This window comes from Epargyreus clarus, unplaced genomic scaffold (genome assembly GCF_041222505.1).
Source record: "Epargyreus clarus isolate Ecla_fem2 unplaced genomic scaffold, WU_Ecla_fem_2.2 ptg000007l, whole genome shotgun sequence".
NCBI lineage: Eukaryota > Metazoa > Arthropoda > Insecta > Lepidoptera > Hesperiidae > Epargyreus > Epargyreus clarus.
In genome coordinates, this window is record NW_027332215.1 from 13,686,321 (window position 1) to 13,825,472 (window position 139,152).

The 139,152-nt window shown below is 34.7% G+C and overlaps 3 protein-coding genes across 3 annotated transcripts; 1 reads left to right on the forward strand and 2 right to left on the reverse strand.

The window, feature by feature from the left end:
- Nucleotides 1-15,507: 15,507 nt before the first annotated feature.
- On the reverse strand, nucleotides 15,508-90,801 carry acj6 (abnormal chemosensory protein 6). Its single transcript, XM_073074743.1, has 4 exons — nucleotides 90,547-90,801; nucleotides 45,025-45,081; nucleotides 38,653-38,835; nucleotides 15,508-19,215 (listed from the first exon to the last, which is right to left on the reverse strand). The coding sequence occupies exons 1-4, from the start codon at nucleotides 90,667-90,669 to the stop codon at nucleotides 18,493-18,495; spliced, it is 1,086 nt and encodes a 361-aa protein (XP_072930844.1). The 5' UTR covers nucleotides 90,670-90,801; the 3' UTR covers nucleotides 15,508-18,492.
- A 36,308-nt stretch (nucleotides 90,802-127,109) lies between these two features.
- On the forward strand, nucleotides 127,110-134,252 carry LOC140743458 (uncharacterized protein CG1161). Its single transcript, XM_073074744.1, has 5 exons — nucleotides 127,110-127,323; nucleotides 127,882-127,997; nucleotides 128,253-128,367; nucleotides 129,195-129,320; nucleotides 131,750-134,252. The coding sequence occupies exons 1-5, from the start codon at nucleotides 127,267-127,269 to the stop codon at nucleotides 131,894-131,896; spliced, it is 561 nt and encodes a 186-aa protein (XP_072930845.1). The 5' UTR covers nucleotides 127,110-127,266; the 3' UTR covers nucleotides 131,897-134,252.
- Nucleotides 134,000-137,099, reverse strand: LOC140743459 (uncharacterized protein CG1161). Its single transcript, XM_073074745.1, has 5 exons — nucleotides 136,679-137,099; nucleotides 136,487-136,605; nucleotides 136,076-136,190; nucleotides 135,564-135,689; nucleotides 134,000-134,798 (listed from the first exon to the last, which is right to left on the reverse strand). Exons 1-5 carry the CDS (start codon nucleotides 136,727-136,729, stop codon nucleotides 134,754-134,756), a joined length of 456 nt encoding a protein of 151 aa, XP_072930846.1. The 5' UTR covers nucleotides 136,730-137,099; the 3' UTR covers nucleotides 134,000-134,753.
- Nucleotides 137,100-139,152: the final 2,053 nt, after the last annotated feature.

The window sequence follows — 139,152 nt, forward strand, 5'->3', positions numbered from 1 at the left end:
ATTTTAATTGGACAGACCTACATGAGATGGCGAACTAACTTGGTCTACGAAGGTTACAATGTACCTATGGGTTTCCTACATTTTAAATGAAAACGGCTTTTAAATGAAAAATATTTCCATTAAAAATTAATTAATAATTAATAGCGTGTCAAAGCACATTTATAAATGTTGTAACTAATCCTCCCTTCCCAGGCAGGCAGCATGAAAAGCGAAATCTCTTTCACGTAGGAATCTTCATGTGTATAAGCACTAACTGACGCATAGATGACTATAGATGATAAACCGTTAAGTGGTGGATTCATCTACCGTTAGACCACGCGGGAAATCATGTCTGGGGCGTAACAGCGGGGGCAATAACAATGTACTTGGAGTCGAAAGTCGAGTGTGTAGCGCGGCCCTAAACGACATACACGTGTGTGCGTGTCTTGTTAGGGTGTGAATTCGTAAGACAAGGGTGGCCATGTCTTATTAAATGTTTAATAGAAAAAAGCTACTTAGAGAAGGATATGATAGTATATATAGATAAGTACCAGTAACATTTTGTATCGGTAGGTTAGTTGTTTTATGAAGGTGTGTAGCACAGATATTTATTTGAGCTGACATTTTCATATAAAATGTCCTACCAGTGTGAAAGGTAGGTTGGACCTAAGGTTTGTCCCTGTAGTTCCGGGACTAGAATAGGGCTACGGTATCCCCTGCCTGTCGTAAGAGGCGACTAAAAGGGGGCTTCCGGGATTGCGGGCGGCAAGAGTGGGAGCTCGAACCGTCCAGTATGCTACCCCGGGAAGGACGGCTGTATGTGTGGCGCATACCGTCGTAATCACCAGATGTTGTGGGAGGGGAAGCGAACGCTTCCCCAGGGCAGAGCCCGATCCGGGCATCGCGCTTGGAGGACTCCGGTTGTGTTCCGTCGGAGATCCCGGAGTTCTCCAACAACCGCTGAGGACGGCCACCGAGGGGGTTTTAATGCGGTAAAAATCGCACATTACCCGGCGTCGCTCCAACGTCGTCGGGTACCTTTTGAAGGTATCCCCCTTAAAAGGGAAAAAAAAGGTTGAACCTAAGGCAATATTAATTATTTCTATGAATGTTATTTAGAATTAACGTCATGAGTTACGTGTATAAAAAATAGCAACAACCGTTATTTTGCTAATAAATCCTTATTATTTATTTTGCTAATAAACCCGTATTCTTAAATTTAAAAATTTTGAAAACAAGTTCAGGAAATTTTCATTAGTTTCACCCTCGCAAATTGTAATTACAGTTACAAATTTGTTGAGCTAATCCCAGTTGAAATTACGTTACGGGACTATCCTGTATATAGTTGAAGCGTGGGCACCCCACTCAGGCAGTATGCAAACGCTACAACTCCCGCGAGTAGCACAATTTATGGCGAGCATTCCACTGAATTTTCTTTTGTTTTTTCAAAAGTAACACGCTCTCTTTGCATATCTTTCTCCCTGGGCCATATTATAGGTATTTACATATGGAGTGTCTAGTATATTTTATGTACTACGCCTCGAGGGTGCTGGGGCCTTTTGGTTATTTTTTCAATATACATAATATCTTGAGCAGTAAAAACATTTTTGCTCAAAAAATATTCAAATGCTTCGTTAAAACAAAGTTAACTGAAATTGAAATACGAAGTCATTTGATAAAATAGCTATAATACTCTGAACAGTAGGTTTTAAGTACGCACCTACTTATAAATCAATATTATAAATTGGGAACAAAAAACTGTCTAGAGATTAGTTAAAAAAACAACCTTTTTAATTTTAAAGCATTGGCATGCCATAAATGAAATAATAAATCATTTTAACAGTACATAGGTACGAGTATTGTCACCAAGATCCAATTTAAAAGCAGTTGTATTCGTTGTTTAAGTGCCGTTGACTGTTCATGTTAGCTACCATAATAAATCTATAGGAAAAGTGGCTCATCAATATGTAATTCGACCTTCACCGAAAACTAACTAGAGTTGCAAAACAAATTTACAGCAACTAAATTGGCGAATATCTCACTGTCTAGGGGCGCAGAGTTTCCGAAATACGACGATAAACTAAAACTAAATAAGTGGCCGAAAAATGGTTTAACGCGCCCATTATATTCAGAGCTGCAATTCACCCGTGGTGACGTTCGCTCGATGAACGCGGAAAGGGGAAAGCGGGTTCTAGATATAGTGGTTGGTTCAAGTGGAAAAACCAGGATAATCCGAAAAGTTTCCTTAATTACGTTCGTACGAAACTAACTCCCTGAACGAATTAGCGCGAGGCAAAACAATTCTGACTGTTGTCCTCAGCTAGCAGCGCGCACCAACCCGATTCCAGATTACAAATCTATACCTACATACCTAATACTTCAAATGTATTTAAGGTATTTTAAAATAAATGAAACTATGCCAAATATTTAACTGTATAGTCTAATCTGTATAGTATAGACACTTTTAAATATACCTTGTATTTACTTCGTGAACCATTAATGTCCCACTGCTGGGCGCGGGTTTCCGCTCAGAGTGACTCAGGTTAGGTTTTTTTTTTGTTTGCCGAGGGGGAAACCTTCAAAAGGTACCCGACGCCATGGGAGTGACTCCGGGTTATGTGGGATTTTTACCGCAATAGAACCCCCCCGATGGCCTTCCGCAGCGTTTGGTGGAGAACTCCGGGATCTCCAACGGAACACAACCGGAGTCCTCCTAACGCAATGCCCTTCTATCGGGCTCTGCCCTAGGGGAGCAATTTACGCTCCTCTCACATCCCCTGGTGACTACAACGATATACGACCACACAAACCGCTGTTCTTCCCGGGGTCGCTTGCTGGACGGTTTGAGCTCCCACTCTTGCCACCCGCAAGCCCCTTTTAGTCGCCTCGTACGACAGGCAGGGGTTACCGTAGCCCTATTCTGGTCCCGGTACTACAGGGACAAAGGTTAGGCAGTACCTAGTCCATCGCGTGGTCAAGTGGCCAAGTGTTAATCGACTTCACGCACCTTTGTGAACTTTTTTATGAATTCGCAGGTGTGTAGGTTTCCTCGCGATGTTTTCCTTCAACGTTCGTTATAACAAATGATAATTCTAATAGATACTAAAGTAATTTTCAAAGAATCCGAGGTGTGTGCTTGCGCTTTGCACTCGCACCAGCCAGTTAAGAGGCTGAGTGTCCACCACAAGGCTTTCACTGCTATTTTAACTCGTAGAACATTTAAATGATGTTTCCTATTGTTCAGTGGCATACCTACCAGTGACGCACTTTAAGTTATCGATACCTTCTTACAAAGATATTACTTTACCTACCTACTTTAAAGCGACGGAAAACATCGTAAAATCTCAATAATGTTTTCATTTGTAAAATCCATCAATATGAATTCGGCCAGCTTGATGGAGGAAGCTTTAAACTTTTTTTCTACTCTAGGAAGGGAGACAAACTACACTGTTACAACTAGGTAAATCTCGTTGAGACAAGAATTAATAAGTTATTTCAGAAAAAGGTGTGTTTAAAAAGCCATTTTCATCATAAACTGATCAATATAGCAGAATGTTGATACTGAACCTAATTCAGACCCAAGCTTCGTGTTTAACATTAATAAAGCTTTTAGTAAATTTTTAAAGCAAGATTACAAAAAGTCATTTAAAAATCCTGGAGTTAATAAAATGGCGCATAAATTTCTTAATTTTCGCACGAATGAGCACTGTTCGGCGTTGGTTTAATTTCGACTTAAAAAATTAATTAGTCAGTCACGCCCTAATGAAATGTACAAGGAGGGGGAAATTCACAACTAAGTTACTTTTAAGTGTCGTAAAAGATGGAAAATTTTAATTTTTTTACTGCTCCCGTAATAAAATCCATTCCCGCGTGGGAATTTCTTTGCTGCTTAATTGAAGTTTTTAGAGTCACATAGCCGAAGGGGAATTTTTAATCACTTGCCATATACTCTCTTTTACAATCCCGGAATTGTGAGCTCTTTGTGACCAATTAACATGGCAGAGAGACTAAAATTAGTACCTACTCCGGCCGGGTAAAGGGCCTCTAGTCTAGAAACAAAATTGTGTTTAAAACTATGCCTTCAATTTTTACTTTGGTAAATCGGAACATTATATATAAAATAATATTTTTCAAAGTTTATGATTTTAAGTCGAAATTAGGGTGGTTCAAACTCGGCCTCTGAACCGGGAGATTCGATGTCCGAATACCCTGAGACCTGAGACCTACAAATAATATGCGCGTTAGAAAATAATTATCAATTGCTTTAGCGATGGAGGCTAGGTGTGCAAAGTCTAAGAATCTGAATTTGATCAGCATGTGGAACTATGGCCTAAAATCCCTCTCACTTAGAGAGGAGACCGGTGCCCAGCAGCGGGACAATAGAAATTTGACGACAATTTTGAAAGTATTGCATACTTCACAATAACAATTATATTAGGTATCACTTTCTTTCTAACGCAAGTCACATTACATCTTTGGTTGTCGCTAATTCTTGGTGTTTTCTTTTCAGAAGTAGTATGTTATAATAAAATCGCGAATAAAATGGAATTCCTGTCTGAAAATTCAGTTGCTCTTCAAGTTCAAAGTATAAATTAGTATCTAAACCTCACATGATGCTTACAAACTGGATCTCTGAAACTTTGCTTTGAGCTGCACAACAAAATAGTGATAAATAATTCACTTCGGAAACTGTATCTTGCGGCATTGTAGGAAACTTTTAGACTTACCTTTTCCCTAAATAATAAGAATCGCTTCGAGGCTCATTCCGTAAATAATAACAATTAAAATTTAATTGTTTTTAAACGTGGTTTATTCGTAGTTTGAGCTTTTAAGGTGGTTGCACCGTTTGTGGTTTGACACAACTGATTGGAATCTGGTTTGAATGATGTGGTAAGGATGTGGTGAGGGAGACATTTTTCGAAGCATTCCGGCTTAGTCCTCAGGGACGAGAGGTAGCGGCGCATCTAGCCTAGCCAGGTAGGAATATGTAATCCTATCTCGGGTTGATTACAGATGTCCATGGGCGGCAATCGCCACTTACCATCAGGTGGACTGCACTACGGTGGACTATATTTTAAAAGAAATTATACCTTTATGGTGTATAGGTTTGTGGTATCCAGTGTTTTAGTAGTATATAGAGAAGTTGTACTCTAGACACGCTTAAAAAACTTAATTACCTCTAACTTCAGTAATATCGGAATACAAAAATGTAATGACTTCCAATTTCCTTTTACACAAAATAGTCACACAGACAATCAAGGAGCGAAGAGGAAAATGCGTGGAAAATCACCGACAACCTAATGAAGAATTCATATGAAAAAACACGTAATGAGGGACTCTATCAAACTTTTATAACACGATTGGGGATGCGCCTATAAAGAATAAACATCATATTTAATCTCGTATTCCAGAATTTAATATATACACAAATAGGTTCATGGGGATATCCATTGAAATAAACATTTTTTTTTTCAATGGATATTAACTTTTAAGTAACAAACAGTAGGAAGCTATGAGTATGTATTGGCATTATGTTATAGTATTAATTATATATCAATTAAAATGTTGACTTATGATTACCTACATACAAAAAGGACACTTTATACATATTTAGAAAACAATAGGCACATGTAGGTAAATAGATATATCTATAAAGTTTATGTACAACTTAAAAGATAAAATACAACATAACGCACGAGATATTTGTTGAAGCCGAAGGTATAAATTTTTTTAAATTTTAATTTTTTTTACATTGTGATCGATGTCTACGAGATGGTGAGTCGCTGCTACTCCTGAACTCCTCCAACTGCTTATAAAACAGGGGTTCTACCTGAAGTCGATCTCAGATTCATTGCCAAGTTGCTACCATTACACCTATTTATTTCTTTAACATGATTGTTTTCTATACATATAAAAATAAAATAATAAAAATAATTTTTCAATACCATTTTCTAACACCTACTTTTAAAATATATACAGAAACTAAGCTTATGAATATAAACAATTATATATTTTCAACACATGTATTCTTATTCGAAAAATATTAAAGGGCATTCTCCACACTAACTTATCATTTACGAAGTTGAAAGAAACGACCAAGCGATCGACGCGTCGAGCGAGTTTTTTAGCAATACCATGGCAATACCTAAGATTCGAACTAATTATGGAAAAAGAAATATCACCTTTGAAGGAGCACAGTTATACAATAAACTTCCAAAAACTATAAAGAAAACTGACTCATTTAATGCATTCAAAGTAAAACTAAAGGAATATATTACAAATAATTACCTAAGCATAACAAGTTAGTAATAAAATGCATTAAATGAGGGTAGCAACAGCCGATTCATTAAACGAACGACTAATATATTTAGCTAATAATTGTTCTCATGTAAGTGACTGTAAGTCTTTATGAGAAATAAATTCTTTAAACCCACATAATGAGTGATTTGGAGACGCCTAGTAAACAAAATGTCTGTGTTAGGCGGATCCGCTCTTCCGTAACTAAACATATAATATAAACGATTTCCTTAGTTATTTTAGGTTTTTCAGAATGTTTAAGTACCTAATTGTACGTCGGTCATACTGCGGTGAAGTCATTGTTCATCTGAACCGCTCGTTGCGATCCCATTGTGTTCCGTTAACTTTGGATTGTTCCTGCTTCGATCCATTATATCGTAGTCTATACCAATCCATTAATATTAAAATCTATGTTATCAATCAGGATATTACTCCATTGTATTATCTTATGAAATTAAGGAGGTGATTGTCTTAATAAAGTTCTATAGTTTGGTGTTGAAAAAACCCATTTTGGTCTCATATGAGTTACTCGTACATTACGTAATTCGCAATGTGAAATTTATGAAATAATGATGTATGTAATTTTAAAATAAAAATTAAAAATTCAGTTTTATTCTGGGTAGAATCTACTTTCGTTACCGCGTATCGCGAATCGTATTTGCTTCTAAAATAAAGGACTGAAATATAATTTATGATATTTAAAAGAAAATATGTATATTTATATTACTAGTATGTTCTCAAACCATTACCCACTACCTCACTGCTGGGCCCGGGTCTGCTCTCAGGGTTAAGGCTAGAGTTGTCCAAGGCCGCAACAGCGGAAAAGACTTCACATACCTTTTTCATAGAACCATGTTTTCTTCTGTTTAAACAAGTTGCATAAAATACATAATATATAGAAATCTATTTTAAGTCAGAATCAAGAAGACACGCGTTCTACACTCACAGCCCTATACTAAGATTCCATGTGTCGAGGGTGCCACAGATATACACGAAGACGAATGCACAAACACCCAGAACCAGAACAGATAACCAAATTCATCATTCAGATTCAAACCGATGTTCAAACCCGGAACACTTTACGCGTCAGACCGGTATCCGGTAGACGCGGAGTCGTCATTGCAACCCTTATCTATGTAAGTATAGAATGAAATGCATTATTTAAGTTTATGTACCTTGCTTACCCTTCATAACGGAATGTAGAGAATATTTTTAAAGGTGTTAGACCCCATTGTGGTTCGACTCCGGCGGCACCACCGCCACACACATAACTACCTAATAACAGCAGTGTTAAGCGCTGCCGTGTTATGGTTTGAATTGGTTCCAGCTTAGTCCTAACGGGTAGCGGCGCATTTAGGAATCTAATCCCATCTGGGGTTGTTTATTATGTTGATGTTGGCATGTCAGCCGAGGGAACCAAGGATCAAGTTTGAGGCAAGCATCTCTAATTTTTTCAAAGTTTTGTGCGTTTTATAGATCAATTATCACTTGCTTAGCGGTATACCTAATGCCAAGAAAACGTCGTGACGAAATGTAAACTCCTGAGTATTTTTCAAAAAAGTTCACAAACTTGTATGTAGTCTACCATTTGGCACTTAGCCAGAGCGGTCTTTGGCCTAACTCTTCTCGCTCTGAGAGCACAGCCTTGTCCAGCAGGGGCAATAAAGGGTTGACGACGACACAACATAAAATTAACATCTATTCCTATATTATTAATAAATAATACGTTAATTTTCGAAATAATAAGATAAGCCGGTAACCAACTATTCGGACATTACACTTAACAATAACTGTGATTTAGTGACACCCTAACTAAATTTAGGGTTCCCCAAGCTACGTGGACACCCCACGCGGTTGAATTGATTTATTTATAGCTCAGTGTAAGTGTTTGGGCTCCGTACCAGGTATGCCACTTAGTCGGTAAAGTGATTTGGTTTCACTTTTTGGGGTCTAACAGGTCGGTGTGAAGTCTTACTTTTCTAGTCCATTGTGATATTATTGAATTGAAAGTGCTTTCCCTTAGTATGAATTTTTACAATATTGACTGTTTTATTTTTTTTAGTATCCTGAGTATGAGTTTTTACAAAATTGACTCTTTTATTTTTTTTAGTATCCTGAGTATGAGTTTTTACAAAATTGACTGTTTTATTTTTTTTAGTATCCTGAGTATGAGTTTTTACAAAATTGACTGTTTTATTTTTTTTAGTATCCTGAGTATGAGTTTTTACAAAATTGACTGTTTTATTTTTTTTAGTATCCTGAGTATGAGTTTTTACAAAATTGACTGTTTTTCTTTTTAACTTATTTCCCATACATTTCTAATCAGTTCTGATACAGTCCACTAGGGGGGCTGATCGCAAATGTATTGGCAAATACGTAAACAAATACAAAAACAATCATTATTGTAAAAACGTAAAAACTCATACTAAGGGTAGAGTTAGAGATGTTCAAACCTAGAATTGAGTGTAGCACTTTACCACTGTTGGTCGTCTTAATAGCGAATAGAAAGAAGCATAAAAATTCTTCATTAAAAATGTACGTCGGAAGTGGTAGAGATATTGTCGTCATTATACATCGCTCTTTGAACAAATGCATGAAAGAAGGCTGCTGAAAGTTTTTATTACGTTACTCCTTACCTTTTTCATGGTAACTGTATTTTGCGAAAATACAAGAATAATCTTCTCTCGTTATTTCTGGACGGAATTACGTCTTAGGATTGGTAGACTTAAAGAAAAATCAATCTTTACTTTGCGATTATATGTAATTATATTATCTTTAATTACAGTTAAGTCCTTCTTCATATCTTAAAATTTTCATAGAAAAAAATTATGTATCCTAGTGCCACTTATTTTCGACGACAATTCATAGATTTTTCACCGTTTCCAAAATCGGAATTGAAAGGAGTTAACCTACTCAAAAATTCCCGCTAGTCATACTTACTTATTTCAAGTATATAATAAGTGCATGTATATGGTGTCATACTAACTAGGTACAGTAGTCACACCCTCTAGCTATACGTATAGGTATAATTCAAATTTTGCTAACCTCTGGCCACCCCTCTAATATTCATGGAGCAATAACGTGGTTGTTACAGACACAATAGAAACGGAGTTACTATTATTTATGCGATCTACACAGCTACCTAATTGTAAGTTATGATATGGATTAGATTCATCTTACGTTAATATTAGCGATTGTAAAACGTAATCACAACCAAGATTAGGTACTTATGAAAATACATAGTGAACCAAAGATTACAAATGTTTTGAATAAATATAACAAAATCTTTATGAAACACTAGCTGACCCGGCAAATTTTGTACCGCCTCAAAATCTATTTATCAAATATGTTTCATATAGAATATAGCCTATGTTACTCGTGGATAATGTAGCTTTCGAATGGTGAAAGAATTTTTAAAATCGGTTCAGTAGTTTTTGAGCCTATTCATTACAATCAAACAATCAAACAAACAAACAAAGTTTTCCTCTTTATAATATTAGTATAGAAAAACAAAACTAAAATCATATTTGAGACCTCTATATGGACCACAATTTGGTCGGAGCCATATATGTATATAAGTATTATGTACCTAAAATGGTAAAATTGAGTACAATCGACTTAGGAGTAAAGTAGTAAAATTTGGCATTATTCTTGAAAGTAGCTGCCTTATAAGAGGTAAATATTTTGTACATATTTTAATATACAAAAGTTTTTTAAAATTCTCAATATCAATTCTTATTACGTTAGGAAAAACAGTGATTATCACATTTATCTCAACAATTTATTCATCGTCTTTATTTATCTGATGGCTATATCCTAGTGCGATTTTCAAACGGTTAGTTCCATTCTATACCACGTTCGAGACGGTTATTTCAATCTTAAGTATATAAATAGTAGAAAAGTAGCACAAATAGCGGTTTTCAGTCGAAAGGTGACCTACTTGTTTTAAGGTCAATTAGTTTGTTTGAGATACATTGTTATATCAAGAGTTAGCTATATTTGTCGATATGCGTGAACAATTAACTACAGGTGATTAAGACTAATGTGTTTTTGAATAGACCACAAACACTTACCATTTACCAACTTTATTAATAATTCCAGATAAAGACGGTACGGCGAACAGTCGTACACGGCTGTACACGAGATCGAATGTCTAATCAGTTATCTATTGGATTATGTACTCAGAGATCTCTAGTCAATGGTCTCGCCATTGACACAAGTATTGGGATTGGCTGACAAGCTATCTACCTACACTCTAGGTAAGCAGACCGAATCAGTTCAAACATCGGCAAACATTCATCCAATTAGAACGTTAAACCAAACAACTAGATTAGCCAAATATTGTTTGTGTTACACAATACAAGACCAATCTCCATACATCCAATATTAGCGAGCAACAATCATCGAACTGAGGGGATAGATGGCCTCGGGCGACGGCTTGATCAAACATGCCTCCACAATGCCGCTACTATGTCTGTATTAGACAAAGCTATACGTTAAGCACGATAAACGTAATCCTTACTTGTAATTGTTACTTATAAATCTAACGTAAAAACTACGTCTACTGTCTTATTATCTGCTTTCCATATCCTAAGGTACATAGGATACCTAACTGGTAACATTGACCCATAGGATTTAAAGTTTATTAAATTTAATCCCATATATAGCATATAGGTGACCGTGGCTTTCTAGAATTATCATTCCTATAGCAAAACGTCTGTATGTGCGACAAATACGTCCTATTCAACAAAATATAATGTTTATGTACTGAGTACAATCCTACAGAACATACGGGCCCATTTTAAAACATAAGGATTTCACGTACACTTCAATTCAGTATGAATTTTAATAAAAAAAATGTAATGTCTCTGTGAAATTTAATACCAGTACTTATTAAGATAAAAAACTTAAAATTTCCATAGTAGTAGAGATGACGTAAAATAATTACAATTACTGATTTTTCGTTCATACTTAAAATGAAGGTTTAGGCAAGAGTAAACGGAATATGCAACAAATCTTTTCATCAGCATAATTCATCAACACACCTTTCCACATAACATTTTCATAAAACTCCGAGTTCACCAATCACTTCTAAAAGGTTTACTATCAAGTCAGTGGGCAACGGGAAAACAAAATGGAGAAAAAATACATTAAACATTATTATGATACCTGCCTGCGGCGGTTAATTTAATTTATCGATTCAGTTTGCAAACGGTTCTATTTGAACACTGGGCGAATTAAAAGCGGGTAAACATCAACTACTCGCTGCGCTGGCAACACTTAAATGCCCGAGGCGGCCGCTCTAACAGAGTTTTAGTTTAAGCGTCGTAATTAAACGCAAGTTTACATTCGCCCTAATGACGCCTTTTTCAACGATTTCAAATGTTCCATGAACGTGTTAAAGAAATAAGTACAAATTTTATAAATGTTTTATACGTACGTTTTTAGGGTTCCGTACCCAAAGGGTAAAAACGGAACCCTATTACTAAGACTTCGCTGTCTGTCCGTCTGTCTGTCTGTCACAAGGCTATGTCTGTCTCCGGAACCGTAATAGATAGACACATAGAATTTTTTACAGAGGAGGCATAACGGTGGCAGCTATAACAATAAATACTAAAAATAAAATAAAGTTGAATATTAAAGGGGGTCTCCATACAACAAACCGGATTTTTTCGGCATTTTTCGATCTAACTGTTAAACCGTACTAGGAAGACGGTTGAAATTTTTACAATCCGTTTACCTATAACTGGTATTATAATAAATATAAATAAGAATCATAAATCATATTTTAATCTACTTATTTTTATTTATTATACGTTGTTTACGTATCATTCATCATCACCCCAACGACATCTATATTTTTGTACCATAAATAGTTATGTCACACAAAAATAGATGGCGTCGGGGCAAATAATTCTTAGATATTATTGAAAAAATACGTATCATTCATCATCACACCAACGCCATCGATTGGTGTGTCATATAACTAAGTATTGTTGAAAATAATGAAATGAATAAAAACAAGTAAAAAATAATGAACATTTGGTGGTACGGAAGCCTCCATGTGCGAGTTCGACTCGTACTTGTCGAATTATTTATGAGGTTGAGGTAATTGGTCACTGCTTTCCATGCTTTCCATGAATTATATTATATAATAACGATGAGTTCTAAGGTCAATTGTGTGTGTTTTATATTACGTCGAATGTGAAAAAAATGTAGTACCTACTGTGATAAAATAATAAGAACGCATCAAAGTGTCCAATTCTATTTTCCTAACTAATAATAAGTTGTTCAAATAATTCAAATAGTAGTAGTAGTAGTAATAGTTCAAATAATTTTAAGCTTATCTTAAATAATACCCAATAACAATTACAATGTTTTCTTATATATATTTAAAGTATAGACACATTAGACAGACTTAATACGTGCATCGCTACTTGCAAGTTATGCCTGACTTATAGGTTTTCACTACTTATTATTTGTTTTAAAATACTTAAATAAATGTATATTATTTTAATATTAACAAAGCCTAAAAAAATACTTTTTTTAGTTCTTCGTTAAATAGTTTTATTCGTATAATTTATGCTTCAAATATATTCCAGATAGTCAGAGTTGTAGTCATAATATTCGTTCCAGTACTTCCCAGAGTAAAGGCGTGTACACGTTGCGGGTACATGTAAAGGCGGGCGCACACCGTGTGAGTTACTGCCGCGCGCGCCCATACGTCACTCGCCTCTTGGGATGCTGACCCGGCGAGGCCCTACTACGTGCTTCCTCGACTGCCATTACATGACTGTACGAGGATATTGAGCGAGTTTTACACTGTTTTTACTGAGTGATGTGAAACATTGTTTAATTTTGTAAAATTATCCATGTACCTAGTGTGATAGCCTAGTGGTTAAGAAACTCGGCCTCTTGATCGCGAGGTCAGAGGCTCAAAATTCTATTACGCACCTCTGATTTTAAAAGTTACGTGCATATTAGAAATTAATTATCACTTGCGTAAGTGACGAAGGAAAACATTGTGAGGAAACCTGCAAGGAAATAATCAAAATAAAATTTAATTTTTAATGTGGAGTCCAACAATTCGCACTTGGTCAGAGCGTTGCTCTATGTCCTAATCCTTCTCACTCTGAGAGAAGACCCGTGCCCAGCAGTGGTACAGAAATGGATTGATGATGATGGTGATGATGCATGTACCAATTCTTTTGTACAGGTTGAAATATAGCATGAATGAATCAACAAGGAATTGCACAATTCTGTTTAGTTTGGCGACCAGGTATCAGATATATCATTTTATATTATTTTCATGGGTATAGTCGCGATGTTCTTCGCCTACTACGAACGTCTAGAACATATGAAGGTTAACAATTATAGTTATTTTTGTGTTACACAACATGAACTCTATAAAAATACATTCAATTTGAAACGAATTAAATAGGAAATTAAATGCAATTAGTAATAGTTGAGTTTAGTAAATATTTCTTAAATTGAAGTAACGGATTATTAGGAACGAATGAAATGAATCGAATACAGTATGAGATTTGTGTTTAAGGTAGAAAAGCTCGTGGTAATATGTTGGATCCGTCCGGGAGACCGACGCCGACTATACATTTTATTGTCGGACGAAGCGAATTAAATTATATAACTACTATCTATCTAGTTAGTGTCCTTATAAGCAATACGAGAATGCAGGAAATACACCTTTTTATTTGTTAATTAGAATCTTAAATTACTTAAGTAATTACGATTTTTGATGCATTGAACGAGCATGCTAGATACCGATCTGACAGAATGAAACAAATCAAGGATGTTCTGGTCTACTTTGGTCTTACTGTCTGGTAGACTTCATATATTTATACGGACTTATTTCATAGGAAATTCTCAGACAACTTTTCTTACGATGCTATTTTGAATTTTTAATTAATCATCATTATTGATATAATATAAGACTAGCAGACAGCATGCAGTTCACCTGATGGTTAGTGGCTACTGTCGCCCATGGACATCTATAATCAACTCCCAATCCCTACCTGAGATCACCCACAGATGCGCCGCTACTCCTGAGGACTAAGCTGGAATTCCTCGGATAGTATGCCTTGCTTACACAAGTGGTTTCTAAAACTTTGATTTCAAATATGTTACAAGGATTCAAACCTGGACCTTTGGGAGTAAAAATCCAAAACGCCAGTTATGTACGTAATTATCGTGTCCATGGGTTTCTACATTTTTACAAAAATGACTGTTTTTGCATTTGTTTACGTATTTTGCATACATTCCAATGAGTTCTGATACCGTCCGCTAGGGGCGCTGATGATTACAAAAACAGTCATTTTTGTAGTATTGTGTAGTCATATAATTTGCTATGCCGACGCCATCCATTTCTATATTCAAAGCGGACTAGCAGTTTTACTCGGACTATAGCTAAGCTACCTATAGTTACCTTTTGTTCCGTTCAGGATTCTTAAAAGTGACATTGAAGTCAATTAATGTGTATTTGTGAACTACGGTCCTCACTCCAGCTGAACATACATCCGCTTAAATTGGGAAACTCTATGCTCTGATGCACAATTGTTTTCAATGATTTCGGAAATTATTTAATCAATTTGAATGGTTGAAACTATGTTATATTCAAATAATCGTATTAGGACAGTACATGCCTATATATAGCACCAGCAAATACGTGTAGGGCTTTGTCTCTTTACAACTAAATATTTTTAACATATTTTCTTTAAATTAAAGTCGCTATACCTAACAAAATAGTTGTATTATTACTCGTATTTACTAGCAACCCGCCCGCGCTTCGCACAGGTAGAATATAATAAATGTCTTTTTTTCGTAGTAAACTACCAACTTTTTGCAGGTGGCCTTTGGAACAGGAACACTTTGTGGTTAGAATCTGGCGGCAACACCGCCACACCTATTTCTGCCTACAGCAGCAGTGTTAAGCGCTGCTGTGTTCTGGTTCGAAAGGTGAGGTAAGGGAGACATACTTTTCTGAGGCGTTCCAGCTTAGTCCTCAGGGGTAGCGACGCATCTGTGGCCGACCTCAGGTAGGAATATCTAATCCTATCTGGGGTTGATTACAGTTGCCTATGGGCGGCAGTAGGATAGACATATATTATTTACCACAAAAGCAGAAAATTAGTCATGATCGGATATACTACTATGTTAGACTATTTTAACATTACTGATTTTTCAACACAGGGGAAGAATAAAACAACATGTTACTAATATTTCTATTTTCAATTTATTGTTTATTGGTTTTTGAAATAAGGTTTTCTTCTTTTATTAATAATAATGTAATTAAGAATTACTAAATTGCAAGAGAATCTACTAATGTCTACTTAAACTTAGCGCTGACTTAGTTTGATAACTAATAGTAGTCGCAATAATTACATTCGGCCAAAAGTTAACAATTAAAATAAAGTTTGGTGATAGCACAGTAATTTTCGTCGCGTGTCATATCTCGTTGTATCAAAAAGCCAATACAGTGAACTTATTATAATAACAGACTACGGGTTGCTTAAATCAAAGCGAATGACTTTACAGAAATGTATAGCTTGCTCGTTCTCTATCAGTGATCAAGTATGTAAAGATATCAAAGACACTCAAGTAGCGTTCGTACGAGCGTACGATTGTGCCTAGGGGTGGCGATCTGATCGATTAATCGAAAAATCGATCTTTTGGGCCAAGAAATCGATTATTTTAATCGATCTCCAGTAATGGATCGATTCAATGAATCGATTTCTTATCCTAGGAAATCGAAAGTCTATCTTTTGGAAGTTGGTTGCATGTATTATAGATTTATTTTCTGACGAATATGCGTATTTCAGTTCTTGTTTGATCCTGATGACTTGTTTTCGCTTTTTAGCTGAAAAGTTCAAAGATCGATTTCGATTCTTTGGGCCTCGATTTTTTTGTGAATCTATGAACAGTTCGATTCGAATCGATTCAAGAATCGATCTTTTCGGAATCAATCGCCATCCCTAATTGTGCCGACGTTGCCAGCGTTCTACGAGTAAATAGGTTTACACTTGTAAGGATTCGTTGTACGATTTACTATCGTGTCATGTGAATGCATAGGCTTGTTATTTTTATTCTTAAAGGCCCACTTAATACTACTATTGGTCATAATCCGTGGTAATCCTATTAATTCCTATTGCAATCGTACTTTACAAGACTGTGAATATTTTAGATAATAAACGTCGTATAAATCTATTACAATATATTTTATCGTCAATATCAGTCAAAGTCTGGACATTAGCCTTCCTCAGGCAATTTTTATATACGAAGGACAATCTACTATTTTTTATAATACGCTAATAAAGACTTTTTTATATTTACTCTCACAGAGAGTATAATAACAGCATATTTTGGTTTTAATTTCGGAAGGTATCTTATATAATGAATAGTACCTACACTATGGAATAGTGCAACTATTTCATAAAAGAAATTAAACGCAATCATTATATTATGTTAAGGTAAACAAACTCATTATTGATTATTTGTACATTTTTATAAAACACATGTGATACCTAAATATTTATTGAATTTGTCATTTTAAACATAATTGGAGCCAATTATTTTAAAATACTTACAAAGCCTTGTAAAATACGACCGCTTATCTAATATAAAAGACTTCATAAATTCATTCAAATCATATAATTTATTAGCTTTATTATATTTATAGCAAATAACTATATTTGCTACTAGTACGAAAATTACAACAAAAAGGTTAAAGCCGTGACTAGAATTTTCATTAATAAAGCATTAAAAGTATTTGGTATTGTTTCCATTGTAAGGTCATTTAATTCCTAGCAGTTATCGTAAGTATAATTATCGAGGTCTAGATTGCACGTTTATTATTAATCTTATTATTTTAACACTATATTTACAAAATATTTTTTAAAAATATTATTTATAATCGCAAACATTTTATTTTGCTTCAAGCTGTTCTTGATTTTGGTTTGTTCCGACTTACTTGCAAGAAATACTAAAGTGCTTAATAAAATGACACCCCAAAATAAACGTCTTGATAGGACTTTAAGTTTAGTTCAAGTTGCCACTATTGCTGTGTATTGTGTACAATAATGACAAATGGTCTCCCGATCGTCTTGGTGGAAAAACACTCGTTTATTCATTTATTGTAATACTAATTCCATCCACTTTAGTAACTATAGTTAGACTAATGCTTAGTTTGCAAATTGAATCGTGACTTATTTACAATGTTTAATACTATTTTGGCTAAATGTCTCTAATGACTTCTTAATCTAAAATTGTGCCGTTTGTGAAATATTTCATATAATTCTAAAAGGAACAAACGAAATGTGTTATTTACGTAATACTTGTTTAACTAGAACATAAGAGTTTATCTACAAAATTATGCACAAAGAATACCCTTATAATTATTTTGTACAAGTTCCAATAACGTAAAACAAACCTAACAAATTTACAATAATAATATATAATTTAAAAAACAGACCAAGAGATGATTAGGACTAGCAACATGTACAATCTTGAAGTGTAAACTTTCTCGTAATGTACAAGAATTAAAAATAAATTAAACAATAATTCATTGATATAAAAATCTCTTAAATGGTACATATTACTGACCTAACCAAATCTGGGTCCAAGGTACAATAATTTAATTTATCATGTGTAATTTCGATGTATGTTTCAATCGGACAGCGATGTCACTTAACGCATCCGACACGACGTCTGCAACTCGCAGCGATCTTGTTACTAACATTAAACACAGAATATTGAATATTTGCAAGGCACATTCTTTTAAAAATCCTGATTTTCATTTTTTCATGTACATCATTACTCCAGAACATTAAATTATGCTCCAGAACATCAAAACGCGTGAGAACAAAACGTTATATTAAAAGCGACTTCTATGTACCGTAATGATATATGTATATAATCAATTATATACCCTGTTTCTTGAAAATGAGAAGTCGTTATTCAAAGAAACGGAAACATATCCACGATGCACAATATCTACACTAGTGACTAATATGCGCTCGATTGAGAAGTGTAAAAGTAAAGGATCAAAATGAGATCATTTTATTGCTTAAGTTCATATCTAGGTTGGAGCGCCGAAGTCGCCTAAGGTGACCGGTGCGGCAGCGGCTGCAACCGGGATGCGGCAGGGGCTCAGTACCCGTATCCAGCTCCTGGATACAGCAGAGCCGCGCCGCCTCCCGCCGGTCAGTGTTGCGCCGCAAATTTCATACGTTTCTGTTTCTGTCTTTGATTACAAAACCAAACCCGAACGACGTTTTTCTTTAAATCTAGCTTTTCTGCAATAGCTGCGATCTTTTCCCCAGACGGCCGGGGCTGCACCGCAAAATACGCCTCGAGGCTCCTCTTCTCTGGTGCAGCGATTGACGTCCTCTTTCGCTTTTTTTCGCCGGCCGGTAGAACGCTCGGTGCGTCTGGATCTCGTCTTTTATTCTTTGCCTGCGCTTCGGCTTCTTCTAACCAGGCTTGTAGAATAGGTTTTAATGCAATCATATTGTTGTGGCTTAGTGTTAGACTTTCAAATCGACAAATGGTACTTTGTGACAGGGCGCCGACTCCTGGTAGTTTTAGGTTGGCGAGTGCCTTGCCGACATCCGCTTGTGTAACGCCTAATTTAATTCTTCGTTGTTTAAATCTTTCAGCAAAAGCTTCGAGTTCGCGAGGATCTGTGTCGGTGTCGGGATGTAGGCCAGCTGCAGGATGTCCAAGATGCGCAGGCGGCGCATGTGCCAGCCCTCCAGCATGATGATGGTGGTTCATAACATGGTTCATGGCACCATAGCCATGAAGCTGATGGTGGGGTGGTGCCGCTTCTCCCATGGGTGCTAAAGTGGTCATTGAAGACGACGTGAGAGGATCTAGCATGTCTAGGCCCTCCATACCGTGATGGCCCATCTGCGAAAAAAAAGGCTTTTTGAAACTCTTTTTTATCATACTGTCAAAATCAATACGATTAAGAGGATTACTATAGATATGGGGTGACGGGCTCTTTATTGTCGTTCGCCGAATTAACTTCTGTATTCATGTTAAATCAGACATTTTATTGTAAATAAAGCGGGGGCCTGCAACAATAGCCGCACTCGGGGACGATATGGAAACATAAACAATAATCTTTGTGCAGATTTGCACTCATTCTTTATGAGAGCAAACACTTGTTATTGCATAGGAGGGTGAGTCTGTTGTGACGTTGATTGGTTGCAAGTGTTTTACCAATATGCTTACGTTGTTGTCCGGCTTTGTAGTGAAAATGAATGTTTGAAGTACTCACAATGCATACGCGATCCATATGGACATACAAATGACAGTAATGATGAGATGGATTTTAAATTAAAACCTTTAGAAAAACATACAATATTTTTTATTAATAGATTAAAATAGCAAAGTAGCACGCAGTCCAAATGATGGTAAGTGGTCACTACCACACGTGGATAACGGTAGCCTACTTCATGTAAAACAGGGATTCTACTTAAAGCCCATATTAGATGCGTTGTTAGCATGTAACTATGCATTCCTGAGGAATAATACGGTTGCCTAACATGTAAGTGAACTTCCACACCCTTCCACCCAAATCCAATAATCCCTTCATTCTTGAAAGGAATGGTGATAATCCTTCCTCGGTCGAACCGTACTGGATTTTTTTATAATATAGTAGTAGCAGACGACCATCTGTAATCAACCCCAGATAGGATTAGATATTCCTGCCTGAGGTCGGCCACAGATGTGCCGCTATCCATGAACACTAAGCTGGAACGCCTCGGAAAAGTATGTCTCCCTTACCACATAGCAGGGACTATCACTGGTGTTATGAGGCAAAAATAGGTGTGGCGGTGGTGCCGCCGGAGTCGAATCACAAATGGTTCTACCTATTAAACTACATGGCTAAGTTATGTAATGTACTGATGTGAGACTGTACAATAGTTAATTCCCCATACTTCGATCATGAGCAACAGCAGAAATCGGTATCCATTTGCATGTCATTAACTGATCAATAGGACAGTTATTTTGTCGACCCTCATAAAGGTCGTTGACGCTTATTCATCGGATTAATCAATAAAGCCTTAAGTTAACAATGGTCACCTGACAGACATAATTTGTAAAAAGAAAGTTGTTTTAACTATTAGTAAGTTGGTGAAATTCCCGTGAACTGATCCATTTGGAATACTTTAGACGTAGTGATAAATACTGATTGAGCTATTTATCAAATAGGTACATTGTGAAAATTTGTGTTTGATACACAAATGTCATAATTTAGAAACTATAGTAGATTAATAAATTATGTGAATATGTTTTCTCTCCTTTCGTGACATTTACGGAATTTAAAATGTACTTATTATGTATTTTGTCTTTTTTTTCAATATTTTTTTAAAATATAAACGAAACAATTTAGGAAAAATCTAACGTGGGATGATCTAGGTAAGAGGTAGATTATCTATATTAAACTATATTTATATCTATAATGATTCCTGAAAACCAAATCCATTGTTCATTTACGGCTTTTTTGATATATTTATTGATTAACATTCGACAATTGTCCCATTAGATCTTTGGTAAGAAAACGTTGGATAGTTTATTAATAACGGCCGTTACTACCACACTTTATATAGCGAAGTCCAAAATAAGTTTCAATAACGCCAATAAATACAAGCGAGCAAATTAACCGCGTAAATATATTTACTAACCTTACCAACTGACCAAGTAATTTGGATATTTACGGTCTTGCCTGGCTAAAACAATTGTCAATATACGCATGGCTATTTGTCTTATTATCTAAACAGGCCGTAAGTCTTTCGCTAACAATTTTCTGTGTGGGGTGTAGGTGCAGTGAGGGCCCCGGGGACCGGTAGATCACAATTACTGGATGCCCGCGTGTAGCACGGAACGCTACATGTGGCTACATGCTCGTAACGGTTTGCACTTTTTTCACCGAATTTGAAAAACGAAGATTTATACGTAATATTGTAGCGGATTTAAACGGACTTGTACAGTTCAATTGCCGTTAAAGTGTACTTTTTCTTCTAATATATAATTGAACAATAAAAAAATGTCTGAGGTGTAACATGTGAGACGCCCGATTAGAACGAAGTTCCTTTCGTTTTGAAATAAGTATTATAGGAGGTATTTAATTAAATAAATTAACAATATTTACGATTTAAATGATAAATGAAATAAGTGAAGGAATGCTAATAAAATTGTAATCAATATTTTTTTAAAGTTATGAATATAAACATTTTGTTTTATTTTCTCGGCCTGCCCCTCTGCGAGCGCTACGCACTATAGCAAAAGTGTCGTGAGGATTTTTCGTGACGTTCGCCTAGCCCCCTTACCCAGCGTACCGCGCGACAAGGAACTTCGTTCCAAAAAAGACAAACCCAGTAGTTTCTTACCGGATCTTCTCAGTTGAGGTCGCTTTCCGATGCGGTAGTAGTTTAAGAAAAAATAATATAACTGACAATTTGTAAGTGCCGCCGTTAAACTATATAAAAAAATACATTTCATTTTATTTTATTGCAGGATCGTACATGCTCGTAACGGTTTGCAGTTTTTTCACCGAATGTGAAATACGTAAATAAGTGTAATAAGTGTGTTTAAATAGGATATGCTGAAAATGTTCATAATAAGTACATTAATTTCCTTCTAGGAAGATTACTCACAAGTTGTGTGGTTCTATAAACCGATTTGAAAAACGCTATAGTGCAAAAACAGAATAAAATAAACGAATGAATGCACAATCACAATAAAATAATAAGAGTTATATCGTTATTCTAAATGGTACCTAACTTGAGCATCATTAAAGCAATGTTTAAAAAAAATGTAATAAAGTATATTAGTTATGATCTTTTTCATATCAAAATCGAAATATGCGAAAAGAGAATATAGATATATCTTTTAGATAATGTCCCGTACCGGGAATCGAACCCGGGTCTCCTGGTTTAGAGCCGGGTATCTTAGCCACTAGACCATACGGGATTAAATGTGGTATTGTGAATTAAACTTCAAGTATTACATTTTTATTTTACAGAATTTCGTCCATTCAAGATTAATGTTTATTAAATACAATATATGTGGTTCTAGTTGGTTACGGTACGGTAATCGAAAAAATACTATAAGACACTTTAACGGATTTAGAAGATAATATGTTATTAAAAATATAACAATATTAAGTATGAATATTTTTTTTTATTTTAGCTGATTATACTCGAAATTTCTAATTTGCATTTTTGTCCGAAATATTTACCTATGAATTCATCCATCTATCAGCCTTTTAAGTTCCACTGCTGGACATAGGCCACCCCTAATTTGCGCTATTGAGAATTGCCGTCAACAACCACCGTTGAGGTACCTCAGCGAATTTGCCAAGATGACTATATCATCGACAAATCGAAGGTGTGTGTCGTTTTCACCATTGATGTTAACGCCAAGACCTTTCCACTCCATCAATTTGAACACATCTTCCAACGCAGCGGTGAACTGCTTCGGCGATATGACGTCGCCCTGTTTGACTCCCCGCTGCGATTGGATTGGGTTCATACTCTGGTCGTGTACTCGGACTGACATGGTGGCGGCTTCGTATACACATTTCAACACCTCTATGTACCTATAGTCGATCTGGCGTTGCTGAATGACTCCAGCACCGCCCAGGTTTCGATAGAATCAAAGGCTTTCTCATAGTCCCCATAGGAAACACATAGCGGCAGATTATACTCCTCGGTGTTCTGCATAATCTGCCGAATGTACAGAACACCGAGGAGTATAATCTGCCGGAGCGTATGTATGTAGTCTACGGTGCTGCTGCCTTTTCGAAACCGGATTGTTCCGGAGGCTGAAAGTTGTCAAGCCTGCCTGCGTGCAATACGGTTAGTGAGGACCCTCGAAAAGAGCTTATAAACATGGCTCAGAAGCGCAATGGGCTTTCTTTTTTCAGTAGGGTTTTATCGCCCTTTTTGAACAACAGTACCACTACGCTTCCGCTCCACGCTCCCGGGGTAGTTCCGCTATTGATCAGGGAATCGAACAACTTTTGAATCGCCACTAGTAGTGGTTTCCCGCTTTTAACAGCTCTGTTGTAATTCCGTCATCTCTTAGTGCCTTGTTGTTTTTAAGCTGTTTGAGAGCCCGTTTAATTTCGTACAGGCTGAATTTAGCGTTTTTTACGCAATTAGGGTAATAAGAACGCCAGTCGCGTACTTTGGGAGATCTATTCATCGATGACCCTATATTTTGACATTGAGATTGGAGACTGCACATATAGTTCTCGCATTTAATATTTACCCACAAATATGTACTCAAAACTCGACTTGACACTAACAGAACTTATTTAATACACAATATAGTAATTTGAATTAAAAACTTACATAAAATCGTAATATCATTACGAACAACTTGACGCTATAAATCGAAAACCATGTGAAAACCGCAAAGCAAAACAGGTGCGTCGACTACGTAAGCACCTACAATTTGTCGTGTCGCACACAGAAACAATAATACACGGGGTAATATCCATTGATGGGGCCCCGCGTATGTCATTGTGCAATAATAACCGAGCGACCCTTCCTTCTGTCATTTTTGAGTAGCTAGTGCTGATGCATAATAGAGAGCGCTGTCGATAGAATTAGAAATGGCTTGGGTAAGACTGTCCGTGCTAGACCAGAGTAATAATATGGTAATTTTAATACGTAATGTATCAACGTTTGACAGTACTGGTTACTATCGCTTGAAAAGATTGAAAAGTTTACTATAAATATTAATTTATCATATTTTAAACTAGGAAACAATAAAAACTAGGTTTAAACCGTAGATATTACTCTCGCCAATTTAAGTTATTTCCAGAAAAAAAGTTTTCTTCCAAATAAGTTATTAACAAGATTGTGCCATAAAATAATTTATACGAATACATTATTATATTCTGCACGTGCAAATAACTCCATAAAACATCATCATTATTTATTTCCTTTTTTATTACATTAATTCCACAAATTATAACGGTAAAATATATCGACATCGATAATATAGACACATCCTTACTTAGAGCATACGATGCGATTGCAAGTGGATATTAAATAAATTATATTCCGTTAATAGTGATTTGTATCACAACGTTATGATTTGAACAAGTGGCCGAATTTATACGGGGTGTGGGGCCACGAAGTTAGAGGGGTTGGGGATGTAACAATTTTTTGTAATTAATGGTAGGCACCACTCAAAAAGCATTAATGTATTTAAGTTTAGCATAGGGTATACAAAGGTGTAAAGTTATAGGATTAATGTATGAAGATAGGTAGAATACTCTTTTGTCCCTGTAGTACCGGGCCCAGAATAGGGCTACGGTATCCCTTGCCTGTCGTAAGAGGCTACTAAAAGGAGCTTCCGGGGTTGCGGGCGGCAAGAGTGGGAGCTCAAACCGTCCAGCAAGCGACCCCGGGAAGGGCAGCGGCTTGTGTTTTCGCATATAGCTGTAATCACCATGGGATGTGAGAGGAGCGTAAATTGCTCCCCCCAGGGCAGAGCCCGATAAAAGGGCATCGCGTTAGGAGGACTCCGGTTGTGTTCCGTTGGAGATCCTGGAGTTCTCCACCAAACGCTGAGGACGGCCACCGGGAGGGTTTTAGTGCGGTAAAAATCCCACATAACCCGGCGTCACTCCCATGGCGCCGGGTACCTTTTGAAGGTTTCCCCCTCGTCAACGAAAAAAAATAAGGTACTCTTTATACTTAAAGAATACTCTTTATTGCAATCTTACAGTTGAATTTAAGCAATAAGCAATATACACAGATTAAGTAGTATGCAATAGGCGTTCTTATTGCTAAGCAGCGATTTCTTCCAGACAGAAAAATAACAGGGAGACAATCAAAAGAAGAATAATAGTGTGAGCGAAGTTAGAAAAAGAATAGGTTATGAAGCATAGGATACATGTAATATTTAGTGATAGTACTTTAGTAATTATACAGTATCGCATTTAAGGGTAGAAACGTTGTAAGGTGTAGCGAACAGAGAAAAAGTTATCCTTAAAATTATAGGTAAAGTAAAGTTGAACGAAATTGTGAAGGTGTCATTGTCTAAGCCTTGATCCACGTCCATCGATTGGTGTGCTAGCTCTGACTGTTTGCTCGATTTGAAGAAACGATCTATCAATGATTGAACTGTCGTCCAAGTCTTTTAAAATATATTCAGATGACATTGATGATATTGTTCGTCTATGGCATCGATTGATTAACAACCAACAATCGACACTGAATCGATTCTACCATCAGTTGAATGGTTGAATAGTTTTGAAGGTGGTAGTACCCTTTGTGGTTCGACTCCGGCGGCATCACCGCCACACCTATTTCAACCTAATAACAGCAGTGTTAGGTACTGCTGTGTTCCGTGTTGAAGGGTGTGGTAAGGGAGACAGACTTTTCCGAGGCGTTCCAGCTTAGTCCTCAGGGGTAGCGGCGCATCTGTGGTCGACCTCAGGTAGGAATATCTAATCCTATCTGGGGTTGATATCAGATGTCCATGGGCGGCAGTAGCCACTTACCATCAGGTGGACTGCATGCTCGTCTGCTACTCCTATTTTATAAAAAAAAAAAAGTTGATGACATCGATCGTTGACCGATTAGTGTATGGCATCATTATGCAGTGGGGTATATAGCTAAACGTGTGCTGTACCCTTAGTATGAGTTTTTACGTTTTTACAAAAATGACTGTTTTTGTGTTTGTTTACGTATTTCCCATACATTTCCAATCAGTTCTGATATAGTCCACTAGGGGCGCTAATTGGAAATGTGTGGGCAAATATGTAAACAAATACAAAAACTGTAATTTTTGTAAATACGTAAAAACTCATACTAAGGGTACTGATCAGCTCGAGGGTGGTTATTTACATAACCTAAAAATATGTTATACTTATAATAGGTCTACTATTACAACCACCCTAGACCACAAGACACAGTGCTCTCTGTTGTGATAGCAAATATCTTACATATGTAGAATAGGAAAATACAGCGTATAACACAACAATAGCCAAATTTGCGCTAGTATAGTGCATTAGCCCAGCTAATCGCATTCGCCGAATTTCATATTTTTGTAAAATAACAGCTAAAAACGAATATTTTTCACTTTTACTCCCAATTTTTTAGCAATTTTCCCGATTGAATGGCAATACCGCGTATTCTACGGATTGGTTGATTCTCAATTCGTGGAATATATATCGTATATATATTCCACGAATTTGGAGCTTCAATTAATGTATTAAAACGATTTAAATCGTGTGATAATGATAACTAGAAACACTAAACAAAACGAAACTAAACTAACGTAATTTTGAATCGAAATGCAATGGTTCATCAAAACATTGAAGGACTCGAACAATCTTATTATTACAAAACATAGGTTCGCGTGTAATAAAATCACTTGATTTAAAATAACTTATATAGTCCGTATCAAAAAGATTATCGACAAACTTATGGAATCCATAAATCTTAATATATCCAGGAAGGTTCATTAACGATTCAAAAATATGCCCTTTGAAGATGTCGCTAGAGAATTCCAACTTATGCCGGAACCCTACGCTTTGAACCCCGCCTGCTACATGCAATATCCTGACTATAACATATGCTCTCAGAGTAATAATTAGCATAGATTGCGTTCATACCACTAATCTTGGTACGAACCGTAAGCAAGTGCTATAGCTGTTTAAAACTAACTTAGGGTGGGTTGCATCGTGTCACTTTTACATTTACAGAAGCCTAACCAACCGTCAAATCCATGGTTAAAAAAAAATGTTGCACCGTTTTAGTTGAGGTTGAAATTACGTCGTAACTAATACTTAACTTTTACCGCTCGATTTCGATCAGTTAAAGTTACTGTATTTGTCAACTTCCCTATCTGTCAATTACGACTAAAAATTGCGGTCACTCTAAGTTGTGTAAAGTAATGTTTCTACAGAATTACAATCTATATAAAACATAATGTTTGTCTGTATGTTCTTTATAGAATCGTAAACTATGCATTTGATCATGTGATGAACTTTTGCAAAGTTGTTGTGCAAGCTCACGAAGGTTTTTGAGTTGGTACGACCAATTTTCGACAGTGTGCGCCACTGTCATGCCAATGAAGGTACAAATTTTCACTTGTATGTTTCACATGTTATTTTTTAAAATGCGGGCGAAGCCGCGTGTCTTACTAGTGTTTTTATATTAAAACTATTGTAAAAACTTAAAATTACAACTTTGGTGTCGTAAGGGAAACCTATCTATCCGAAGCATTCCATTTTAATTCTCAGGGTTCCAAGTTGCAACTCATCTTTGGTCGTTTTAACTAGGAATCTAATCTTACATGGAGTTGATTATAATTGTCCAAGGGCTGCAGTTGTCACATACCATTAAGGACATACAATCTAATTTTATTAAGTGAGTCCTTACGAGAACTGTTTAAATCTATAAATGTTTTGACAGTGCCTAGCCAATATATTTATGAAAATATCTTATATGCTCGCAAAAATTATTCTTTGGAAAAAAAACATAATAGGCATAGTTATAATACTAGAAATAAAAATAAACTGGCCATACCTCAATTTAGATTAAGCAAACTGTTTAATTCTTTTATGGGGAACTGTATTCGTTTCATCAATAAAATACCATAAGACTGTTTTTGTTTTTGTTTACGTATTCCCTACACATTTCCAATTTCTGTTATAATCCGCTACGGGCGCTGATTGGAAATGTATGGGCAAATACGTAAACAAATACTTAAACTGTAATTTTTGTCAAAACGTAAAACCTCCTACTAAGGGAGGCCCCTTTCGCACTGACTGTTCGCACCCTAGTCGGTACGCTTTGTACTCTATAACTGGGTACCAGGCGTGAATATATTGATACGACCTACTTATACAAATATGTATATATACACATTTTTATATTTTTTAATCATAATAAACATTAAGATTGTTTGAATTACCTATATGGTGAGATTTACTCACCATCATCAGGTAGGTAAGTTAACGGGTATTTTTACCATACACATGCCACTTGTAAACATTTAAATAATTCTCACCAAATACTGCACATAGATGCAATAAAATTGTGCATTTTCCACTTGTCAACTTATTCACGCTTGGTACGGAATTATTCTAAGCATATGCGCAAATCTGCTGCAGGATTTCAAAGCGTATGATTGCCACTCAAATCGTGTTTTGACTGGTCGGTGGGGTTATTACACGCATCGTTTCGGTCCAGTACCCTTACCATGAGTTTTTACGTTTTGACAAATATGACTATTTTGGTATTTGTTTACGTATTGGCTAATACTATTTCCAAGTTATGACACAATCCGCTAGGGGCGCTGATTGGAATTTGTATCGGCAAATACGTAAACAAATACCAAAACTGTCATTTTTGTCAAAACGTAAAAACTCCTACTAAGGGGCCTACTATTCGCACCCTAGTCGGTACGCTTTGTACTCTATAATTATTCTAAGCATATGCGCAAAGTGCTGCAGGATTTCAAAGCGTATGATTGCCACTCAAATCGTGTTTTGACTGGTCGGTGGGGTTATTACACGCATCGTTTCGGTCCAGTACCCTTACCATGAGTTTTTACGTTTTGACAAATATGACTATTTTGGTATTTGTTTACGTATTGGCCCATAGGATTTCCTAGTTCTGACACGATCCGCTAGGGGCACTCATTGGAATTTGTATGGGCAAATACGTAAACAAATACCAAAACAGTCATTTTTGTCGAAACGTAAAAACTCCTGGTAAGGGTACAGACCTAATGCGATGAATAATTCCGTATGTGAATGATTTTTAGCGACTATGAATAAATTTGTAGTACATAAGTAGTACAAGATTTTGTTGAGCATACATTAAAATTAATAAGCAGCGCAGCTATACTTAGGTATTCTTTTTTAAAATGATTATTAGATTTATCGTTTCTTATTTTTGATACAATGGCATGAAACCCTGTAAGGGAGTAGCAATTTAAATTACTTATAGGTAACCATAAGCTAATGTAACAACTTATATTATCTGTTATTGTAAGTGAACTTTTTCAAAGTTATGTGCGTATTAGAAATTAATTATCACTTGCTAAACGGTGAAGGAAAACATCGTGAGGAAACCTGCATACCTGAGAGATTTATAGACAAAAACAATCTCAAAGGTATGTGAAGTCTACCAATACGCACTTGGCCAGCGCGGTGGACTATGGCCTAATCCTTCTCATTATGAGAGGAGACCCGTGCCCAGCAGTGGGACGTTCATGGGTTGATGAAATGAAAAGTTTTACTAGTGAACAAATGACCTATAGTTTTATATGGTTAAACACCGGCCCAGTGGGTTTTAAGCAACTTAGAATTGCTGTACAAACAGCCCTCGGTCCCTCGCGATTACAGTGACAATTGCCCGGGAACAGTAAAAACGCTCATATGTCGTCTATTCTCAAGGGAAGCGCGTATTTTTTGTTTTCCCCCTTTCTTGTAGTTTACAGTACAAGTTTTCCCTAATGTTTGTTTTGGTGCTAGTGTAGGGAATCGAAATGGTACTGCAAATGTCCGTTGACAACGTTTTAGTGTTTTGTGTTTAAAATAATTGCCCGTTTATATACGAATATTATTCGAAAAATAAAACATATACACAAGAAAACAAGTTTAAAAGACATACGTTAAACTCTCTCGTTAAGTATACGTTACCTATGTCAGTCTTTGTAAAAACATTTATTTTAAAACAACAGACACTTATTAACACCCTTACTAAAGTTAGTTTGACGTTTGCCTATCTAAATTATCTTTCGAACTGTGTAGACATTGTATCGAAGGTGGTAGAACCCTTTGTGGTTCGACTCCGGCGGCACCACCGCCACACCTATTAGCAGTGTTAGGGGCTGCTGTGTTCCGTTTTGAAGAGTGTGGTAAGGGAGACAGACTTTTCCGAGGCGTTCCAGCTTAGTTCTCAGGGGTAGCGGCGCATCTGTGGCCGACCTCAGATAGGAATATCTAATCCTATCTGGCGTTGATTACAGATGTCCACGGGCGGCAGTAGGCACTTACCATCAGGTGGACTGCATGCTCGTCTGCTACTACTATATTATAAAAAAATGTAGACAACCATTGGTTGAAATTTCCTATAAGTTACTAATAGAACCCATTGACCATTACTCCTTCACTTATTTTTCTTGTCAAAATCAATTTAGAAGCGCGCGCCTGACAACAAAATTGGCCGCTTACACACGAAAACAATTACGATGAAATGTTACTACAGTAGCACTACCATGAGTTTACAAAAGTATTACTCGCTAGCGACTGCGTAAAATAAATGTATGAAAAATTGTACAGCGCCTCTGGTGGTTACTCGTAGAACTAAAATCCGTAGTGACGTAACTCGATACGTAAAAAACCTATCGAAATCAAATCGCTAGCGAATGTCATTATGATCTATTGCCATACAAATTCGGTCCCATGAGTCATTAATTTGACAGACGTTGTCAAGAAATACCGTAACGATAGCAGTTATGTTATTCACTAGCAAAATGACAATAGTTTTCTATTTACCATTTCTATAGTGGCGTTTCTATGCCAACTCATGGTAATGCTACTGATCATTCAAGCTACACACACTACTGTTGCACCAAACTATCGTAGCACTGACCTACGACTCTCGAGTAGGTTCCCGTGGTTCTATTTTGCTATGGGTGTATATTTAGCCTTACAGCCGTTGTGTGGCAACGCAACCACGATACGATGTCGTGGCATGTTGCAGCGTCGTATCCGATGTCGTGTCGTGACAACAAATCACTCGTGAAAATTAGTGACGCAAATGATTTCCGTCATTCAAGAAAGAACCTAATCCATTTCTCTTTTAACGAATAATGGAAATAGTTTTAAGATGTAGAATATATTTAATTATGTTTGTTATATTCAACCGCGTCTGTAAGTCGTAAGTCGATGTATATTGTATATGTTGGCTGCTGTCTGATGTCGATCACACATTTGCGTTGAAGATTGGCGGTCATGGACGTAAGCATAGTGACGTGTGCATTTTGAGGGTGGTAGAACCCTTTGTGGTTCGACTCCGGCGGCACCACCGCCACACCTATTTCTACCTAATAACAGCAGTGTTAGGCGCTGCTGTGTACCGATTTGAAGGGTGTGGTAAGGGAGACAGACTTTTCCGAGGCGTTCCAGTTTAGTCCTCAGGGGTAGCGGCGCATTTGTGGCTGACCTCAGGTAGGAATACCTAATCCTATCTGGGGTTGATTACAGATGTCCATGGGTGGCGGTAGCCACTTACCATCAGGTGGACTGCATGCTCGTCTGCTACTCTTAAATTATATAAAAAAAAACCTCATCAGCGCCATATGAACACGATCGGGAAATCAGAAAACGCTAATTTTTGTCGGCCAACGTCTCTTCAACCATGTATCGATGCGAATGATGTCGTCCACACTGTAGTGTCGTATGCGTAATGGTTCGTCCGTAGTGTGTGGACAGACCTTAACAGAGCTATTCAAAGCCGAGTTATATTTGACTACGTTTATTCTACGTTTCCTGCTCCGCTATGTATCCGTTCAGTTATCCGTTAGTGGATGGTGACGTAACCGATAGACATTCTGTAGTGGTTCCGGCGTATTAATAACATGAACGTGCTTGGAATTGCACTAATCGCAGAGTTCAGGTCGGCACCCAATAATGTCCGACCGCTTAGAGCGTAGAGTGAGCGTGAGTGCTTGTTGAACTTTATTCTCTAATTCTCGGTAACAAACATTTGTAATTGTAGTACAATTCACGTTACATGGTTTGACTATGATGGTACTTGCCATACCTACCTATGTTTGCTTTATTACAGTATGAGGACGCGTTTCGTGATTCACGCTTTTGCGATTCCACACACGTTTGCGTCGCTTTTTTGCGACATAAAGCATTTTTTATTATACTAGACTACGAGACGAACATGCATTCTACCTGATGGTAAGTGTAATCAATCCCAGACAAGATTAGAATCCTACCTGAGGTTGACCACAGATGCACCACTATCCCTGAGGACAAAGCTGAAATGCCTCGGATAAATACTTATATAATACTTATAGGAGACATACATCTCCTTTACCACACCCTTCAAACCGAAACGCAGCAGCAATGAACATTGCTGTTATCAGGCAGAAATAAGTGTAGCCGATTCTAGACAAAAACGCGGTTCTTCTGTCCGCAAAATCGTAGTCCGTGGAAAATCAGCTTGCCATTATATGCGTTATACCTGTTAGTGTTTCCTGTATCCGTATGTATGCCTACAGGCTTTACATAGCAGCCACAAAGCAAAGCGTGTGTTAGGCGACGCGGTCAGTTGATGAATTGGCAAATGTTTAGGATCATTGAATCCTGTAAGTTTTAAGTAGCCTAGCTTTATTTTTCATATAAATCAAATGTTTTTATTATTATTCATGCCTAATTGAAGATTGATATGTATACCTATTTCTTTAAACCTGAATATTTTTAACGTGAATTCGAAATTATTGACCATTATTTGTCCTTTACACGTACATTACTAAAATTGGTTTTATTTTGCCTTGAGTTGTTTCAGGGCACATATTATTGAAAAAGCAGTGATAGCCTAGTGGTTAAGGAACACGGCCTCTCGATCGAGGGGTCCGAGGTTCAAATCCCAGGCACGCACCTCTGATTTTCAAATTTATGTGCGTATTAGAAATTAATTATCACAAACCAAACGGTGAAGGAAAACATCGTGAGGAAACCTGCATACCTGAGAGATTTATAAAAAAAAAAAAAATCTTAAAGGTATGTGAAGTCTACCAATACGCACTTGGCCAGCGCGGTGGACTATGGCCTAATCCTTCTCATTCTGAGAGGAGACCCGTGCCCAGCAGTGGGACAGTAATGGGTTGGTGATGATGATGATGACATATTATTGTACTCGTATAAGTATACTGAACAATTAAACCTGAAGCTAGTGCTAACCGTACATTTTATTGAAAGTTAATATTTAATTTTTTAACACTTTATTTGCATATATTATACCTACTCAAAAAATTGAAATGTAAATTTGTTGGTTTCACATCTCATGTGAAATTTATAAACCGAAATAACATAAATGACGCGCGTCATATTTTTTAGGAAAGTATTGCAAAGCTTTTTAGAATAATGTTTTGTAAAAAAACATTCGATGCATTTTTAAAAAAATAGTTATATAAATGTATGTGTGTATTTATAAAAATACAGTGTTTTTAACCGTGTTTCTACCAAACCCTGCATCAAGCACCACATTAAGACAGAAATCGAAGAACAAATTATACTTTCGCATATACCTATCTTCAACATCACTAGTAGTAGAATAGTAGTTTATAACAAACTAGCTGACCCAGCAAACTTTGTACCGCCTCAAAATCTTTTTATCAAATATATTTCATATAAAATATAGCCTATGTTACTCGTGGATAATGTAGCTTTTGAATGGTGAAAGAATTTTTAAAATCGGTCCCGAAGTTTTTGAGCCTATTCATTACAACCAAACAAACAAACAGTTTTCCTCCTTATAATATTAGTATAGATTGATAAAAATGGCAATATAAAACCTAAATGCTTACAAAGTCCTACTTAAAAGTTCCATCAAAGTTTCGTCTGCCTAATCAAACAATTTGATTGAGCCTTTTTGCAAATATCAAAACAACAATTTAACAAATTGTGCTCGTACTTTAACAGAGTTTAGTTAAGCTATTTTGAGCTTGAACCTAAACAAGCTGATTGAACGGCCTGCCATATTAATTACCAATTCCGATTGGCGTTTAGTGAACCGGGCTAAATGCAATATGATCTCGGAATGCCACTTTACTCAAGCTCTCCGATCATTGCACCTCCCTAAAGCATTCCCATTAATAGAAATGTATATTCCAAACTATTGCAAATCATAACATAGGTAGGAGATTAATTCATGAACCATTGATCTGTTCTAATGTCTAACGAATCTATCTACATAATATGCAACTTACTATGATGTAGGAACTATACCAGAATTACAATATTCCTTAATATTTACATACTAATCGTAACCGTAGTAATTGACGGTACTTTTAAGCAAGTACCAAGTATGTAACTTATACTTTATATACTTCGTTCTTACTTAAAAGTTCCAACCAAGTTTGATCTGTCTAATCTAACAATTTGAGCCTTTTTAACATGCTTTAATTGCACCTTAAATCGAATTGAATATAGCTTGTCATACGTACATCAAATATAAAAACAACAATTTAAGAAATTGTACTCATATTTGTAACTGAGCTCAGTTAAGCCTGTGGATAAGCTATTTGCTATTTTGAGCTTGAACCTAAACAAGCTGATTAAACGGACAGCTCAGCCTGCCATATTAATTATCAATTCCGATTGGCGTTTAGTGAACAGGGCTAACTGCAATATGATCTCGGAATCCCACTTTACTCATCTCCCCGATCATTGCACCTCCCTAAAGCATTCCTATTAATGAAAATGTATATTGCAAATCATAAGATAAGCAGGAGATTAATTCATGGACCATTGATCTGTTCTAATTAGAGATGTGCCGAGTCAGGTCGACTCGACTCAGTACTCGAGTACTAACATAAACTCGCATACTCAAATACCAATAGTGATACTCGAGTACCAGTGATACTCGAATACTGACAATACTGGTACACTACAAGTTCTACTCGTACGAGTAAAAACTTGTTTAATTTTGTGTAGTGAGTGGCCTTTTTTTTCTTTTTTTGCTCTTCCGTGCTATTGGACTGTATGTTGCAAAGTACTCAAGTACTTTGTGAATACTTTGGACTCGAGTACTGACTCGATTCTTTTTTATATGAGTACTAAAGTACTCTAATACCAAAAATGGCCGACTCGGCACATCATTAGTTCTAATGTCTAACGTAAAGGACTGAAGGTACTCGTATCTATCAACCTGTAACTTACTATAATATAAGTAAGTATACTTAGTAAGTATAGGTACCAGAATTATAATATTTTGTAATGGTGTATGTTTCAAATTAATACCGTTGTAATAATAATGAGCTTTTAATTTTATCTAAGATGCGTAAAAATCTTAAGTACCCAGTTACAAAATATATTTAATGTATTTTTTCTTCAATTTCACACCTTGATTATCCTCTGATAGATGTTATTAAAATAGTATTAATTTGGACTTAAGACGAATTTACATTGTATATTAAAAAGGTGTGCCACATATGTTTACCGAGGACTAAGTAGATAAACTGTAATGAAATTTGGCCTTTCACATTGAAGGTCCCTGGTTCGATTCCATTTATTTCTTTGATTTATTTTCATTATGAGAAAAATATTTTCACTTGTTTTACTGATGAAGAGAAATATCTTGAAACACCTTGTATAACCGGCTTATCACAAGGCTATTTTGACTTACCTTATGACACAATGATATGTTGATTAGTTACGAAACAAATAATTAGTGTTACATTCTCCACAAAGTTAAAAAAAATACTTCGAAATAAATTTATAATAAAAATCCTTTATAAAAACGTAGAAAAAAAATTGAAATACAAAAGCACAAATACGTACAAAACGCAAAAAGCTATAGAATTCACAAAACGTAATTTAAGCCGAAACGAGCCCAACAGATGTTTTTATACAGATTAGAGACATATACGGGACCCCAAACGGCCGTGGCGTTTGGGTTCCGTGGGCAATAAAGTACGCATTACGCGGGCTGAGACCCCACACGCTACAGGGGAGGTCGGGGAAACAAGAAAGTTTCTATTGTATTAGGCAATAACATTTGTTAACCAAACTAGATCCCTATCCTAAGAAAATTTGCATTCTTATACGCGAAACTTTATTTTTTACTTTTAAATAAATATATTCAGTTTATTTTTAATTTTAAGTTCTTTGATAAGAAAGTTCTTTGAATGGTGTATAAATTTTGACTGAGATATAAAATACTTGGAATGTACTGAAGGCTGCAAAATAATATGCTGCAAATGCTGCTAGGTATGAATGACTATGTGTCATACGATCATTAAAACAATAAATTGAGTTCTTTATTCACTCGTATCTAGCTTTAAGTTGTTCTTCATACAAAGGAGTAGGTATAATATAAAACTTGCTACGTACATTTTCATAGCGAACCCTAAGCAAGTCAGCGATAACGCAATACAAAGTGGTAGGGCGGGGATCACAATCGACTACAATACATCGAATAGTGCATAAAATTACCTCATTTTTATAGCAAAGCGCATATATTTCTTACATGTTACAGCCCTCCTCGTTTCCCCGCTCGCCAACTCCCTAAGGAGGGAACCCTCGTCGAGCCACCGATATAGGAGGACTAAAAGATTTTCCAAGGTGTATGGGGCATACAGAAATGCATTTACTTTTATTATTATTATTTATGTCACAGCGGAGGCGTGGAGTGTACCAATTTTGCTACAATTTTACGAGTACGCTTTAGTTTTATCGGTACGGAATTCGATTGGTATGATTGGTATGGATTTTTTAGAATACGGACTGTAGAGTGTTATCGCTTAAATTGTTAGGTAACTATATAAGGGGCGGAAACGATTTGTGTAGTCGTTTTACTTATTTATAGTTATGATATTAGATGTAATTGTTCTTAATATTTTATATGGGATGTTTATAGACTAAAATATGAGTACATGTTTTTGCCATTTGATGTTGAAACTATGGAAAAGCGGGAGTCCGAAGCTAGATTATCCTATCATGTGTCCAAATGTTTTATAGCATAACCGAGCCAGCACGGCCGCTGAATTAGTCTAGCTATTCAACGACGTACCTAATATTGAAGCATTCTGGGAACTCATCCTAAGCACAGTAACAAATGCAGCGTTTTGTATCAAATTTAAAATAATGTTATTTAAGATTTTGTTTTCATATACATACTGTACTGGTCTAAGATCCGAAGCTAAATCGAACTGGACCGAGCTGATAATAGAATGAAACTCATTTTATAATGAAATTAGTACATTGGGTAATACATTAAAAATGGGTTTGCTAAAAAAATCCTGGACAGGATAATTTTAATTATTTTTTGAAAAATAAAAATTTAATTGAAAATTAAATTTTGCAACATCAAGATAATAAGAAAATTCTATTCTGAGTGAATGTTAAAAACATACAGAATGTGCAGGCTTTGGGTTGCCTATTATTTACGTGGACGAACTACTGGGTTGTCAGGTATAAACAGGTATTTCGCTGGCAACTACTTTCACTCATGATGATAATAGATAAAATTTTATATCAGTAGAAGCGCTGTTTTATTGTGAACACGTTGAAATAGGGTTGTCTGCAAAATGAAAATTAATTTTTCAAAAAATAATTAAAATTATCCTGTCCAGGATTTTTTTAGCAAACCCATTTTTAATGTATTACCCAATGTACTAATTTCGTTATAAAATGAGTTTCATTCTATTATCAGCTCGGTCCAGTTCGACTTAGCTTCGGATCTTCTACTATACCTAAAATTCGTTACTTTTCGCAGTATAAATTTTCAAATAAATAAAATATACTTCTTAAGAGAAGGGAGATATTCATGTTAGTGTTGTTGACGTCCTTACGTACATGTACTACTTTTTTATTGTTACGTCGTGACTAGGAACTCCAAACAACTAGGAAAGATCGAAAGCATACAGCACAAACTCTATGTCTGTTGAGGCTTGTTCAATTAGAAATGTTCTAGTTTTTAGTTGCTATCATTTTGTTTACGACGGGATGTAAGCCCAATAGAAACAATATGTTTTTTATTGTAAATTAAAACTGCATGTCCGTTATTAGTTATATTAATATAAACGTTTACTTATAAGAATCTGTATATTTTACTTGCACAGAAAAATTCTGAACATCAGCTTTACATATAATATTATTAATGTACGAGTATCTTTAAGATTTTTCCCACTAGGTATTCCTGCGTTTATTTCAACTCTATTAACTTTGTGTACAATTTATCTAAACTGTTTACATGTTAAGCTCAAGAATGTTTACAGAATGCATGTTATATCATGACGATAGTTTAGTATGAAACTGAGTAATAGTCTGATCTGCCTGTAGTTTCTTGTATATCGCAGTGTGTAATGGAAGGTCTGTGCTCAGTAGGGGTCTAAAATTGTCTTCCTGGTAAGAGTGACTGTCGATAGGAGACAAGTTAGAAGAAATCATGACTCCTACTCCTATCTACTGCCCATCCTAAACCTAAGTACGCATTTGATTTTTCTAAAATACGTGCATTAGAATTTAACTAACACATGTTTTAACGGTAAATATGGTAATCTGTCGACGAGCCTCATTTCATACCGTTGGCAAATTATGTACCGGTCAATTAAGACACAATTGTTTGCGGTCACCTGATGTGGTCTGGCGTTGTGTGGTGGGGGTCCGCCTACGCCATGGTGATATACCATGTCGTGCTTCAGCTGAGGGAGCGGCGGCCCCGGCTGGGGCCCTGATTGGTGCTTGCTGATGTCCACGGCTGCTAAGGCTTCCGCTCGGCTAAGAAGACCGTCGTTGAGGCCGCCGAAAATATCACCCTGATGAACAGAATTAAATGTAAATATATTTCTTAACGGTCAAATTTTACGTATTTCTCGAGAATGCGTATCCTTATGTTTGGTTAAAAGATATCAAAAATTGATAAATTTTGTATTTAAATATTTCGGAGAAAAGTATTAACATGCTCGAAATAGGTACTTTTATCTTTTTTAACAGATGAATCCCACGGTCTCTAATTAATTGTTAATATGTATTTATTAATTACTATAATCATGAGACGAAGGCTTTGTACAATGCCATGTAGCTATTGCTTATAGTATGAAACGAAGGCCTTCCATTTATACACATTTAATTTGGCTTCATGTTAACGTGAAATGTTATTGAACATATAAAGACGGTAAAAAGCACAGTAAACCCTTTAATGCACTGTAAAGTAATCATAACGGTAATTCTGGCGCCTAATATTTTACAACAAGTAAATGTACCTATTTACTATACAAAATTGAAATTTTCAACCCATTTAATCCACATAATGTACCCCCATATTTTCACTTTCATGTATCTGATATCAAACATTATAATTTCTGTAGTTTATATTCTCTTTGGCCAGTAAATACATAGTTATTTGACGGTAAAAGGTCATATAAGCAAAATTCGTGTTATTAAATTTGGCCATAACAAATGCTAAGATTAAAAGAGCCAGTTCAAAGGGGCAACGCTAATTCGCGAGACGTAATACGTAGCCACATCAAATAGTCATGCTGGCTCAACCGACGGGCCGCGGACAGGGGTTTTTCCCGGATTACTTTAAATTATTTATGAGTGACTCTGACCTCGAGTTCCTTCGTAACTCGTTACTCGGTTCCTCTCACCCGGACCCACTCCGACAGATGCCTCGCGCGCGGCCTGACTCTCAAACAGCCCGTTTTATAGATCCAGGGACCACTTTTAAAGTGATAGTTTCTGTTTTCGATTTACCGGTGGTACACACGTTTGTGGGTCTCGCCGACGTCCCTCTCGAATACGCTGTTTGCATCCAAATTGTCTATTTCAAATTGATTTCTTTCGTTCACAAAGGCGAATGTTGCGTGCGATCATAAGGGTTACTCAAAAAGCGAAATACGACTTCAAAATTCTTAGGCTCTAAATTTTCAAACTCAGTTTAGAATGAAATTGATACGTCGTAGATCATATAGCAAGTATGTCAAAAAATAAAAAACATTTTTATGTTTTGTTAAGAAATATCGAAATAATTTAGTTTATTATACTTCTACAATCTATATTGCTTACATTGTTTTGCGTCGACGGAAATATCTACTTACATTCAAACCGTTATTATTAATTTGAAGGATTTTTCAATTAGATATATTCATTAATTATTTTTTAAGATAATTGTGCATAAAAGCCGATAGATTTAATTTAATCAGAGGCCAAGTACACTCTATCCAAAGGGCTAAGTGTAAATTACTGTCAGTCGGCTTAATCCCCAACGCAATAAAAAATTGCGACAATCGAACGTGGGAACAAAAGCTTGTCCCTACACCCTTCACGAACCATTAGCATCGAGTTACTGTTGCGAACTCAACTCCCGCCTCTCTAATTGTAATTGCTAAACAATATGAGATACATAATAATTTGCCCGCGCGACCCGGGGCGCCCTGGATTGAACGGGAAATTAGAACGAGTCATTTATCTTTGTTTTAAACAAGCGATGTTGCAGGTTCATTGGTAATAATTGCGGGTTCTAAACTTTTTGTTTTCAATCTCTGAAATGATATTTTGTTTAAGCGGTCCAAAGTGGGGTGTAACTGAATACCGGCTTTGAACTGAACTTCATAAATTGATAAAAACGAAAAAGATTGTGCAAAAAGGATAATACCTGGCGCGCAGTATGGCTGGTTCATTATTTAGAGCCGGTATTCACAAACATCGAACAACCGTAGCACGATTCAGCGCTGAGGGATTACTTAAAAACCCTCACGGACGAACACCATGCAAAGCGGGCAAAATAAGAGCACGCTGCAATCCCTACAGCGGTGAAATAATCCATTACTATTATTACTCATCAACGTTCTCATTTTAGGGTTAACTGGCGACATCTTCTGATCCCCTGATACATCTGTGCCGTGATGTCAGTATCAAGTGTCACAGACGTGAATCCGAGGGCGAGGGTCTTTGCGCGATTAGGCGGATACACCGAGGCGATTGAGTATGCCAGATAATTATTTAGCAGCACAAAATGTTAATAGACACCTCGATATACTCAAAGGGCTGCGAATAACGTCAAATGGAATAAAGGATTACTAGTTTGTTACGCTGTTAGTGATGTTACTCTTACACCAGTTTCCAAATAAAATGATTTTGGACATAGTCTATGTTTATTATAAGTAGTCATAGTTTGTTATTTAATAACATAAAATTGATATATTAATAAAAATACGCCTACCAGTAATATTTTTTGAAAAAATACAGATGTATAATTCCTATAACGCAATGATTCGAAATATACAAATTGAAACATAAGAAACGGTAAGTATAACTAAATAAATGAAGGTTTATTAACTCGCTAAATTAATAGTATGTAATATGGAACTATGCTACACGAACAGTAATGCGCTTAAAGGATTTCATTTGCCACAACTACGTTAATTTTACTTAAAAAGGCTTATGTAAAACGTTATTTGTATGTCAGAGGTAATCTGAAAACCACTGCACTAATTCAATATTAGAAAACCACAAATTACAGATGCTATGTGTTAGGTAAATGTCACTCAACTCAAATAAAACCGCGGTTGGTGGTTATTGTATAAAATTCCATTAAGGCTATTTAGTTCTCGTACCCACTGCAAGGGAGCGACCTATGTACTGGCCAGGGCAAGGCGATTTTTTCTGAAAATTATCGATTCTTGAATCGATTCGAATCGAAGTGTAATAAATCGATTCACTAAGAAATCGAGGCCTAAAGAATCGATTCTCCAAAAATCGAACTACAATCTTTTCAGCACAAGGGCAGAGATCGCGAAAAAAGGGTCAGGAAGGGTCTGAAATACGTATACGTCAGCGTAAATGTCTAAGACACATTCAACCAACTTCGAAAAGATCGGCTTTCGATTTTCTAGGATGAACGATCGATTCACTGAATCGGTCCATTACTGGAGATCGATTATAATAATCTATTTTTTGGGCCAAAAGATCGATTATCCGATTAATCGATCATAGATCGCCTTCCCTATACTGGCTCAAGTCCGCTATCGTATTAAAGATTAAGAATACATCGCTGACAACGGCTACCTTCGTGACTAGCGTGATCACGTGTGCCTGTAATCATATTTCAATATTGTTACAGGAATCGGCTGCCGCACCACGATTCATTGACATATCACGATATCATTGAAGTTCGTATTAATTGGATTTTTCCCAGATTTTCCAATTGAAACGTCACGGGTTGAAATGTTAGGTTTTTGGAATTTTATAAAGCGGCTGAAGGCAATTGTAAATGTCTATTCAAAGGTCAAATATCAAAATGTATCCACCTCTCTTACAAAGACCCGTACAAATTAAGGGTCTCGTTTTTTTTAAATACGAGTAATTGCAGTCACTATAGATAGAATTATGATATACTAGCAAACCCGGCAAACTTTGCACCGCCTCAAAATGTATTTATCAAATATATTTCATATAAAATATAGCCTATGTTACTCGTGGATAGTGAAGTTTCGAATGGTAAAAGAATTTTTAAAATCGGTCTAGTAGTTTTTGAGCCTACTCATTAGAACCAAACAAAAAAAAGTTTTCCTCTTTATAATATTAGTATAGATAAAAAAAAGTATAAACATTATCAAAACATATAGATATATTTTTCTTTCTATTTTTATAATTATTTGAAATGTTAACAACAGTTTGGTAAAGGTTAACCTTAAATCGTCTTTTTTCACGGTACCTAATATTAGCATAACTAAATTGTCATAATTATTTTATTATAAAATATTTTCCCGTCGTCTAAAATTACGAATTAACCTGTTATTTGGTAAAAATTAGAAATATTTAAATATTAATCACTATATCATATAATTCACCAGTTCCAATAAATTTTCCTCTAGGCTTATTAAAGCAGAAAAATACTAGCTATTAACCCTACTAATACGCCAAATTATTAAAAATCTACCGGAATAGCTCCGATGAACTACGTGCGTTACCTAATGATAACGAGAATGTCTAACGCGCGCTAAAAGTTTAAAAGCGAAGCATTTAACTCACTTTGTATCAGATTATCCGAAACACAACGATCTAAACCTACCTGCATACTTCTCTGTTGAACACTAGCACTAAAACTGGTAAGCTTTTGTAATATTTAATGTCTGTAAACCTCCACAGCTTTAACTTGTCAAATCGTTTTCATCGCTGGCGTCTCACCATGATTTATAAACGAGTGTATAATTTTAAAACAAAGAATATCGATTCAAATTACCTATTTATTTGCATGTCGAGGTTTTATAAAAGTTTTCTTAATTAATATTCCAGTGAGTCAAGTAATAAAAATACAGAACCATTTAATAAAAGACCGAAATATTGGACGAAACAATAATAAATTCGACGGATGATGGCTCTATTTTGAGATGTATTCAGAATTTCAATATTCCAATTTCATTATTTATATTGAATGTCTGTTTATCCTTTTGAATTCGCAAACAAAGGATTGATTTATACCGAGCAGAATGAAATGTACGGATTTCTGGACGGTTTCTATCATGTAATTTCGATTAATTTAAATAGCTGCCTACCTAGCCTGATTTTTTCTTTAATGAACAAATAAAAATACTCAAAAAATGTTTATTTTTAAGTGTTCATGATCATTTTTTTGTTTCTATTCCTCAAAATGACCTCATGGTTATACCAATTAAACTTTAAACGACCAGCTCTTGTAGTAAAATTTTCGGAATAGACCTAAGAATGAAATTTGTGTTTAGAGAATATTATTCCATTATTACCATAGATTAGTAAAGATACTTCGCCGCCTTGAAATTGAATGAAGCCACAAACGGCTCAATAGTAAGTTCTTTTTTTGAATTCTTGACAAATAAAAACATTTTCAGAGAAAATTTACGAATAAATAACTAATACTGCGTGATTTACATAATAAATAAATAATTATTTCAAATATTTTAGGGACATTTTAGCACGGAGACGTGGCAAAACTTTTTTACGCAACTATTTCAATTCTCAAAACTGGGTACATTTTCTTGTTAGGAGTGAGTAATCTTTACTAATCTATGATTATTACCTACATGTTAACATTACTTAAAACAATTTATAATCAGATTCTTAGATATGGATATTGGGCGTATTTGTAGAAAAATCAAACAATAATTTCCTTATAGTCAGGCAATTTGGCACTGTTTAGGATATAACATTTAGGATCTAAATATCTGTTATTATTATTGGAATGAAGCAACATCTAGTAAGCCCTACCTGCCACCATCAAAATATAGAAAAGGAGGTAAACTTAAAACAGTACCTATATGATTCACACTCACCTTAGATCAATATTGCAATTAAATTTTATAGCAGGTAACTAATTACTAAGTTCTAACAGTAATAGAGTAAAAGACCTAAATTACATGCTACGACAATAAATCTACATAATTGTTAATGCTATGACATACAATAGAAAATAATTGCTTCAAAGCCCTTTAATTAGTTAACAGTACTTGCTACTTGGAGCTTCCGCATTATTGATTCCTAATTACGACTCCTCGATACTGACGTCCGCGGAATGTAGTCTGAGGTAAATAACGGCTCATGTATACATTCACCTTTATTCCTTAGTCATGCCTTACCAGTCTACAATAAGCACATACGCAAAAATATATAAGAAAGTAGAACAAAAAACATGCTCATTACCTCGTTCAAAGTGTATACTTTCATAATTCTAATATTACATTTAACGTCCAAGACAACAGTTAATAATACTTTATAACTAAAGAGGACATGACATGACATGACATGACATGCATGACATGCAAAGGAAAGGGTTACACATGCATAATAAATCTAGTTTGTACTCGCCAATCGCTCGCAATGGTAAATTTTTTACAATCTTTGGCCAAAGATGACGCAGAGCCAATCGCTATGCTGTTATGTATATGCTAACATCGCTTTATCATGAACTAATCAAGGCAACTATTTAGGATGTAAATGAGTAAACTGAGCACCGAAAACGAACTTACATTATGTCTTGGTGACCAGGAGTTGCACATCAACGACGCATCCTCCAGAATACGGCTCTGGAAAGGAAAATCCTTGCTTGTTCAAAGTACAATATTGTTTCATGCATTTTTCGTCATAAAACGCTTTTTCTGTTTGTATGACTGACGTCGGGATTAACACACAATGAGCATTTTAAAAATCAAACTATTTTTTTCATTTATTCGCTTTATGATTTAACATGCAACCTTTTTGTTGTTTTTTGGTTAGAATTATTAGTCATGGCAATGTATTACACCGAACTTAGGATAAACGTTTACGATTATATTACTAGGTAATATTTTATTGTTAAGATTAAGACCGTATTCCCAAATTGCCTGCTACTCGACGTCTAATCGTCTAATGGCCTAAACGATATTGGAAACATAGAAACAAAGAATTTATTTGAATGAATATTCCAGCACACGAAATTATATTTAAACAAGTTTATTTGGTCTCTTTTAGTGAGGTTTTTAATTTCATCGCGTGACTAAGCTCGTTATTTTTTATTTGTTTTGTTATGAAGGCAGTATAAATAATTTTATTATAAAATGTTCTTAGGAGCACACGTTACAGTGAAGCATTCTCTGTATACTGCTTCTATTTAGGACTTGTATTCCGCAGCCTTTGATAAGTAGAATAGAAAGATACTTTACCGCCTTGAAATTGAATGAAGTCACAAAAGGATGATTTTATCATTTATGGTTTGAATTCTTGACAAATTAAAAATAATTTTAGAGAATTTACGTATAAATAACCAATACTACGTAATTTACATTAAACATTTTAGAGTCACTTTAGATCGAAGACGAACCAACACTTTCTTTACGCAACAATTTCAATTCTCAAAACTGGTTACATTTTCTTGTTAGGAGTGATCAATCTGTGTATTTTACTCATCTAAGTCCGTTATAATTATCTTTTATGTCAGTTACTTGCTTGTCGGTCGGTAAGTGGCTATGTAGTCCGTTCAAGTCCGATATACCAACCACGCCTTCTTAGATCAATGAATATTCAAGAAGCCTAACGATTCTATAATCATCAGTTAAGCTATTCTTTGTTAGCCTGCTTGACTTAACTAAGTATTTATTCAAATAACAACGTAAATTACCTTTAAATGGGTATGATAGGTATATTTATTTAGAGATATTAAGCCTTTCTTAAATAAGTCTTTACTCACGATTACCGACTTCTTTGGTCCGACTCCAGCGGCACCACCGCCACACCTATTTCTGCCTAATAACAGCAGTGATAAGCGCTGCTGTGTTCCGTTTTGAAGAATATGGTAAGGGAGACATACTTTTCCGAGGCGTTCCAGCTTAGTGCTCAGGGGTAGCGACGCATCTGTGGCCGACCTCGGGTAGGAATATCTAATCCTGTCTGGGGTTGATTACAGATGTCGATAGGCGGCTGTAGCCACTTACCATCAGGTGGACTGCATGCTCGTCTACTCCTACATTATAGGTTATTGAGATATCATAATTAATTTATTATCAGGTGCTTAAACTATTTCAAACATTACTTGGCATACGGTACACCGAAACATCCCCACACACGCTACCGACGTGCGGTTGACCTGTACCCTTACCAGGAGTTTTTACGTTTCGACAAATATGACTGTTTTGGTATTTGTTTACGTATTGACCCATATGATTTTCTAGTTCTGACACAATCCGCTAGGGGCGCTGATTGGAATTTGTATGGACAAATACGTAAACAAATACCAAAACAGTCATATTTGTCGAAACGTAAAAACTCCTGGTAAGGGTACTGTACAGGCAAATGTGCAGGTAAACTGTACGGTAGATCGTAGCGGGTATGGCTTACGTAAGATATTAAAAAAAATTAGAATACGTCAATTTACAAATAAATATGTTTTTTGTCGTACACTTGATAAAACGGCGACAGAAATTGCTGTTTTGACAGCTTTTACTCGGGATCATTTTTCTTATTGAAAACTCGTTCTAACTCGGAGGGTTTTTACCCATCTCCACCACGGATGCGTATCCGCAGCACCCGTAAAAATATGAAGCGATCTCATGAGTTTCAACTGTTACCGCAACTATTACCGAATCCGCGCGAGGTGACGAAAAAAAACGCACGGAACGTTTTCGGAGTTCTCACTCTTAGGCTTCTACGAGTATTTATTTATCTATTTTACGAGCATTAAACGTATTTCTATATAGTTGATAGCAATTTTTCGTTCATAAGCACTGTAATTTTCTATTCGAACTAGCAATCATTTCAATGGAAGTATGCTCATTGTGATTTCAAACGTGTTTACGTAACGTGTTCTATCCATGTTGCTACCGGGTGGCCACGAACAAATGTTACAAATATAAAACATTGAATTATCTTGATCGCTTTGTAAATTGATTATAGATACTAGCGAGCCTTTCTATCTTTTTTGGGTTCCGTAGGTACACCAAGGGTAAAAATGGTAGGGAAATCTGTGTACGAGTTTGACTTGCTCTTAGCCAATGATTTAAATAATGGGTTACTTATTATTTGTGAAGCGGTCATGTGTTAATTTGGATTAATTGTAGATTAAGCTGAAAGTTGATTGCAATTAATTTTCACGCACACGCAATCAATATTCCATTTGCGTACCCGAAAATCGTCAGTGGAAAATATGAGAGCGTCCAGAGCTCGCTGTGACATCTTCCGCCCGGCTCCGCTTCTAGTCGTATAAATAATTAATTCTTAGCCCTTTGCCGCGCCTGTTAAATGGCGTGACTAAATAAGGGAGGGTCGGTCCTCCCCCGCCGACCCTTCGCTCTCCCTCCTCGAGGCCGCTGAAAACTTTTAATACTGAACGTTTGTTTTGGGATAATTTTGAGTGGTGTACACTCAAGTTGGCTTAGTTTATATACGTAGGACGTAGAACGTAGGTATTACCGCACTTACACTTCTACTGGTTTCCTTTACACCTTCACGAGCTTAGTGCTCGACTCGTCGATAGAAACCGCTTTATCTAAGCTCTCTGAAATATCTGAGCAGATTTCTGTTTTGAGTTATGAAAATATTTTAGTTTTCATGTCGGTGTGATATAATGTTTAATATCAACATTTCTAATCACGGTCGTCTAATTTCTCTTTAACAATATATTTTTTGATTTTTCGATTGATGATAAATTCAATATGGTCATCCCAGCTACAAAAAATATTCTGTTAATTAATCTAACTAAAATATTTTACGTAAATATAATTCGCCACTATTCCTAATATTTACCGTGAAAGTTTATATTTTCATTAAATTACGTTTTTAATTGTATTTGGGAACATGTAGAAATATTTACTTATCATTTAAAATCCCAATTTTATTAATACACGGTAATTCGAGGCACCTGTACCGTTTCACACAAAGTAGGAAGTTTCGGCTGTAAAAAAAGCTGTAAGCACTCACGCCCATTCCCCGCAATTACACCAACATAATCGTATCCAAAGTACCTAAGAACTTTGAACAATCTTACCTAAATCATGAGAGAATGAGCCTTAAATTTGTCGTAGAGTTTTAAGGCTTTGACAGAGCGAGACAGCACTAGTGATGATGAGTGAGGAACGAGAGGGACAACAAACCGGAGATTATGGTAATGACGATAAAAATACCCAATGAGGGTGGCGGTACTTAGAAGCAATTTAAAGATATTGTATTTAATGTTTCGGAGAGGAGTTGTTTTGGGGGCGTCGTCGAGCGTCGGGGGTGCGGGCCTGTAAAAGGCTCGAATGCGAGCTGGATTTTGTGAATTGATAATTTGGTGCACTCTATTGGCAGTTGCCAGTGAGGTTTTTACGTGGACGCTCTATGGATTTTTGTTTCAAAAATCCCGCTAATCTGATGGACTGCACGGATATATTTCGGTATCGCTTTCATAATACTCCAGTTCTAAACCACACAGTGAGATTTACTTTTCACTTTTTACAATCGGCCTCTAACTGAACAATATTTTCATGCGGTTTATTTCCGTAAGCTCTAAACTGTTTCACTGTGCTTGGAAATATGTGAGAAAATATACATATAACGACGGGTCCTACGTAAACTGGTGCAAGTGCATTTTCACAACTTTACAGTAGAGCGATTTGAATGTTCTAATGCGTGTAACTTTAATACTCGTATTATTCAACGTATATAGTAAAAATTTTAAAATGGTATAATTGAATCCTTTTGAAAAAAAACTGCATTATACGTCGATAAAATGCATACACACGATACGACACGATGTCATGTTGTGATTTTTGCGGTGCACGTTGTAATTTTCCACGTTACGACACCTTTTCGCGACACGATGTCGCAACCTGCCATACGACATTGATCTGTATGCATGTATTTTTCCATTAGTTCCTTAAAAAAAACAGATTTTTATTAATTTGTTTAATTCGTATTTCCATATTTAACATACCTACACAATAATATGACGGAAATAATATAGTACTTACGAACATAAACAGAGACGATTTAATTGGGCTATATTACTAATGGGTAATTACATTCATTTAGTTAAAAAATCTGTACCAATTAAGGTATTACGAAAAAAGAATTTAGATTTTCGATCCTCTAAAATAGTCAGAAAATAATTTTCCGCTCTTATCCTAAGAGAAAATCAGGTCACGTCCGGATTTCCTGATTCGTGAAAAGTTATCTGTGTTAATTAGCCGAATAAGAGATGGCTAGAGGTTTCCGGAAGAGTTTGACTAACAGAATCTTACGCCCGGCAATTTAGCTTAACTTGGAAACTATTGCTAAAAAATTAACAAATTAGGTAGATAAAAATATAATTTTGGATTTTTGGCAGCTAATACTATAAATAAAAAATCAAAAACACGACTACACTAAAAAAGTCGAAGTAAGGTTTTTCAACAAATGCTGAAACAGGCGTTTCATTATTTTTATCCAGAAAGCAAAATACAAGATTTCAAAGTGTTTACTTCAATATTGTTGGTTGTACAAACGAACTGGAGTTTCTTGCGCCGCTTCTTCTCCATAGTGAAACACCTTCCGAAGCGGTGGTAGTTTGTTGACTTTTAAAGAGTATTCTATACTAATCAATTTCGAATAAATGAGATTTGAATTTTGAATTTGAACTTTCTGCCCCTATTTTACCCCTTCAAAGGGCATTCTATCAGTCAATCACCTTACTTTTTATATGTATACATACATACCTATCTATATTTGTATCACTCTCTAGCCTTGACTGACATAATTATTCAGATTTTTCCAACTAAAATTGTAGTTGTTTGTTGTAGTTGTTGTTTAATATCCTTTGAATATTAAAATAATGTAATGGCGTAATGGCAAAGCTTAGTTTTCCCATAATACACTTGGCTCAACAAGTTCACTTTGAGTTGATATATTTATAAAGAATAAAATTATTTGCGAGCTTCCAGCCCTTTCTCTAGTGCGACACATTTTAAAACACTTCCATTAAAGTATTTTTATAGTACGTGCAGTAGTATAATAGTGAACATGGTATAGTCCGCGCCAAACTGCTACTCCGCTCTGAAGTTGTTGCGAGCAGGTGTTATACAATTTGCTATGGAGACGCGATCCATTTCTGCGGACTAGCAGTTTTACGCGGACTATATAAACATATACCATGTTTATGTTTATACGTGCCGGTACGGTATAAATATATTTAATCTTTATAAATATTTCGATTAATAACATAAAATGTTAAGTTCTTAGTCTATTATATGACAAACATTAACAATTCAAAACTTAAATTTTGTATTAATATTTCAATAAATATAATTAGGTATGACACGTCATCGCTGCTGTTTTAAGGCAAAATCGGTGTAAATGTAGAGCCTTTTGAGACGAACAACAAAGGGTTCAATCACCTTCTATATTTAACTATATTAATTTCACATATCTTTTCGCTATCCTTTCTATTTTCGCAATCACAATTAAATCCTAGCCCTATTTATAAACTTCCGATAGAATATTTGAGCGGTCACCAGAATTGTTATTGACACTTCAACTTGAATTAATTATGAATAGATTGTTATTTATGAAATACTAGTAGTGCCCGCGGCTTCGCACGCGTTCTAAACAACACGACATACATTTAAATAAAAATTTGTACGTTCATTTGAATTACAGTGACATATCTGTCAAAAATAAATTGCAACTTTGCTATAGATCATCATTTTTATGTTAGTTTACGATTCTATAAAGGACATACACACAAACATTCATTTTTATGTAGATATATAGATTATATACTACATCGTAGTTGGTATGGAAAACGTAGGCACAAAAATAAATTGTTTCAATTATTCTATTTGCGGCGACCCATCGAGTCGTGAATTCGCCGTAATAGGGAGGTGGGGTAGCGTCAGCAAATAACTGGTTGCATTAGCGGAGGCTGTAACAATAACCGTTACACGTTAATTGTTATTGCCTATGGGCCTGTTACTTAGCGGTAGGTAAGATTTTAACGGGCCAGATGGAGGCCCTTCCTTATCCACTTACCCGGAAGCAAGAAGCTTTTATGTTTCGACTCCATCACCCTGTGTTTTCACTTTAGATGCATAAAAATTCAAGATATATATCGTATATACCCGTAAGTAAATAAATAATAAGTAATGTACTAAAATTTTATTTCCGATTTCAGTGGACATAGTTTAAGTGGATAACGATTATTAGAGTCCTTTTCAGAGGTTCAGGCATTGAAACTCGATCCTATGTTTGATATCTCCAATATTGTAAAGCTTGTTTACAAAATTGTTTTTGTCGGTGGTGTGGTAAAACTGGTTAATCACTGATAAATTTGTGCTGAAGTGTTTTCTTAAGACTTTTGTCACAGTTTAAAGACTTCAAAAATTAGGTATAACATTTTGAGCCACACGCTTCAGTATCCTTAGTATGAGTTCTTACGTTTTTACAAAAACGGCCGTTTTTGTATTTGTTTACGTATTTGCTCATACATTTCCAATCAGCGCCCCTAGCGGACTGTATCAGATCTGATTGGAAATCTATGGAAAATACGTAGACAAATACAAAAACAGTCATTTTTGTAAAACAACATTTGCGTATAAACTCATACTACGGGTGCAGGTATCTTAAACGTATCTATGGTAGGGGGCCCTCCCTCTCACTAGTTAATATCCACTTTATCCATTATCGTCATGATTTCGTAGATATACAGAGATCGAGGCAATTTTACAGGCAGGTCCATCTGCTGGACAGAACAAAATTATGAGTAAACTTCATACCATTTGTCTATGAAACCCTTCCGATGCTTATTGTTTTTTAATATTACAAAACCTCTCGTGATTCTAGACTACAAGAAAAAAATATTCTTTATGGTGTTTATCTCTTCTTCATTTGGTTTAAAGCAAATATACTTACGCCTTTAAATACTCTACACGTTTTTAGGGTTCCGTACCCAAAGTGTAAAAAAGGAACCCTATTACTAAGCATTCACTGTCTGTCTGTCTGTCCGCCTGTCTATCTGTCACAGTGACACTCTATTTTTTACAGAGTAATTTACATATTGGGTGGCCGCTATAACAATAAATACTAAAAATAAATAATAAAAGTTAAGATAAATAATAAAAGTTGGAAATAAATGGGTGTCGGCGTACAAGAAACCGCTATTTTTGGCATTTTTCTCTTTATTTATAGAACTGTTATAGGTAGACGGTTCAAATTTTCACAATGCATTTGCTTGTCCGCTATGATAACAAATACTAATAAAAATAAAAAATAAACAAAAAATTGGTGATACGGAACCCTTCATGTGCAAGTTTGAGTCGCACTCGCAATTATTTTAAACTACACCCGCTCTGTTTCAAATAAGCTTCCTACTTAACTTATTCATGTCTTTGAACGTCGTTCATGTTGTTAACTCTCTAATTATCAAGCAGTCAATTGGTGCTTTGTTTTAAAAAGAATCCGGTTTAAAGTCTATTTATTAATCCTACTTGGTAATATAATTGTATAATTATATGTAGATAGTATTATATATCGTCATCAACCAATTGTTGTCCCACTGCTGGGCAGCTCTCGTCTTAGAGCTTGTACACAAAACTGCGATGCGTCGTCGCATCGTAAAAATTTGCGAGCTCCCACAACGCATCTCAAGAACTTGCGAATTGATTCGCATCGCGCATTCCTGCGATGTTTCGTCACAGTTGTTGTTGTTGTTGGTCACCCTGGGAGACGCTATGCCGCACGATATCGCATCGCAGCAGTTCGTGTCGCAATTTTCTGCGTTGCGAATTCGCATCGCGTCGCATCGCAGTTTTGTGTACGAGCCCTTAGGCTGATACGGTTTTCGGCCATAAGGCACTACAGTAGATAAGTATGAATATGTAGTAAAATAATTATAAAAAATTGCGTGTATAGTAGTTATATATTTGTTATACCGGAATTTGGTAACGCACTCCGTATTTCCTTATTTGGAGTTTTTAGTGTTATTAATATTATAAAGTGACAACTACTGAGATTTAGTACTAGTATTTTACTATACGTGATAACACTCACGCACTCTATAAATACGGACGGAAAGATTCAGTGAAATTAATAATTGCATAATGAGCTTTTTTCAGCTTCACAATCGACGTTATTATCCATGAAATAACCATGCAGAGATATCAGTAAACGTAAATTAATTACAGTTATTAAGCTTATTATTGTTCCTTTTAGTTAATATTTTTATTAATGATCTGAAATATAAAATACTTTAATACAAATTTCAAAGAATATGACACACTCGGTACACACGTAGGCGGCGGTGTTACAGGCAAGTTTTACGGTGAATAATCGCTGAAAAACTACTCGCCGGCGCTCCAGGCAAATTCTGTGAGAGCAAATTTTGACACAGAAAATTTCCTATGCCATTTTACACCCGTTGACGGTGGTGTTAGCTATAATGGGAATAAATGAGCACTTTTTAGACATTATATGCTGTTCAAAATAGTTATTTTCAATGTTACTGTTTTATCGATATATTTAAAATGAATGTTTGTGTGTATGTCCTTTATAGACTCGTAAACTATGTATTTGATCATGTGATGAACTTTAGCAAAGTTGTCGTGCAACCCACGAAAGTTTGTGGCTTGGTACGACCAGTTTCGACAGATGGCGCCACTGTCATTCCAATGAAGGTACAAATTTTCAGTTATATGTACGAGTATGTCATGTTACTTTTTTAAAACGCGGACGAAGCAGCGGGCGCTACTAGTTTGTTTAATATAATATTTCTGTGTACATTTATTGTTGACTAAATGTTGTTTCACGTGAATTCACGCGAGCTCCGTCTTTGAGTAAACAAGTCAACATCCACATAGATCGTGTACCGCCATATCATGTACATGTATGTACACGTCTGTCTGTAGAGAAGCCGAGAGCTTATGCGCTCATCCATTTGGTAATATGTGATTTTGTACCGAAAATTAATGATCAAAAACGTTTCTAGTATGTATTGTTACTACTCAAACGTACTACGTGGTACTACTACGTGGTACTACTCAAAGTAGTGTTTATTGATACGTCTACCATTTTTTTTATAAAAAGACAATCTTATTAATAATCCTTCTATTATCTTCATATTTGCTATTAGAGCCGGGCAGCGGTTAGTTTGCCACAAAAATATTTCTCCACCAGACCGCCAGCTATTGAGTCCAAAAGAATCATAGTACACTACTTATGTAAATAAAAATATTTGTTTCAATTTGATTATAATTTACATATACACTACTACTATCGAAATGCAGCCCGCATAACGCACTTAACCTAGTATAAATATAAGTATTTATTACCTACGCTGCGCTAAATTATTCCCGAAAGTGTTCTCCAACAATAACTTCCTAACGTTTCCTTGTGGTCTAAACAAATGAGTAATAATGTACAAGACAAACCAAAAACACAAGCATTCATTTATTGCACCGTTTGAATACCGCTATATTAACTAGCAAAAAGCGTCGTAGCGTCGTACTACGAGCTACGAAACGTAGAGGCGTTATGAGATGTTCAGATGTATTAGCAAAATGTTCGTTTTATAGCTTGAAATATCATTAAATTATAAATAAATATCAAAATAATCAACAATTCAATCTTTTCATTATTTACTAGCAGTACCCGCTTTTTGTTTAATCATAATAAAATATAGCCTTTTTTTTGTTTACGAAGGGGAAACCTTCAAAAGGTAAAGATGTCGTGGGAGCGACGTACCATATTAATAAGCTTGCGTGATATGCGTGACATATCCGTAAATCAATATTACTAATATCGAATTTTATCTATTTAGCGTTAGCATTTAAAAAATGACAGTAGTTTTATGTTCCAACGTACTTCGTAGTATACAGTTATATTACGAATGCTCCCCGTCAGTTGTCAAGCAAACAAAGGTGAACTTTAAGCACGCGAAACAAAACCAATATAACATGCATGTTTTGCACGTGTTCTACACACTCACGTCAGGTGGTTGTACATACTCGTATAACTTTTTCAGTGCCTTCGTAAAGGCTGCGTAAAACTGCTAGTCCGCTCTGAATATAGAAATGAATCGCCATAACAAATTGTATGACTACACCTGCTCGCAACAACTTCAGAGCGGACTAGCAGACTGGCGTGGACTATACTGATGTACACAGGTGTATACATTTTGAGGAAAATTTCAATAGTAGAAAAATGTGTTACTTGTTGAATTCATTATTTTTTAACAATATTAAATATTCATAGTAAATAAATAATTTTATTTTATTTGTGTATAGCCTAAAATTCAATCAATTGCTTCAGGAAATTGGAAAAACATTGATTGAAAAATGTTATGCTAGATAAATAAATTCAGGTAGTCCTTAGTAATATTTTATGTTCTAAATATTATAAGCTTTTTTAAGTAATTAATGCCACATTAGAGATGAAGAACAGCCTTACGATTCTATTATCTCTAAGCGCACAAACTGTAACGAAACTACGTACGAGTACCTAATATATTAGCATAATACTCTAATCGCGGTAATGTTCAAACAGGTAGCGCTGTCGGTGCAAAAGTAAGTTACAAAATCCGAACGTAATAACTGAAATTGAATGAAAAGTATGGTTTTGAGTGGCACGGCATCTGTTGCTTTGAGTAGCGCAACTGCGGGCAAAGTTCACGAGAAAACTCCTGAAAACCACAATTTCTGTATCAATTTTGGTGCGCGCAATTCTGACGTGGTGCCTCAGAGAACTCAGAAAGAGTAGATAGGGGCAAAGCGGCGCACCACGAATTTCAGCGCAACGGGGCGGGCCTGATCAATATTGGGCGGGGCCACAGATTTGACGCTGCGTGCCGTTCTGCGCTCCACGCCAGTCTAATTGATTGACACAGACGAACTGACAGCCAGACGCATGACTGCTTGGTGGCTTTTTATTGTGCTTTTTAGGGAATGCCAAGAGACTCCGAGCGGGTGCAATAGCCTGTTTCATAATTTTATTAACGACCGACTACTCCGTGTTGTTATCATTCACTCATTACTCCTGACCTTGAACATCGCTGTATTGATCCTGGTTTACACCTTCAAATGAGGCCACGGTCCACTTTTTGCAATATTAAAGTAGCTGTCACAAGAAAGAGGGTGGTGGTTATTTGATTTTTTTTTCTCTTTAAAAAAAGGCAAATACTTATTACTACGATTAAATACTTATTACTTACACATCCTTACTAATATTATAAATCCGAAAGTAACTCTGTCTGTCTGTCTGGTTGTCTCTTCTTCACGGCCAAACCACTGAACCGATTTTAATGAAATTTTGTACAAAGGTAGTCTGACACCCGAGAAAGGACATAGGATAGTTTTTATCCCGGAAATCTCACGGGAACTAGGGATGGCGATCTAAGATCGATTAATCGGAGATTCAATCTTTTGGACCCAAAACATCGATTATTTTAATCGATATTAGTAAGGATTGAATCGTAAACTACGCAGCATTTGATCAAGTGATGATCTTTAGCAAAGTTGAATTTTCTGTTTTATGTATGTTAGTATGTTATATTATTTTCTTTTAAACGCGGGCGAAGCCGCGGGCAAAAATTAGTAATAAATAATAACAAACGAGCCGAGTAGGTATTTTTATTTGTATGATTTATTACATTAATGTTACCTTAAGTAATTAAAAAAATTTTTCATTATAATATTATAAAAATAAATCCCAAAAAATATATTCGCGATGAATAGATTGAAAATAAAATTGCAAATGACTCATGTAACTAATAAAAAACAAATTCTATTAATTCGCTCCCTCAACTCTACCTGTTTGGAGAACCGTACATAAAATCATAACAGATGCGCAGTTATCAAACAAACTCATAAAAACATTAGGGGTTGGAGTAATGACGCCGATAATTATCTAACTACCCGCAATACACTTGACATGTTTGTGAATGAGCGGAAGCCGGGGTGAATCCGCGCTCACGTGACCGTCGCCATCTTGTTTAACTATACACTTCCGTTGCGGTGCACATAAAATGCAGCGATCGTCAGCCCTCGGTGAATTGTATAAAAGTTTTATTACGAGGTGCAGCACTTTCGTGTTTGCTACCAATTCCAAGACCTACGATACGGCCACACGAATCGAGCTGGTAAATTGTTTAAAAAGACGACGTCTAGCGGATTCAATCAAATTCGGATAGCTCTTTTTTATTTTTATGTCAAAGAGACACGCGTTAAAAGTTTTAGAACTTCAATAAATATAGGAACGAAAGTTAAAGGATCAAACCCAATCTAACGGCACACCAAAACACGAAAAAACACTAACCGACCCTAGGATTTGGTTCCCCGTCAATGAGTGTTACCGAGCCGGATGCAAGCGGATTTAGAAACCAAATCTCTTGACCGAATCGATCCCCGACAGTTATGAAAAGGTCGTATTTGAGAAAGAGAAAAAAGAAAATCCACCTAAGCCTGCCACCGGGAAAACCTCAGCACGTTTTATCAAAGAAAATATTTCCTTAGATGTCGTGTAAGTTTCTCTTGCATATACAAATGGGGTTTGCGGTTGACGAAGTACAGTTTGGCCGTAGTGCGATGAGATAAGGCTGACATTGGGTGCATTACGGGAGTTCGGAGCGTTTTAAGAGCAGGTGAAGCTGACGTGGGGGACGTCAGTAAAGCTCCTGTCACCGACTATCAATATCGGTTGTAAACTGACGTATGGGGTAGCAGAGGCCGACTCAAATCGATAAATTGTGTTTGGTAGCTACTTAAGAAAGTTCCGACAAGTTTATTGGCTTTATTGACATCCTGTTGTTGGAAGTTTAGACGGTAAGAGGAGATCCGCGGTCGCATCGGCCATCAATAAGAGAATCTATTATCTAACAATTTTATAAAATAATGTTGTAAATCTTACAATTAATTACATTTTGTTTTTAAAAACAAAAGTTCTTACTTTATAAACTCCGTCATAAAAAAACAATATGAGCCGTCACGGGACGCCTGGCAGATGTGAAACATCGACATTATTTTGTAAAAGTAATATGCAGAAAAGAACATATTGTGATAGGAACTAAATATGTCATAATGATAAAATAAAATATTACGTTTTTTTCCAGATAACGATGACTATTTATTGAATTCGATTGCGCATGGCGACGCGTCGCCACACCGTACACACTACTGCATATAGACTGTATATATATACCATCGTATAGCGTGGCGGCATGCGTCGATGCCCGAAATCGGTTTTACGTGCGGCTATAGATGTTTCACATCAAAAATATCTTATCTTGGCGAGGTTGTTTCATATACTTAGCCTTACGTTACACGCTTATTAGCACACTATTAAAGCGCAAATAATTCAGAACTTTTAGGTAAAAACGGAACCCTATAGCCTCCGCTGTCTGTCCATCTGTCCGTCTGTCACAGGGCTCCATCTCGTGCACCGTAATAGATAGACATTTGAATTGTTTACAGAGTATGTATTAATAGAGAACTTTGCAAAAACTATTTGAACATACGTACGTACATTTAATACGTACAACGAACTTGCGAAACTTCCATCTTGTTTTTTCATCGAAAAGCGCGCCGAAAACTTGTCTACATGACAGCTAGTGCTGGTCATTAACAGTAGTGAGGTGTCTAACAGTATAAATTAGTATAAATTACACATACTAAAAATTAAAAAAATCCTGTAAATAAATAAATAAATACACTATTTTTTGACGTCTTTCGCTTTATTTATTGAACCTTCATAGGTCCAACATTTACAATTTATTATTTACTACTTTGGCTGCTATGATAACAAATACTAATAATAAAAACATAAATAAAAATTGGTGATTCAGAACCCTCTATATGCGAGTTCGTCTCATACTTACCTAATTATTTTTACAAGCTTTTATTTATACTTTTAATCCTACACCTCGTTAAAAAACATGCATAAAAATGCAGTGACGAAAAAAACATACCTCATAAAATATTTTGATTCAATCACAAATTAAAATAAAGTTTGCCAAAAGTTTTGGATCCCTGTATGAAGAACCGGTGTAAAATCGCGTGCCGGCCACCGGAAGCGGGTTGCTGTCCCCAAAAGCTGGCCACTACACCGCACGTGCAACTAATTATCATCACACGACAATTTTAATCCCACTCCGACAATCAACGAGTGCCTGATTGATAGATAAAAATAACTCTGCTTGCTTTTCGCACTGATTGATCATAAAACCTGATAATTTTATTCGCGGTTTTTTGTACAACGTACTAGGAATGTAATAGATGTTACTTACACCTAAGTATTTATTATTTATTTATTTTAAATTTATTAATCCTGTATGTGCGGTTTAATCATAAAATACCGATATTTATATAAATGGCAGACAAAACAATTCAGAGCTTATTTATTTTATATTTTCCAAACAATTTCCTTATAGGTATCAAGACCTATAAACGCGTTTGAATAATCAATAAAAAATATAAAATGTACGACTGCTTAAATTTCGTAAACTAGGTGAAAACCGAACACATGATTAGGCGTGATTACATTTGATAACGTTACTGAAAGTTGTAATGAATACTCACAGTTGTTCAGACGCGAGGTAATAAATGCTTTGTTTCGATCGCATGTAGTTCAGACGTGATATCGACAACCGCAATCGTGTAAGACTGAAGCGCCCTGCTGATAGGTTAGAATTTATAGGCTATTCGAATACGCTAGGCTATTGCAATTAAAGTACTCGAATGTGTTAATAAATGCGTCTAATAGCCGTCGCTTTAATAAAACATGTGCAATTAATACTCCCTGGAAGTAATTATTTCATTATACGGTACAGGCACTCTACAGGTATTTTCAATATTGTATTCCGTAGCTTTTCGATGCTTTTATGAGTACTTTTATTTTTCACACCTACCTATCACATACCAGCCCGACGCAATAGAGGCGTTTGGCCATCATTATAATTAAACTTGAGATTCACAGAATAACATGGGTTATTCTCAATTTCGATACATTATATTATATTTTTAGTGCGTAAATAATAATACTACAGATTGCAGTAATTTTGCGATGATACAGCTTTATACTGACTGAAAGTAAAAGGTGATGACATATGTGACTAACCTTTAAGAAAATATTTGAAGTATTACAAATTTTCAAAGAGCTACAAAGATTTTAATGAAATATAAGTAGCAAACGAGCGTACAGCACGGTTGATGGGATGTGGCCACTATCGCCCATGGATAATTGTAATCAATTCCAGTTAATATTGGAGTTCAAACCGAGGTCGATCTAAGATCTATTATCACCAATTCACAAACGAAAACGCAGCACTTAAGCCGCTATTAAATTGTAAGAAAGCCAAGTTCTTTGTCTATTATTTCTTAATTGAATAGTACAATGAAATGGCTATAAATTTTTCTATTCTAAGCATCAACAACTTCCTGAAGAATAAAACCACTACCTAACTGCACAGTACAGTACGAACTTAAACTCGAAAGCCAATAAAAGTTACGGACAATCGCCAGTAAATGTAAGTTTCTAACTGAAATAACGGAGAAGTAAACCGGCATGGTAAATAAATAACTAACATAATGAACTCGTTAGTCATTTACTTGTAAACTTTCAAGTCTTGATGCAATTCTATTAAAATGAAAGTGTAACGCTCCGTACAATAAAAAGCATTTATGTAACTTTGTTTATAAATTAATATTGATACGTATCAGTTCAGTACCCTTAGTATGAGATTTTACGTTTTTACAAAAATGTCTGTTTTTGTATTTGTTTACGTGTTTGCCCATACATTTCCTGTCTGTGCCCCTAGCGGACTGTATTAGAACTGATTGGGAATATATGGGAAAAATAAAGACTTATACTAAGGGTACAGTGTATGCTTTATTTTCACACGGCCCTGTTTTTATTTTACAGATCAAACGGACAGACACGGACCGTTGCTGACAAAATAATATTTTTATATACAATGTGTATGAATATTTTATCTTTTTTTTATAATATAGGAGTAGCAGACCAGCGTGCAGTCCACCAGATGGTAAGTGGCTAAAGCCACCCATGGACATCTTTAACCAACCCCAGATAGGATTAGATATTCTCCTACCTGAGGTCGGCCACAGATGCGCCGCTATCCCTAGGGACTAAGCTAGAATGCCTCAGAAAAGTGTGACACCCTTACCACACCATTCAAACCAGAACAAAGTTATGAGGCAGAAATAGGTGTGGCGGTGGTGCCGCCGGAGTCGAACCACAAAGGGTTCCATCACCTATCTATATCTCTATCGTATTAATAAACGTTACGAGAGATTAAAAGATGTTGATGAGAGATGTATGTTTACTGCTTTAATAGATTAATATGTGTACATTCACGTAGTTCCAAGGGTAGTAGATCTGTGATCGACCTCAAGTAGGAGTAATGTTCTATTCGTAGATTACCCATGTCAATGGGCGGCAGTGACTACTTAATCAGTTGAATAGCGTGACCTTTAGGTAACTATAAATAATGCCTAACGATAGACAAAGTTACCCATTCCCATACTTAACACCTACGCTATTATTATGCTTCCAATGTTTTAAAAGATTTAGCACGCGAAATTTAGAATCAGCTAAAACGATGACAATACAAAAAATAAGACGAAAATCTCCAATTTAAATCTTAATATGGAAATAGTCTTAACCTGCGAAATAGAGAGGTTTGTACAATGTGAGTGAGGTCGTTGCTGATGATCTGTATTTGGGATCCATAGAAAGAAAGACGGTTTTTAAACCGCATCTTAAGGCATGGAGACGCTGTGTCTACATTTTCCGAAAACATTTCTTTGCTAGCTGAAAGCTATATGTATAACTAGCTGGACCCGGCAAACGTTGTGTTGCCATATAAAGAAAAATAAATAAGGGTGAACAATCCATATCTTTTATCACAACTTTTTTAATTAGGGATGACTGAGAGTTATAAACGTAGGAGTAGACAAATATAATCAGTTATTGTGTTATACACGTGTTATTGTGAGTCAACCATAAAAGATAGACATATGCTGTCGTGGGATATTTTTTGTATAATTTTAAGGAGAACATTTCAGTCATACATCATTTCTGTGTAGCTTTAAGTAGCCATTAAGGTTTCACACGCGACGCTTAAAAAATGGAGTAACTTCTTCCGTTTTCCCAACATTTCCCATCACTGCTCTGCTCCTATTGATTGTAGCGTGATGAAAAGTATACTATAACCAGCTAAGGAGTATGAAAAATAATTGTGCCCAGTTTCGTTAAAATCCTTCGCGTAGTTTTTGTTTCTATAACGGTTATACGGACAGACAGACAGACAGACAGACCGACAGACAGACAGACAAAAATTTTACTAATTGCATTTTTGGCATCAGTATCGATCCCTAATCACCCCCTGATAGTTATTTTGGAAATATATTTCATATACATTATTGACCTCTCTACAGATTTATTATAAGTATAGATATACTAGTGTCCGATAAAAGAACCAATTCAAATCCAACGTTGGCACCTAAGACTAAAACATTATGAATTCATCGAGTTTCTTAACAAAGTTTATCGTAAATGAAAATTCATGAGGGAAAAGCGACTGAAAGTTTTATTTTACATTATTCTATCACCTTTGTAACCAGAATTAAGCATGTAATTGCTGAAATTTATAAGAAAATGTTTCGTTTTGAGTTACGCTGAGGAAAAAACACGTCGTCATATTTGGGAAGCTGATTACAAAAATGCCGCCATAAGGAAATAAGCCTTGTTTGCATAAATTCGTCTGATACTGTTTGTTTTCTTGGTGCTTATCAACAGTTTTTAGGCTTCCGTACCCAAGGGGAACAGCGGAACCCTATTACTGAGCCTCCGCTGTCTGTCCATCTGTAGAAACGGCACATCCGTGGCCGACCTCAGGTACGAATCTGGACTTCTCAGGTATTGTTTGCAGATGTCAGTAGGCAGCTTAACCTCAAGTGGATTGCATGTTGTCTACTTCTGTATTATGTAAATCTGACCCTGAATATAGCTCTTCAGAGCAAATGTCGCCACGGAACACTGCACACGTAAACACAGTTTACAATCGCTTTGAGAGTCGTAAACCATACAAAGTTAATGTAAGGAAATGTTTACGAGTAAAAACAAAGTACTGTAACATCATTTTAACACTGATAAATAACTCCTACCTACAGGTATAGTCCGTGTAAAACTGGTAGTCCGCTCTGAATATAGAAATGACTCGCGTCGCCATAGCAAATTGTATGATTACAAATGCTCGCAACAACTTCAGAGTGGACTAGCAGTTTGGCGCAGACTATACGTTTATGATATATGCCCTAAAGGCGTCTCTTAACAGAAATAATTAACGGGTATTTAATCTACCCAATTTTTGCCTAATAAAGATCGAATTTGACAATTTTTTTATACTAGAAATTGATAATATTTATCTTTGGTAGCAAATTTTAATATGTTTTAAGTGGGTATGTAGATGTGGATATACATTTTTTGATTTTTTTAAAGCACGTAACGACTAGTTTTCTATAACTTCGTTCATAAAGTGATTCCTATATGCCACATACGAATATCCTTTCCTAGGAACTTCCTTAGGAACACGGCCTTACAGTAATTGTAAACAAAGGATAAGAAATCTGAATGTTACTGAAGGGTTCATCCATGCCCTCCGCGCAGCGCACTCCGCCAGAGGGCGCACGAGGTTCCGACCCACTGACTCCTTCATATGATCGATAGCGACAAAAAGCACTATTGCTCCTTGTTTAGTTTATTGTACTCCATCATATCGAGTATACAGGGTGAATTTTTAAAACGGGCCTTCAGGGCCAAATCCGAAACTATGAGGATTAGCGAAAAATGACTTATTAATTATTAACTCAGTCGAACATAAAAATATAAATTCTTGGAGAACAAAACGTCCGCTTTCGAATGATTTGAAATATTAGGCAAAAAAAATGTTAATACGCGAAATGTTTAAATTAATGAATGGCGGAAACTTAACTGCCAAATTATTATGAAAAAAATTGAATTTTCTCAAAAATGAGGCTTTTCCTTTACTTTGTCATTTATCATTACTTCCCAGATTTTGATCCCTATAAGCAACACTATCAGATAGTGGAATAATATAGAGGGTGTATTTTTTTTCAAAATGAACTCGTTTGATTCCCGGCTAGGGAAAAAGATATTTTAAAAAACTAATGATGCAGTTTTAGTTTTTATCAAAATCGGCCCCATAACTCCTTTCAGCATTTTTCGCTAATCCTTATAGTTTGGGATTTGGCCCTGAAGGCCCGTTTGAAAAATTCACCCTGTATACTTAAAACGGATATGTTACGCTAACATCATTTCAAGGCAAAATTTTGATTCTTGCGTTCATATTTAAGTAGTTATATTGTTACTTTGTAAAGATATCTGTAGGTGTTTTCATTAGGATTCGTAGTAATATTTTAAACACAGTTCTTTAATATTCATACCATGGCAAGTGGAGAATGAGTGCATGGATATCTATAAAATCAACCTCAATTAGAACTAGAGAACGAGAGAATCGGAGAAAACCGGAGGCGAGTCACAGATGAGTTGCTACTCTAAAGATCAAATCTCGTCATTATTACCAATCAATCTATCTAATCTTTATCTGGCAAAGATCAAAGTCTTACAATTTCTAGAAGGCAGAATTGGTACTTTTCGATCTTTAGCAGACAAAACATAGGATAGTAATTTATTAAAAACTCTTCCGAAATGGCTTGATTCTTAGGAACGACTCTTACAAATTTTTGTGTGGTTATTTAGTAGATCGGAGAATAAGACATAACCTATTTTTAACACGCTTTTATTAGCTTGGGTTGTATGTATGTATATATGCACCCCACATTTTTTCCACAATTATACAATTTACTGTTCCTTAATTGATTCCTAGATTGAAAATTATTTTCTACTTTTTAGTTAATTTTATCATAAAAGCGTGTTTTTTAGTTTTTTGAACTATATTTATTTTTTATACTCTTAAGTGACAACGATTGATATTTTTTTAAAAAAAACTTTTTATTTATAAAAAAAGTATTTACTTGCAAAAAATTAGAATCTCATCATTTTAGATGAAACGAAGTGCACTGGGTCGTCTAGTAATTTACTAAAATAAAACGGGAGTGCACCGAGCTAATTGACATCGGCGCGGACGCGAGTGCGTGACACACGTGCTCGGATGTAAAACAATTGTTATAACCCTAATCCAGGTTAGATAAGGGATGGCGATCTGAAATCGAGTAATCGAAGAATCGATTATTTTAATCGATCTCTAGTAATGGATCGATTCTATAAATCGATATATCATCCTAGAATATCGAAATTAGTATTTTTCAGTGATTATTTGGTTCTGACGAGCTTTGTTTTTGCTCGCTGATAAATATAAAATAACAAATGTAATGTGTAGTATTGAAAATACGCACCCCGAAACCAAATTGACCAAGAACGATTTTTGGAAGGGTTGGATGGATTCTTTAGGCCTCGACATTTTGTGAATCAATTTAACACGCTTCCTTTTGAATCGGTTCAAGAATAGATCTTTTTCGGAAAGAATCGCCATCCCTAACCCGAATAACGCCGTAGTTTACTGGTATGGACGTAATTGATACGGTAAGGGTTGAAGCACCCAATGCATCATTACAATATTAAAATAATGATGACGTAAGTGGGTTCCTTTACGATATACTTGTTGAACCTTATGGAGATGAGAGCATTATGTAACAATTTAAAAACGTTATAAATGCGTTGTTTTATCTTTGCACTTTACTGTTTATACAAAGAAATTTGGCTAAGATGTGAGAAAACTAAAATTTTAATTTAATTTAACCAATAATTAATTTCAATAATAATTTAAAGATAAATGAAGTTTTTTTTACGGCTCATTTATGTTGTTTACTTTTATAACTTACTAGCTGACCCGGCAAACTCTGTACCGCCTCAAAATATATTTATCAAATATATTTCATATAAAATATAGCCTAAGTATGTTACTCGTGGATAATGTAGCTTTCGAATGATGAAAGAATTTTTAAAATCGGTCCAGTAGTTTTTGAGCCTATTCATTACAATCAAACAAACAAACAAAGTTTTCCTCTTTATAATATTAGTATAGAAGACAAATACAATTTCAATTCACATTTACAACTTATAGTTTACACAGTTTGTCAAATATAATACTGCAATAGGTCGTATTTACGCTTATTAATTCAAATCTACATCGTAGATAAATTAAAAACAAAGTTTTAACCAAAAGCCATTTTACACTACAGATAAACCATTCCACTTCATACTACTATATCTTTAATATTATGGAAAATCTGTTACCTTCAATAAAATGTGTAACGTGAGCGAATAAATCCAGCAGTATTTGCAATCGGTAGCACTACCATGAGTTGGCATAGAAACGCCACTAGAAATTGTAAATAGAAAACTATTGTCATTTTGCTAGTGAATAACATAACTACTATCGTTACGGTATTTCTTGACAACGTCTGTCAAATTAATGACTCATGGGACCGAATTTGTATGGCAATAGATCATAATGACATTCGCTAGCGATTTGATTTCGATAGGTTTTTTACGTATCGAGTTACGCCACTACGGATTTTAGTTCTACGAGTAACCACCAGAGACGCTGTACAATTTTTCATACATTTATTTTACGCAGTCGCTAGCGAGTAATACTTTTGTAAGCTCATGGTAGTGCTACGGCTTCTATTTTGCAAGGTTATGACAACCAGCAAAGTTCACAGACTCGCCGCGTTTGAACTTTGTGTTCAAAGGGTGACAACGCATCTGTTAGCGACGGTGAAACTTAATATATTATTAGAGCTTAGCTGAAACTTGTCCACGTATTTTGTAGCCATAAATGACATTCAGTTTCTGTCTGTAATTTTAAACGTCATTGTAATATCGAAATAAATGGAATAGAAATGCAAAATTATTCTTTCCGTTTTAGTAGAAATAAACTTTTCTTTTCAAACTTAAAAAAATATTTATTTTACATTTAATTTATTCGCATTTTAGGATTCCGTACCTAAAAGGTAAACACGGATCCCTATTACTAAGCTTCCGGTACCAGTGCGTCTGTCACAAGCTCCATCACCTGAACTAATAGATACTTGATTTTTTTTTAATACAGAGCATGAATAAGCATGTAAAACGACAAATACTAAAAATAAAGAAGTTGAAAGTAATTGGGGGTCGCCATAAAATAAATCACTATTTTTCGATGTTTTTCGCTTTATATTGATTTCTTTATATATTGAGGTAGACAGTTCAAATTTTCACAATGCATTTACTTCAATGGCTGCTATAATAACAAATACTAAAAATAAAAATTATGAAAATGTTGGTGGTGCACAACCTTCGTTTGCGACTTAGACAAACGCATTTACAGGCTAATCGAGAAAAAGATCGAATCAATTTTGACATATTTCTGACTAAAAAGATGGATATAATTCGAAGCACCTGTACACGAATCTTTTTATTACGAATAACGAGAACATTTCATAGTTCTGAATAGTAAATTCGTATGGCTTGTAGAAATATTTCGAATATCTTCCGCTGTCAATTATATTCCTCATGTAGCAAGCCAAATATACGTTTAATGTACGGCCTCTTGGTTGACCTATTTTTGTTTCCTTTACATCGTATAAGCTACGACAGTACAAATATTACTCGTGAGTACCTACGAAAAATGTTACTATTTGTAGACGCACTTATAAAACGTATTCATATTTGCGATCTGGGACATGTTAATTAATTGTTATATTATAACGCACAGGAGTAGTTTCTCGTGCTAAATAATAAGTATAAAAACAATAAATCGGATCACTGAAAGATAAAATACATAAAAATTAAAGTTTGAGTGCCGCACGCAATGCCAGTTGAAGTTATAGTTCTTGTATGTCCCCATCTGCAGCACCTTATACAATTTAATTATAATTTGGATATATTTGTAACTAGAATTAACCTGAAATTACTATATATCTTAGAAGTAGCTGAATCTACATCCTTCACGGTTCAAGTAATAATAATAATTTGAAGCATCGGTACCCTAGTGGTTGAAATTCGGTACTCATACGACATTAGAATCCAAGCCAAACAGTTCTGATTTTTAAAAGTTACGTATGTACCTATTAGAATATTCGCCCGCGGCTACTTGTTAATATAAAAATGATTGAATTTTAATCATAAACTACTTTACTTTAAGTATTTATTATATACGTATACTTAATCCTCAGTCAGTTACTCGTAATAGCCCCGTGGTTAAAACTGAACCACCCAATCGGTGTTCCTCTGATTTTTCAAGTTTAAGTGCATTTTAGAAATTAAATATCACTTGCGTTGAAGAAAGCTGAACAATGTGACACAATCAATGCGTGAAAGTTGTTAAATAAGCTTTGACCTTGATCTTTCATTGAAGAACCGTGCCCAGCAATGGGATAATTGACGACCGTTTAATTCCAGTTCGCTACGCTTAAAACGTTAATGTTACACCAATGGGTAAATTAACAGGTTTCAAGGTGGTAGAACTCTTTGTGGTTCGACTCCGGCAGCACCACCGCCACACATATTTCTGCCTCATAACAGACCTGCTGTTTTCTTGCCACACCGGTAAGGGAGACATACTTTTTCGAGGCGTTCCAGCTTAGTCCTCAAGGGTAGCGGCGCATCTGTGGCCGACTTCAGGTAGGAATATCTAGTCCTATGTGGGGTTGATTACAAATTTCCATGGTCGGCAATAGCCACTTATAGTCCGCGTAAAACTGCTAGTCCGCTCTGAATATAGAAACGAATAACGTCGCCATAGCAAATTATATAGCTACACCTGCTCGCAATAACTTCTGAGCGGACTAGCAGTATGGCGCGGACTATACCGTCTGGTGGACTGCATGTTCGTCTGCTACTCCTATATTACAAAAAATTGCCAATTATTTATTTAAATATCGAAATTTTCACTTCTATTTACAATATGGCCAATGATTCTAAAGTCCATTCATATTTTAGGAATACATAAATAAAACCAAAACAAAACCAGTGAATATAAAACTAAAAATATTGCTCCCGATTCGGTTAAAGGTCTCCGGTGACCGCGTTCTAATGATATTTGAAATTTATTTTAGAACCATCGAACTAATACAATTGAAAAGTCTAAAATCAGTTCGTAAAAGTTAAGAGAAGATTTAGCACCACTTATACAATCAACGCTTTATACCATGATTCTATAACAAATTATAATAAAAAATATAATTTTGTAAGAAAAACACATTTCTATATATTAAAAATACATTACCTGTAAGTTTTTTTATTAATAATGATATTTATTTCTGTTGACAGCAACTTTTGAAACTAACTGTATATCATCTATCAATTTTATCAGCCGCGTAAGTTTATCAAAATGACGTAAATCGATATTGAAAAAGTTGTGCCGACTGCACAAACAAATCGAAAGGGCCCCAGATACAAACGAGCTGACAAGTTACGAGTTCCCGCTGAGGCCCACTCGTAAAAATGATAACACGCATAAATTCGCCCGTAAAATGTTCGTATGATAATATGCATCCGATCCGCCGGCGTGATTCGAGCCCGCGTTGAATTATTCCGAATGGTTTTTATTTATTGCCATTTTTGGCCTCACCAGCTTTAACATGTTGACGACACTTAATCTCATAATCGAGTTTATTACATTTGATAACTACGTTATACGCGAACGTTTGCATGAACGAATATCATACGTTTTGATTAGTTTAATTACCTACCTAAATTAACTTTACTGTCCCTTCGTGGAATGCTGTTTTCATCTAACCAAAGTGACAACATCATAATTTATTATAAAGCATCAACATTTTTAGGTTACTACACTTAAGACTCAACTCGGCCTTATTAAATTATCGTATAACAAGGGTGCTCGGAAAGCGAATAAAATTAACTTTAATAAGCATGTTTGAAGTTCACGTCATGCAAAATAAAGGAGGCCTTTGTAATATTCCCTATACGTATCGGCTGTGGCTGAGCAGACTCAGTCACAACCTTCAAGGGGATACCTACCTTGTTATAACAAGTAACAATAGAAGTATAACAAGCGGGCGTATTCATGGCAGAGTGCATATCCGTCCCGTGGGCTCCAAGTTAATTTCAAGTTTACGGAGCACCGCCAACGTGCGCTCAGTTATTAAAATGCCAACATCTTAGAGCTTAACAGGTTTTGGGAACTACTCTGTTGTGTAAAAGTTGGTGGACAGAGTGCGCCACCACCGACTTGGGCGTTAGTCAGCTAGCTATATTACGAGTATCATCTACAAACACCGAAGTAATTTTCTACTTAGTAAATGAATACGTTTTATAAACGGAATTATAATAGATGTATCGTAACTTCTTGTGTCATATCTTAATGTTAAGTGAAGAAAAATAACCACGCATGTTAAAAAATAACAAAATAAGAAATTAAGATGAAGGCATTGTATGTTATTATTCTACTTGCCTAATTAAGGTCATACAAAATGAACTTACGTAAAAGAAGTAATTTTTAATTGCAATTTGTGATAAGTACTAATCGCAGGTTTAAATTTCACGTACCTACACTTGATAACTTCTGTGTTTGTATTTCTATATTTTCTAGACCACAATTGTATTAAGTATGTTTCTGCTTAATAGTAAATTACTACATTTATAAAGTATTCACATCGCGTTTCTCGAATTGAGAACGGAAACCATTAAGTGGGTATTCCTTAGCGGAACTTGAGTTACAATTCGAAAATGAAAGTGAGAAGCCATTATTTATTTCTGTAACGGATTGACAAACAATTTGCAAGAAACTATTTCAAATTCTTTATTAATAAATGTACTTACGCATGTTTATAAATAATAATAGTTTATTTTAATTCAATTGGTAAGGTAGGATTAGGTTTTTCGCGCGTATCTTGTACATTTGTAAATCTCTTTATAACTTCGGATCTTCCAAACGGCTGGAAGAATTTTGACAGTTAAGATGTCATTATATTCGTCTCAAATATCTGAGTGTCTTTAGATAGGTTTTCCTAAAAAAATAACAAAATGACGGATTTTTAGCGCAAAATAGTAACACGTTTAAACAAAAAAGTTAAGCAAAACTATCGAGTATTAAAATAAAGGAAATTAAAATGAGACTTGAAAGTAATAGAAGTTTTGGAAGTTCGTTTTAAAACCATTACAATTTTAAAGCAAACTATGAAATTTGGCTTTCCGGATAAGAATAATGAAACGCTTATCTCAGCGATTTTGGAAATTTCACGGGTACGATACAGGTTTTTTGATTTTAATTTTGCATTATATACTTGTATCTTGTTAACACCACACTGTTGTACACTTTGTACCACCCATTTTCTGGTACCCTGTACTTTTATCAATTATCTGTACACACGGCTGTGCGTTGGACAAATTTCAGTTGTTCCAAAACAAACACAGTAACCTATGTGTATAATTTATATAAAAGTGTTCTAGTTTTTGTAATTACTTACTTATTACTGAACAAATTCAAGCGATACAGATCCACGTGTAATAATAGCAGTTACATATTATATTTTGTTTACAACCAATCCAAGGGTAAGCTGAAAATAATTGAACCTAAATTTAATTCCAGTACATATTATTGCGACCCACAAACTGGTTACAGAGACATGGACAACGAGAGAGTTTTGGAGAGGATTCGAAATCATTTAATTCATAGAATCGGACGCGGCGTAAGATCGTTCGGTTTAAGGTTTAAGCCCGACCGATGCAGGCCTGCGATAATCAGACACGGCCATCTCAGTGGGAATCGTTAATCACTCTGCTAACTAGCTACGGGTGTCGGCATCTCTCCAAAGCATAAGCAGGCTTATTTCGCTCCATGTACGGTAGCTTCTCAAAATTGGGCGCTTCACGAAAGGTTCACCTGAGCGGACAGCGAAATTGTTAGGCTGTATAACTGAAAATTCCGAGTATATTTGATACACTTAAAGACAGACGGGTATTACGCGCTGTTTGAGAAAATTAAATACGTACTTTTAGATTAATGTTTTTTTTGTTATAATAATTAATACAACATTTCTGATTTACATTTATTTGTTTTGCTTGACTGCTTGCGGCATGTTTAAAAATGTATATACGTCACAATCTTTGAAAAGATCTGCAGCCCAAACAGTTTGATGAATTTTGAACAAATAAAATGTCGTGAGACTAGTCTAAATTATGGCAATGACGTATTGATATTTTTAACAATTGGGTTGTTTATTATTGTGATCGACCAAAAGGCGATAGTTTGATGTCAATGGATTGTCAATTTTATAAAGATTGTTGGTGAGTTATAACGCAAAAAACGTTATTACAATATTTACTAACGAACTGAGGGAATGGAGGCTTGGCTTTCAAAGCACTTTTCCGTTATTTAAAATTTCAATAAATATTCTAGTAGATTATTAACACTTTAAGAATAATTTGAAACACTTCACAAATTATCGTAATACCCCAAAGCCCAGTACCCTTAGTATGAATTTGTTTGTACAATAATGACTGTTTTTATATTGTTTACGTATTTGCCCATACATTTCCAATCAGCGCAAATAGCGGACTATATTAGAACTGATTGTAAATGTATGGGAAATACGTAAACAAATACAAAAACAGTATTTTTTGTGAAAACGCAAAAGCTCATACTCCTTAGTGTACAGTAAATACTAGACAAGTGGTCACCACCGCTAATTACACACTACACACTAGTCATAATATGTACCTGTCAAGATTTTCTTAACTATATATATACATATTATATGTACATGTTATAAATGTACAAGTATTATTATAAACTCTATTCAACATACGTGCACACATTGTAATTACTATTACTACGACAGGTAGGTATATATGTGCTAATATCGAAACCAGCAGGTTGCGAGCCTGGGATTATGGTCGGATGCCTGTATGTCATCTCATCTGGGTCTCAAGCGGCTTAGATATTACTGCGTGATTGGTAATCTCCACAGAGGAAGCTATTACGCCGTCACAGATGGTATTACACTCGTATGTACATCAAACTTAATATGTATATCATGTCATTACGTTAATGCAAATGATGTCATATACAACACTATAAGATAATGATAGTATTTTCATAACAATTAGTTTGTACAATAGGGTATTTGACAAATTTTGGACAAAAGTGTTTTATTATTTACATGTGTGTACCAGAAACCGCTTTCATTGATCTTTTTTCGAAATATTTATTAGCAAAAAACATATTCTATTACGTTAAACGGAACGCGTAAAAACAGTTCATATGACATGCCTCGTATGTCAGCAAATGACGTCACGATATATTTCAAATCAAATCAAATCAAATAACTTTATTGTGGAACATAGGTTTAAAAACATAGGTGTACATTGGATAATTTAACGAAATTAACTACGAAGATAGCGATACGCATATGCGATATTCTTTAGCTTTATAACGTTTTGAGAATTATGAACTTATTGAAATAGTAAATTTGACAGTGAATGAGGTGCCAATCACAACTTAGAGTGACATTTACGGTTTACAAGCATGTGTCGTCATTTCAGCTTCAGACAATCCCATGCGTAATCATGTGGGCGAAAATGGAAATTTAATTATTTTATTTTTGATTTATAACAAAAATCAAAAGAATCTTTAAATAAGTTTTAGAATTTATAACAATATTGACTTTCAAGCTAACACCAGTTTGATTAATATTTTGTCTATAGTCAAATATAATTAATACATCCAAAAAATTGGACCTTTAACTATTTTGTCGAAGGTTTAGTAAGTGAAAATAGGAGTAGATTTAAATGTTGGAAAACGAGTTGGGTTCCACTGGGAAGGACCGTCACACATATTTCATATTTCCGTGGAAGGCGTCGATGCCAACAGTCTTATTCCTACGAGCCCGTCTTAGACCTTAGTCGGGAATATCAATGCATCCATGATCGGCTTATCGGCTATATGATACTGTATTATATAGAGTTGGTCAAAGGTAAATTCTATGGGCATAAACGTTGGGCCGTGGGCACTTACGAGTAAATACATTCCGTATTTCTGTCACAGGACTCTATCTCTGGAACCGCAATAGATAGACTTATTAAATAAATTAAAGTAAATTTTTCTTTCAAAATATCTTTAAAATCTATTAAACCGTAAAAGATAGACAGTTCACATTTTCACAATGCATTAACTTCTATTGCTGCTATGATAAGAAATACCCTCCGTGTGCGAGTTATTAATTTTTAGGGTTCCGTACCCAAAGGGTAAAAACGGAACCCTGTTACTAAGACTTCGCTGTCTGTCCGTCTGGGCACAGGGCACCATCTCTGGAACTGTAATAGATAGCCACTTGATTTGCCACTTGAATTTTTATAGAGAACTAGTTTTTGCCCGCGGCTTCGCCCGCGTTTAAAAGAGAATAATATGACATACTAACAAACATAAAACTGAAAATTCGTACCTTCATCGGAATACCAGTGGCGCCATCTGGCGAAAATTGGTCGTACCAACTCTGAAACCTTCGTGGGCTCATAGACAACAACTTTGCTTTCAATCCTTACTAATATCGATTAAAATAATCGATTTTTTGGTCCAAAAGATCGATTCTCCGATTAATCGATCTTAGATCGCCATCCCTAGTTCCTGTGGGATTTCCGGGATAAAAACTATCCTATGTCCTTTCTCGGGTCTCAGACTATCTTTGTACAAAATTTCATTATAATCGGTTCAGTGGTTTAGGCGTGAAGAAAAGACAACCAGACAGACAGACAGAGTTACTTTCGGATTTATAATATTAGTAAGGATGCATAACGGTAGCCGCTATAACAACAAATACAAAAAAAATTAACAAGTTGAATATAATAAGGGGTCCCCATACAACAAACTGGTATTTTTCGAATTATCTGTTGAATCGTTATACGTAGACAGTTCAAATTTTCACAATATATGTACTTCAATAGGAAATTATAATAAGAAATACTAGAAATTAAAAAAAAATTGGTGGTACAGAACCCTCCGGGTGCAGATTCGACTTGTACTTGCCCAATTATTAACTTAAATGATCTTATGATGCTTTTATTTCTTAAGTGTAACTGGGTTCTAGATTACCGATTACCAAAATAAAACGAGATATGCATATCGTGGAAATGTATCATCCCTAGTACACTAGTACCTACCAATTAACCGCTCGATAAGGGAAGCGAACTCAACATTTGCATTTCACGTCCCTACCATTTATAGGGGCGAGTAGTGTCACATCGTCACTGTCAATTTCCCACCGAATTAAGGAAATACCATTAATGTTGTACGTTAGATGGTTTTAGAACTATTTAATATTTATAATGCGTTTTCTGGATAGAGCTGAGTTGTAAAATAATTGTCTTTGCACTAGGGATTTATTACGTGAAGAATGAGCACATACAAACTGGTCAAGTGAGAGTTTATTGTTAAGGCTATTTTTGGCGAAAAACAAAATGTGTAAGTTATTCTATAAGGATCAATGGAGAATAATAAATAAAATACGAGGGCATAAATAGGAGGACAGTGATCTTAGTAAACGAACGAAAATTCATAGACTTTACCAACTTTTAATGGTACCAAGTTTAAACTTTCGGAGCCTGTCCTACAAAGTTGTGATTTTGCATTTCCGCTCTTAGACGTAGCCATCGCCGTGTCCGTATAATTTAATATTCTTATAAAATCTTAATACTATTATAGGATAAGAGTGCCACATTTCAATACGTGACATAATGCTACATAATATGCAGCGATGAAATACGAAGACGAAGTACGAACTAAGTTTACCGACAGCTCATTCATTAGGAAGCTGAAGTAGCAATGGACCGGTCACGTCGTTTGGAGGTCTGATAACGAATAGGAGGTAAAGTTTTCAGATTGTAAACACGTTAATACAAAATGAACGCCCCCAACAGAAAACCTTCAGATTCAGAAAGCACAGGCCCAGTTACGGTGGCGCCCATTACGGGAGGCCTATGTCCAGTAATGAACCTCAAAAGACTTCGGACCAATAACATCAAATGTTACATTAGATGTGCCTAATAAAGGGACATTTAAGTGTCCTTAAAACAAAACAATACCAAATCATAACTGAAGTGGAATCAAAGTAAATCAGCGATCAGTGACGTACTCTCTTGAAATATCTATGTTGATAGAAACGTGAATAAAAGAAGGATAACACAATAGGGAACGTAACTCAAACACTTTGGGCTTATTTTCGTTCCCCGACTCCCGGTTTGACGGCGCACAATACGGCGCTCGGTGAATATTTAACCTGTAGTTAGCGACACATTCCGAGTTAACTCGTGGTGCAGTTAACTCATAATTGAGTGTGCGACGCTAACCGAATTGTTAGTTTGGTGGATACAGAACTTAATTCGTTTTTTGTCACTTGAAACCTTGTGCCGAGGATTTGGATCTAAACGCCGAGACTTCAATAGGTTTAGTAATAATATAACTTGAGTTGATGATCCCCATGTTCTAGTAGCGAGTGCTGTTTTTCACGCAAATGGCTCTGAGTTCAATTCGCGATCGGACATCTAGTAGAATTTGAGGTTTTTAGAAGTGATTATGTGATATGAAAATAGAATCCTAGTTTAGTGTTTAGAGTCTACACTCTAAACAAGCTTTTTACGATACTACATACCTTTTATATACATACATTTTAATTTATAATAAGAAAACCTAATAAATATAAATTGTAACGCGTTGAACTCTATTACATCAGTGTCTGATAAGATAAATGAATATGCGTTTTTCTGTGATATTTTTTAACAATCATTATCATCAATTTATTAACATTGCTGAAATCGGTCCATAGCGGCGTAACGCTACAACCAAATTCAGACGCGCCGTGGCGCCGTAACGTTGGATTATGTTTTACCCTACACTATGTATAGTCCAACACGCTAGGCAAAACAAATTTATATAATCTATTTGTGGTAATTTAATTTATGTGTAGAGCTGCGAATCCTAACATCCTTACTAATGTTATAAATCCGAAAGTAACTCTGTCTGTCTGTCTGTCTGTTTGTCTCTTTTTCACACCTAAACCACTAAACAGATTTTAATGAAATTTTGTACAAAGATAGTCTAAAACCCGAGAAAGGACATAGGATATTTTTTATCCCGGAAATCCCACGGGAACTAGACATGGCGATCTAAGATCGATTGATCGGGGAATCGATCTTTTGGACCAAAAAGGCTATTATCTTAATCGATATTAGTAAGGATTGAATCGTAAACTATGCATTTGATCAAGTTATGATCTTTAGCAAAGTTATTTTCCATGAGCCCACGAAGGTTTCAGAGTTGGTACGACTAATTTTCGCCAGATGGCGCCACTGTCATTCCAATGAAGGTACGAATTTTCAGTTTTTTGTATGTTACTATGTCATATTATTTTCTTTTAAACGCGGGCGAAGCCGCGGGCAAAGACTAGTTCATTATAAAACGTAACACTCATTCCAAACGCGTAATACTCCACATAAACTCCAAAAACATAACATATTAAATTAAATAGGTATCTCAATTTCTACGTACAAGTTGAGCTCTCAAAAACGAAACTAAATACCGCTGCATAATTTATGAAGCCTGTCTTTGTTTCATAACAATATTTTTATCATTTCCCCCTTTTTACAGAAACGCCATATTGCCTTGGTCTTCAGTTAAGTTCAAAATAGCTTGTCAACTCTTTCCCGCATCGTATGACGGCCGTAGATAAGTCGGGGTAGAACCGCTGAAAACTCGACTTTATGATATCCGAACAATAGTGTGCAGTAGACAAAGCCTCATTGTTTGGCGAGCACGTCAAGGTTTCATTATAAGTGTTCCGCAGTATTATATCTTAAGTCTAGGAAGTTAGAGTTAAAATTTCCTCATTACTATTGCAACAAGACTACCAGAGTCAACAAGAACTGAGAAGGTTATGTTAAAACTTGAAATGTTTGCACGATATTTGGATCATTAATCTGTGGAATAAGTTTAGTTAATTAATCTAACCATGGAAATACAAATTTGGAAAAAATGCATACGTCCACACGTGAACGTCAAAATATTCAATAACTGTTCATATTCTATATTAACTAGAATTATATGTCGTTTTATTTTATGTTTATTGTTTTCGAAAAATAGTCGGGAGTATTTGGTTATCCACAATGTTAGATATTCTGGAGAGGAGAAACGATTAACGTTAGGGTCGTACCTATTTATTAAACTTCTATTTACAATAATTAAAGTGAGGGTAACTAACAAATTATAATGTTGGTACTAGATAAATATATTTTAACTAAAAAGAACGAATAAAATAACAATAAAACGAATAAAGTAAGAAAAAATAAAATAAAATATAATTAAAACAAAGTTTGAAACTCGCATACCTACTCATTTTACAGTAGATCCCCACTATTTGCAATTTACATCATACATTAAAATGATTAGTGTATTTCCCGTATGAAGTGGGTATAAGAAGATTACTTTGAAACACAGAACACCCCACCATCAACTGACTTTGTACGGATTAAGTCACATTTGAAACCTTCAATCTTTATAATCCTACAGAGATGGTAAGTACTCGCAGGTGTGCTTTAAAGTTCAACATGCGGAATTAACGGCTTAAAAGTTTTAAATTTTCGAATTATATTTTAATTAAATATTTACAAACAAGTAGTCTTAACTCTACCCCAACACTATAATAGATTAAGGATGTACAATGTACATAACCTTGTTTCAAGTGGAAGTAGACTCTACATTTGTAATACATATCTAGAGTCGGTCATCCTCATAATAATAATACAATAAATAGAACAAAGCAATAAAATTAGTCTCTAAATGCTGTTTTTATTAGTGCTCTATAAACGCTGACCTTGAAATAAAATAAATGCTCATTAAATGAAAACGTTAGAATAAAAATGCTGTAGTACTCTAATAGGCACTATTATGTACCTGGCCAGTCATTTTAATTGCGGCGGGCAATTCTTACAAACAATTTTCTCTACAACCGTAACGATTTAATTTAAGCACTTGAACTTGTTTATACTTAATAAACGTTTCAATAACTGCATTTTCCCTTTTATTATTATTATTATCATTCCTCCGGTTATGAACGGCAGAAGTTGTTACTATATAAGTCGAGTAACAATCGTCGGTGGCCGCTCACCCTCGTCTGTATTTTGTTTGCAGTCGGTCATGAGAGGCATCAACCGTCCTTGCCTTTCGCGAAGCCCTCAGTATAAGTCCATCTCACCGCGCGGCGTGTTTCGCGCCTCCATGAATAAAATAAGATAGCACCGGCTGACTCTACCTGTCTCTCTCCTTGCCGGCGGATACGCGGCATGCCGAAACAGGACAGTCGTACTTTAGGCAGAAATGCAATAAAACTGTGCGCCTACACGGGAGATTTGTTGCTATGTAGCTTATAGTTCATCAGCTATGTTACGTAGACGTGTTGTATTATTTGTTTAGCAGGCTCGACGGTCGGCGCACGTGTTAATTTCCGTTTAATTTCGGATAATGAGATTGCTTATTTCATTTCAAAATTGTAGGTAGGTAGGTAACAAAAAATCTCACCGCGGAGGTGGAGTTTCAATTTTTTTGTTGTTTTTGAATGCAGTCCACAGCTTTTATCACGCGCCCTTGCACATAACAATACGTTAGGGAATTCAGAATTTCGAGCGAAAAATATTTTCAGGGATAGAGGAGGCTGGATAGGTATATTTCACGTCGACTGTACTTATACATGCCTACGTCAACGCGTATAAAAATCTATAAACTACAGCATAATATGAGTTCTAATGTTAAAAAGCGACATGTTAAATATCATAAACAAAATAGAGGAGGAATTGTCATTTGGGTGCTTTCTCAGGTATATCATTTTTACGAACTTAGTACGCATTCCAATAATGAAGGTTTACTTTTAAGCTGATTAGTTGGATTCCACGTGTCGCTGATAGGAACACGGGGCACTTGCGGATAAAAGTAGAGATAGATACACGACTTAGGTTATAAACTCGTTAGAACCTAAGATGAACTAACTGATAGCGATAAGATCCTTTAAGTTTTCTTATCTATACAAGCTTCTTAAATAAATTGATTAACACAAAGGATTAAAGTGTCCCTCTAATTGGTAACCTCGATGTTGCTAACTTATTTAAACTCATGTAAGTATTAGATAATATTTAAAAGGATATTTAATTTATTACTTAAAAAATAGGAAATTATATGATTTTAGTCTGTGTAACTATTAAACTTCTGTACTGTTGCTCTACTTATTAAGAAGCACTCAAAAACATACTTCAATAATGAAAATCAGTTTTATTTGAAATTAAATTTATTATTTATTACTATTAATAGTAGTTTATGATTTAATCATAGTAGGTATAATAGGTATCGAACTAAATGTATGCAAAAATATATATGTAATATGTAAATAAATACAGCTAATAGGTATAATTTTTAATAATTATATTCCAAAAACTAACTTAATTAGTTATCCATATTATGTATTTCGGATCTCATACCGCCACAAAAACCGTGGTTTCGTGTGACTGAGTAGAGTTGATATTTTTAAGTATGACTATACAGATTTTGGTGAAACAGTTGAGTAAAAAACGCTACTATTTATTAAGTAAATATTTACGATACTGGTTGAAATAAGAAACCTTGCAGAGGTGCATAGGAACATGAACAGTAACACATAATATCTAAATATAAAAATACAGTTCATAAGACAGCATTTCTACGGTTTACTTTGCAATAATAATTAAACTGAAATTATTACTTAAATGTGCATTAAGTGCTTATGCACATAAGAATTATGGTCAAATTAAAAATTATTTCACCTGAAGTATTTACATATCAGATTATTTGAGAGTTTTTTTCTTAGAATTTAATTGTAATTTAGGTCAATTAAAAAACAAACTCAAGTCATCTGGGCGAGCATGTGAAATAAGCCTTAAACTTAATAATACATTACGTAGTCATCGTAAAGCCATTATTAAGCCACTGCTACAAGGGTCTCCAAGAGTTTCGGGGTATCCAAGAGTGAATTGGTTGACTTCACAAACGTTTTCAAAGATTTCATAGACATTTATTTATTTATTTATGGACATTTATTTATTTAGTTTAGGAGAGTAATAAATAATTTGTAATATGCGCATAACTATAAAAAATCAGAGGAACGAACCGATTAGGAGACCGAATTTTAGCTTTACTCTATCACTGCTTCTGAGTATATACTCTGAAGCATAGAGCTTCTAAAAATAACAGAAACCTACAAAATAATTTACGTTACAGAACACAATTCAGTTAATAAAAGGTTTAATAAAGTATTAAGTGCCGATTTAGCTACACTTTAAAAGATGAAACGATAAAAATATTACATTATTAATAAGAAGCTGTAATTGAATGCAATAATTTATAATTTTGTTCAAATTACATCTTGAATTATATACGCGTTAACAGTAGGTAGGTATAGTCCGCGTAAAACTGCTAGTCCGCTCCGAATATAGCAATGAATCGCATCGCCATAGTAAGTTGTATGACTACTCCTGCCCGCAACAACTTAAGAGCGGACTAGTAGTTTGGCGCGGACTATACTCGTATAACTTCTACAATAATTTATACATAATGTTTAGTTTCTACATACCTACGTTCGGTTGTAATTATATTTTTATTTTTTATTAATAGTTTATCTTTTGATTGGATCGAATTTTAGAAATCAATTTGGTAACTTATGACGAAAATTTTATCATCAAACGACAAAGTATCTTAATACTTACTTATATCGCTAATATCTTCATATACACACAACACATATGTATATATTATTATGCAATTATTATTGCAATAAAGCAATAACAACTTAAGTATATCTATAATAAGTCTAATATATAATGTAATACCTAATCTATCAGCTAGTTAGCTAGATTACCTAGTATGAATAGGTAATATGCACGTATACAGCGGTTAGTGCAATTTATTAAACCTAGGTAGACTAGATATAGCAAAATTAGCCACTTTTCTGCAATTACCCACCTGCCTATGTGAGGTTTAATGGTATCGAGTTATAGGTAATTGAGGCCAGTAAAGTGAGACTATCTGTTACATAGTAATTTTTAATGCAAAAACAGTTTGTATATCCAATTCAAAGGTTTCCTATGTTAAGGATGGAAATTACTTGGATTGACACGTTTTTAATAAGTAATTATTCATGAGGAAAATGCAGGCTATAGACCTGGCGTTTACCTAGAAGTCGTTATGTTAAAGATGGAAATAACTTGGATTGACAGGTTTCCAATAAGTAATATTTTTCATAAGGAAAATGCAGCACTTAGACTTCGCGCTGACCTAATAATACTAATAGCTGTTATTTTAAAATATATTCTAAAACAGGAAGTAATATTTACTTGTAAGTACTTATAATCGATAACACATGTGAAATAAACTTTAGAGTAAAAAGATTAGTTATGCTATACTGTGATGGCTCTACCAAAAATATTGTTAAGATGTAAAAAAAATAATGATCATAGCGTCAGGGAAAATATGAGATTTATTCATACTCATATATTTACATGTTTTGGTACGCTATAAAATATATCTATCTAGTTTTTGTTACGAAGAGCTTCTTTGTGATTTGCTGAAATTGAGATTTCGCATCATGATTTAATTTTCCCTTATTTTACTAATAAATAAATCATGTTTTTTTTAAATATTGCGTTTTTAATAAGTTTGTAATAGTAGCAATGAATACACACACCGTTTTTTACATTCATTATAAGTTGCACACAATACCGTTTAGCTATAGGTACTTGAAATAATGGCAGGTTTTTGAAGCATTATATGTAAGAAAATTATTTCAGAACGTTGATTTCTGTAGTGTCGCATAATTACATGATATATTATGTAATTGTAAAATCTATTAAAATAGTCTAAATTCAATATAATTTTCTGCATTTTACCGAGTCTTTTTTAAACATATTTCCTCATAATATTAATAATCTCATATACTATCTAATCTTCTTAGAAGTACCTAAAGTACTCATAAATAAGCGGATAAATATACACATAAATAAGCAAAGTCAAAACTTTCATCAAAATCAATTTTCTTTTGCCTCGTAGCAATTACAAAAAGGCATATAAAGTAAAATTACTTTATATTCAACTACTGAGCGAACACTACTTAAAGCGTAAATTAACCTTGTGGACCTTAGTTGTTTCTCATGGTGAACCAATCCACAATACCATGCAGTAGTAAATGATACGGTGCACTACATAGAACGCGCCAGTCACGCTGCTTAAAGCGTGTACCGTTTACATCAACTTGCCCGTTTTTTATAGCAAGTGAGTTCCAACAAGCACACCTTTCATCATCATCATCGTCATCATCAACCCCTTACTGTCCCACTGCTGGGCACGGGTCTCCTCTCAGAATGAGAAGGATTAGGCCATAGTCCACCGTGCTGGCCAAGTGCGTATTGGTGGACTTTACATACCTTTAAGATTTTTTTTTTATATAAATCTCTCAGGTATGCAGGTTTCCTCACGATGTTTTCCTTCACCGTTTAAGCAAGTGATAATTAATTTCTAATACGCACATAAATTTGAAAATCAGAGGTGCGTGCCTGGGATTTGAACCTCGGACCCCTCAATCGAGAGGCCGCGTTTCTTAACCATTAGGCTATCACTGCTTTGTACACCTTTCAATTCCAGTTAATTATCAGTAATATCAAATAATTTTAATTTTAATCAAAATGTTAATTATCAGTACCAATGTCGATTGACCGCATATACAAGTTCCTCTTTTGTAAAACCACGGCAGTTTACTTTAAATAAAATATTTAAAGTAAATGTATATTGTCACATCACATTAGCGATTATTTTTGTTTTTCCTGCACTTTGTTTTTTAACCGACTTCGAAAAGGAGGTTCTGTATTTGACCGTATCTAGGTATATTTATTATTGATAACAATTAAAATAGTTGGTCAGATGCGTTTTTTTTTTATAATATGAGAGTAGCAGACGAGCATACAGTCCACCTGATGGTAAGCGGCTACTGCCGCCCATGGACATCTGTAATCAACCCCAGATAGGATTAGATATTCCTACCTGAGGTCGGCCACAGATGCGCCGCTACCCCTGAGGACTAAGCTGGAACGCCTCGGAAAAGTCTATCTCCCTTACCACACCCTTCAAACCGGAACACAGCAGCGCCTAACACTGCTGTTATTAGTAGAAATAGGTGTGGTGGTGGTGCCGCCGGAGTCGAACCACAAAGGGTTCTACCACCTTCTAAAAGTTGGACCCACGACGGCATTTTTATGGATATTTTTATTAATTTTGAACCTCTAGTAAGTACAACATTTCACAATGCTGGTACATGGACAATTTAGAGTATTTCCATTTCAATAGATAAACCGGAATACGCCAAAAAATACGATTAATGCTTCTACATGAATCCCGCGATAAAGTTAGATTTTTTATTGTTTGTTATTATAGCCATGGATTAGTAAAGATACTCCGCCGCCTTGAAATTGAATGAAGTCAAAAACGGCTGATTTGCCAGTTATTTTTTTGAAATCTTGACAAATAAAAATCATTTTTAGAGAAAATTTACGAATAAATAACAAATACTGCGTAATTTACATAATAAATATATATTTCAAATATTTTTAAAGCATTCTACCACAGAGACGTGGCAAAACTTTTTTACGGAACTATTTTAATTCTCGAAACTGGTTACATTTTCTTGTTAGGAGTGAGTAATCTTCACTAATTTATGATTATAGCTTTTCAAGTAATAAGCACTCTGTTAATATCAATTGTCTATATAAAACAGTTCACACAAGGCAGAGGGCACAATAAATTAACCGAAAAAAGCTCGACATATCTGTTCTTTTTGTGTGGTGATCGCCATTATTTTAAACTTTTTTTTTTATTTTTATTAAGTGATCTTGTACGGGCCTTAGGCAAGAACACGCTGTAAAAAATTCTAATGTTTATCTAGTACGGTTGAAGCGATAGAGCCCTATAGAAGACGAAGGCTTGGTAATAAGGTCCCGTTTTTATTCTTTGGGTACGGTACTCTAAAAGTACAAATGAAATTCAAAGATATGCGTGTGAATACAAATTTTGCTACTTTTAGAAATTAATTGTTATATTTTATTTTTGATTTCATTTATTTGACTACGAGTTATTTTTGCAATTGTTTAAAACTTGCATACTTATTAGCAAGCGATTAGTAACATGAACAACTAACTGGCAGAGTTTAAACGATGCACATGACGATAGTAGACGAGTGGCCGATAAATGAAGCGTGGACATGAATGGAGAAAAATCGATGTCGTTTAGGTGCACGGCAGTGTAGTGCTTCTGGCGTAAATTAGATGAATGTTTCTCTAGTACTTAGCACTGATAGTGTTTAACTTTTAAGTGTCCATTTTAAGACAATGTTTAAAAACGCAGATATAAGGGCTAAAACACATAAATACGTATATTTATGTGTTTTAGCCCTTATATCTGCGTTTTCGATGCCATGCAACGTATTGTATCGTGACGGGACGTGTTGTGAAACGATGTCGTGTCGTGGAAATATACGGGTGTCGTAAATAATCACGACACGGCAGGTATAGATGGGCTCAGTGTTTTTGAATAGAAATATCTTTGAGTGAACTTCACGCTGGACCTTCAACACACAACGCCATAACGCGCCCTATCCGACGTCGTATCGTTCATATTATGTGTTTCAGTCCTAAGTTAATTTTACAGATTTTACCCCACAAAGTAAATGTAACGTAGCATTTAAATACACGTTATTTATCATATATGCAGATAAAAGTAATCATAAGTATAGAGCAAGAAATCAAAGTAATTCAGATTAACATGATTTCTCAAAAATGTGGATCAGTCTTTTCTACTAGTCGTCACACAAATTCGCGGAATATTCAATTCGTAGACGTTAGCTTATTTTTTTTTTAATCCCGTCATACCTTCTATCTTTTTAATTTTATATTTTAATATCTATCATATCTAAAAACTTTATAAATATCACGGTATCCACATTATCTGGATTGGAATTAAAATTGGTTTTTTTTAAAACGCAACTATGTTTTACGTTCTATTAATAGATATTTTTTTTCAAGTTTAGTACGTCAAAAGAAAAAACTAGAACTCTTGAAGATAATAGTTGTTTTCTATAGGCAAACCAAGTATAAACATTTTACAAGTAAATCATGTATGTTTTATGTTTTCTCCAGCAATTTCCGTTTTTGCAAACTTTTCTTCAAGTTATTCAGTTGGAGGCGATCTAGCTACCTCCAATCTTATACTCAGATATGACGACCTAAAAATATAAACTCTGTTCCTTCCCTTATTTTTCATATTGAAATTGGAGTTGATTCGAGCCTTACGCTTACATAATGTTTACGTAGTTTATACAGTTGTAAAAGTTCAAGTTCCAAGTGTCAACAGTGACATTTACCTAAGCATGTTAAGGTGAATGTGTCATTTATTACTAAACCCGAAGGTCGAAGGTGGTAGAACCCTTTGTGGTTTGACTCCGGCGGCACCACCGCCACACCTATTTCTACCTAATAAAAGCAGTGTTAGGCGCTGCTGTGTTCCGGTTTGAAGGGTGTGGTAAGGGAGATAGACTTTTCTAAGGCATTTCAGTTTAGTCCTCAGGGGTAGTGGCGCATATGTGGCCGACTTCAGGTGGGAATATCTAGTCCTATCTGGGATTGGTTACAGATGTCCATGAGCCGCAGTAGCCACTTACCATCAGGTGGACTGTATGCTCGTCTGCTACTCCTATATTATAAAAAAAAATGGCCGAAGTTCAAGATATATGAACACAGCAGCGCAGTTACGGTCATTCTCCTATAAGGGTTCCCTTGAACTAACCCTGGTAACTACATCGGTCGAGTGGAATTTATTCGTAAGCGTTATGAATGCTGAAACTTTTTTATAGAATTCTCCCGAAGTACCAAACAAGCATCCAAGCAAGATTTTTTTATTGTTTAACCTAACGATTAGGCAGACGTATTACCTGATGGAAAGTAGTCAACGCCGCGTATGGACATTTGCAACACCAGAGGAGTCGCCAATGCATCGCCGGCTTTGTATGAGAGCTCTTTTTGCACCTTTTTGAAGAAGAAAATGGTAAGTGGCAACTGCTACCCATGGGCATCTGGAATCAACCCTAGATAGGACCCGTACGGAGGTTAATAGATACGTTACTAACGGTAAGGACTAAGTAGGAACGCCTAGTATAAGTTTCTTGCCACACACATCGAACCAAAATACGGCAGCCCTTAACAGTGCTGTTATAAACCTAGCAGACCAAAGAAGGATTCTACCGCCTTAAATCTTAACACAACTTTAATATTTGTGTAACAATCTAAAGAAAATTAATGGTACAATTAGTACAAATTGAAAACAATGAATTAATGATCAATTGTGAAACTGCAACCCAGTTAATTAAATCGTAATTATCTGGAGCTATAATAACATTTTAACCGAAAATTGATATTGAACCGAGATTTAATCTGCATTTTCGGAATGTAAGTAATTAAAGCACAAATTAATAAAATGTTTATCGGTATCCGTGTGTTTCATCTGCAAATACGATGCTACAACTGGTATTGAACGAATTGTTTAATTATTACTTTTATCTCCTATATAATTTGTAAAGGCAATGTGCTTGTAATTATACGTCCATCGGAGCTTAACTTCTGAAGGATTTTCAACTTTTGTTCATCATTAAATAAAAAATAAAAAGTTGTTAAAAGTTCAATATTAAAGTTGTGTTAAGATTTAAGGCGGTAGAATCCTTCTTTGGTCTGCTAGGTTTATAACAGCACTGTTAAGGGCTGCCGTATTTTGGTTCGATGTGTGGGGCAAGAAACTTTTCTTACGTGAGAGAATTGTGATGGAAAAATATTAATTATTAATTATTCGCCTTCGAGAGATGTTTAATTAATTTTATTTAAGTAGTATTTTATTATCATTTTTACACATACTTAATAACGTATCCAATATAAGTAATGTCGAGCCGTCGACTGAAAAAACATTATGTTAATTATAGATAACTTTAACAAAACTCTAAATACTAAATAACTACTTGTACCGTAAATAAATATGCGTTAAATACGTTTTATTATCATTCTTATTTTATTTTGATTGGTGATTTTATTTAATTATTTACAAAGGATGTATGGATGATGGATCCAACTAATATGAAGTAATAGATACTGAAAAGACCTTCCGAGGTTTGTGCAAAGTCCACATTAATAATATAAAAGCTTAAAGTAATTATATAGTATATATTTACCCGGTTATAAGCCAAGACGAGAAAAATAATATACATTATCAAGTAAACGATTAAGGTAATAAAATTTAAATATTAGTAGTTTTAATTTTCATTCGGATGTCGGTTTGGTCGGTTAAAGTTATTTCCACCATTTATTTTATTAATTCAACCATTTTAAATACTTATTCTTTTAAATGCTATCTGTTTTTTATTAATTTTAAGTTTTATTATTTATTTGTTCCGTTTGAAATCAATAATCGCATTATTTATTATGCTAGTTAAACATTATATTTTACTAACTTTAAAAGTCTTTAAAATCTTGAATATTTTATTATATATTTTAAGATTCCATGTATAGGTTTATTTAAGGCGCAGATATTTTGTTGGAAACATTTTATCAATATATATTTTATCAAATAAATATATTCATTTAGTTTAAAATAAATGAAATTCTAAATCTCCAGCCAGCTTCTTTTCTCCGGCGTCCCTGCGAATGAAATAAGAAAAACACTTGTGCAAAGTTCGGCTTAAAATAAATCAGTTTTATTTAAATAAGTCCCGTACTAGTAAAATATTAATTGAGATAAGTAAATATTTTGTAATAAATTGTTGTATTTATTTTAGAAATATTAAAACCCCCATTTTAGGATGTCTTTATAATTATAATGCGTAAAGCGTAGGCGTGCTACGATGTAGCTCGCTTACGCCGTAGCAAGTGCCGCCGCTGCCGCCGCCGTCGGCGGCATACCTACGGATGTCCGCGAAAAATCATTATATTTTATAAAATTGATCACTAGTATACTACTTTTATATTATCTTTTGGTATTTTATACATTTCTAATAAGAGCATTAAGAATAAAATAAATGCTTTTATTCATACTGTTTTAAGCCATTCATGCATAGGTATCTGTTACGTGTTTTATATATTTTTAATTTTATTGACATATTTTTAATATTTTTTCCTGCACGCTATATTACTTTAACACTAACCTTACTATATTTAAAATTATAGAAAACGTATGTATGAATTACAAATATAAAACCTAAATCAAATACGTTAAGTGGTAGGACCTGCTACCAAAATAATTCCCGGTAAAGGTTCAATTTAAGTTTTTTTTTATGAAAATACTATTAGATTGTCTTGTAAATAATTACACATTAAAAATTACTAAATAGTAAAACGAATCTAATATTTAACTTTGTGAACTAAGAAACGCGTAAAAAGTACGTAGAATATAACTTTAATTTATTTATGGGTATTTATTTTTATTCCATAATCTTGCACCTAATATTTTAATTAACATTGAAACTGATTTATTTCACCGAACACTCCACACAAGGTTATCGATTAATGAATTCGCGAAGATGTAGAAAAAGTTGAAACAATAATTGGTAGAATCATGGAGCTCCATATAACACTTCGCGAACGCCGCTAGCTCACTTGACAACACTGTAAAATTTGTAAACATAACGCACAGCACAATCACAAGTGGTAGTCCTGAAAGAAATAGGGTTAAAACAAACGGAAGCAAGACAAAATTATTTTATTATGGCCCGTTCTCATTATATAGGTATGGTTTGTTTTGTTTATACTTTTTGAATTCGACCTTGGGGTCGATAAATTTCACTGACACATGTAAACAAACAGCACATCTACGTACTTGGAAGACGAGCGATAATAATACGATAGTGAGAAGAACTCGAGGTACTTACAGATGGATTTGGCACGCACCGGCGCGGGTCGGTGCTGCGGTACGTGGGACTGTACCGGCCCGGGAAGCAGCCTGGGGGTGCCATCAGCCCCCCACTGGACTTCATCTTGTCCGGGGAGTACATGGCACATGACCCCCAAGGGTCGTCCTCCAACTTCAACACCTTGGAAGGTGAGTGATACTGTCGGTCGAAAATTTTGACGACTTTATCGTACTTCGGGGTTAAAAAAGGCGACGCGTCGCCGCGACCGTTCCGTTCGCCGGATGATGACCGACTGAGCTGGGTGTCCCGTGACGTCACCGGCCACGCCCTCGCCCCTCCACAGACCCCTCCTCCTACGACACCTCGCCCTTCTCACGCATGTTTACGTCGCCGCCGGCGGCTCCACGATTAACTGAATTATTTAATTGGTCCATTCACTTCTCGTGTCTGTTACCTTTTCACGCTTCTAACTCCAAAAGGTTGACGGATGGCCCGTGACACGATTGGCACAATCCCTAATTATATCTTAATCAATAACTAAGGAAAACAAATTTATAAGTAAAAGTTTGGTATCCAATGATAAGGTTAATTATACCTTTGTCAATAGATCAATAATTTAGTATTTTCTCCAACTGGCAAGTGGTACTATTAGAAAAGGAAAATATTAATAATGCTCTTTACATTGATACCCATAATAGTATGGTACTAATACACACCAAGACCTACACAAACTTCCAGTTAGAAATAAAACATGAATAAATTCATAATTTCACTGTCTGCCCAATCGCAGGTTGAGCCCAAAGCCTTTTGCGTGCAGACAATTGCCATAGGTAAATCAATATTATATTCGAAATACAAACAGAACACGACTAGATTGAGTGGCAACTATTGATTGTCGATATGTAGGTAATATCAAATCATTTTTCTGAATGGTGGATTTCGTATTAATTGACGTCCGCACTGGCCAAGCAAAGTTGATAAGGTATACACACCTGTAAAATAAAATCAATAACCCATTCTACTCATCGCCCCACAATAGGATTTTTCTATGTAATGGGTGCCGTGGACACACTCAAAAATGCATATACACCCGGATCCAGGACAGAAATCTAAATTTATCATTTAAATATCTACTTGGCCGGGGATCGAACCCGGGAGCATCTACGCGTAACCACGGCGACCTCTGCGCTACGCGCGTCTGGCCCCTGTCAAATCTTTATGGAGAAGATACAATTGGTGCTTTATAGACGTACGAATAACTTAACTATTCACGTTCAACGGATAAATTGTAAAAATACTATTTGATAATTTATTGCAACAAGTCATGTCGGATCAATAGGTAGAGATACCAAGAAAATCAATAAAATAAAATAAAAAATAATAATAACGAGTTTTTATTTTTACTAATATGAAAATAATTTCATACCAGGGCAGTGCATACAGTAGTAAAGTTAATAGATCCACATCATTCATAAAAGTACTTATCAATCAATTTAAATCGTACCTACTTAGTAAAAGATATAATAAATTCATTATTATTATAACCTTGCACGCAAGAAGTTGTCAAATGTAGTGTAAACTGCCCCTATACATATTTTATTCGCGCTACCTTGAACTTATGTAACGTTAGTATTATCTAGGACCAAAGTCCTTGTCAATACGACTCGTACGAACCCAAACTCGATGGGGTTATGTCGTTAAATTACGAAGTTTCCATGACCACCTTTCAGCTACATCATCAGACCCTGAATATCTGGAAACAAAGTAGTTGTCAAATAGAATAAAACGAGCCCAAACTCAATGGGGTTGAAGAGTTCATGTAGCCTTCTATCCCCAACATCAAATCAGCTCAATGTTATCATACCATTGCATAATCATCATATGTACTTATACAAAATTTCAGCTCAATCGAATACCGTACGAATACATACCGTAGGTACCGTACGTACCTCAATCGAAGGCCATACTAACGAACTGCTACTTATGTTTAGTATTTGGCAATGGAATTTCACAGGCTATAAGTAGATAGATAACAATTGACATCAAACAAAAAAAGTAATATTAAATTTATTACAAACTAGTAGAGACCGCCGGCTTTGCCCGCGGTTATAAAGAATAATATGACCCACATGTAACTGAAAATGTGTACCTTCATTGGAATGACAGTGGCGCCATCTGTCGCAAATTGGTCGTACCAACTCAGAAACCTTAGTGGGCTCAAGCACAACACTTTGCTAAAGTATTTTCTGTCATCACACGATCAAATGTTTACCGTTCTATAAAGGACAAACATTCATTTATATATATAGATATCTTAACACACACCAGAGGGCAAAACTAAATTAATACTTTATCACTTTAAGAAACCTTGAGCAATAAACAAAAATAATAAGTATGTATAAATAACTATAAATCTAAAATAATAATATTCCAATAGAAGAAAACCGATCATTACAGCATACTAACGCCGTAATCATTTAACTACACATCAAATCGAAAGATTTTTTTTTTTATCAAACAGGACATAAACATACTTACCTACGAAAATGCGCTGTCGGTACCCACTGACACAAATTTACCAATCAATAGTATAAATTCTATCCGATGTCGGTCACAGTCCTGCTACATTGGAACAAAATACCAGCACAAATAAACTCCACTCCAGATTCCTGAAATCCCTAAAGGACCGAACGCAACGAAATAAAGCAGAAATAGTAATAACAGTTCTATAAGTATCTCAATCCTTCTTCAATTTTCTAATACATGTGATTTTAAAATCGCAGCAACGATCGGCCGGCCTTAATATTTAATAGCATTTACAGTATCGTGCAGTGCAAAGAAAATATCGTTTTGATATAATAGCAGTTTTAAATAGGTCAAGTCTTAAATGAGGTGAGGTGATTTAAATGAGTTTAGACGTATGTGGAATTGACGTTTTATTATGTAAATAGTACTCATTTAATTTTCTGCCCAATTGCATGGATTGTGGCCACAGCGAAACTGAATTTAGATACTTGTTAAACTTAATGCATGAGGAATATGAAGATAAATGATTATTGAGATCTTATCAAAAAGCATAATCGTGGTCCGTTTATAATAACTCACTTTTGGGAATTGTTTTGTAATTTGAAATCATCATTTGAGTATATAGCATACCTATATAAGTGGTTCATTAAAAGGAAACTAGCTAAGGGTAAGCAAAATAACATAATATTTATACATTTCGGAAAACAAGCTAAACACAGCTATTCCTGAAGACTATGTTGGAACGCCTTGTATGAGATATACTATTCTATACACATTCATGTATAACACTGTTAATATATTTTGTTACATTATATTTAAAACGTTCAAATAGATAAAATATAGATGTAACTTAAGTATTAGTCATAGAGTAGATAATTATAAAAAGTTCGCTCCTGTCCTTATTTTAGTTCGTGGAAAATTAAGCACATTACATATAACTTTTATTGCTTCCATACTATTTAACCGCTACAAGTTGTTTTCAAACTTGGACAGAATGGAAACTTAATAACAGAATAAGACTAACCTACTTCTAAATGTATATTTTTATAATGTGTATTTAAGTTCTGAATATAGAAATGAATCGCGTCGCCATAGCATATTGTATGTCTACATCTGCTCGCAACAACTTCAGAGAGGGCTAGCAATTTGGTGCGTACTATACAATTGATTAAAGCAAATTTAAAATCACGTACTTTTAATTTTATAAATACTTTTCGTGCCATGAAAGAGTTGTCATGACTTTTAATCAATGAGTAATAATGTAGTGGTAGTAATAGTAATTTAACAAGTAGTAATTTAATTGTCATCAACTGAATCAATCACTAAATTTACTGGCTCTACTTTTTATAGTGGGCGGTGACAGCCTATTCGAAATTCGGCACCGCATTCGGGGTCCGAGGTTCAAATTCCAGGCGCACTAATTTCAAAGTTATGTGCATATTAGAAACTAATTATAACTTGCTATAACAGTGAACGACTTTTAGGCGCGTCGATTTTCTTAGCTAAACGCCTGAAAGCTTTAAAAAAAAACCAAATAGCAGAGGATCGGAAGTCGATCTGCACCGAGCTGGTTAATAGATGAAACGTTTTTTATATCAAATTAAATATGACAAAAATTATATTGCAAATGGGTTGACTAAAAAATGTTAGTCCAGGTTTGCCAGTTCGCACTTGGCCTAAACACACATTCTAAAAAGGAACCCGTGCCTGGCGGTGGTATCGGGAAATCACAAATTTTGTCAATCACGGATACCTGCACTTAATCGCAAACAAACCAGACATTAGTCGTCCGAATCCAAACTACGAAACAAATCATTTAAACATACATTATTCAGCGAACAATGCTTGTTATGTACACTCAATTAGTAGCCGTAACAAAAACTCCGTTTTAAGGGGTTTGGGCAACTCCTTCGGGAGCCGGACATGATGATACACGACGTGCACGAGGGTAATTAGCGAAGATCATAACCCAGCAAACCGACGGATACATGTCAAAACAAGAGCAACCCTTCACGTAATTATCCGGCACGACCGGCAGATGGCGGGGGTTTAATTTTTCGATTTCGGACGGCCGTACATTATGCATGACGCTTTTATCGCTCGCTGTGGCTCCTTCGGGAGTTCCCGGGCGCTCGGTAAGTTACAGATGGCAGCGGGTAACGCAACTCGTACAATACGTTTACGTTTACAATACGTTTTTATCCTATCTGTGGTGTCCAGATGCCTACGGGTGGCAGTAGCCACTTACCATCAAATGGACTGCATGCTCGTCTACTACTCCTATATTCCTATATTATTAAAAAAGACGAATAATGGTCTGTAAGCAGTATTAATGTGAGTTAAATATTTAGTCTAAGGCAGACGGTCATATTGCTTATACACGAAAGAATGTTAAATTTTCACTTTGTGTGAAAAACTGCGACTTATTATAAATCGCTATAAGTTTGTAGCGTGAACCCTGTTATATCTACCCTTTTTCGGGTCTCGCAGATTGGCGCGGATGGCCGGATGGGCGCAGCAAAGCAGCTCACAATACACCACTCAAACTCCATCACAGTGGGCTTTGGGCGTCGCTATCGCTAAAATATGATTTTATTATTATTTAAGTAAGTATGTAAATATTTGTTCCATAATTATTATTACAAGTTATCCTTATGTACCTTGAGCAATACTTTCAACGATTTGTTGTTTGTGGAATTCCGTGACATGTTCTCATAGTATTAGAGCAGATCTTGGATTACTCTTTTTAATCTTCGTGCACTAAATATAATGCGAATTAAATTGGCAGCACTAACTTGTAAGTAAACTAGATAATTGCAGCTATAATTGGTGGCTTGAAAAATAAACCAAATCATAATCTGAATTCAATCTTTAAAAAAAAATTATAAAATTACTAAAATATATTATTTCTTATTTTAATGCAAAAATATATATTAATCATACTATAATTTTTTCGGTATGAACACGAACATATTACATACTTATTTCTATTAATGTTGTTTAAGTAGTGTTATTAAAATTAAATATAATTTCACTAGTAGTTTCGTTAGTAAGAACCTATTAATTCAACAGGTTAAGTGAAACAGACGGCGAATGATATGTGAAAGTATATACAAGACAGCTCAATCGACAGGCCAATAAATAATTCATATTAACAAGCAAATTACTTACAACTTTGTAGGTGACCGAACCCTTTGTGGCTTAACTCAGGAGACACGATCGCCACTCGCCTCACGTATTAATAACAGCCGTGTTAAGCGCTTCTGTATTTTGGTTTGAAGGTAAGAGAGACGTATTTTTCGGAGGCATTTCCAACTTAGTCCTTAGGTATAGCAACGCTTTTGTGATTGACCTCAGGTAGCAATTTAATTTTATCTTGAGTTGATTACAGATGTCCATGGGCATATACCTACTTACCATCAGATGGACTGAATGCTCGTTTGCCACTTTCGCATAACAAAATAATAATTATAAGATATAATTAAATATTATAAAATGAAATTAAAGCGATATTACGGAAAAAATACACCAAAAAAGTAAACATAATTATATATGATATGAAGAACAAGACAATAATAGGCTGACGTTTACATAGAACGGGGGTTGCTTCCGCCGGATGTGGCCTCCGCCCCAGCACCGGATGTTACCGAACCTTTCCGACGAGTATAGCGTTAGCAAGAAAACATGCCTCGCCGTAAACTTTTAAAAACTTTCTCCCTTTTTATACCGTTAAAAAAGAAGAATAACGTTTTGAAAATTATACATACGTTATGGTTGTCAGAAAATAAAGAAATAAACTATAGTAAGTTTTATTTAACAAAAGAGATACAGGAATATGTTATCCCTAAATTTTGTGGACGCACGGCCGTACGTCTAGATTTACAATTTTACATATTAATAGAAGACCGCCACATCTATTTCTACGTAATAACAGCAGTGTTAGGCGCTGCTGTGTTCCGGTTTGAAGGGTGTGGTAAGGGAGACAGACTTTTCCGAGGCGATCCAGCTTAGTCCTCAGGGGTAGCGGCGCATCTGTGGCCGACTTCAGGTAAGAATATCTAATCATATCTGGGGTTGATTACAGATGTCCATGGGCGGTAGTAGCCACTTACCATCAGGTGGACTGCATGCTCGTCTGCTACTCCTATATTATAAGAAAAAGGTAGTTTTACAAGGTCCGAGTAAAGTTCCAATTAAGCGTTCAATTAGGTAAGCTTTGTAATATTCAAATAGAATTTAAAAGATGTAAGGAGCTAAGTCATACAATCGATTGAATAATTGAAATGTTATGCATCATTAAACACTGGCCGAGTGCAGACTAGTGTTTGCGAATACTCGCCTGTTCTCAGCGTGGTATCAATATTTAGCACAAACGAAAGGATTACACACCAGTGTTCCTATGTGCCACATATATACCTATCTATATACTCGTCTTTGTGCATTTACATGCTCGTCATTGTTTGACAACTAATTCGGCAAATTACACACGAGTATCCAAAAGTTAACAATGTTATATTATATTATTGTAATATACCAATTAATACATTGTAACAATGTTTGCATTGTTCGAAATATTTTTATTTGTTTTCTGACCTTACAGGACTGAGCGGGGCGCGTTCATGAAAACGGGAAAATATGTTATTAGCGTTCCATCAATTAAAACCATAATTAACGCTGTATTAAAAGCGAGCGCTAATCCCAATTATAACTCCCTTATGTAGGTATCTGTTGTTTTATTTGATTCGCCTACTTATTTTGTTGCTAAGCATTAAAGATAAAAATTTAGACCAAAGCTTTATATAAGTAATAACGGGAAGTTGTTGTCTAATATTAATTACCTATAGTTCAAATTAAATCAAAATATTTTATTGAAAATTGACCCTGTTCAAATGAAATGAAATGAAATATATTTATTTTGTATAGGCCAACGGCGGCACTTACAAATTGTCAGTTACAATATTTTCTTAAACTACTACCGGATCGGAACGCGACCTCTACTGAGAAGATCCGGTAAGAAACTCAGTGGGTTTGTCTTTTTTAATTTTAAAAATAATTATTCTCTTTTTTTTTTTAAATGCCATTATTTTTACATATAATTAATAAAGCATTAGCTCCAGTATCTTGCTTTACATTTATCTAAAAAAAAGAAGTTTGTTCAGCAAGATACGCTACTTTTTATAATGTCAATAACCTATCTTCGCTTCACAACATGTTTGTGGAGAAGGTTTAAAAAAGTATTTATCTATCGCGCTGTGGCGCGATTTGATTTTCCTATACAAAGGGTATTGATGTGTGTACCAATATATCTAATATAACACTGCGCAAAGAATCAATATCAGTCAATATAAACGGACCTTTACAGTTGTTGCAAAAGTTTAATATGGATTTAGAAGTTCGCTGTATTGAACAAAGTTATACCTATCTTACATTATTGTTATTTTATAGCTAACCAAAAATACCAAATGAAGTATGAACAATAAGTACCGTAGCGTCGAGAGAATAAAGTGTTTGTAAAATAACGTTTACATGACATTACGTAAACAAGTCATTTAATTTTGAAGGGAAGGTGATCGAGGCGCGATTCCGGCCGGAAGTCGATCGAACGATACCGCCGTAGCACGTGGCCATGGGTACCGGCACGTGACGAAACCTCAAATTGTGAACAAATTATTTTAAATGCCAAATAGTTCTTCCCCTATGCAGTCACAAGTGGTTCAACGATATTAGTGTTTAAAGTATGCGCAGGTATTTCGAAACCCTATTTGTAATGCATGTGGGAAAATTAATACTGTGGGAATGCACTGTTTGATTTCAATCACGTAACTCAAGTCAAAATATTGATAATAAATATGTATTAATATCTCCTTATTATAAAAGTGTTTGTAAAAGTTTATTATTATATAATTTCTGATTATATTGATGATAAAACAGCCTGGGACTGATCAATAACAATTAGTTAATTAATAAAATGTCAAAGTATAGCGTATTTTGCTGAACTAACTTCTTTTTTAGATAAATGTAAAGCAAGATACTGGAGCTAATGCTTTATTAATTATATGTAAAAGTGATAGCATTTAAAAAAAGAGGATAATTATTAAAAAAAGACAAACCCACTGAATTTCTTACCGGATCTTCTCAGTAGAGTTCGCGTTCCAATCCGGTAGTAGTTTAAGAAAAATATTGTAACTGACAATTTGTACCGCCGTTGGCCTATACAATATAAATATATTTCATTTCATTTCATTTCATTGCTATTTGTTATTATTATTTGTCGTTTTTTATATATTAAGTATTACACCTGCCAATTCTCTACTTCCACCTAGGGTTGACAGGTAAACTGCGGACGAGTGCTGCTAGCGTACTCGTGGTCCCGACAAAGAGTGCACAGAGGAACACCGTGGGGTTTTAGCCGGCAGGAGTCTTGCATGTCCTCTCCGCTGCCCCCGGGACTGAGAGGAACCCATGAAGGGTGTCCCCCAAAAAAACAAAAAAAGGTTTGACTGGTAAAGAATGCCGTCAGGCATTAATTTTGCTCTTTTGTTCATTTATTTATATAGATGATACAATGAAAATGTTATAAGTAAGAATAAGTACAAGTATAGAGACCGTATATAATCTATCTAGCATCAGGACCAAACAAGTCTAAAATTAAACTCAACACTAAATCCCAACTAACGCTTGTATTTTAACCTCCCAGGGAATCAGGTGTACACAATTATCCATTACAGGCAGGTTTGCAGGTCAAAACATCTAACTTAAATGTATCTCACATTCAAATTGGACGTTTACCATGTCTAATAATACGCGCATAATTTGTAATTTATATGTCTTCTTTTCTATAACGTCATACTGTAGTTTGAAGGTGGTAGAACCCTTTTTGGTTCAACTTCGGCGGCACCACAGCCACACCTATTTCTACGTATTAACAAAAGTGTTAAGCGCTGCTATGTTCTGGTTTGAAGGGTGTGGTAAGGAAGACATCCTTTTCCGAGACATTCCAGCTTAGTCCTCAGGTGTAGCGGCGCATCTGTGGCTGACCTCAGGTAGGAATACCTAATCCTATATGGGGTTGAATACAGATGTCCATGGGCGGCAGAACCCACTTACTATAGGGTGACCGCATGCTCGTCTTCTACTCCTATATTATAAAAAAGTGTATTTGTTATTTGTCAAAGATTTACTGGTAGAAACAAGAGACTATTTTTTATCAAAAGTGTCACAGATAGGTTTTATCCCATATACCTTTCCAATATGTTAAGTACCGACGTTCCCTATTTGCAACGTATTTTATTTAATTATTTTTCAACCGCAAGGAGAGTAGAATCAAGTAAGCGTGTCTCAATTTGTGTGATTACTGGTCACGTGTCAGCTATACGAGGGTTAGGATTATTTTAGTACTCAATTGGGACATTTGTAACGTAATTACATAGTTATAGCATTTCGGATATCATGAGACAAGTATCAACTACAGATAAACATTTTACACGATGAGGTATTTTCTTTTTATATTTACTACTAGCTGACCCGGCAAACTATGTACCGCCTCAAAATCTATTTATCAAATATATTTCATATAAAATATAGCCGATGTTACTCGTAGATAATGTAGCTTTCGAATGGTGAAAGAATTTTTAAAATCAGTCTAGTAGTCTTTGAGCCTATTCATTACAACCAAACAAACAAACAAAGTTCTCCTCTTTATAATATTAGTGTAGATGTACAATGTACATGCTTTTTAAGCGCGTTGAGATTTTTTTGATTTAGGACAATAAACATGGAGCTCGCGACCGTTTGCCGTAACTGATACCCTATATATTGTTTATATAGTATACACTGTATGTATGTACTAATGTACATAAATCGTGTACGTACATAGATAATTATTTCCTGACGATTCAAAAAATACACACGTAATTTTTCAAGTCTTCACTTCTGTCTGCACTCCGGAGTGCCATTGTTTTCTTCATAATATTCAATTGAAATGCATCGAAAATCAATACAATAACTTGCTGAGAAATTATTATTCGCTAATTATAATAATTACTGCCACTATTGAGCAAAGTATCTACAATTTGTTTGTAATGTCTGCATAACCATGACACTGTAATCGATTTAGGGTAACATACGCTAAAGTCGTTCGCTTGTAGTTGTAAGTCTGTCTGAAGCACATCAAATAAAACGCGAAATGAACGTCAGCCGTTCTCTTGGGAACGCGTTACGTGCCACGCGTCAGACCTATCGCAAATAGATTAGTTTATGCACTCCGTACAGACAAACGGTCTCGGTTTTCTCTTAACTCTTTCATTTTATCATTTACTAGCTGACCCGGCAAACTTTGTACCACCTCAAAATCTATTTATCAAATATATTTCTTATAAAATATAGCCTTTGTTACTCGTGGATAATGTAGCTTTACAATGGTGAAAGAATTTTTAAAATCGGTCCAGTAGTTTTTGAGCCTATTCATTACAATCAAACAAACAAACAAAGGTTTCCTCTTTATAATATTAGTATAGACTGGCCAATACGTCCTTGCGCTAGGAAAATACTAACTGCAACTGTAACTTATTTTTGGAGTATTTCGTAAAATTAACTGTATTTAAGATATTTAGATTTAAAGTAAATATTATTTTATACCCTTTTTATTTGTATTATTAATTACCTTTCTAAGTAATGATTTAGTTATTCGGTGCGGATTAAAACCAACAATTCTTTTCTTCAAATTTTTATAACTTATTCTTCTACACACCTTCGTTTATTGGAATATTCAAGCAAGTATGTTGGTATATTTAGTTCCGATAAAACCGTACGTACGTCTAAAACTAATTTAACTTTCCTTAATTCAACATGATCCCAGAGCTGTCATTCAGTTGTAAACAATTAGTGACTTGACATTAAAGTGTCATGTAAACTGTAATCGATGTGTCGAAAATTTTGTGGCACGTGGCTGCCACGCGTCGGAATTTGGGGACTTCACCCTAGAACATCGAATACCAGTACTCTTAGACCTGTAGCAATGTAATATGTCTTCTTAACAATAAAAAGACGCAGAACAATAAGGGTGCAACATATACTGGTCAGGTACGTAAGGTAAATATGTTATTTTTTTCTCCATGTTGTAATTTTAGGGGTGACTTAAGTGTTTTTGAAGAAGTTAAAATAGTATAAAATGCTTATTTTGCTAAAAAAAATAATGTACAAAAAATCTTATAGATGCAGAAACGTATTTCCATAATTATAGAATTTCAATATAAGTACAGTTTGGGTAAGTTCTGCTCTGAATATTGTTTTTAATTTTTAAAGTTTGGGTTTTAGTGCTACGGATAAGACAATGCACTCTGGGATCACGTTGATTTAAGGAAAGTTAAATTAGTTTTAGACGTACGTACGGTTTTATCGGAACTAAATATACCAACATACTTGCTTGAATATTCCAATAAACGAAGGTGTGTAGAAGAATAAATTATACAAAAATAATGTACAAAAATCTTATAGATACAGAAACGTATTTCCATAATAATAAAATTTCAATATAGGTACAGTTTAGGTAAGTTCTGCTCTGAATATTGTTTTAATTTTTAAAGTTTGTGTTTTGGTGCTACGGATAAGACATGCAAGGTGGAACTAGAAAACGGGCGAACGGATCGGCTCAAAACTGCCTAATTTTCCATACTGCCTTACCATAAGTTTGTTACTAAGTTGAGTCGAGTAGTTAGTATTGCTGTAAATGTTGGATAAATATAGATCTTTTAGATATATGTGTATTGATACTAAATTTCATTACATGTAATACTAGAATCAAAACTATAACGTTTATGGCAAATATGAACAAAGTACCTTACTAGTTAAGTAAATAAATAAAAATTAAATTACGTAATTTTTGTATAGTTACTTAGTTGGTCCTTTAAAAAATCACTATTTAGGAAAACCGTCCTTCTAGAAGGTATCATGTTTTATTCCAGGCAGAATATATGTACGTTAATAATTAATTGCGATATATTTTACCTAGAGTGTTTCCTGTAGAATCTCGGTGAAGAACGTAATGCTATAACTAAACGAAACCAATGTTAAAATTCGTTAATCCTGAGGATGTTCATAGGTACAATGGTACAAAATTAGTAAAATCGTGTATTGTCATCGGTTTTTCATAATTCTTCAAAATTTTGAATTAAACTGACCGTTTAAATTGGATAGAAGTCGGGTTCAAAGATTCCGTTACATAGTTACATACATACATACAACCCAAGCTAATAAAAGCGTGTTAAAAAGTGGGAGCGAAATTAGGACGAAACTGGAACAAAGACGACAGATTTTTCTGAAGTTGAGCATTTTCTTGGTAAGTTTCGAAATAGAACTTCCATTAGTGATTGCGGCCGCCGCAGGTTTCAAATACTTCGGATTTTGTTTGTTATTATATTGACACATTGAGCATTGCCATCTTGAACGAGATTCGATACCAGATTTATTTCAACAAAATAATTCAGTATGAACAGGCAGGCAGGACACTTCTGGTGCACATTTATTAGTTGGATCAGTTTGACTTCGAGGAACGGTGACTTTTATCAATTTAAATCTGGAAATAGTTTATAAATTCCTTGAGTGTGTGCCATCTCTTCAAAGTTCCAACTAAGGTATTGGACCTTGTGCCAGCATCAACATTTCTTCAATTTTTATTTTGAAGGTGGTAGAACCCTTTGTGGTTCGACTCCAGCAGCACTACCGCCACACCTATTTCTACCTAATAACAGCAGTGTTAGGCGCTGCTGTGTTCCGGTTTGAAGGGTGTGGTAAGGGAGACAGACTTTTCCGAGGCGTTCCAGCTTAGTCCTCAGGGGTAGCGGCGCATCTGTGGCCGACCTCAGGTAGGAATATCTAATCCTATCTGGGGTTGATTACAGATGTCCATGCACCGCAGTAGCCACTTACCATCAGGTGGACTGTATGCTCGTCTGCTACTCTTATATTATAAAAAAAAAATTATGATCAGCGAAAAAAGTCAGCGTCAAGAAAAAACATATCTCAGAAATTCGTCAGTAAAGAGTACTCTTTTTTCTTTTTTATCCGACCCATCTAAATCCACGTACTTATTAACTTGTTTGGTTGCACTTTTTATGACAATTAATGGAAGAAGCTTTTTGTTTAACATTCCTCAAACAAGCTTTCTTCCAACGTAAGAACGTGAAACAAATCCTTTAAGAGCGCTACCGCATTGGCCCACTCCAATTTCCTGATTCCGGTATTAAAAAGACTGACAATATTCCGGTATAACATCATTATTTATTTTTAGTCCATCATCGTCATATCAGTTTGTCATCATTATATCATTATAAATCGTAGCTTTATAAAGCTATTTCTCAATGCATGTAACACGGAATACGCACGATAAAACCGTATTCTTTCATTGTTCGCATTGAAAGCTCGCGATGAAATATTTTTTAAATAGCAATTTAATACAATTAGGTCCATTATTCACTTACAGTGCTTGTAATTTATGATTATAACCTCAGGCAAAGAAATACTTAAGGCGGCAGGTTAAGTTTCGTTTCATGGAACCAACCGTTTATTAAACAACAAATTACAAAGCAAAATTAGAATTTTCTTTAAGAAACTGGCAATTACGTAAAGCCTATTAGTACTGAGCAGTCGTACTGAATCGGAAAATTCGCCTAACGACTCGTGCGCATTAAAATTCAAACCGCATAGAGTCTAAAGGGAATACAGTATAAGAGACCAGTTTAACCGAATTGTTATCCGTGGGGTTTAATTATGTCTTTATAAAGGAAAAAGGTACGAGAATTATTCATGAGAAAAAAACCTCAGGGAACTCCTGGATGAATTGCGTGGGTTCGGCGCCGAAATACGCGCTGATCGGTGCCTCAGTTGTAGAAACTACAATGCTCGGTGTTCGTCAACATTTTATAGGCATTTTTTTAATGTATACATTTATTATTATACCTACTACTACTCTGGTTTTTTTATTGAATGTGTAGAACACAGTAATGAATAAATATTATTCGACTAACGCACGTACGTTAGAACGGAAGTACCAGAAGATATGCATAGGAATATTTTAGATCCAAGACAATTACTGATAAAATAAAAATACGAGTATATATAAAAGTGATATGTTAAGTAAAGGTTATCTGTGTCAGTTATTGCATGCAATGATAGATTCAAGTTCCATTTGCGAGGTGTAAAGCCGAACGAATATCTACACCCTGACGAAGTCAGAAACATTGCTTCAATTTTCTATTCAATAGCCAGGTAACATGTATTACTTAAAATATGCCCTAAAATATCTTAACACAATTACTAAACACAAATATAACAGTCAGAAGTAATTCGGTATAAACTCGGTTTTCGCGAATCATAACGCGTTGATCCATCAAGAATTTCACAATCGGAATACAGGTCGCAAATATATTGTTCAATCTCCATGCCGTAAAGTTGTGCCATTTCTCCCTCGCTCGGTGCCAGTGATTTCTTCTTAATATTTTATTTACGAGATTAAGCCGGTCTCACTGCCGGCGCATCGTTAGAGCCTCTTTCGTCCATTACGTCACTTTATGATACTATTTCGCAGGAGAACTTCCAACATCGAATAAAATGTTTGACAGTCCCACGTTGGTCGCGAGAACTTGCCAAATTGTTTTTCCGCAACAAACGAGGGTCAGCGAAGTTTTGACTATAAATTTGTCGTAATGTGTGAATTGTTTCCGTGAGAACCTTGATACATCAACAGGAGACTTTATTTATTTACAACGCTTACACGATTTTAAAAATATTCAAATTTTAGTCTTTATTACAACTACGTTGTTTTTAATTTCAATGATTAATTTATATATGTTGTAGAGCCAGTTTTGTTTTCGTATGATAAAAAAATAACAATTTATTTATGAACAAAAATGCCGAATTCATCTATTTAGTAAGTCTACTTAGGTAAAATATTTTATTTTTAAGAATATGTCTTACATGCAAGCCAGTTCCATGAGCAACTTTATTAAAATTCGAAGATATACACTTTACTTTTATATATTGCGGTTTCCGTTTGGACTTCTGACAAATGGCTCAGAGACGTGGCAGGTGCATGCTTCTTCCATTTCGGTTCTGTGGTACAAAGTATAAGCTATCGAAAAGCCATGTTATTTTTACAATTACTATGTAAAAACTTCTATCTACATATGTACCAATATGTGTAAAAATACAGGTTGTTTATACACTTTTATATTATAATTATATAAAATTGATTACATTGCATTCGTGCCTAACATGTTAAATTAATGAAACTATCGAGATTTTGTTAATTACGAAATTAACCAAATCATAACTGATATTTCAAGAAGATGTGCATCATCTATATTATAAATTTGATATATGCCAAATGTTATTTCTGAACAGCTCATCATAGTTCTGCTTCATAGTTGAAGCAATTTAAAAACTTTGATAGGATCAAAACTAATTTTTAAAAGGTTTTTTTTTTGTAATAAACACTCAAAACTATCATTACTTTTATATAGACACTATCTTTCATTATTTATATGGGGTTCCTCAAAAGATACAAAAAATCAGAATAGGTATACATACTTATAAAAATTAATCGCTATACCCCCACTGTATCGCTATATGATTGATTTTAAAATTACTACTGTGTCCAATATACTGTTAAAATATCAGTATCAGTTCTATTTCAGATAGAACTCAGTTGAAAACTGCAAATCATTGTAGAAGATCTACGCCGCGCGTCTCACCTTCGTAGCGCGTCGTAACTTATGCTACGGTATTTTATTTATAACTATGAAAAATCAAGACTAATTTTAGTGTCTTAATATTTGAGTTAACTTAGTTTAACATACTTAGTCCTTATTTCTAAGTAGGAGAACCTGTATGGTTCAACGGGGTGATGCTATCACCAAATCTATTTCTAGCGTGAAGAAGTTCTTGTGTTTTGGTGGACAGATGCCGCGTGACTTAAATATGAGGCGCTTTAAAAAAGAATAGCAACGCGATTGTGATAAGCTTCAGTGAGAACCTTAGTTTTACATGGTGTGATCACTCACCACATGGTGGGCTGTATACTAAAAAAATTGCGACATCAAGCTTATAAAAAAGTCTCTTTCAAAGGTCCTTTATTAAAATGGAATGTTTTACAGTCGATGAAGTCTGAGTTTTTTTCATTTCTTCTCCATAACCCCGTTACTGTCCTATCGCCGCAGACATCTCCATTGACCTCTAAGTGATATAAATTTGAATCTATAGAAAAGAATCTAAAAAAGATTATATATCCTACAAATTGATGCTATAGAATAGAAAAAATATCATACACAACAGTTTTAATCGTGTCTCCATTTACACGAAACAGCGCTCCTAACTTGTATACCGGAACCTGAATGGTGAGTACTAAAGGTAACCTATTCGCAAGACTAAAAAGCCGCAAGTCAAGTAACCCGTTGGGAGTTTGAACGTTTCAATCTCTCATACTTCTTGTTCTGTTGTGGCCATTACCTCCATTTGTGTAATGTAGCGCCGGGTGGTCAGTCAGTGAATATGTTTAAAGTATTTAAACGTGCTAAAAATAATCTTAAGTAATACGAAAATAATTAAATTAAGAGATTTTTTATAATATAGATGTAGGAGACGAGAATGCAGTCTGATGGTAATGGCTCCAGTGGCTCCAGTGACTCCCGCCCATGGACATCTGTAATCAACTCTATGTAGGATTAGATATTCGGTTATTTATTTAGATGAAACCTCGGCCTGAATATTGCAGAAGTGGATTAATTTGATTAACGTTAATATCTTGAATATTTTGGTGTTACATTATAATAGTTGTTATCATTTTTATAAATAAACATGAGGACTCTTTTGCTCTTCTGTTATAAGCCATATGCACCGCTTGGGAAATTCGTAAACTACAAGTGTGTTGAAAAGAAAGCGTCGTCAATTACTAGTAGAATATTAATATGTGTAAACTTGGATCCATAACAAAGTTGTAACATCCTTAAATACCAACATAGGGTAACCTTAAGTTTTTTTAATAAAAAAAAGTGTTTTATATGATTAAACTTCAAAAATATAATTTTCGTTTTAATCATGTCATTAGTAGTAGATACCTATATAATATATAGTTATATATATTTTTATGTATTGCTATATTTTAGATATATATATGTATGTATAATATATATAATATATAATATATTTATATTTATATTTATGCTAAGTATTATAATATTTTTGTTATTTAACACCTGCCGCAAACTTTCTGCATTCACCAAGGGTTGACTGGTAGAAAATGCCATCAGGCATTATGTTTTGCCCTTTTGTAGCTTAACTTTCTGTTAGTGTTACAATAAATAAATAAATAAATAAATAAATAAATAAATAAATACCTACATATCCAGTCGCAAAACAGAATTACTTTAAAATGTTAACCATTATTAAACAGGTGTTTAACAAATAACGTTAAAAGGCAAGCGACAATCGTTGATCAGCGAACAATAAACGTCAACAACACAAATAATGATTAGCAAAAAAAATGTACCCCAAAATGTAGGGTTGAGCAAATGGAATTGAAATAACAATAAAATTAGACTCGAGGACCGACAACATTCCGCCCATGCACTTTGGGGGTTCAGTCTTGGGCCGATAAATGAGCCAGCAAACCATACTGGGTGCGACAACCCTACAATGGAAGCTACCAACTAAATGCCAAACAAAATAAAACTCTCAACCCTACACAGTAAACTTGCTTCAACTATTTTCCGATTGTATCCGCGATTGGCGTAAAAACTAGTATAAGAATAATTTTCGGGGTGTATAATCGATTATGTTGTATTATATCTCGTTACACATGGGATCATAGGGCCGAAATCATGAAGGGATGCGATTGTTCAAAATGTTATTAATGTTTGCAACTTACTGCTTATTATTACGACATGAAAATAGTTTAGCTGTGTTACTGTCTTTTTTTCTTTTTGTAATAATATTGAACTTCTTTAGCGGTGTTGTGCACTTTTTGTGATTATTAGTAGTATATCGATGGTGATGGATAAAAAATGTTAAACTCGCGTCAGGATGTTATCCGGTGTCAGTATAGAAAAAATATGTCAATGAGTGTCAGTTTCATGTCTTATTTAATACTAGTTATTGCCCGCGGCTTCGCCCGCGTTTAAAAGAAAATAATATGACATTCTAACATATGACAGTGGCGCCATCTGGCGAAAATTAGTCGTACCAACTCTGAAACTTTCGTGGGCTCATGCACAACAACTTTGCTAAAGATCATCACGTGATCAAATGCATAGTTTACGATTCAATCCTTACTAATATCGATTAAAATAATCGATTATTTGGTCCAAAAGATCGATTCTCCGATCAATCGATCTTAGATCGCCATCCCTAGTTCCCGTGGGATTTCCGGGATAAAAACTATCCTATGTCCTTTCTCGGGTCTCAGACTATCTTTGTACGAAATTTCATTAAAATCGGTTCAGTGGTTTAGACGTGAAGAAGAGACAACCAGACAGACAGAGTTACTTTCAGATTTATAATATTACTAGTGGTGCCCGCGGCTTCGCCCGCATTTTAAAGATATAATATATGATATGATAAGAGGTATGACATAAGATCAAATGCATAGTTTCCGGTTTTATAAAATGTATATAGACAAATATTCATTTTTATATAAATAGATAGATGATCGACTAACATGGATAAATAAAGTAACTGTAGGTAAATTATGAAAAAATCGAATTTCGATCTTCTGGGTTGAAAGATTGATTTATTGAATCGATCCATTACTGGAGATCGATTAGAATAATCGATTTTTTGGTTCAAAAGATCGATTCTCCGATTAATCGATATCAGATCGCCATCCGTAGTTCCCGTGGGATTTCCGGGATAAAAACTATCCTATGTCCTTTCTCGGGTCTCAGACTATCTTTGTACAAAATTTCATTAAAATTGGTTCAGTGGTTTAGGCGTGAAGAAAAGACAACCAGACAGACAGACAGACAGACAGACAGACAGACAGACAGACAGACAGACAGAGTTACTTTCGGATTTATAATATTAGTAAGGATAATATTAGTAAGGATATTTTATCCATAGATATACTACTAATAAAGACGTAGTGTTATATCTATGATTTTATCATTCAGGTTAGGTTGCGAAAGTGTTCACTTCTGCCGGCAAACCGTTGATTTTTTTATAATAATAACTTGATTACAATAATTTAAGAATAACTATGGAGGTAGGAGAAGGAGGAGGTATGAGGGTTTTAGTAACGCTAGGTATGGACCTAGCGTTACTAACACTGATAGCCAAGTCACTACCATGTTGTCATTACTTAAATCTTACTAAAGTTTTTTTTTTCTTTGTATAAAAAGTACCAAGTGACTAATAGGTACTTTATATTAATTACGATCTAGCCTAATTTATGACTAATTAGTAATTCTACGCTAACTTAAACTGCTAAATAATCATATAATGAAGGTGGCGTCCTCTGACACTGCACTTCTTTGTTTTAACGCATAAGGGAGTAGACACATTGTTCTTGTGTTCTATTATGTTCACTTATCACAATTTCACTAACGCTACACTGTGTCATATCACAAGTACAAAGGGTTTAGTCCGTTTGAGTCTTCTAAACTAAAGTTAAATGACAAAATAGGAAGCCAGCGAGAAAAGTCATAGTTCATCCACAGGCTAATAAAATATGCAAAGTCGCCGTCTCATACCTAGACGTTTATCTTAGCCAGTCGCTTATAATATCTTAGTCCACACCTATATTTATATAAATAGGACAAGGCAATTTGAAGGTGGAACTATTTCTGTTTGTCTATAGAATTTCTTCGTTTTTGTTTGCTACCAAATCAATAAAAACATCGAAAATGGCTAAACTTCAACCCCTAATGAAATATTGCCTATTGAAATTCGACAAAGTATTGAATGAATTATAAAGTCGATTAACAACATTGTTTTATTGTTTTTAATGCAACCCTTTAAATACAGCAAAATAAAGCCATACTTAATAATAATATGACGTCACACTTCATTATCGGTAATCGCCAACCGCGATAGCAAGCTAATTGCATCACGAACGCAAAGTAAGTTACTTATCAGTCACCTGACAATAAAATGTTGGCAGCACCAGAGTGCAAAGCCGAGATCAAAGCGAATCCGTCTAAATCCGACTAAGTACATTATTATACCCGTAAAATGTCTGCATCTGTTGGTTTTTTGCTATTAGATACAAATAAGCATCGATGTCGATGGTCACCCCTCAAAACACGTACACGGCTCCTGCCATACAAATTTGCACCCTGCTTTTAATAACCCAGTGCACATTTTTCTCTTAATTCTTTTTTACAAACCGTCACTCGATTACGTACTCTTTCCTCAGTCAGTAGCTCTCACATTTGGTTATTAGCTGGTTTGTGATCGTAGTGAATGGGTCAAGTCCTCCCTAATTCAATTTCCACTTGTTCTCCTGATCTGATTATTCTCGGTGCAACGAGTGACGTTTCATACTGCCTGCAGCTATAGTGCTTTACAAACTTTTTGAATATATAACATTTTAGAACAATTACAAAAACAAATTGTTTTCATCACCCACTGTAATACGAATTATTTATGTTTTAAGTTTTTAAAACATTCAAAATGCGTTGTTTATATTTATTTTAAAGCACCTTCAAAACAAGAGCATGGCAAAAAATCACAAAGCAAGCAATCTGACTCAATTTAAACCAACTTGGAAAATCTTTCTCTGAAAATGTTTATACATCGTATTTACGGCGTAAGAAACGTTCCCTTTTATCCACAATGTACAACTATGAGGCCTCAAGATAGAATAAACTCTATAATCCACAGACCAGCCGCGGGCTTGTTTGCCGGCCAAAAACAAAAACAACATTTGCACAAGCCAATACAGTACGCAATAAAAAATTAATTACATTTTTAATCTACAAAAACGTGCGCAGAAGGTGGATTACTTGGATATGTAAGTACTGGAAGGGACAATTTTTTTTTACCATTTATGATCGCTGTTATGATTTCTGTCCTACTTGGGTTTGGTTATAGGTATACGCACATGTCCTTGTCATTGCTAGTGACCACATAACATCAGACAAGTGGTAAACGATTTAATATACCGCTTATATTAAACAAAAACCAAATAGTACTAATTATATTACAAATAAAGGGAGAACCGTAATAATCGACTATAACGAATCTATGTTAGTATGTCTATTTTCAGTTTTGTAATACTAAGGAATCATTTACAGTGGATTAAATGCAATGAAATAGAAAATTACTATTATTCAGGAATTTTATGCAATTATTTTTATCTGTAAAGTTATATGATCAAACAATAATTTTACATGCGACACGAAGTGGCATTCTCATATTATTTTCACGTCACTTCTAGTACTTGTAATCATACGATATATCTCTCTGAACCCTTAGCGACCCCGAGGCGTATACAGTGGGCCCTAATGTGATTTTATAGAAACCATAGGATGCCGATTAGATGGTGCTAGTGAGGGGATTGTGAGGGTGCCCGCCCGTTCCGCTCGTTCTGCGGTAATTTAATTTTATAATTTGTCGTAATTTATCTTTTACATTTATGGCTATGTTCCTATTTCTTAGATAATTTTGGAGCACCCTCTTGCTACGGAACTTTTGATTTTATTTTTATCAAGAATTTGTGTGGATATTGTTATAGTACAAGTTTTACTAAAATTGTAAACATTTCAATAAGTGAGTAACTTCTTGTAGCTACTCGACGTTCAAATATAATATAATCACTTTAATATCTAAGCCGAAAACTGTATAAAATTTGAGAAGGTACTGAATTCTGAAAGTAATATTGACATGTACCATTGGAAGCCAAACATGTCGTAGTTTACAGCACTATTAAAAGCGCTTCGTATATGTGGCTGGGGTTATAGAAACTATCACTATACCAACATGTTGCTGCTGAGTACTGTAATCTCTAAATTTTATAAAATAAAAATATGGCTTTTAACGCATATACAATATACATAAATGTTCAGAACCAGTTACCACATACCTACTACTTATCCTATTCATATAGAAAGTTATTATGTACTTTTTAACATCATACTCAAATTTGAATTTTATTAGAAAACGATGTTAAGGTTAATTGAACAGTATTTTTCTATATACAAAATTACATAAAGAGCATCTTAAATAATGTCACGTCTTTCATTAACATTAATTAATTAACTTTTAATGAAAATTATTTTTAACAAGTAGACTTGATACTTATCAAATCTGTTAAAATGAAAACCGTAAAAAGGTTTCCGAATGATTGACTGGTACATTAAAGTGCATTTACATTTATCCGCCTAACGCCTTTTGAAAGGGTCTGGTATTTCGAGAGCTTATTTCCCTGTATTCGGTCTCCCCTACAATCCTTCGAAGCCAGCTGATCCCATCAAACACTGTCGTAATTGCCCGGACTGTGCTAGCCTGTCACGAAACCCAGTAATTCGACATGAAAGCTAAGTAAAAGACGGTGAATAGATCAGAAGTTTTCGTAGAGTTTTGGTAGAGATGGTAACTAGCCATGGACATCTGTAATCAAACCCTTGTGAGATCGGAGTCGTACCCGTCTTACAATTTGGAATAAATCTCACTTACCATACTCTTTACACAAGAACATATTATCACTCATTTTTTGAGATGTTAAAAATCACGTTTCCCTTATTTAAACAATAATATTTTTTAATTGAAAAATCGAAACTCAGACCCCGAAGGAGAGGCCGAGTTTCAACCACTAGACTATCACTTCATTTTTAATGACGCATTTACTATGAAATATGAATATGTAAAGTATGATTATTACGAGAATATGTAAATTTCAACCCACCATACTAATAGTTCGTTTTAAATATTTGAAGGTACTAGAAATCTTTGCGAGACGAGTGGGGTAAGGGAGACATACTTTTGTGAGACGTTCCGGTTTAGTCCTCAGGGGTAGTGGCGCATCAGACCGACCTCAGGTTGGAATATGTAATCTTGAATGTCCAAGGGTGGCAGTAACCACTTACCATCAGGTGGACTGCATGCTCGTCTGCTGCTTCTGTACTTTATACTGATTTTTGGAATACATACATATAAATAAGTTATTTTTTTAAATTTGTAATTGATTGTCATGTAATCACACTTTTTAATATCTGCGACAGAAGTTAGTCACGACTCTTGTAATAAGTTCTAAATTTCTTTACCACAATCTTCCTTAAATGCAAAAATGTCAACTAACAATAGGGTTAGATCGTTCGTAAATACATTTTGTTAGCTATCTATTAAAATTCATTAAGTAACTTGAATACTTATATTACGACGTAGTGTCAATAATCTTCTTAGCAACAATGAAGTTGCCGAGGTGTCTCCAAGAGTCTCCAAGAGTTCTTACGTGATGTAATTTTAAGCATGCGTTCAACACAAGTTATCACCCAGGGCATACAAGTTGGAAGTAATACCATTATTAATGTACGAGAACAATGTCAAAGCGCCCGCTTTACTCGCCCCCTGATATAATCACAATAACACCAACATCTGATATACAGGGTGATGTTTTAAATGGTTCGATTTCCATAGATATTATTATGATAATACTCGTACGGAGTTAGTAACCGATTACGCTTTTAATATACTGAAACGATTGTAACAGTCATCACAAATTATTGTTGTTTTTGGCGAGGGCCAAAGTATTTCAAGAGCGCAGATTTTTTTTGTGAAGCACATAAAACACCGTGAAGCAGGTTTGACGTAGGCTCCCAAATAAGGACATCTTTTTAAGTACGGGACAAAAAGGAATTCAATTATAGTGTAATTATTATACACTGAATTACTTAATACTTAAATTTTTACTTGAATGAGCGGCGCATGTGTGCCCGACCACAGACGTCTGGGGTTGATTACAACGGCACTAGTAACCTCTTACCACCAGGTCTGCTACTCCTATATTAAAAAAAATGTTTGTAGTCTCTAAAAGGGCTATATTATGTTTCAAATAGCTTTTAGAACTTAAACCTGACTCATACATACAGCGGAAAATTGACACTACTAAAAATAATAACATTCAGTGCGAACATCACGTTGGCGTACACAAGCGTTATCGCAATCACCCTGTATGTGCGCTCCTCACAACCCTTTCCCAAAAGTAATTATCATCGGGTCTAAACTGCAATCAAAAACGTACCAAAAACTGTTTCACCGAAATACTTGTTAATATTACAACAGCTATCGAATTAGATCGTACGCTGTTAATCACCTGCCTCACTCCCTCCAAGATAATTACCTCGCAAAACAACGGCTTTAACCGAAAAACGTAATCTAATTTTAATTTTAATAATGGCAACCCTTTCGGGAGAGCAACTTTTGAATTTCCGTTTTTAGCGGTCGCGTTTATTAATGTCTGTTAAGAGCCTCCGTTGTTGAGACCTGCCGGCTCAACCTGAATCATTTTATGGCAACATTTGATAAATATTTCATATGTGGCGTACCTGGCTATTTGTATGTCGATACCTAATTTGTTAATATATAACTTTATAATAACATTTATATCTAACACAACATAAATTTATTGAGTAGATACATAGGTATCAATATCATGCACATATACATATGACAAAGATCGCTTTCCACAGAAAGAAAGTTGAAATCTACTATTGATAGGAGAAAAAAAAACCATAGATAGTTTATAGAGGATTTCAATGGTATGGTTTCAATTGTGGTAAAGGAGACAGACTTTTCTGAGGCGTTCCAGCTTAGTTCTCAGGGGTAGCGGCGCATTTGTGGCCGACCTCAGATAGGAATATCTAATCCTATCTGGGGTTGATTACAGATGTCCATGGGCGGCAGTAACCACTTACCATCAGGTGGAAAGCATGCTCGTCTGCTACTCCTATATCATAAAAAAATATATATATATTTTTCCTGTTGAAATCTCTACCTTTATGTGGAAGACCAAATATATAATTCAGTCGTTCTCATCATTTATTAACTCTTATAGGGAAAGAGAAGGGCCCAAGAAGGATAAATAATATTAGGACTTGTTTGTATTGTGAAATTTAACAGCAATTACGTGTTAACAAAGTGGTAACTAATATGAAATAGATAACTTAGGACCTCTTCTAGATTTTTGAAAAGTACAGCTCTGCAACTATATTGGATTAGCTACCTACCACTTCACTTTCTATTTTCTGACCATTCTCTCAAGAAGAAACGATTCAAGGGACTATTATAAATGAGGATAATAATTTTTACAAAAGGGGTCAAAAGAACAATTCATCTTTCCCACCTCCGACAGGCAAAACTGAGTTGCGCAACTCGAGTCTCATTGCTACAGTAATTTGTTAAAGTTAACGTACGAAGCGACCGACTTGGGGTAAAGCAAACCAAACTGAAAAGGCCTCTGATACGATGAGGATTTACCTCTTGGTTATATCCAAATTATTCGCCGGATAGACAGGTCTCCGTATACTGGACACAGAGAAATGATGATTAGCGTCATTTATCATTTTAATACGAGTGCTACCCCTTGTTAATAGGCTGTCGAGGGAATTAATAGACATAAAATTATTTTCATTGTCAAATTTGCGGTAACACTTGTTATTTTGTGTGTTGACCTTAACTAACGCGCAGTTTAGGTATAATGGATAACTTTCGATTTCAACACGATTCGTCCGCACGCTTTAATGTGTTTCACGTTACCTACAAATTTCTACCGTAAATGCTTATGATTATATTCGGTTAGCAGACCTCTTAATTTTTCTACTCTACCTACCAATGTAGTGTTCCATAGTAAAATAAGTTTACTTAAGTAATATCTGTTTCATAATTTTTCATCTTTCGGATATTTCATTACTATAAAATAATGTAACTAAATAAAATAAAATGCTTCTTCATATATTATAAGGAGAGACAAATAAGAACTAAACTAAATATTACATTAGTGTGAGTATTTACCTACTGCTATCAGCTAAATTCTATATTTAGCTCAATAAATTGTTCTCAAATTATAGGTAGTTCATTATCAACCCATTACTGTCTCACTGCCGGGCATGGGTTACCCCTCATAATGAGAAGGATTAGATTTACATAGTCCACCCCGCTGGCCAAGTGCGTATTGGTAAACTTCACATACCATTGAGATTTTTTTTATAAACCTCTCAGGTATGCAGGTTTCCTCACGATGTTTTCCTTCACCGTTTAGCAAGTGATAATTAATTTCTTATACGCACATAACTTTGAAAAATCTGAGGTGCGTGCCTGGGAATTGAACCTCGGACTCGATCGACCCGATCGAGAGGTCGAGTTTCTTAACCATTAGGCTATCACTGCATAGGTAGTTACTAATTACTAATAAGGCAATATTAGCAAAATATACATACGTCTAGGATGTTAAATTTAAGTTGTTAAGAAATTGTAGTAAGGATATTTCTTATATATGCTCTCACATTGCAAACATAATTTCAACTTTTCCCGTAGAATCCGTATGTCAGTAAATTTCCACCGCTTTGATAAAACAAAAGGGGAACGAGATCACTTGGCCCAGCTTTTAGTTGATATACCGCTTAAGTATATATTACTTGTTAATACTTAAAATATACTTGACACGAGCTTAATGCATAAACCTTTAGACGCTACACGTACGAAACCATAAGTTTGGAAAGAAAGTTTGCCTGTACCGTCGATACCCAGGCACGTGACTTAACAATTTTCCTTTAGTACCTTCTTTGGTTTCTTTAAAAGGTTTATGTACCTTTTCAGTAATGCACCATTTAAAAACAAACCGTCGTCAGTGAAGCACTAACTTTTATGAACACGATTCTGTCTGTAAAACACCGCGGTATTCGTGAATTGTAAAACTAAAAGCAACAAAAGTGTCTGAATGTGGAGAGCATCACGAACTCATAGAACCCATACACGTACATGATATACGTATATGTGCGTCAATGCTAAACACATATTTCGCATAGTGCATGAAACATGCAAAGCAGTGCTCGTACTCGTTGTATTTTATACGACATTTTGTCATCTGGCCATCCCATTCGCGGACGTGGCCCGAGTGCGTAAACCGTTGAGCATTGCCAAATAACTTATGATACAGTGTAGAAATTTTGTTCTATTCGCCATACTAGATTTTTTTACGTTCACGTTATATACAATACTGCTTCGATTTAAAATAAAAAGCCTCAAACGTTTCCCGTTATCACCTTGAACATATCTTATTTGGAATTATTTTAAATGAAAACATTTTTTCTTTCAAAAAAAGATTTATAAATATGGCATTGACTAATACCATGTTAAATACTCATTGCTACAATATACATAAATATGCATGAACTCATTTTAATTTGTAACGGGTACTCACGATACGCGGTTTTTTAATTTCTTTTGCCAATATTTAAACAAAAATAATTAAAAAAAAATTAAAAGTAGTGTACAATGTACATGCATTATATGATATTTAAATATGTAACGGGGACTCACGATACACGATTTTTGATTTCTTTTGTTTTGTTTCAATTTCGGAAAAGAAATCAAGAATCGCGTATCATGAGTACCCGTTACATATTTAAATGGCCGAATTCTGCGATAGTATTAGTCAAAAATCATATAATGCTACATGAATTATATGAGTTTTTCTATTGTTTATCTAACATCGATTTACGAATAGCTTTCAAGCAATCTCTAGAATAAACCGAAGTCAAAACAAAAGCGACCGGAATGGATTTAAGCTTGACGCCGCTGAAAAACCCGACCGTAAACCCTTTTCCTTTTTATTAGATACATTAGCCACAGGCGGCAGCTTGATATCATTGTTTTGTGTTCATGTTTATTTTGAAACTTTAAACGAAACTTTCTACTTTAAAAATAATAGGTAAAGCAAAATAAAATTATATACCTATTTATAATCATTATAATATTAGCAAAGATTACTCACTCCTAACAAGAAAATGTATCCAGTTTTGACAATTGAAATTGTCACTGTCATCTATTTTCGTGTTTGAGAAATATTAAAAAAATTAGTTTTTAGATCATTTCGAATGAAACGATTTCTCCGCATTTTTTCTTCGATTTCGTGGTTTTGCACCACTTTACTGCACATGTCGACATTATTTCGCATATATTACACCATGACAGCCTTTAAATGGCTGACAGAATTGTCAGCCGTTTAAGCCATTTAATGGCTTTCTTCAATTACAAGGCGGCGAGATATCTATACTTATCTATGTTTATAATATTTTAAACATACAATAACTATAAAAGCTTGGTAATTTAGGTAAGTACCTAATTATTCAAAATATTTAAATCCAGTCCAGTACAAAATTTACCAAAATAATATAGTTTTTTTTTATTGCATTCCATAAAAATACAAACACATTATCAAGAAAGAAATAGTAGGCACCTGAGTGTTACAATATTAACTAATCAAAACTTAAACAGTGATTATTATAAACCATTTATGAAATTCACAGCCTACGTGATCCTATCTTATATCAAGCATTAGCTCAAGTCGAAAGTTCGGAAACCGTCTTAAAGTAAATTCTCAAAAAATATTACCCACGGTTTGTCTCTAACGGTAATAAAACTTTCCTATAAGCCTGTTTACAGGTTCCACTTATTTACTATTTATGTACAGTAAACACTATACAAAGGAAGTGGCCACACAGGAGGCAGACCGCTGCTATTCAAACTTGGGGTCGTGCTCGGAAATATGACAATGCTTCGGTGTACGCCAATGTGAACACACCTTTAGGTAAAACCTGGGGCAATAAGATGCTGCTTAACTTTGGTTGTAATTTTGTCATAATAGATTTCTGTAAAAGAATATCTTATGAAAACCTGATCCTCCACTTTGTTAAGTACACAAATAAAAACTACTTGTCACTTGACATCATAAAGCAATCTCTGACAGCCAATCTAAACCGCTTCTACTTGGACGTATAATTCCGACCTTAAAATTAGTAATAGTAGGTACCTACGGTTCAATCAGAGAGGTAGGTACTACCGCCAGAATTACTTATAATTTTAAGCATTTCTTGAGTGTCGGTGAAAGCGTGTGGATGCCGACTTCTCGTAAGAAGCAACCTTCTAGTCATCGGAAGTGTCAACGTAACTATAATCGAAATGAGGTGGACAACCTGTTCCATGAGGACTTGGTTACAGATTTCCAAGTGCGGTAATGATCACTTATAACAAGCATGTTTCGTTGTTGCTACTTGAATAAAATTAAAAAAGATTCCTTACTAATTTCTGTTTTACACAGAATGATTAGTCCACTGCATGTATTAAGGCTGTATCGCACAGCCTTAATACATGCAGTGGTCAAACGTGCAGTAAGACATGTAAAATCGAAACTACTTACGTTAATCCAGACTCAAGGTAGATAATTAATTGTGCATTACTTATCATACTTATAAAAGGGAGTTATAAATGTAAAAATGATTTTATCTCAAAGAGAAATCATAAGCAGCTTACTAAAATAAATATTGACTACTAATGCACATTTATTATTAATTTAAAACATAACTTTATTATAAGCTGGTACATGTACAAGTTACAGACAAGTAGGTATGTATATATAGTTAGCGTAAAACTGCTAGTTCGTCCTGAATATAGAAATTAATCGCGTCGCCATAGCAAATTGTATGACTACACCTGCTCGCAACATCTTCAGGAGCGGACTAGCTGTTTGGCACGAACTATACCTATGTAAATCGATTTTAAAATAAAATTGAAACAGCTCTGAGATTTTTAAATCACTCCAGTCGAAATACAAAGCAAATTCTGCGAAATAACAAAGAGATTTTCCGTTAGTATTTTTTCAGCATCTTTCGTGTAGCTAACGGCATCTTAACGCCTCTACCAACCGTTATTGTTCCCGGTGGGGCGGGCGCGCGAAATTCAGCGCAAAGACTACCTACCTACACCTCCAAAGTTTATTGCGCACAAATTGTATGCATTATTTATTTAATTTAAAAGCGAAGAAACCCAAGCACGATCATACGCCTCCACGCCGGAATGAAAACGCGAAAGAATGCAAAATATAAATAAGTCCTTACTGGAATATATAAAGGTGGTATCATATTGTGTAACATTCGCATGTAGTATTATTGCATGTTGTATTATTATTTCGGATATCTCTTTATTTGCTCTTGAAGTAAGGTCGATTGATTTTAAACTAATTCTTGTACTTAACAATAAGTATGCCTTTTATCTGACTGCATGTCACAAAATGTATCGTAAGTAAGTACTATTATATTGTAATAATGGATTTTGTGGATGAGTCGATGACCGCAGCAGTTGAAAAACTTAAAGTAGAAGCGTTGCACTTCCACTTAATTGCTTCTTACGGCATCAACACCAAGAATAGAAAGACAGTATTTGTAGCAAACTTGTTTGTAGCCACACAGTTTTACCCCTCTTCGTTACCCACTTCTCAAGATAAGCATACTTCAAGCTTGTAGCGACGGAGAACTGCTCGTAATTACGCAATTTTCATTAAGTATATACCTAATAATAAAAATCATAACGAACATGAATAACCTGTTTGTTTTGTTAAATATATTTAAGCAAGCCTTAAAAACATTTTTGTGTTAATCTGGAAGGGTTCATAATAATGTTATGACCCCCTTTTTAAATTTCATTCGATCGAACATCTACCAGGCTATTATTGAAAGCTTATACCTATTTGAATAAATGTTTATTTAGAAATTAGCGTAAAATGTATAGGTACATGTAGAATATCAGAAAGAGGTAGGTATAACAATAATACCAACATAGTGAAAACTAGGGAATGTAAAGTAAGAAATATATACAGTGGGTGTCCATATTATTAGGGACACTTATGTTGGATTTTAGTATTTCCTACTTTAACTGAATTTTTCAAACAAATCATTTGGTCCTAGGTATTTTTTTATTACAAGAATAAGGTATGATGATAATAAAAACAGCAAGTTTCATATCCAGTACAATTTAGTTATTTTTTTTAATAATATTTGAAATTAATACAAATCTATTGCAATCACTCTAATATTAATCTAAATATTTAGTAATGCTATCCTGAGCTATAATTATGACTTCTATTACGCCAGGGCCTACTCTCTATGCATGATTAGGCATTGAGCTAGGTTTCAATGTTCTCATGCCAGTCTTTAATAAGGGTTTTGATCAACACTTGTTTGGCGATTACTTTTTTTGTGAACTTCCACATGTTTTCTATAGGGTCCATGTCTGGTAAGGTCTTTGGCGATGCTTACAGTAATATTTTTTTCAGCCAGAAATACAATTACTCTCTTGGCTGTGTGGGAAGATGACATAAAGCCAAGATTCGGGCATAAAAATGCACTTTTCCTATTCAGGGAAACTTTCATTGAACTGAGGCAATAGCCGATTTTCTAGCACACGTATTTATTATGGCCCTCATGGTCCTTTGTACGATGTACAGGTACCGATATCATTCGCTGAGATAACAGGTTACACCATGATTCTAACAGGATGTTTAACTCTCTCCACAAGGCACTCTGAGTGGAATTATACCCCAGTATTACAGGAGAAGAATACCCATAAAGTATTTCAAATATTAACAATATCACAAAAAAACATGTTATTGACAAACGGGTCTTCTTAACATATTGTAATTACACGACTCCAGTCATCATAAGTCATATATCTATGTTTTCAGGCCCATGACAGAATCTTCTTCATCATAGCTACGGTGAGTTGTGGCTTTTTGGTGGGCCGCCAACCGATCAGGCCCTACTGTTTTAGCCACCTTGCAACTATCCTATCGAATACTGTTCCTTCTTCGTCGTTAATCATTCTAGATAAACGATCAATACTTATATTACCATGTGAAAGCAAATTTCTATAATTTTACGACCGATATCTGTAGTGGTGACCATTTTTTTGTCGCATTTTTCCGCACGGGTTGCCTCAAGGGGTTTATTGTCGTTTATTTTAAGTAACTGTTATAGCGTGATTTCTAGTTTAGAAAATAATAATGTTATTTTGTGTGTCATTATGACACCAGCTTTACCAATACACTGATACACAAAATTATACATCTGAACGGTGTAGGTACACACGCGGTATCTAACGCGTAGAATTTAAGTAGCATTCCGTGTACAGTAAATGGATAGAATCATTTCCTTTATTCACAATTCTTTAAATGTAACAGAGGGTTGCGATTTTATTTAGCGATCTGTTTAGCAAAAGGTCATTATTCTGGACTACCGCCTTATACGTCATAGTAACTATATTGGCAACTTTCTTACTTTGAGTAACATAATTATGAAATGTACTTGCATTAATATTATAAATCAAAATTCAACATTTTTTAACCATATAAAGTTGATGGAACTTTCAAAACGTATACCTACGCATAGTTTGCAAATTTTTTTGTACTTCATAAATGTGTCGGTTCACACACTATATCTTTTTTATAGCACTCTGTGACCTAAACCCGCATTTTAGCCACGCATTTCTGTGTCCAAAGTAGCCGATTTTTACACCGTACGAATATTAATACACTACCCTCACAGTTGAAAATAATAAACATAGCTATGAACGTTTCATACTTTTAAATGCCATTTAAAAATTAAAAGTGAGTAATGAGTATTTTGTTTAAAGCTATAATTATTTTAATATTTTATTTTGGACGTATTTATAAATGTTTTTGCCATTGTGTACATACTAAGCAATAGCATCACTATAAGACTAACTATTGGGCTTTATCGAATTTTATTGTTTGTTTTGACTGTGTTTGTTTTATTTTCGCTACACACCATAGTAGGAGATATTTAAATTAGGAATAGTTATCAAAATTAGCCATAATACTACTCCAGTAGAATCTCGACTAAGCGACCTATTTGTTGTCGTATTTGTGGCATTCGGATTATCGAAAATTTGGATAATTGAGTTTATGAAAAAAAGCTATTTAAACCGATTTAGGAAGGTGATGTTTTTCGACTATATGTTTGTTACGTATGTATTTTTCATTCTTTGGCAAACTCAAACGACTTCTTTAATTTTGATACATGATGTGTCGCTGAATTCGTCTAAATTGTGGCGATAACATAGGTTATATTTTTAGCAATCGGGTTTTTGTTTTTTATAGTAACTATTTTGTTGCGATTTGGCGACTTTCCGGAATTTAAATGCACAAGTCACACAAAATGTGGCTGATCTGTAAGGGTTATTACAAAGTTACTTGTTCACGTTTCACAATCCGAACAATCGCTAATATTTATAACTAAGGTCCGGATAATCGATTTTCTACTGTATCACTAGTATTAGTTATGTATTAGTACATTATGTGATTGCTTATCATATGTTTCTTTAATACGCCTGTATGTAGCCTAAATGGCTTGATAGATTTCGACGTATGTGTGGTGTTAGATTTGTCTTTATCACAAGTGCAGAATAATTACTAAATTTTCTAAATTTCAATGGTTTTGGTTGTGTCACATTTTTATTGCTTTTTTAGTTCATAATTTTTAGTTTCAATCATTTTTAAGTTTCAAAATAATTATCATATTTTTTCATATTTCTTCACAAGTATAAGCGGGTTTATGTCACACGAGCTATAAAATAGTATACGATACTTGTGACAAAAGTAGCCTATTATCTGCACGGCGTTTAGCACCCTCGCTGCGCTCGGGCGCTAACTTCACGCCGTGCAAAAATAGGCTACTTTGGCCACGCGTATCGTAATGTACTATTTTTTGTTTTACGAGGGGGAAACCTTCAAAAGATACCCTGTGCCGTGGGAGCGGCACGGGGTTATGTGGAATTCTTACCGCACTAAAACCCTCCCGGTGGCCGTCGTTAGCGCTGAGTAGAGGACTCCGGGATCTCCAGAGGAACGCAACCGGAGTCCTCTTAGCGCGTTGCCCCATCGGGCTCCGCCCAGGTGAGCTTGACACTCACCACACCGTCTGGTGTGCACAACGGTATGCGACCATACATACCGCCGTCCTTCCTGGGGTCGCTTACTGGGCGGTTCGAGCTCCCACTCTTGCCACCCGCAACCCTGGAAGCCCCTTTTAGTCGCCTCTTATGACAGGCAGGGGATACCGTAGCCCTATTCTGGTCCCGGAACTACAGGGACCCACACACTATACCTACTACTCCGCGTAGTGCTCCGGTTTGCTAAGTGCGCGTTTTACAGTTGTTCGTAAGTATAGTCCGCGCTAAACTGCTAGTCCGCTCTGAATATAAAAAATGAGTCGTGTCGCCATAGCAAATTGTATGACTACACCTGTTCGCAACAACTTCAGAGCAGGCTAGCAGTTTGGCGCGGATTATACCTTAGTTTTTATGTAAAAACACAAGAGTTTTACTCTGACAACATATCTCCTCACGGGAGAAATACGCATACTTTTCACGCTGTCTCCGTAGTACCTAACGTACGTTGAAACGTAATGGTCGTTTCCAAAATGAATCTAGACTATCTATATTTATAATATGAATGCTATATTTATAATATGAAATGTAAAGATGTGATCGCGCACACAATGTAAAACAATGGGAATTGTTAATAAACACGATCGCTACGTTTTTAAATTAATAAATGGGACTATATCTCTAACTTTTTGAGATTTTAAAATTATACCTTGCTTATAGTACCTAACGAAAAGCTCCTCCGACGTGTGTAATGCAATGACGAAAATTATTTTTATTTACTCCAGTAATGGTCGTTTGATTAGTTTCACTCGTCATTTTACTTAAGAAATATTCAAAGAATCAGGTGACATACGTAATTATATATTAACAAATTTATTCATATTTTGTAAAGCACTGTAATTTTGTGCAAATGATCCATCGATCATTCGATATCGATTTCTTTCGTAAAAATGAATGTATCCCTATCTATAGGTATTATCTGTTACGGATAAGGCATGTTTTAAATTTAAAATATAAAAACCGAAGTAATTATTGTAGCGTCCTATATTCAGTCAACATTATTAAACATTTTATTCAAATGGATTTCAGTTGACTAAATGTACTGGCACCACGGCTATCGACTATGAAATGTCTCCTGGCATTGATGTAGAATTGCAGCCCCACGCGGGGCTACATTTAGCCGCATATTCATGCAGATCATAGATACTAATCTATGATGCAGATCTGAATCTCTGGAAACACGAGCGTGGCTGCGTCGTACCGCTCCGAGATGTTTTGTGTGAAGCGCCTATAGGTCATAAACACATACAAATACAATTTAGCATCAAAACATGAAACAACATAATACACTGAGAATAATAACAGATTTTCGATGCCATAGTGTCTAATATTCCATCCTGTTTTAATCAAAATTATGTCATACTTAGGTATATTCCGTGTAAAACTGCTAGTCCGCTCTGAATATAAAAATGAATCGCGTAGCCATAGCAAATTGTATGACTACACCTGCCCGCAGCAACTTCAGAGCACTAGCATGCTGCTAGCATGCTAGTGCTGCTAGCATGCTGCAGACTAGCAGGTTGGCGATAACTATTCAACTAATGTATTTGTTACTATAATATGGCAGGGCGACATACTTTGTATTTATGAGATGAAGGAATCTATTGTTCTAACAAAATAACTATCAATAAATAAATTGCTTTTAACCTGCCGAATAGCTTTTAACTAATCTATGACTTTTAACAAGAACTTAGTTACCATTTAGTTACATACAATATTTTAAATATTCAATGTCAACCGCTTGAACAATCCTCATTAAAAAAAAGCTATTCTGAGAAGAGTAGGGATCTGTATCCTGCAATGGGATAGAAAGGGGTAAATGTAATGATGATGAAGGTAATCTAGCAGTAACACTGGTTCCACTGGTTCCAATAAAACAGAATCAAATCTTCCACATTTGATTACTTTGAATTTCCGCGCTTTTAACATAAAAGTCACGCATGCGCAATTCATATTCCCTTAAACTGAACGCATTCTTATCTAATATTTCTTATCTGAGTTATTCTTTATCTTATATTATTTTATCTATATTTATTGATTAATAATCTACGTATACTGTTTGTGGTTCTGTGCAATACATCTTTCAATATTTAATTAATTACCTGTATTCTATTATAAAATGGAGAATGCGTAAAATATTAAATTAAATTAAGACAGCGAAGTTATTGTGCATTGTATCAGCAATATTTGGATGTGTATATTTTTAAAATGTATTTGAAACATAGCGTGTTTATTTTCATCGTCGTTTCCTTGTATTCTGTTTCAGTAAGTAATATAATTCAATTAGAAACGTAAGTAAATAACACCTACAAGAGGTAAGTGTAAACAATTAACAGGTAGCTAAGCTATCATTGTGCCTTATTAGATTACATTAGATCTAGAATTGTTTTTTTTTTTTTGCATACACTAATTTCTATATAGCTCACGTAACAACCATCTTGACAATCAATTTATCTTTCAGTTTTATTGGATACTTCCTTTTTGAACATCCTTTTATAGCACAAGGGTCTGTTCGAATTCTAAATAATGTAATAGCGTTCTGAGATCTTTCATGTGGCACCTTCAAGATTACTGTGTAATTTAATTAACCATCTTGCAGCCGTGAGCCTTAAAAATTAAAAAGTTATATATGTGTGTCTCTTCTTAGTAGTCAACATAATCTCATGACACTATTACTACTATACTTTTTAGTATGCAAATATATTAGTACTCACATTAATTATTCTGTAGATTTTCGTATTCCTATATTGTTTTATGGCCAGCTTGTATGCTAAATGCTGTGTTTAATACTCACTTATAAACATTTTTTAAATATCTTTATAGGCTTTGTATGAAGATAAAAGATGCAAATGTGTTTGCCCGAGCCCTGCAGCTGTTCTGAACAATACAGCTGGTACTGACCGAAAACTTTATATTGGGAATGTTCCACCAAATAAATGGTATGTAGAAAACGTTGATAGATTTACAAATGTTAAGTGAAATTAGCAGGAATGATGGAAATAATTTTCTATTCAGTACTGTTACTTGTATGATATATAAATTGAACACACTGCCTGCAAAATATATTTTTGTGAAAATACCATTCTTTATCTTACTTTGTATATTTGACATACTTTTGTTTGAAGTTGTAGACATTTCCTGTTATGGTGTGCCTCCTGATAATCATCTGGTGTATTAATGTTTTCATTATGCAGTGACTGCGATGGAGTGATTCTGCCTCGAGTTGGTGACATAATAAAAGGGAGAGAAGAAGAATTCTGTCCCCGCTGTGAATGCAAGTATGAGAACAGGAACACCACTATTATAAAGGTTAGAGAAACAAAAGTACCATCTCCTTTTATACATGTTTCAATGTAAGCCATCTTTGTAATGTGTTTTTAGGGTTCCGTAGCCAAAGGTTTAAAAATGGAACCCTATTACTAAGACTTCGCTGTCTGTCCGTCTGTCACAGGGCTATATCTCCGGAACCATAATAGATAGACACATGAAATTTTTACAGAGGGTGCATAACGGTGGCCGCTATAACAACAAATACTAAAAATAAAATAAAGTTGAATATTAAAGGGGATCTTCATACAACAAACTCGATTTTTTCGGCATTTTTTGATCTAACTATTAATTCGTACTAGGAAGACAGTTGAAATGTTTACAATCTGCTTACTACTATAACTGGTATTATAATAAATACAAATAAGAACCATAAAACATATTTTAATATAGTTATTTTAATTTTATTATATGTTGTTTATGTATCAGTCATCATCACCCCAACGCCATCTATTTTTGTGTCATATAACTAAGTATTGTTGAAAATAATAAAATGAATAAAAATAAGTAAAAAAATAGTGAAACTTTGTTGGTACGGAAGCCCCCATGTGCGAGTACGACTCGTACTTGGAGAATTATTAATAATCTGTACACTTCTACCAACATTTTAAACAAAATGTGGTTCCACTATTATTCTAAAATTATATTTTATGTTCTTGTCCTTGAAATGAAAGAAATATTACAAGCATCATCGATATTTCATGGAAAGTCTGACTGAAAAATTCCATCTTTCTTAGTTAAAAAACACATGAAACATTAAATATATTTATAAACATTGCGGCCTAATAAATGTATTTATTTAATTTCAGGTAGTGGTGATAATAGTAATCTGGGTGATCATGCTATTAGTGGCATACATGGGCTTCCTTATTTGCTTGGATCCTCTCATCAACAAAAGAGCTAAAGCTTCCTACCAGGAACACACCAATGAAGATGTAACTAAAAAACTGTGTTAATTTTGAATCCCCTTATAATATGATACAGTCCCTGCCAAACTTCTAGTCCGCTCTAAATATAGAAACGAGTCCCGTCACAACAGCAAATTGTAGATATTAGCACGAACACAGCGCCTGACCCCCCCCGGCACCCGTCCGCTGCCCGCTCTCGCCTGCGGGTACATAGTTGTGTTAGTGTGCCCTTACTATTGCTACAGAGTATATGTATGTGGTTGTGTTCGACTGCATTGGCTCTCTGACTACTCCTGTGTGCAACAACTTCAAAGCGGACTAGAAGTTTGATGCAGACTATGCTTCTGTTAAGATCCTTCAGATCTTAACTTACTTTTGCCACACTTAAGCTTTACACCTATTTTGAAGGTGGTAGAACCCTTTGTGGTTCAACTCTGGCAGCACCACTGCCACACCTATTTCTACCTAATAACAGCAGTGTTAGGCGCTGCTGTGTTCCGGTTTGAACGGTGTGGTAAGGGCCATCAGATGGACTGCATGCTCGTCTGCTACTCCTATATTATAAAAAATACGTGTGGCACTCGGAGACTGCCGCGGTAAAGCTATTGCATAGCATTTTTTATGCTATGAAAACGCTCAGAAGGAATTCCAGAAATACAATATATTCTTCCATAATCATCAACATTTACATTAATACATCTTTATCCACTATTTTATCATATCTCCATTATATAAGACATTGCAAATATCAGCTGACATTTCATAACTCCAAGCAAGACTGAACATTCTAAAATATAAAATAGAAAAGAATTTAATAAGTGACATAAAGTATTAACAACCAGCAATATAAATGGATCAATGCGATGTGCCTGTGACATTTGGCCGAATGTTACAGGTACATCGCATTTTTCATTAATAAATGCACTTTGTTTATTCATATTTAAAACACTTTGTACACAAATTATTTGTACCATAAATCATAATGGCGTTTTGATTTTGTGCTGTCAAGTCTGTCAGTTGTAAATGTACGTTTAAAAATAACAAACACTCTTTTACGTTATTTTATCAATCCAGAATTCAACATAGCTTATGTTGATAAAACATATTATTTGGATAATATGGTAATATAATTTTGAATTTTATAATGGGAATATAAAATATACTTCACGCAATTTTAAGATTTCTGCACGGATTATAAAAAAATGTGTATTACTGCCATCTGTGTTCAAGTTGACGAATTAAGGTTATCAAATAAAATAATAAGGAATGTAAAATAATACTTTATTCAATTATATCCATATTTTTCTATTGACAGTCAACAACTCGGTTGCCTGGAGACTTGATATCCAACAGTCCTCCACCGCTATTTTCACTTACACCACCAGGGGCGCCGGCAGCATTTGGTCAAGGTGACGGCGCACCAGTATGCCATTTTCAGTTCTGACTTCATAATGGAGTCTACCTAATCTTCGGATGACGACTCCGAACTCCCATTTAACTCTTGGGTTGGTGTAAATGCGGACTTGTACCTTATCACCTTGTCCGAACTCCTGCGTTGGCGGTGCATTGTAATGTAATCTGGATAGTGGGGCGGATTTCTTAAATAAGGCATGCATATAGGTTCTTACCTCTCTGCCGAACATTAACTGATAAGGTGATAGCTCTTTTGTATTAGGTGTACGTCTCAAGCGTGCCTTGACAGTTAACAGTTTATCAAATAAACTTCCGCTCTTGCTGATATAAAAGAACATTAAGGTATTAGCCGATTATTTTCTTTTTGTACATTCAAAAATTTAAATTTTAGCTTTGTATATATTTCTTCAAATTCGTACCTGTATTTTATTTCCTCTTCTAAATTTTCTTCTTCTGTAAGCCATTCAATTTTTTCTTGAATCGCGTAGAATTTGTTCAAATTTTCTTGTAAAGAATTCAGTCGTATATTTATTTCTTCAATGTCAATTTTTTCTATTCCCGAAATGTAATTTTCGGTTCGTTTCATTAACCCAAGTAATGTGGCTCGTATTTCCTTATTGTTTTTTAGTTCATTCGACATCTCGTCGCCAATATCAAATAAAATAATAAGGAATGTAAAATAATACTTTATTCAATTATATCCATATTTTTCTATTGACAGTCAACAACTCGGTTGCCTGGAGACTTGATAGTTGGATATCAAGTCTCCAGGCAACCGAGTTGTTGAAAGGTGTTACTTATTTTCGTTACGGAATTTCTCGATTCGGTCGCCGCGCTCAAAGCCCGCGATAAAAGCTATGCAATAGCTTAAAAAGAAAGATGGGATATTACAACCAGAAATTCATCTCTATTAGATTAATGAGTACAGATACCAATTTGTGATTTTTCATATACTGGCAATGTAAGTTAAATTGCAGACAAACACTACCAATTAAAAGATTTGTGTTTAAAACCTTTAAGTTAAATGCACCATAAAATTTTAGGATGAGAGCGCAGGGGCGAGCACGTCGCAGCCGATGGGCGCACGCGGGAACGTACTCAACCGCGTCACGCACCAGCAGGACAAGTGGAAGCGGCAGGTTCGAGAGCAACGCCGCAACATTTATGATAGACATACCATGCTCAACTGAGACATGGTCATGTCATACATCCATATGCATATGTAGTTATAATACCGACGTTTGACTTTACACTTTACACATATAGCTAGTTTTTCATCGTACATACACTGAAAAGCGTTTTAACCTTCGATACTTATAAACGATTTTTTTTAGGGTAGTACAGTTAAAGTTTCTTGTTCATGAGGGAGACGTCCCTTGAATTTTCTATGAACTCGAAAATAGTTTGTGTGGAGTGGTAATTTGCATGTGATTGTAGGGGATATATTTAAAAACTTTGCCAGGTATCAGTAGTTCTCAAATGATGACATTCATTAATAAACGATACAGATTTATTTAATACCCCTATGGATCCGCAGATAAAAAGCTTAATCATGAATATAGGAACTGTGTCGCAATTAATTACCTACATATGATGCGACCGAAAATAAAAGGCAAGTAAAAATCTTTCGCGCGAATAAGAAGCTTTCAATGTAATAGAATATGATATAGCAAACTAAAAATATAGACTGACACGTCAAATTGTTCCTCCATATGAGCGAGCACATATATGTTAAATTATATCTAAAATAAATTAACCGGAGGCTTTACATTATATTTATGGATTACAAATAATCGACAGCAAATAATGCTTTAAGTATATCATAAGTGCATGTTCTTGATATTCAACATAGTTTACATAGTGTTTAGACATTTTATAACTATTTATTAGTATCCAAAGGTTAGTACAATGTATTGACACTTCCAAATATTTGAATTCATGTTACTCTACAAATTTTATCTTACTACCAGACGAACAACTTTAAATTGTAGGCCATTAGTATATAGTTATAGTTTGAGGTATAAAACTTGTTATACCTATCGGCATAAAGCTTGATATAATAATCAACATTCACATTTTTAAGCAATAATTAGTATTCACATTATTTGCACTATTATGCACATCATGCATCATCATGCACTATTAGATTATTATAATATTAAAATTTACAGATATTTTAATATATTGTATTCGTCATTTATATTCTTAGGCATCTAGAAGCGATTCTCACAGGCAAATTTTAGCTTGCTTTATGACTGTTTACTATACTGTTGAATTCATATACAAATTATATTGGGAAAACTATTTACAGTGAAATAGGTACAGACCTGTATTTGTATTTGTGGAAAGAGGGATAAAAATACCACTTAGATTTATTCATTTGGATGATAAATCTACTTCTATTTCTTGGCGCGAGGGTAGCCTGTGTAGTAAAAATTGAAATGGCAGCTTCATAGAATTTTTAACTTACATCTCCTATCTTTGTATGACTGGTCACACGACTACCATAAAGTAGTGAATCATTGTGATCAATTTAACATTTATTTTATACAAGATGACCGCCAAAACATCATATGCTTATGATAGTATGAAAAATTACAATTTGAGGATTTATAATTACATTTGCATGTTCATTGAAAAGTTTTACTGAATATATTATACCAACCGCAGCACTCAACTTTCGCATGTTCAATTTCAAATGATATGCACTTTGTAAAAACAAGTGTAATCAAGATGAATAAGGGAAATGAAAATATATAAAATATGTTATATACAAGGTAATAGCAAATTAATTTATTACTTATATACACCATTAAATTGTTAAAACAACATTGTTATCTAATGTGAGTCTTTGAAGAGATGTGAATAGAAATATAATTATATAATTAGGCTATTTAATACAAAAATACTTTATTGAGCAATAATATTTACTACCTCTAAGCGTTCGTACGCATATTCCATATAATTGGTAACTAGATGTACTAGTTCCAAAGCCTTATTCGCAAATAGAAATATCAGTAAATGTTTAAGTAAATAGCCATTTATATCGTAAATGCCCGTTTACGGGTGTATTATATTTTTTAATACGCCGCTAGATCTTCCATTTAGTAAATAATATATTAAGAACATTTTTGCAGAATATGTAGAAAATATATTAATTGTCAGTCTGGATTTTATATTTCTTTTACAAATTTCTATGCATATTAGGATTATAGAGAGCACAGTATAGTTTTGTGTGTGTAATATGTATGTGTAAGTTAACATAGAGGTAAAGTAAATCAAACTACAGAAAATACATTACATGCTGGTTTTATTATAGGTCAACCATAACGATTAAATGTGTAGAGCTATGTTTAAGTGAGAATAAAATTGCTTAATGTAGTAAATATACAAAGTTCTTCTCAAATCTCGACCCTTCCAATTATTCTAAATAAGTACGTAAAGACAGTTGTTTTCATACACATAATATATGAACTTTAATACATATAACTGTATACTTGGCAACTAAATTATTGTATTCTAGAAATAAATTAATAATATTTAAAATGTTGTTTTATTTAATACCACCATATCATTTAATTTAAGACCATAATATTAAGTTTATAATAACACTTTAATAGAATTTAACAAAATAAATCAGTATAAATTCAATAACCAATCAAATCTGTAAGAAACAAATTAGTATAAAATTAACATTAAATAAATAAATGATGTTTTGCAAACAATTCACTTTCAATTGGCTGCACGATAGTATAGGTAGTATAAAAATTATGCCGTTTGAATATAGTAGGCATGTTGTTAAATGTATAACTTTGCCTTCACATATTTTTTGATGATAAGAAATTATAATTAAAATATAACATTTATACAAGCTTGAATGTAAATAATAAATACAAGGAACTTAAAGCTTTACTGAAAGTTAGTAATGTTGTATTTAATAAAATTTGAATTTTCTTAAATATAATTATTATCACTTTAAAATTCGTATATTATTCGAACAAGTGCAATTGTGCTAAATACTGCATCAAATCTTCTTGAAGTATTAATCTATTCCTCAAAGTCTCCCTCTCCTTGCATTAATAGGCTTATACTCTGAAACAAATAAAGATGTATTATTTATTACTTAAGTAAATAATTAGATATATATTATTATTAATATCATTTCGTTTTAGTATAGTTGTACCGCCTTCAATTTTTCTGCACATCCCTAAGGTTGACTGGGAGAAAATGCTATTTAGCATTAAGTGTAAAGCGAATATAGGGGATCATGTTCAACAAATGGCAAGTGTGCAATTTGGTGTAAGAGTCTGGATGCGACCTAAGTTATATATGGGGCTATTATTTTAGTCCATCGGCGTGCAGTGCATCTTCGAGAGGCCTCAGTCACCACTTAGTATCAAATTGACTGCATCCTCATTGGCTACTTCAATCAATCAATAAAATTAACAAAATTTAAGTATAAATTATCGTTTTCATATATACTTATATATTATATCTTTTACTTCACTGATATTTTAAATTAGGAAGAGTGATGTCTCTAATTCTAGTAAAAAATGTCTGTAAAGACATAGATTTATTGCCCATAATAATTATATGAGATGTCTTTATTTGTAAAGCAGAACTTTAGTAGATACTAACAAATTAAAAACACACGATCACACTTTGATAACAAAAAAAGATTTATGGTTGCCATTTTATAGTTGGTAAGAACAGAAAAATGAAAAATAATATGTAATTTGTAAATAAAATAGACCAAACTTAAAACGTCATTAAAGCCTTTGATGCCAATCAACCTGTATAATTATAGCAAATACTAGTGTTACATGTATAAATTCTAAGTTTTATACCAATACTCACTTCCTCTGTATCAGGTTCTTCGTAGACTTTCCTACGAGTCTTGGTGATTAGAGGACCCAATGTCACCAAAAAGAACATATATCCATATAATAAGGTTATCAACCACAGCACTATTATGACAACAACCTGAAAATAAATACCTATATTTAAAACTTTAATAATCACAAATATTTTTATTTTTCAATTTGTATGATAGGAGACAGGGTTTATTTAATAAAAAGTATGTCAAATGCGTGCTGTCGCAGACGAACATATTTTACTATACAATATTTATTAATGCAATTGTCCCTGTGCCTGTCAAAATATTGCACAGAATAATATGATCTTGCCTGCCAAATCATGATATCTGACATGTGCAATGTCTGAAGTTATAAATGAGGGCCTAATAATATTGCCAAATTTTGTCATGTCATAACTAACATTCACCAATGTACAAGACTCATATTGAAAAATCATTAATACATTCTGTATCATTTAGACTTCAATTACAATAAATGTTTAATTATGTATACCTTTATAATAGTGGAGTTCCTGGTTTCATATTTACACTCACAATGAGGACAGAACACCTGGGCTTGTTCCTTTATTTGATCAGCAACCCGAGGAAGAACAACCCCATCACAATTACTGTGAAAAAAATGTAAATTTATATTTTTGTATATGTAAGAGAGAGCCATCGTATTGCAACACATGGCTAATGTCAAGTAGTACTCCAATTTTATCTGGAGTTGATTACAGATATCTAAGTGGCTACCACTTACTCTCTGACGTGTAACATACTTTTTCATTTGCTACATCATGAGTACCACAAAAAATACATAAAGTTAGTCTCTTCAGCAAAGGATTTACATTTCATAACAGCAAAGTTTAATAGCAAATGTAATTGAACACCTAAAATAGTTAAAATGGAACGCTTAATTTACCATTGAATGGGTGGAACATATGCTATATAAACTCGGCGATCAGATATCTCAGTATTATTTAAGACGGTAGCTGGATTAGGGCAGAGGCACCGGCATCGTTTATCCTCGTAGTACTGCGCCTAAAACAATTATAAACAATTTTTATTTTGTCCGAAACTAAAATAAGTTACAAGCAAATAAACAGCTACTTACCTCTACGTTTATACAAAATATCGAAACCAGTACCGCAAGTTTCCAAATCATTTTGAACTCGCGTTTTAATTTATTTATCGAAATATTTTTAACCTTTAAGTAAAATTGATAATCATGCCTGTTACATCGCAAAAGTTTAAATAGATCACTGACTGACACAATTCCTCCTGCCTGGAGGCCGGAGTATTGGTTTTTCACATAGCTGTTCAAATAAAATATTTAATAGTTCCTAGTTAAAGGTATTAATATTATTATTAACTTCAAGTTTTAATTAAAAAATATTTATTTTATTTAACAAATTTCAATCAATAAACCATACACATAAACTGTTATTGGAAATATTCAATGAATAAAATGTGAATAAAATGATATGATAGTGGATTTTTTAAGTGGATGATATTGATCGATTGATTCGATAGTGGTGGACATGGATGTTGAAAGGTTGTGTAAAACTATCGATAGTTTGTTTGATTACTTTATAACTTTTCAAAGTAATTGATGTCTATTTTTAACTGTTTATTTATGTAATATTAACGTATATCTCATAAAGGGAATATTTTATAATTTAACTTTACTTTCATTCAATAAGAGTTACTTGATTAGTCGTGACCATCAATATTTTTAATGGGAATATGCATGTGATTTAGATTTGCTTGTTATTTTTTTCCTCGGTACATTATGGTCCTGAAATTACATCTAAACCATTATTTTTTCTTTATTTCATATTAAATTGTTTAAAACTTTAATCAAAAATCGTAAATTATGCGAGCGAAATTCAAATTTGCAAAACGCATTCCCATTGGTCGAATCGAAAATGACGTCACATAGCGTGTTACGATGTTTATCGGCATCGATATTCAAACTGTTTGAGAGAAAAATTGTTTTAGTCTATATTCCTACAGTGTTATTTATTACCGAGTACGATTTTTCTACATAGTATTATTAGGAATAATCAAGAACAATGATTGAAAGTAGTTTTGTCAAAGCACAATCGGACTATTTACCTAAAATATGCAAAATAAATAAACTGGTTTTTATGCATAGTCAATTCAGAAATATTTAACTGATCATAACGTAGCAGACGAGCATACAGTCCACCTGATGGTAAGTGGCTACTGCCGCCCATGGACATTTGTAATCAACCCCAGATAGGATTAGATATTCCCACCTAAGGTCGGCCACAGATGTGCCGCTACCCCTGAGGACTAAGCTGGAACGCCTCGGAAAAGTCTGTCTCCCTTACCACACCCTTACCGGAACACAGCAGCGCCTAACACTGCTGTTATTTGGTAGAAATAGGTGTGGCGGTGGTGCCGCCGGAGCCGAACTACAAAGGGTTCTACCACCTTCAACCTATCACCTATCTTTATAATATAATAATAGATTATAATGCATTTTGTGTGTTTCAAATGATAGTGTTTGATGTAGAAGTCGATAAGTACCTAACGAAGTAGATGATCAATGCAATATTTTAAAATTATTTACCTAAAATTATTGTTTGTTACAGTAAATTCAAATGTTAATGCGATTTTGGAGATACTTCATCTGTTTCCTATAATCTTGCACCACATTTTTCGTATTTTCGCATCTTTTGCAAAAGAAAAAACACTATATATTTATAGTAATGGTTTTGCACAATTTCTCTAGGAAATATTTATAAAGTGGTTATATAGCCTTTCCTATGATGTAAATAGCGATGAAACCTGAAAACGTTTAATAATACCTTTATGTGCATACAGTTATCATCAATATCAATACATATCACACTACGTGACGTCTATCAAAGGAAAATTTTTGAAAAAAATATTTCAAACATTAATAAAATTGTTTATATTTTTTACTATGTTAAAACGATGTGATAAGTGGTTTAAAATAATAAAATAATAATGTGCATATTCCCTATTATAGGTGTAAATGTACACTATTATTACGACTCATTTACGACTATACTAAATCGAAATCGTAATTTCATTTAAGATATTTTCAAACAGTATAGATTTTTATTCTAGCGAATCGCTCTGACTAGGCGCCAGGTGTTAATGGATAAGGGTGAATAAGTTGATTAATCGTATATTATATGACAATTGAGCCATACATTGACTTTTTTTGGTTTATTGATACAAAATGTCTGATACCCAAATAACTAAATAAGTAATTTAATTGCGTATTCATATATTTATTATCATATAACGACTTCCCATCAACGTATTGTTTTACAGAACTCTATCCCTTCTCAGAAAATATTTATTATTAAAAATATAATTATTGTTTATATTGAAGGTAGCACGGCACATTATCACAACCAAAGCAGACTATCGATAGTGTACATACCTATATATGAAGTAAAAGTAATCATAATAATGTCATGAATTGACAAAATACGTCACTGTCATTTGTATTTTGTGTCATCATTGTTAACTTTGTAAAACTTAATTTAATCTACTTTAACATTGTCATTGATATCTGCACGATTA

What these genes read in the sequence shown, in the direction of transcription:
- acj6 (XM_073074743.1), bottom strand. Translation starts at nt 90,669, where the DNA reads ATGTACTCCCCGGACAAGATGAAGTCCAGTGGGGGGCTGATGGCACCC. An exon ending in GGTGCGTGCCAAATCCATCT is followed by an intron (nt 45,082 to 90,546) that starts GTAAGTACCTCG and finishes TTTCCTTTCCAG; the next exon opens with AGCCGTATTCTGGAGGATGC. An exon ending in CCTGGTCACCAAGACATAAT is followed by an intron (nt 38,836 to 45,024) that starts GTAAGTTCGTTT and finishes TCTGTTCATCAG; the next exon opens with GGTGATATTTTCGGCGGCCT.
- LOC140743458 (XM_073074744.1), top strand. Translation starts at nt 127,267, where the DNA reads ATGTATTTGAAACATAGCGTGTTTATTTTCATCGTCGTTTCCTTGTAT. An exon ending in AATGTTCCACCAAATAAATG is followed by an intron (nt 127,998 to 128,252) that starts GTATGTAGAAAA and finishes TTCATTATGCAG; the next exon opens with TGACTGCGATGGAGTGATTC. An exon ending in AGGAACACACCAATGAAGAT is followed by an intron (nt 129,321 to 131,749) that starts GTAACTAAAAAA and finishes ATAAAATTTTAG; the next exon opens with GATGAGAGCGCAGGGGCGAG.
- LOC140743459 (XM_073074745.1), bottom strand. Translation starts at nt 136,729, where the DNA reads ATGATTTGGAAACTTGCGGTACTGGTTTCGATATTTTGTATAAACGTA. An exon ending in TATTTTGTATAAACGTAGAG is followed by an intron (nt 136,606 to 136,678) that starts GTAAGTAGCTGT and finishes TAATTGTTTTAG; the next exon opens with GCGCAGTACTACGAGGATAA. An exon ending in GGAACTCCACTATTATAAAG is followed by an intron (nt 135,690 to 136,075) that starts GTATACATAATT and finishes ATTTATTTTCAG; the next exon opens with GTTGTTGTCATAATAGTGCT.